At 42.6% G+C, this 142,699-nt stretch overlaps 5 protein-coding genes across 5 annotated transcripts; all 5 read left to right on the forward strand.

Annotated features, from left to right (window-relative positions):
• The first annotated feature begins 455 nt into the window (after window positions 1-455).
• LOC115461948 (olfactory receptor 1019-like) lies at window positions 456-1,406 on the forward strand. The gene has a single exon (XM_030191999.1). It carries the CDS (start codon window positions 456-458, stop codon window positions 1,404-1,406), a length of 951 nt encoding a protein of 316 aa, XP_030047859.1.
• Window positions 1,407-28,885: 27,479 nt separating this feature from the next.
• On the forward strand, window positions 28,886-29,836 carry LOC115461949 (olfactory receptor 1019-like). The gene has a single exon (XM_030192000.1). It carries the CDS (start codon window positions 28,886-28,888, stop codon window positions 29,834-29,836), a length of 951 nt encoding a protein of 316 aa, XP_030047860.1.
• Window positions 29,837-60,144: 30,308 nt separating this feature from the next.
• LOC115461950 (olfactory receptor 1020-like) lies at window positions 60,145-61,095 on the forward strand. Its single transcript, XM_030192001.1, has one exon. It carries the CDS (start codon window positions 60,145-60,147, stop codon window positions 61,093-61,095), a length of 951 nt encoding a protein of 316 aa, XP_030047861.1.
• A 16,684-nt stretch (window positions 61,096-77,779) lies between these two features.
• Window positions 77,780-78,724, forward strand: LOC115461951 (olfactory receptor 1019-like). Its single transcript, XM_030192002.1, has one exon. The coding sequence runs from the start codon at window positions 77,780-77,782 to the stop codon at window positions 78,722-78,724; it is 945 nt and encodes a 314-aa protein (XP_030047862.1).
• Window positions 78,725-100,427: 21,703 nt separating this feature from the next.
• Window positions 100,428-101,360, forward strand: LOC115461952 (olfactory receptor 1019-like). Its single transcript, XM_030192003.1, has one exon. The coding sequence runs from the start codon at window positions 100,428-100,430 to the stop codon at window positions 101,358-101,360; it is 933 nt and encodes a 310-aa protein (XP_030047863.1).
• Window positions 101,361-142,699: the final 41,339 nt, after the last annotated feature.

Genomic DNA, 142,699 nt, shown 5'->3' on the forward strand with positions numbered 1-142,699 from the left:
ATGGATGCAAAAATGCCTGCTAATTATGCCTTTGTTTTATCTGTGGACACTACAAGCATAACTCTGAAGCCTCAAAGCCCACCAATCAAAGTGTACTCCATCAACTGCCCAATCTTTGATTGGCTGAAATATATCTGGCTACACTATTTAGCTGTTCTGATGGGGAGATTTTGATCTAGTTACTGTTTTCTAAGCTGACTAGTTCATTCTGGAAACTGCTCATTAGATATATGATTGTTGGTAGTGTGTGATATGGTGTGCTTAGCTGTATTCACTTTTTGCAAGTGAGGAAAGGTACAAACTGTGTTTTTCATTCACTTTTCTTTTCAGCCATTTTCAGACATGCTCCTAAATATATTCTTCAGCAACTGAGTACTTGGAAAGAGGTTTCCTCATGTATCTGAAATCCTGATCCATTTCTCTTAGATGAATGTTTTCTTAGTAAGGGAATAGAAATGGAATGGAGGAATCAGACTGCAGTTACAGAATTTATTCTTGAGGGACCCACAGACCATGAAGAGCTAAACAATGCACTCTTTGTAGTGTTCCTGGCCATGTACTCGATCAACCTGCTGGGGAATGGAACCATGATCTCAATTATTAGTGGGAACTCCCAGCTCCATACACCCATGTATTTATTTCTCTGTGTCTTGTCTTCTGTGGATATGTGTCTCACTTCAGTCACAGTACCCAAAATGTTAAGTAATCTCATCTCTGACAAGAAGACCATCTCCTTCTCCCACTGTTTTATCCAACTCTATTTCTTCATTGTTTTTCTTATAGAAGAATGTATGATCTTGTCTATTATGGCCTATGACCGTTATGTTGCCATATGTAATCCTCTTCATTATATCACAATAATGAATAAGAAGGCCTGTCTTAGCATGTTGTTTGCTTCTGTGATCATCAGCATTATGAATGCTTTGTTGCACACACTGTTGGCATTCCGTCTCCCATTCTGTAAGTCCAACAAGATCCAGCACTTCTTTTGTGACCTCACACCACTGTTACAGCTCTCCTGTAAAGAAACCTCCATCAATGAGTTGGTGATCTTCACAGAAGCCCCAATGGTAGTAATGGGGCCCTTCCTGATCATCCTGATCTCTTACATCTGCATCATCAAAACCATCCTGAAAATGCATTCAGCTGGTGGAAGGTACAAGACCTTCTCTACTTGCTCTTCCCACTTCATTGTGGTAACACTCTACTATGGGTCAATATTGTTCATGTATTTCAGGCCTTCTTCCAGCTATTCCATGGAAAAGGACAAGATAGCCAGTGTGGTGTACAATGTGCTGTCCCCCATGCTCAACCCATTCATTTACAGCTTGAGGAACAAGGATGTTAAGATTGCTCTGAAGAGAGCTATACAAAGAAAAGTTAGCTTCTTCCAAAGGGCAAACTAAGGAAGGAATGTGAAATCTGCTTAAGGAAAGAGACTTTTTTTATTTTGACTTCTGACTCAAAATAATAGAGAAATGGAAGAACTAAGGGCCTCTTTTGCAAAACCATACTAGCAATTCCCACACATCAAATGAGAGTAGCCCATAGGAATTGAATGGGCCTCCTCTCGTTTGCCGCATTGAGAATCAGTAGTGCAACTTTGTAAAAGAGGTCCTTAACTTTAATTTTTCCCAGTCATTAAATACTAGGAATAAGGGCCATCCAATGAAACTGAATGTTAGCAATCTTACTATATAAATGAAGAGTGACTGACGTGTAGTGCATGCGCAGAACAGCGCAGCTGTTCTGCGCATGCGCGGCACATCACGGATCACTCCCGATTCCCGCACCGTCTGTCATTTACTGGAGCTACCCCGACGAGCTGCGAGAGTGCTTCTTAACCTGGCTCCTATTTCCCCTCCCCTCATCCAGAGGCGGGGGGCTGCCGAGGGGAAAGCCATGCGGAAGCGGAGTAATGAGGTGTGCGCAGACTGCAGCATGCCCGGAGACGCTGTAGGCAGCAGCAGTGGTTCTCTCTCCTTATACTTGCTCCTGTCAGCGTTCCGATTTCTGCCTGCAGCACTAAAGATGAAGTTGGAGGGCTGAGAGAAGCAGGTATAAGACAGAGAGAACGTGGACTTGGGGGGGAGGAGGAGTGAGGGTTCAGGAGTTAACAGAGAGAGAGAAAGGGGACCACGGGAAGGGGTAGGGATTCAGGATAGCAGAAAAAATTACTGGTAGAAGGAGGGCAGAGAGAGAGAGATGTTTGAAAGGGACAGATGCTGGGAATAGGGGATGAAAAAAACAAGGGAGACTGTGGTCATGGAGTGGAAGGGAGAAATGGTGATCATGGAGGGCAGGGGATAGCTGGTGCCAATGAAGGGGAAGTAAAGGGAAAACAGGAGGAGACTGTGATCAGGAAGGGGAGAAATGGTGCCCATGGAAGGGAAGAGACCTGGAGAGAAGAGAACCAGAAGGAGATGGTCATACACACTCACACTCTCTCTCAACTCACTCTCACACTCTCATTCAGACAGGCACACACACACACACACACACACACACACACACACACACACACACACACACACTTTCTCTCCCCCTCACACACTCACACACACAGAAGCAAGGAGAAATTTATCTTCTCCTTCCTTGACGCTCTGTCTTTTCAAACAGATGCACACACACACATACTTTCTCTGTCTGTCTGTCTCTCTCTCTCTCTCACACACACACACACACACACATACACACACTCTCTCTCTCTCTGAACTCACTCTCACACTCTCATTCAGACAGGCACACACACAAAATATTACCTTCTGTACTTTTACAAGACAAATAGAAGCAGGGAGAAATTTATCTTCTCCTTCCTTGACTCTCTCTCTCTCTCTTTCTCTCTTTCAGACAGACGCATATGCACACACTTTCTCTGTCTCTGTCTCTGTCTCTCTCTCTCTGTCTCTCTCTCTCTCTCTCTCTCACACACACACATACATACTCACACCCTCTCTCTCTCTCTCTCTCTCTCTCTCTCTCTGAACTCACTCTCACACTCTCTCTCTCTCTCTCTCTCTTTCAGACAGGTGCATACACACTTTCTCTCACACACACTCTCTCTCTCTCTCTCTCTCTCTCTCTCACACACAAAATATTACCTTCTGTATTTTTACAAGACAAATAGAAGCAGGGAGAAATTTATCTTCTCCTTCCTTGACTCTCTCTCTCTCTCTCTCTCTTTCAGACAGGCACACACACACACACACAGACTTTCTCTCCCTCTCTCACAAACTCACTGTCTCTCCCTCTCACACACACACAGACAGACAAAATATTACAACAATAAGGGAATTACATTTCACAAATAAAAAATGCTGCCCATTTTAATGAGCTAAACGGCTTGTTTAAAAATAAATAAATAAATTGTGGAACCTGGTTCAAAGGGATATTAATCATAGCAAGCAGGATAGAAAGGTTCAAAAGTGCCTAAATGTGTTCTGAAAAGACAAAGATATAAACAGATTTTAGAATCTGGGTGGGAGGCAGATTGGTTCGTATTTACATATCTACTAGGAGCACACAGATGAGCTCTGTCTTAGGTCTCTTGCATGAATATGCACAAATAAACTTTTTGGTTCATTTTCATGTCATTGTTAATACTTTCTCAGCTTTTTATATTATAATGGCTTGTTTCATGCATTGATGTAAATTAAAGCGTTTAAACCAAATTAGAATTTTAATGTCTTCTATCTCATTCCTGCTGAACGTTGGAAGGTCTACAGGTTCGCCTTGTATCTTTCTGTAAACTCATGGTATCAGATGTTTTACTCTTAAAAGTAAAGCCTGTAAAATATCTGGCTTCATACCTTTATATTAACTGAGTTCAAATCTTTAGCAAAAGAAAAGTGTCAATGTAACCTACTTATAGAAATCAGGAAATTAATTTTAAAGAGCTCTGCATTAGAAGAATTTTTTGAGGCTTTGGCAAAGTCACAGAAGGTTACGATATTAACCAGGGGTGTAGCCAGAACTCCATTTTATTGGGGGGGGGGGGGGGGGAGGGTTCAGCTGTGGACTTTGGGGCTATGGATTTCCTCTCAGTTCTTCTCTCCTGCCGCCTTCCAGACTAACAGATTCTCTGCCTAAGCCTTGCCCATGCAACTTAAGCAGCGAGTAAGTCTGCGGAGTGAATATTAGCATAGATGCACATATGTGTAGTGTTTGCCAATATGCCCCCTCCGTATTATTCTGTAACTACGCACACATATAGTTTGCAGATGGGTGTGCATATAGGCAATGTCTGGATGGAGAGCACAATTATATCCATAAGTTATAGTATACTGTAAGTTACCCATATATACCTGAAACGTACAAGTCATGGCTAAACGTTTGCGACCAAGCTGTTTTCAATTGTACCACACTGTGTCTTGATTGCTAATATTGTTTTGGGCTATGTTGGGCTATATTCTTTATTTGTTTTGGATATAAATATTTTTTAATAGTTTCAGCCATATTTTTGCTTGCACTCTTTAGGTTTAAAAGTAAATATAATCCAACAGGATGATGTTTTAAATGCTGAGTTACCCTCCCAGTTATTCCACATAAATATTAGCACCAAGAACAATAACAAATATAAAATGATTTATAGGTACCAGAATGGACTGTAGAAGTGCAACTGAGAATGAGATTATAAATTGTAAGGACAAAACAAAATCAGAAATTGAAATATTTTTTTTCCTAAATCCATAACCTTTTTAATTGGATCAATAATAAAGCATATAGGTAATAATATCAATTACAAACCAACATTTATGGGCCCCTAGTGCTTTCATTTTACCATTTTATTATAGTCCCTACTACTCTATTTATTTATTTATTTGTTTGTTTGTAGTATTTATACCCCGCTCTTTCCCTATGAGCTAGGAAGAAGAGGTTGCCTTAATGAGACAGAAAGGGACACTTGTAGATCTGTCCAAAAGCTATTTATCTGATACTCTATAGGCAATATCAGTTTCTCTTTTTTTTTAATTTAATGATTTGCAACTTTTAATTAGGATTTATTTATTTATTATTAGGATTTATTGTTTTAAATTGTTTTAAAAACATTATTGATGATATCAACCCTTCAGACCACTAAACAGGGCCGCCAAAAGACCCAGCCGGGACCACCACACCCCCTCACCTGGGCCGCTACCGCCAGCTGCCACCCCCTCCCACTCAGGCCACTGCTGCTTCGCCTCCACCACTCATATCACCACCGCTCCCTGCCCTCCCCCTTACCTTCCTGTCTTAGTGACTGCTCCTGTGTGCCGGGGTCAGGACCCGGATGATTGCATTAATGTGATATTGTGTTAATGCAATCATCTGGGTCCTGGGCAGCATGCAGCAGGAGCAGGAGAGACAGACCTGAGACCTAGAAGCAGGCAGGCAGGCTTGAAGAAGCTTGCTGGCGCTGGGCCCTGGCCCCCCCTGAGAGGCTGGGCCCAGCAAATTTTGCCCCCCTCTCTCGGCTGCCCTGCCACTAAATAAGAAAAGACAGGGGGAGTGGTCAAATAGATAACAAGATCTTCACAGCAACCAAATGAATAAGAAAAGTGCCAGCCTAATAACCCACAAACTCAAATACAATCAACCATCTATGATGATCCTCCAGTTCTGGATAATTTTTTCAAGTCCAAAGATTTCAATTCTTCAGGTGCAAGGAAAACATACTTTACACCTAAATAACACACCATACATTTACATGGGAATGCTAACAGAAAAGAAACCCTCAAGGATCTAATTTCTTCAGGAACTCCTTCCATCTATCCTGAGTACATCTAGTATCATCAGGATATACCCATCGTCTTTGACCACAAAAGAATGAGTGTGAGTTCTTAAATTATAGCTTCAAAAAATCATTAAAAAATTGCTCAAACATAAATGATACCAACAAAGTGGCTCTAGTTGTAACATCTGAGAGCGAATCTTCCAATATTGCAGATAAATCTTTAAGGTCATTATTTTCACCAACTCCAGCATGTCCTTGATCTTCTGGAGTGATCCCTAGATGTTTAGGAGATCCTGTTTTTCTGTTTGAATGTTTGGAGTATGCCAAGAGTGAATCATTAATATTTGGAAGAATCTTTCTCCCAACAGTAATGCTGTGAAATAGGAATCTTGTTTGTAGAAGACTTGTGGAATGCATCTTAATTTTTAACATATGTTTAAATAGTTTATGAAAGGAAATGCTGTGCAGATGTATTTGTTAGTTATTTCATTTAGTTTATTTGCAAAAAAAGAAAAAGAAACACAATATGTATACTTCTCCAGCATAGGCGCCGACTCCATGGGTGCTATGGGTGCTATGGGTGCTCGAGCACCCCCAATATTTCACCCACTGGAAGTTCGTTCAACCACTGGAAGTTCGTTCGCTCCCTCCCTCCTCCCTTCGAGTTGCAGGCCCCCTCCCTCCGAATTTTAAAAGTCATCTTTTTTACCTCGTCAGGGTTAGGGTGGCAGCAGTGGTAAAAAGCATGCAGGCTCAGCTCGGTGCTTAGTTGTTTTCCCTTCTCTCTCTCTCAGCTCTGGTTCCGCCCTCATTTCCTGTTTCCTCTATGACGAATCCACATAGTACAAAGGAAGTAGAGGCTGACCACAGACTAGACCAACTCGGCAGATGATAATGGAAAACTTTACTGAAACTCCAAGGGACTTGACACGGTCCATGTTTCGACGCACAAAGGCGTCTGCCTCAGGGGTCACACAGGATATTCTAAAAGATACATATACATAAATATTTAACACATAAAATAGATCATTTAAAAAAAAATTAAATACAATAAAAACATATACGTTACAAATAGAACCAAATTATACAAAAAATAAATAATCAATAATCAAATAGTGAAAAATGTTGCCTATGTTTTCAACATTGTGAATTTAATCTACCCACTGTTTGCTTGTGAATTCAAATTCTATTAAACCAACTGCAAACCAAAATGTTACACACAGGTTTTCCGTTGAGAGGTAAGTGACTTCAGATACCCAGTGCTAATTCACTCCATATTGAAAAGCACCGCTCCGCTCTGCCGCTGGTTTTTAAGATTACCAGTGCGGTTACAGGCGGGCATCCTCATAAGTTCAAAATCCTCTCTTTGATGCTAATTCACATACACTTTTTATTATACTTTATATGCAGGAATTAGCACTTATCCTTTCTGGGTGTTTTCTAGTAAGTTCGCTCTTCAGCGAGCTACTGTTTCGCTTTAGCTTCATTAGGAGCCGAACCCCCTATATTTTTGCCTGCAAACAGAAAACATTTTTGGTGCTGTGTGATACATCCAATATCCTCACATACTCACTTTATCTTTAGATCTACTTCCTTTACCTTTCGCAGTGTCTGCTGCTTTTTCCATCTCCACTGCTTTAATAAACTAAAAATGGCACCTATCGGCTGTTTAAATAGCATGGGACGCCTTCGGTTTTATCCAATCAACTGATACCAGCTGGTTTAAAGGGGATTCCCTTCCTTCCTTTATTTTTGTGTTTAAAGTCCGACCTTTTTCCTCCTTCTTTAAAATCATAGGACGGCCTTCAGTTTCACCCTATTGTTGATTCCTACCGGTACCAAAGAGTTTGTAGTTGGTACCAGTAGGAATCAACAATAGGGTGGAACGGAAGGCCTTCATATGATTTTAAAGAAGGAGGAAAAAGGTCGGACTAAACACAAAAATAAAGGAAGGAAGGGAATCCTCTTTAAACCAGCTGGTATCAGTTGATTGGATAAAACCGAAGGCATCCAACGCTATATAAACAGCCGATAGGCGCCATTTTCAGTTTAGTAAAGCAGTGGAGACTGGAAAAAGCAGCAGACACTGTGAAAGGTAAAGGAAGTAGATCTAAAGATAAAGTGAGTATGTGAGGATATTGGATGTTTCACACAGCACAAAAAATGTTTTCTGTTTGCAGGCAAAAATATAGGGGGTTCGGCTCCTAATGAAGCTAAAGCGAAACAGTAGCTCGCTGAAGAGCGAACTTACTAGAAAACACCCAGAAAGGATAAGTGCTAATTCCTGCATATAAAGTATAATAAAAAGTGTATGTGAATTAGCATCAAAGAGAGGATTTTGAACTTATGAGGATGCACGCCTGTAACCGCACTGGTAATCTTGAAAACCAGCGGCAGAGCGGAGCGGTGCTTTTCAATATGGAGTGAATTAGCACTGGGTATCTGAAGTCACTTACCTCGCAACGAAAAACCTGTAGGTAAAATTTTGGTTTGCTATCCAGCTTATAATTGAAAAAGAAAAACGCCTATATTGCGACCCAAATCGGGAGATAGACGTTTATCTCACAAAAACGAATAAAGCGGTATAATCGAAAGCCGAATTTGGACGTTTTCAACTGCACTCCGTTGCGGATGCGGACAAAGTTGATGGGGGCGTGTCAAAGGCGTGGTGAAGGCGGAACTGGGGCGTGGTTATCGGCCGATCAGAGATAGGCGCCTTTCGCCGATAATGGAAAAAAAATATGCGTTTTTAGCAAGAATTTCGGGCACTTTTCCTGGACCCTGTTTTTCCACGAATAGGGCCATAAAAAGTGCCCTAAATGACCAGATGACCACTGGAGGGAGTCGGGGATGACCTCCGCTGACTCCCCCAGTGGTCACAAACCCCCTCCCACCACAAAAATATGCCGTTTCACAACTTTTTATGTTCACCCTCAAATGTCATACCCACCTCCCTGGCAGCAGTATGCAGGTCACTGGAGCAGTTATTAGGGGGTGCAGTGGACGTCAGGCAGGTAGACCCAGGCCCATCCCCCCCACCTGTTACACTTGTGCTGGTAAATGGGAGCCCTCCACACCGCCCCCCAAACCCACTGTACCCACATGTAGGTGCCCCCTTCACCCCTTAGGGCTATAGTAATGGTGTAGACTTGTGGGTGGTGGGTTTTGAGGGGGATTTGGGGGGGGCTCAACACACAAGGGAAGGGTGCTATGCACCTGGGAGCTCTTTTACCATTTTTTTTTTTTTGTAAAAGTGCCCCCTAGGGTGCCCGGTTGGTGTCCTGGCATGTGAGGGGGACCAGTGCACTATGAATCCTGGCCCCTCCCACGAACAAATGCCTTGGATTTATTCGTTTTTGAGCTGGGCGCTTTCATTTTCCATTATCGCTGAAAAACAAAAATGCCCAGCTCACAAATTGTCGAATAAAACATGGACGTCTATATTTTCCCAAAATACGGTTCGGTCCGCCCCTTCATGGACCCGTTCTTGGAGATAAACGCCCATGGAGATAGACGTTTTCATTCGATTATGCCCCTCTATGTATTCAACAGCAGATATATTAATGAGTAGACAAAAAACATTTAGAATGAAGGGCCTTAGGAGCATCTTTTTTATTAGCATATCCATGCAAATGTCTAGTGCGTTTCTTGGGCAATAAGTATGTTTTCTTTGAACCAAATCAATTGTGAATTTTCTGAGATCTGAAGAAGCTGTCTAGTGGACCAATGGGAACTACTGATTTAAGTAAATAACAAAGTGGGAATACACAGGTTAATGGGGTTTTTTTCTTCTTTTTCTTTATTGTATATGATCTCCTCATCTTTATACTACCCCCTCTAACTTTTTGAGGTCTAAGGAAGAGAGTTGTTCTATAATTTTTATCTGTATAATTTTCCTTATTAATTTTACTTTCTGTGTATTTCAAATTGCAAGTTTTTACTTGTAAAAAATTTAAATTGTTATAAATTAAAAAAAAAAAAAGAATTATAGGATTCTTATTCAGGACCTGGACTAGATTTTATGTGTCAGGTTCTCAGGTTCAGAGCCCGCGGGGCCGGGCTCTGGAGCAAACATAAGCCCTTGGGATACTGCCGAGGAGCGACAGCAGCAGGCAAAACCCACCAACCAACACTGGGTAAGCACACCGGCAGGGACTGCAGGCACTGCCCAGCGAACCGGAACACATGGTCTGGAATCTGGACTGGAATTCCCCGGACTGGAGGACACAGGACTGGAACACAGGACTGGAGCACACGGGACTGGTCCACACAGCTTCACCTGCACTTAGCTACTAAGCCCCCCAGGAGTTGAGCTCCTGGGTTCGAGTAGCCGGCAGGACTTACTGGATACCGGATGACACAGGGACCAGGACTGGAACCAGAAGTGCTCCTAAACCTAAACTGATCTACGTGCTCCCAAGCCCTAAACCAACAGGAGTGTTCCTAACAGTAAACTGACAAAAGGACTTCCTAAGCCCTATACTAAACATGAGCTCCCAAGCCCTGCTCAAGAAAGGGACTTCCTAAGCCCTAAACTAACAGAGCAGGGAACTAAACACAAAGCTAACACAGGTGCTACTAAGCACCAAGCTACAAGCAGAGCTCTACACTAACAAGCTAAACACAAAACTAACAAGCTACCTAAGCACTGCTCTAGCAAACTAGATACAAAACTAACAAGGTGCTTCCTAAGCACTACTCTGGCAAGCAACCAGAAGAGCTCCTAGCACTAAAAGGGAAGACAGGGGAGCCACAAGGAAAAAGCAGGAAAGCTAACACATAAGCCAAAAGTGATTCTAAATCACCAAACACCAACAGCAAAGACTGCAATGCTCCCAATAGCACAAACCCAGAAGTACTTCTAATAGCAAACTCTGCAGTGTTCCTAACAACACCAAACCCTGAAGTACTTCTATCAACAACAGAGCTTCCAAAGCCCTACACACAGCAATACTTCCAAAACCAAGAGGGAAAAGCAGGGGAACCAAAAAGGAAAAGCAGGAAAGCTAAACACACAGTCACTAGTGCACACTGCACTAACACTAACCTGGCCCTTAGCAAAAGCAAGCAGGGAAACTAGACACAAAGTCAGAGTGCACACTGCACCACCCTACCTAAAGCAAACACCACTGTTGCAAAGGCTCTGAAGGAAACAACACCACTTCCTTATCAAGGCCCTCCCTGATGATGTCACACTCCCTAGACCCAGGCAACAGCACACTGGCCCAGAGAGCACACTGAAACCCAGAGAGGCCCAACCCACACCAATACAGCACCGTGAAACACTTGAAGCCAGTACACCCAAAGAGAGGTAGAGCAACTCAGGCAACACACACAGGTGCAGTATAGTGAAACAATTAGAGCCATGCTGCTGGAAGCTGCCAGCACAGAGAGACAGAGCCAGCTCAGACAGGACAGACAAAAGAAACAGAAGCCAGCTAAGAAGCTGACCCCCAGGAAAGAGGTAAGTTTGAGAGGGGTTCTGACCCCAATCATAACATTATGGCTTGTGAAATATCTGATAGTACATTTAAGGGTTGATTAGCATTTATCTTTCTATACGGAATTCAAACATGCGTGGGATAAGCATAAAGGAATCCTGTGCAGAAGGAATGGATCTTCAGGAGCTTAGTCGAGATCGGGTGGCAGAGCTGGTGGTGGGAGGCGGGGCTGGTGGTTGGGAGGCAGGGATAGTGCTGGGCAGACTTATACGGTATGTGCCAGAGCCAGTGGTGGGAGGCAGGGATAGTGCTGGGCAGACTTATACGGTCTGTGCCAGAGCCAGTGGTTGGGAGGCGGGGCTGGTGGTTGGGAGGCGGGGATTGTGCTGGGCAGACTTATATGGTCTCTGCCCTGAAGAGCACAGGTACAAATCAAAGTAGGGTATACACAAAAAGTAGCACATATGAGTTTTCTTGTTGGGCAGACTGGATGGACCGTGCAGGTCTTTTTCTGCCATCATCTACTATGTTACTATGTAGCCAAAAATCCTGGTCTGATATACAACCCTTATTATATGATTTTATTTAACATTGGGGTCCTTGTACAAAGCCGTGGTAAAAAGTGACCTGTGGTAGTGTAGGCCCATCTTTTAGGCATGTGCTGGGCCATTTTTACCATGGCTGGGAAAAAGGCAAATTTTTACTAGGCTGAGAAATATACCTGCACTAATATTAAAATTAGTGCGTGCCTATTTACAGTCTGACCCCTTACCATCACCCATTGACCTAGCAGTAAGGACTCACGTGCTACCCACATGGTAACCATGTAGCGTATGCCAACGTGGGTGCACTGCTGGTTACCGGAACACCCCCTGCAGTAGAAAATAGAAAATTATTTTCTACTACAGGATCTGGCACACAGCAAAATCAGAATTACTGCCGGGTGCACGCACTACCCAGGTGGTAGTGCCGATTGGGTGCATGCTACCCATGCGTTAGCCCTTCCACGCCTTTGAATAGGACCCAAAATGCATTAAGATTTGAAAATGGCATTTTAATAGGTGATAGAAATCTACATTTGGATAAAGAATTTTATCAATTTATAGAATTGTTGTGTTTTAGGCATATTCCTTTTTCTAAATCTCATGTTGCAAATCATCAACTAGACTTAGAGGGGCATAATCGAATGGGGACGACCATCTCTAAGGGCGCCCATCTCTAAGGACGTCCCGGCGAAGGGGCGTGGAAACCCGTATTATCGAAACAAGATGGGCGTCCATCTTTTGTTTTGATAATACGGTCGGGGACGCCCAAATCTCAACATTTAGGTCGACCTTAGAGATGGTCGACCTAAATGTTGAGATAATCGACCTTAGAAATGGTCGTTCCTGGTTTTCGGCGATAATGGAAACTGAGGACGCCCATCTCAAAAACAACCAAATCCAAGGCATTTGGTTATGGGAGGGGCCAGCATTCGTAGTGCACTTGGCCCCCTCACATGCCAGGACACCAACCGGGCACCCTAGGGGGCACTGCAGTGGACTTCACGAATTACTCCCAGGTGCATAACTCACTAACCTTCGGTGCTAAGCCCCCCCCCCCCCGAAAAGCCCACCCCCCATAACTGTACACCACTACCATAGCCCTAAGGGGTGAAGGGGGCACCTATATGTGGGTACAGTGGGTTTCGGGTGGGTTTTGAAGAGCTCACATTTACCAGCACAAGTGTAACAGGTAGGTTGGATGGGCCTGGGTCCGCCTGCCTGAAGTGCACTGCAGTACCCACTAAAACTGCTCCAGGGACCTGGATACTGCTGTCATGGAGCTGAGTATGACATTTGAGGTTGGCATAGAGGCTGGCAAAAAAATATTTATTTATTTTTTTAGGGTGGGTGGGGGCTGGTGACCACTGGGGGAGTAAGGGGAGGTCATCCCCGATTCCCTCCGGTGGTCATCTGGTCAGTTTGGGCACCTTTTTGAGGCTTGGTTGTGAAAAAAAAATGGACCAAGTAAAGTCGACCAAATGCTCGTCGGGGCAACCTTCGTTTTTCAATTATCGGCTGAGGACGCCAATCTCTTAAGCACGCCCCAGTCCCGCCTTTGCTATGCCTCCGACATGCCCCCGTGAACTTTGGTCGTCCCCGCAACGGACTGCAGTTGAGGACGCCCAAAATCGGCTTTCAATTATGCCCATTTGGGCCACCTTGAGAGAAGGAAGCCCATCTCCTGATTTGTGTCGGAAGATGGGTGCCCTTCTCTTTCGAAAATGCCCCTGTTAGTGGCCTATAATATTAGGGACACAGGAATTTTCTCATTACCATTAGCAGATGTCCATTCAATCCCTATAATCTGATTGGACCATCTGATGTTAGAATTTATTATATGATGGCAACAGATAACAGAGAAAAGATGCTCAAATTACTGTATGTTTAAAAATGACTAGCAGAAAAATTGATTCTAAAAATTGTTATGCTAGATGATAATATAGAAGACCTGAGTGTGATAACATGGAATCAGGAAGCTCAGATGATATTAGATGAAATTTCACCTAAAAAACATGCCGTCTCTCATATAAGCTGGGAAGCTAGAACAAATAAGGCATAAACCAGGTGTTCAGAATGATAAACATAAGTGCAAGGAACAATTTAATGTTTTATAAGAATGGAATGCATCTGGACTCGACTTCCAAAATGGAATTTTTGAATAACGGCCATGCCTGATTTAGTGCCTAACCTTTGTAGCTCATTTTCCTCATTTTACTATAGTCACCCTTTTGAAAATTAAATGCAGTGGGTTCATCCCAGATAGTTGCTCAAATCTGATCTTGTTTTGAAGATTGTTTCCCAGGGGACTTAACACCGCCTGCCACCTCTCGCACTATACCCTGCACGCCGCCAAGGAACAGATCCAAAATGGCTTCCCCACTTGTCAGTTCCTGGACCAGCTGCTCCAAGAAGCAGTTGTTTATTACATCTAGAAATTTTATCTCCCTGGCACTCCGTGATGTAACATTTATCCAGTCAATATCGGGGTAATTGAAATCACCCATTATTATTTCATTGCCCAATTTGCCAGCTTTCATAATATCTGTAAACTTTTCTTCATCCGTCTGTTCGTTCTGTCCCGGCAGACAGTAGTACAGCCCTACAAGAATACTCCTTCCCTTCACACATGGAATTTCTATTTATAATGATTCCACACTGCTATCTGTGTCATGTGAAATGTTTATTTTATTTGACTCAATTCCCTCTTTAACATAAAGCACAACCCCCCCCCCTCCAATTTGATCCTCTCTGTCATTGTGATACAATTTGTACCCAGTTAACTCAGAGGGGCATAATTGAATGGGGTAGGGAAATCCTTATTATAGAAACAAGAGGGGCATCCATCTTTCATTTCAATAATACGGTCGGGGACGCCCAAATCTCAACATTTAGGTCAACCCTGGTTTTTGGCAATAATGGAAACCGAAGACGCCCATCTCAAAAACGATCAAATTCAACTCATTTGGTCATGGGAGGAGCAAGCATTCGTAGTGCATTGGTGCCCTTGATATGACAGGACACCAACCAGGCACCCTAGGGGGCACTGCAGTGGACTAACTGATGCACTAACTGGACGGAAAAAGCCCTTCCCTTACCGATCCCTTAGCGATTCAGAAAGGAACGGGCATGCATGAAGGAAATCGCATGCAAATGAGCTGCTCACTGTTAGCTCATTTGCACACAATTTCCTTTCTAAGGAGGGGAAGCCAGTGCAGAGCAGCCAAGCATTATGCGTGGCTGCTCTGCACATGCCAAAAACAGCTTCATACATGCAGACAAGCTGCGTGTATAATAGCAGTCTACAACCTTAAATAAATTGCCATCTACAACCTTAGAAAAGTCCAGGTGAAAATGTCCAAGTGCTTGTCAGGGACGTCTTTTTTTTAGAGTATGGGTGAAGGACATCCTTTGCTATGCCTCTGTCCCTGCAATGGCAGTTGAAGCTGTCCAAGTTGTAGATGTTTCTGTGAGAAGAATGACAATGCCTGGATGTTTCTGTGAGAAGGATGTCCATGCCTTTGCTATGCCTTTGACATCCCCTTTATTTATTTGGATTTTGGATCACAAGTTGCAGCAGTGGGTTTTAAACTGGCCACCTCAGAATTGCAAGACCAGTGCTCTAACCACTAGGCCACTCATCCACTTCACTCCACTCCCTTGAAATTTGGTCGTCCCTGTGGGGGGAGGGGGGCAGTTCAGCACATCCAAAATGTTTGAAAGAAGGACGTCCACGCCTTCGCTATGCCTCCACTGATACACACATACCACCCCCCCCCCCCCCCCCCCCCGGGACCTGAGTATGACATTTCAGGCTGGCAAAAAATGTTTTTAAAGTTGTTTTTTTCAGGGTGGGAGGTGGTTAGTAAACCACTGGGGGAGTCAGGGGAGGTCATCCCCGATTCCCTCCAGTGGTCATCTGATCAGATCAGCCACCTTTTCATGGCTTGGTCGAAACAAAAAATGGACCAAGTAAAGTCGGCCGAGAGCTCGTCAGGGACGCCCTTCTTTTTTTCCGTTATCACTCGAGGATGCCCATCTGTTAGGCATGAACCAGTCCCGCCTTCGCTATGCCTCCGACACGCCCCCAGGAACTTTGGTCGTCCCCGCGACAGAAAGCAGTTGGGGATGCCCAAAATCGGCTTTCGATTATGCCGATTTGGGCGACCCTGAGAGAAGGACGCCTATCTCCCGATTTTTGTCAAAAGATGGGCGCCCTTCTCTTTCGAGAATAAGCCTGACACTGTCCCATTGATTATCTTCTTTCCTCATTGGGGTGGTGGTAAAGGCTCCCACGCTAACCTGGTGGTAAGCAGACAGAGCGTGGCACTACCTGATTACTGCCGGGTAACACCCTGTGGAAATATTTTTAAATTATTTCTGCTAGCACAGGAAATAGTGTGTGCTGGAAGTGGAACTACGCCAGCACTTGCGTTGGGCCAGTGGTAGCCGCACGGCAAGCCCATTGCCACACAGCAAACCTTTAGTAAAAGGGCCCCAAAAATAGGACAGACTTTAATACGGTCCCATTTATGTGGTAAGCATGACCACTTAAGGGCTGAATATGAATTTATTTATTATTTTAGAATATACTGTACTATTTCATCTGACTTATCAGGTCTAAGCAGTTTACAGACTAAGGTCCCCTTTTACAAACCCGCACTTGTGGCTGGCAGTGCAGTAATTCTGACACAGTCCATTCTTTGAGTGGGCTGTATCAGCATTGTCGCTCAGCAGCCACTACTGCAGCTTTGTAAAAGAGGACCTAAAACATGAAAGAGAAAAGAGTTTCAAAGTTTTAAAAGAAAGAATATTCATTCAAATCCATCAGAAGAAATAAAACTTAGTACCAAGGAAAAAAGTAACTGTGTGGAAGGCTCCGATGATTTAACATGAAAGCTCTGGGGAGTCCCTTCCTTCTGTGGATAAGAGCCTCATGGACTCCCAAGAATGAACTTTACTCTACTGGGGATACTGGAGAAATACAGAAGGTCAACCAGTAGCTTCTTAAACACTCAGAATCCGGGAAAAGAATGGTATCATCTGACAGAGGCATCTATAGGATGTTTTCAGTAATGTGTGAAAATCATCAAGCACACTTTTGGAAATGTTTCAGAAGTCACAGAGTGATCATTCAGGATTTATGAAACAGAACCCTTGATAGCGATCCATACTGGTAAACGTTTATAACTGAAGAAAGAGGTAAGAGATGTTTTCTGATATTGGAATAGCAAGGTCCACTGCAGAACAGCATAAAGGTGCCCTGGCATATCTCTGTATGCATGAGATTTTTAGTAATATAGTAGCACTGGGATGGAAAAGAAGCAAATATATATAGGGGTTTTGATAGTGGAATAGGAGAAGTCACAGACGTGAAGTGAGAATCATGTTTTAAAACTAAGGGGGTCTTTTACTAAGGTGCACTAGCATTTTTAGTTAGCACTAAAAATCAGCTGGCATTAATCGCGGAGACGCCCATTATATTCCTATGGGCATCTCAGTGTTTAGCGCCAGCTGATTTTTAGTACAGACTAAAAACGCTAGCGCACCTTAGTAAAAGACCACCTAAATAAGTCATATTTTGAAGAACAAATTAAAAACAGGGAAAAAAAATCCACAAATAAAATGATCAAACCCAAGCAAAAATGATCAAATATTGTTACAGAATGTTCATGAGCCCAAAATAAACAATTATAATATTTACAAGGTTTCAACAATCCAGAGCTTATCTGTGAATCAACTCTATACCAAATCCAATCATTGCAGGATGCAAAACACCCCAAAAAGTTAAAAGCATTACAACCAAATCTGTACAAATGTTATAATTCAAAGAATAAAATAATGACACTTATCTGTAGTGAATGTCCAAGAAATCCAAACAAATTGTTCATTCTTTCCTAAATTGCAGAAAATTCCTCTCACTTCTCATAGAAATATGTATAGGATTCCACACAAAAGGGACTTGATATAAAATTGAAAATCTCAGTTGTTTATTTGACTTGACCTTTTTAACAGTTGGAAAATGAAGCAGCATCTGATTATGAGAAGGTTGTAAATTTCTGCCCATGGACAAGTAAATGAACATTAGCATATATGATGGTGCAATAGGTGTCATGTAGAAAAAATGCTGAAATCTTCTACCCAGAATGCAGCAGCGGCCAAAAAAACCAACAGGATGCTAGGAATTATTAGGAAAGGGATGCAAAATAAGACCAAGAATGTTATAATGCCTCTGTATCACTTCATGGTGTGACCTCACCTTGAGTATTGCATTAAATTCTGGTCACCGTATCTCAAAAAAGATATAGCAGAATTAGAAAAGGTTCAAAGATCTCTCCCAGCAGGCTCAGCTGGCAGCTGCTGAGAAATTCAAAGTGCAAGGAGAAGCTGTCTCAAATATTCAGGAAAATACTCAGACTCCCACAGTACAAGAGGAGAGTGGAGAGGAAGAGGTTGATGAAACTGGAGTGGAGGTGAAGGACATTGAACTGGTGATGTCTCAGGCCAATGTGTCCAGGGCGAAGGCTGTCTGTGCACTGAAGAACAACAGTAATGGCATAGTGAACGCGATTATGGAGTTGACTATGTAAACCTCAAAAGCAAGGAGTTCTATTTTATTTTCATTTTTCTTTCTTTTTGTTTTGGAGAAGTTGAAGCTGAATTTTGGGATTTCTACTATTTCTAGTGCTGAAATAAAGTTGTGGTATATTGTTCATGGAAAAAAAAGAAAAGGTTCAAAGAACGGCAACCAAAATGATAAAGGGAATGACACTTCTCCCATATGAAGAAGGGCTTAAGAGGTTAAGGCTCTTCAGCTTGGAAAAGAGATGGTTGAGGGGAGATATGACCAAGGTCTATAAAATCCTGAGTGATGTAGAACAGGTAAAAGTGATACAATTTTTCACTCTTTCAAAAAGTATAAAGACCAGAGGGCTCTCGATGAAATTACATGGAAATACTTTGATAACAAACAGGAGGAAATATTTTTTCACGCAAAGAATATTTAAGCTCTGGAACTCGTTGTCGGAGGATGTGGTAACAGCAGCAAGCATGTCTGGGTTTAAAAAAGGTTTGGGCAAGTTCCTCAGATAGAAATGAGGAAGCCACTGCTAGCCCTGCAGTTGGTAGCATGAAATGTTGCTACTAATTGGGTTTCTGCCAGGTACTTGTGACCTGGATTGACCACTGCTGGATACAGGATACTGGGCTAGATGGACCATTGGTCTGCCCAATATGGCTATTCTTATGTTCTTATATACATTTTGAACATCACAATGCAATGTGTGTTTCATATCTAAGCCTTGATTCAGAGCCTATGAAGTTTCAGAAACAAAGGAGAAACTTTGTCATATGTTGAAGAGTAGCTGTGTCTTTGCTGGAATGCCAGATCATTTTGCAATTCTCGTTTTTTCAAAAATAGAAGCTGGAAAGTGAGAAATTACCACAATCTGATTTGCAAATTTTAGACAGGGATTGTACAGAGTGATAGAAGGTTGATGAAATACTTTATTCATCTACACAATATAAATCATATACAGGGGAAGGGAATAATGCATTTTGGACTCCATTTACTAAGCAGCTGTAGTGATTCCTGATGCAGAAAATTCAACAAATCCAATTCAATTCCTGTGGCCTTTTACGCATTTGCCACATGGAAATCACTACTATCCGCCTTATTTTCGAAAGTGATGGGCGCCCAGATGTCAACCCAAATCTGGAGATGGGCGCCCATCTCGTAAAGGCGCCCAAATCGGTATAATCGAAAGCTGATTTGGGGCGTCTTCACCTGCACTCTGTTGCGGGAACGAACAAAGTTGACGGGGGGAGGGGGGAGTGTCGGAGGCGTGGGGAAGGCAGGACTGGGGCATGTTTATCGGCCGAGGAGAGATGGGTGCCTTTGGCCGATAATTGAAAAAAAGGCGTTTTTACCGCGAATTTGGATCACTTTTTCTGGCCTCTTTTTTCCACGAACAAGTCCCAAAAAAGTACCCTAAATGACCAGATGACCACCGGAGGGAATTGGGGATCACCACCCCTGACTCCCCCAGTGGTCACTAACCCCCTCCCACCAAAAGAAACCAATTTTAACAATTTTTTCCAGCCTATATGCCAGCCTCAAATGTCATACCCAGCTCCATCACAGCAATATGCAGGTCCCTGGAACAGTTGTTAGTGGGTGCAGTGGACTTCACCCAGGTGGACCCAGGTCCATCCCCCCCTACCTGTTACACTTGTGGTGGTAAATGGGAACGCTCCAAACCACCCCCAAAACCCACTGTACCCACATGTAGGTTTCCCCCTTGACTCATAAGTGCTATGGTAATGGTGTAGAGTTGTGGGCAGTGGGTTTGTGAGGGGGATTTGGGGGGCTCAGCACCCAAGGGAAGGGAGCTATGGACTTCAGAGGTATTTAACTTTTTTTTTTTACTTTTTACAAATGCCCCCTAGGGTGCCCAGTTGGTGTCCTGGCATGTGAAGGGGACCAGTGCACTACAAATCCTGGCCCCTCCCACGACCCAATGCCTTGCATTTGTTTGTTTTTGAGCTGGGCACCTTCGGTTTCCATTATCGCTGAAAAACAAAACCGCCCAGCTCAAATCTGCACAACTCCGACGCATTTGCCCGGCACAAACCGTATTATCGAAAAAAAGGATGGATGCCCATTTTGTTTTTGAAAATACGGTCTGTCCCGCCCCTTCACGTACCCGTTCTCAGAGATAGACGCCCATGGAGATGGGCGTTTGCCTTCGATTATGCCCCTCTATGGCTCATTAAAAGAAGCCCTTTATCATTATCATAAAGTTACATATATTAGCTTGTACAATCCTTGTATGGGGAACAATGGCCCCTTGTGTGTAGTGAAATGTAAATATATAGTAGACGTTCTTCACTGCTTCCAAGACTGCAGTTGCAGTACTTACGAAGCCATTTCATAAACAAGCTGCCTCTATATATCAGAGTGGAATCAAATTATATGCAGTTTCAAAGGAACTGAAATCTTTTATATTTGATTAGTTTTAAGACTTTTGTTTTGGTTGATTTATTATATTATTTTGATTTTTATAGTTACTTATGGGTTTGGGATTTTATTTTTTATTTTATAGGGTCTTTTAAACCTTTTTTTAATTTCTTGATGTAATTCCCCATATTTAATTTATGGGCTTATTGTGATGTAAGCTGCCTAGAACTTCCATGTGGGATTTTGCGGTATATAAACACATGTGCAGTAGATAAACCCATGTTCTAGTAAAAGGCTAGCAGAGACATGGATCGTGATCTAACACAAGGCTGATGAAAAATTACATCAAACAAAACCTGTTTAGGAAAGTAAGAAAGTATGGGAAAGCATAGGAGAGACACTACTGGGGAAAGCTGATATGTATTGTTAGTCCAATGCAAAGGTATCACCTTACATTCGGTTTGTTCATTTTCCTTTAGTTACATGTGGAATTCAAGTGGAATAACATGGCAGCAACACCACTTTTTCCTGAAAAGGATGCTGAGGGGAATATTCATCTGTATTTCCACACATTTAAGAGGACTTTATGTGCAGATTTGGTGTTTCTAAAAACTGCTCAGTGTATGCAGAGGTATAGCCATGGGTATACAACAAATATCAGGGTAATTTTATAACCAGGTACCTAATATAAGGCAGCCACAATGCACTTGTGTTATAAAGAAGTAGGTCTCTTCTTTTTGTTAATTAAATAGCAGCATACAGTGTAAATTATCATATTTAATAATCAATATGCATATTATCTTGCACTTTCCACACTCTGCTCAAACTTTGCCCATATGTATGACCACAATGAATTTATTGAGTTCAGTGGCGTACCGGGGGGGGGGGGCGGTGGGGGCGGTCCGCCCCGGGTGCACGCCGCTGGGGGGGTGTCGCGCGCCTGTCCGATACGTTCGTTCTGTGCTCCCTCTGCCCCGGAACAGGTTACTTCCTGTTCCGGGGTAGAGGGAGCATGGAAACGAACGAAGCGGACAGGCGCGTGGCACCCCCCCCCCCCCAGCGGCTTGCACCGGGGGGGGGGTCTTTCATCAGGGGGTGTCCTTTCACCGGGCAGGGGGTCGCGCTGCACCCGGAGGGCAGGGCGCATCGGCGATCCGCCCCGGGTGTCAGCCCCCCTAGGAACGCCACTGATTGAGTTCAAATGCAATGAGTTCACTAAAAATGCATGAAAAAAGCCCATAGTAAATTCACCCTCTCCTCTTTCAAACTCCAAAGAATAAAGATTTCTCCAGATCTTCTTTTATCAGCAATAAAATCCACAGGTCAAAGCATTCCCTCTATATAGATCCATATTTCATCACCTGGCTTCCTCAGAGTTCACCCGGGAAAGATTAGGGCCCACAGCCTGATCAAACTTAATGTTCAAAAATTGCTGCGGTCTGGAACAGAGTTCACCTGGGACAGATTAGGGACCCCAGCATGATCAACTTTAATAGTCAAAAAATGCTGGGGTCCATAACCTGTCCCGGGTGAACTCTGTTCCTCTTGATGAAGCCAGGTGGCGAAATATGCATCTACACATGTGTTTTATTGAAAATTGCTTTGAAAATTGTCATAATTCCCAAATTGAATAAATTGGTCCCAGTCTTTAATTAAACTCCACTTATAACCTCATTTTAGAAGGGAATAGTTATTAAGGTGCAGTATAAGGCTTTTACTGCCCCTTGACTTTCCATAGAAGTCACTAACCTGTGGTATCTCAGTCTTGCAGGTTGTGTTATTCTCAATGCTGGAGAGAAGTAGTTAAGCAATTAGAGGCCCTCTCCCTCTTTCTCCAGTGCTCTCCCATAGCAATTCCCTCCTTTGGGACAGAGGTTTCCCCACCCTTCTGAAGAGAACAGAAATGCTGAGCATAGAGAGGAGGCAGATAGGAGAAATGATGGACATGGATGGAGAGAAGAGAGAAGAAAGGCTGGACATGGAAAGAGGGGAGTGGAGGAAAGAGAAATGCTGAACATGGATGGAGGGAAGGTTGGGGTGAAAGAAGAAATGCTAGACATGGATGGAGAAAATAGGCAAAAGCTGGATTCACTCTATATTTCCTCCAGTCAAGTCCGCGGAGGACGCAGCTTTTACTTATGGACGTAGGGCAGGAAGTGGAGAAGGAGGAGGGAAAAGAAATAAATGGAGATGAGGCCCTGAAAATGGAGTTAAGCGAACAGACAGAGAGCAGCACAACCAGAGACTTGGACCAACATGATGAGAAAAACAAAGTCACCAGACAGCAAAGGTAGAAAAAAATCATTTGATTTTCATTTTAGTGTTCAGAATATGTCCAATTTGAAAATTTACATGTGCTGTCTTATTTTGCACTGTACAGGAGGAAATGTGTTTCTTTCTGTTTTCTTGGTATCGTGCTGCATGCAGAGTCTGGCTTCTTGGAATTTCAGATTAATTTTTGCCAGTTTTTGAAGAGGAGCTAACTCTGTTCTGCATGTGTGACTGCAAGGCCAGTGTCTGAGTAGGGATCTTTTTGTTAAGTTCTGAGATTTTGATAACACATTGGGGTCTTTTTACTAACAGCCTTATTTTCGAAAGTGATGGGTGCCTATATTTCGACCCAAATCAGGAGATGGCCGCCTTTCTCCCATGGGCATCCAAATCGGTATCATCGAAAGCCGATTTTGGTCGTCTTCAACTGCACTCCGTCGCAGGAACGACCAAAGTTGACGGGGGCATGTTGGAGGCGTGGTGAAGGCGGGATTGGAGCATGTTTATCGGCCGAGGAGAGATGGATGCCTTCGGCCGATAATCGAAAAAAAAGGCGTTTTTACCGCGATTTTGGGTCACTTTTTTGGACCCTTTTTTTCACGAACAAGTCCCAAAAAAGTGCCCCAACTGCCCAGATGACCACCGGAGGGAATCAGGGATGACCTCTCCGGACTCCCCCAGTGGTCACTAACCCTCTCCCACCAAAAAGAAAAGAATATTAAAAACGTTGTTTGAACCGTCAGCAAAGAGACAAATTCTTACTACCTAGTTTCTACTTTCTTACAGATATCAATAGGAAGCCATGTATAGGGGTTAGGGGGGGAAGGAAGATAGGCTGCTCCATCACTGGCGAGGAAAAGCGGACCTTTCAGAATCCATGAGGGGGGGAGATTGGGAGGAGGGGGAGGGGATAAATAACATATAATGTTTGATAGCAAAGGAGACACTATCCAGCTTATAATCGAACGAGAAAAACGCCCAAGTTCCGACCTAAATCGGGAGATGGGCGTTTATCTCACAAAAACGAATAACGCGGTATAATCAAAAGCTGAATTTGGGACGCTTTCAACTGCACTCCGTCGCGGATGCGGACAAAGTTGACGGGGGCGTGTCGAAGGCGGAACTGGGGCGTGGTTATCGGGCGAACAGAGATGGGTGCCCTTTCGCCGATAATGGAAGAAAAATATGCGATTTTAGCGAGAATTTAGGGCACTTTTCCTGGACCCTGTTTTTCCACGAATAAGGCCCCAAAAAGTGCCCTAAATGACCAGATGACCACTGGAGGGAATCGGGGATGACCTCCCCTGACTTCCCCAGTGGTCACAAACCCCCTCCCAGCACAAAATATGACGTTTCACAACTTTTTATTTTCACCCTCAAATGTCATACCCACCTCCCTGGCAGCAGTATGCAGGTTACTGGAGCACTTATTAGGGGGTGCAGTGGACTTCAGGCAGGTGGACCCAGGCCCATCCCCCCCTACCTGTTACAATTGTGCTGCTTAATGCGTTAGTCGTCCAACCCCCCCAAACCCACTGTACCCACATGTAGGTGCCCCCCCTTCACCCCTTAGGGCTATAGTAATGGTGTAGACTTGTGGGCAGTGGGTTTTGAGGGGGATTTGGGAGGCTCAACACACAAGGGAAGGGTGCTATGCACCTGGGAGCTCTTTTACCTTTTTGTTTTGTTTTGTAAAAGTGCCCCCTAGGGTGCCCGGTTGGTGTTCTGGCATGTGAGGGGGACTAGTGCACTACGAATCATGGCCCCTCCCACGAACAAATGCCTTGGATGTATTCGTTTTTGAGCTGGGCGCTTTCATTTTCCATCATCACTGAATAACAAAAACGCCCAGCTCACAAAGTAGCAAATAACATATGGGCGTCTATTTTTTTCGAAAATACGGTTGGCTCCGCCCCTTCACGGACCCGTTCTCGGAGATAAACGCCCATGGAGATAGGCGTTTTCGTTCGATTATGCCCCTCTATGTAAGATTTAAAACAAACAGGAGAAAGTTTTTCATTACTCAGCATGTAGTTAGGAACTCGTTGCCGGAGAATGTAGTGACAGCAGCTGGCCTTACGGAATTTAAAGGGGGTTTGGACAGATTCCTGAGGAAAAAGTCCATTGAACAATATTAATTTGGGGGGGGGGGGTTGCCGGGTTCTTGAAGCCTGGATTGGCCACTGTCGGAGACAGAATGCTGGGCTTGATGGACCCTTGGTCTTTTCCCAGTATGGCGGTACTTACGTACTTATATACTATTGCAATCATTGAAACATAAAAATTGTGTTTGCCAGCCTCAAATGTCATACCCAGCTCCAACACAGCAGTATGCAGGTCCCTGAAGCAGCTGTTAGTGGGTGCAGTGGACTTCACCCAGGTGGACCCAGGCCCATCCCCCCCCCTACCTGTTACACTTGTGCTGATAAATGGGAGCCCTCCAAACCGCCCCCAAAACCCACTGTACTCACATCTAGGTGCCCCCCTTCAGCCATAAGGGCTATGGGCAGTGGGGATTTTTTTTTTTTGGTGGGGGGGGGGGATTTGAGGGGCTCAGCACCCAAAGGGAAGGGAGCTATGGACTTGGGAGGTATTTTACTTTTTTTTTTTTTTAATTGTTACAAGTGCCTCCTAGGGTGCCCGGTTGGTGTCCTGGCATGTGAGGGGGACCAGTGCACTACGAATCCTGGCCCCTCCCATGACCCAATGCCTTGGAGTTGTTTGTTTTTGAGCTGGGCACCTTCGGTTTCCATTATCGCTGAAAACCGATACCGCCCAGCTCAAATCTGCACAAATCCGATGCATTTGCCCGGTAGAAACCGTATTATCGAAAAAAAGATGGACGCCCTTTTTTTCGAAAATATGGTCTGTCCCGCCCCTTCACGTACCCGTTCTCGGACATAGACGCCCATGGAGATGGGCGTTCGCGTTCGATTATGCCCCTCCACGCCACACTAATGATTCATGCATGGCAAATTTGACAAAGCCAATTAAATTTCTATGGGCTTTCCCACATTTGCCAATGGAGAATCACTAGCTTAGCTTAGGAAAAGAAGCCCATTGTGTTTCAGATTTGGCAAGACTGTTCTCCTAATTCCTGATTATACTTGTATTCTATGTAAGGAAAGCAGGTGTCTGCATTCATTTATAGAAAAGGCTCCAAGCAGGTGCCCTCAAAATGCCTAAATATAGGCCCCAGCCTTACAGAATTGCACTCACAGTGGTAATATTTAACCACTATGCACATAGCCAAGCAGTATGATTTGGACCAGCAAACAGGCTACATTTAAATATATTTGCTATATGAATAGAGGGTAATTTTATAGCAGGGAGACTGGTTTAAGAGGGCAACAAGGTGCCTAATTAGGTGTTGTTTTTATAACAATATATGAAGGACAATTTTAGATAAGATGTTGAAAGGGGAATTAGGAGATCTAGTTGAGATATAGAAAGTTTCCACCGAATTTTACAAAGGCACTGCTGAATGCAGAGCTTCTTGTAAAATGTTTGTATGGGTATGCAGGACTTCACGGCAGTGTCTCACTACATCCAGCAGGAGCAGTTATTTTAAAAAGCTTTGTTTGGGATTAAAAAGCACACAGCTGTTCTCTAGATGTGTATGTGAACAGCTTCACCAAATTGTAGCTGCCAACAGCATCTAACCCCCTCACCTCTCAACAACCCCTGGTATCATCTCCTCTCTTTTGGGCCTCAACATCAATACCCACTCCCAACTCAATCACCCCAGGCATGATATTCCCCCTTTCAGATCACCACTTCTGCAATGAGATCCCCCTCCTCTGATGACCTCCTCAATCCTGGTTTGACATGGCATCATCACCTAATCCACCTTCCTTGAAATTAAGCCTCCTACCCATCTCCTCCTCGGGTTAAGGTTCCCAGAAGAACCTCCACCCAGCAGACTACCCTCCTAAACACCCTGATTCCATCTCCAGTTTTTAACAGAATCCCTGGTATTCTAACGGAAACAGGTGCAATCCTCAGTTGCTCTTTCTCATGGCAGCTCCAGATTCCAAAATGTCAATCATGAACTCTAGCAGAAAACTTGAAGTACAGATCGTCAAATAAGAGTGGGGAAAACTTCATATTGAAGGGGGGGGGGGGGGGGGGTTCAGGTGTGGAATCTCATGTCTGGGGCATGGTTTTGCAAGGGGATCTTATGCTGGGGGATGATCTGGAGGGGACGGAGGTTTTGGCTTTGGCCTTTACATCTGTCGCTTCAAGCAGGTATTTATACCTTAAGGCTGGTATAAATTTTGATGTCTACAAATTGGGAATATGTCAATAACTTAGGTCCACTCAAACTTTCACTCTCCATGCCCTAGCCATGTCTTCTTGCAATCTATGTGTAGTGTAGATCACTACTTTCAAATAGCAGCTTTCTAACATTGCTATTTGCATGTTTAGGTGATCTACATGTGTAAAAGCTGCTGGTTTCACATCAGAACCCTTCTCAAATGAAGGGCCTTAGGTGCCTCTGTAGCTTGTAAAATACTAGCATTTGCTTTGCAGAAATCATGGCTAGTTTGCAAACATGGACATTTGCATCTACTCTCAGTCTCTAAATGAAAAATTGTAAATGTCTGTGTCTAGAATGTTCAAGTACATTCGATATAGTATACCAAAGGTTAAGCTCCAATTTGGGCATATCATATACGCGCTTCAACAGCAGTTTTATGCTAAAATGGAGGTGAAACATCAGGTACAAGAAAAGTGCATTTAGGTGCTATTCTATAACTTGGGAAAATTCTATAAGTGATGCCAAAGTTACACACTAATTAGGTGTTAAACACTTTGCATGGCAACGGGAGGTAATGGGCCTGAAACGGCAGTCAGATGTCACAGTGCACTTAAGCGTTATTCTATATCTTGGTGCAGAAGTATTCTAGTGTGTAACTGCAAACGGGCGTTTCAATGGGGGGGGGGGGGGCAATATAACTATTTCAGCGTGTGCTTTAAAGAATAGTTGCATTAACGCCCCCAGCTGTTTAATTTTAGGCACCAGCCTTTACAACAGTCATAGACATGGCGTAAATGGTCAGTCCTAAAATTTGGCACATAACTGCAGACTTGCGCTACTCTTTTATAACAGATTTGATGCCCAACTTTGTCATTAAATACAGTTTTTTGGCACCTACCTGTAGTCACCATTTAAAGGATTCCCCAATGTGTTCTAGCATGTAACTGCAAAGGGGTGGGGAAGCGTGGGTAGACCATGGTTGTGTCACCAAACTATGGGCACCACTTATAGAATACTGTCAGTTGCACATCAAAATGCCACATTTAGACACACAGATTAACATCTGCTCTTCATATGGTGTGGCTGCTGCTAAATGTTAGTGCTTAACTGTCGGCTTATGTTTATGATCTATAAAAAAGCATTTGGTGCACAAGTTTGTCACAATAGAATACTAGCTTAGTGCTCAGATTTTTGTTGCCTAATTTTTAGTGCCTTTTCCAAAACTGTGTTCTATATGGATGCAAAAAGGCCTGCTAATTATGCCTTTGTTTTATCTGTGGACACTACAAGCATAAATCTGAAGCCTCAAAGCCCACCAATCAAAGACTACTCCATCAAATGCCCAGTTTTTGATTGGCTGAAATATATCTGGCTACACTATTTATCTGTTCTGATTGGGAGATTTTGAGACATTTTGATCTAGCTAACTTTTGCTAAGCTGACTAGTTCATTCTGGAAACTGCTGATTAAAGATATGATTGTTGGCAGTGTGTGATATGGTGTGCTTAGCAGTATTCACTTTAGCAAGTGAGGAAAGGTAAAAACTGTGTTTTTCATTCACTTTTCTTTTCAGACATTTTCATACATTCTCCTAACCATATTCTTCAGCAACTGAATCCTTGGAAAGGGGTTTCTACATGTATCTGAAATCCTGATTCATTTCTCTTAGATGAATGTTTTCTTAGTAAGGGAATAGAAATGGAATGGAGGAATCAGACTACAGTTACAGAATTTGTTCTTGAGGGACCCACAGACCATGAAGAGCTAAACAATGTACTCTTTGTAGTGTTCATGGCCATGTACTCGATCAATCTGCTGGGGAATGGAACCATGATCTCAATTATTAGTGGGAACTCCCAGCTCCATACACCCATGTATTTATTTCTCTGTGTCTTGTCTTCTGTGGATATGTGTCTCACTTCAGTCACTGTACCCAAAATGTTAAGCAACCTCATCTCTGGCAACAAAAACATCTCTTTCTCCAACTGTTTTACTCAACTCTATTTCTTCATAGTTTTTGCTATAGAAGAATGTATGCTCTTGTCTATTATGGCCTGTGACCGTTATGTTGCCGTATGTAATCCTCTGCATTATATCACAATAATGAACAAGAAGGCCTGTCTTAGCACGGTGTTTGCTTCCTTGATCATAAGCATTTTGCATGCTTTGTTGCACACACTGTTGGCATTCCGTCTCCCATTCTGTAGGTCCAACAAGATCCAGCACTTCTTTTGTGACCTCACACCACTGTTACAGCTCTCCTGCAAAGACACCTCCATCAATGAGTTGGTGATCTTCACAGAGGCCTCAGTGCTAATAATAGGGCCCTTCCTGATCATCCTGGTTTCTTACATCTACATCATCAAAACCATCTTGAAAATGCATTCAGCTGGTGGAAGGTACAAGACCTTCTCTACTTGCTCTTCCCACTTCATGGTGGTAACACTCTACTATGGGTCAATATTTTTCATGTATTTCAGGCCTTCTTCCAGCTATTCCATGGAAAAGGACAAGATAGCCAGTGTGGTGTACAATGTGCTCTCCCCCATGCTCAACCCTTTCATTTACAGCTTGAGGAACAAGGATGTTAAGATTGCTCTGAAGAGAGCTCTACAAAGAAAAGTTAGCATCTTCCAAAGGGCAAACTAAGGAAGGAATATGAAATCTGCTAAAGGAAAGATACTTTTTTATTTTGACTTCTATGTCAAAATAATAGAGAAATGGAAGGCACTTAGGACCTCTTTTACAAAGCCACGCTAGCAATTCCCGCATGGCAAATGAGAGTAGCCCATAGGAATTGAATGGGCTTCCTCTAGTTTGCCGCATCGAGAATCGGTAGTGCGACTTTGTAAAAGAGGTCCTTAACTTCCATTTTCCTAGTCATTAAATACTAGGAATAAGGGCCATCCAATGAAACTGAATGTTAGCAATTTAAAAGTAAATAAATAAATAAATAAATTGTGGAGCCTGGTTCAAAGGGATTTTAATCATAACATGCAGCATAGTAATGTAGGTTCAAAATGCCTAAATGTGTTCTGAAAAGACAAAGATATAAACAGATATTAGAATCTGGGTGGGAAGCAGATTGGTTCTTATTTACATATCTACTAGGAGCACATAGATGAGTTCTGTCTTAGGTCTCTTGTATGGATATGCACAGATAAACTTTTTGGTTCATTTTCATGTCATTGTTAATACATTTCTCAGCTTTTTGATATTGTGTTGGCTTTTTTCATGCATTGATATAAATAAAAGCTTTTAAACCAAATTAGAATTTTTTTAATGTCTTCCTATCTCACTCCTGCTGAGCTTTGGAAGATCTAGAGGTCCACCCTTTATCTTTCTGTAAACTCATAGAGGGGCATAATCGAAAAGGACGCCCAAGTTTTGCTGAGGACGTCCCCACAAAACGTCCTGATGGAGGGGCGGGGAAACCCATATTATCGAAACAAGAAGGACTTCCATCTATCATTTCAATAATATGGTCGGGGATGCCCAAATCATGAAATTAGGTCGTCCTTAGAGATGGCTGTCCCTAGACTTGGTTGTTTCTGATTTTCGGTGATAATGGAAACCAAGGACACCCATTTCAGAAACGACCAAATGCAAGCCCTTTGGTCGTGGGAGGAGCTAGCATTCGTAATGCACTGGTCCCCCTCACATGCCAGGACACCAACCAAGCACCCTAGGGGGCACTGCAGTGGAGTTAATAAATTGCTCCCAGGTAAATATCTCCCTTACCTTGTGTGCTGAGCCCCCCAACCCCCCCCCCCCCCCAAAACCCACTACCCACAACTGTACACCACAACCATAGCCCTTATGGGTGAAGGTGGGCACCTAGATGTGGGTACAGTGGATTTCTGGTGAAAATTGGAAGGTTCACATTTACCACCACAAGTGTAACAGGTAGGGCGGGATGGGCCTGGGTCTGCCTGCCTGAAGTGCACTGCACCCACTACAACTGCTCCAGGGACCTGCATACTGCTGTGACGGACCTGAGTATGACATTTGAGGTTGGCATAGAGGCTGGCAAAAAATATTTTTAAAGATTTTTTTGAGGGTGGGGGGTTAGTGACCACTGGGGGAGTAAGGGGAGGTCATCCCCGATTCTCTCCGGAGGTCATCTGGTCAGTTTGGGCACCTTTTTGTGCCTTGGTCGTGAAAAAAACAGGACCAGGTAAAGTCATCCAAGTGCTCGTTAGGGACGACTTTTTTTTCCATTATGGGTTGAGGACGTCCAGGAACGCCCAAGCCCCATCTTCGCTACGTCTCCAACATGCCGCCTTGAACTTTGGTCATCCCTGCGACGGAAAGCAGTTGGGGACGCCTAAAATTGGCTTTTTGATTATACCGATTTGGGCGACCCTGTGAGAAGGACGCTCATCTTCTGATGTGTCGAAAGATGGGCGTCCTTCTCTTTCGAAAATGAGCCTGATAGTATCATATTTTTCACTCTTACAAGTAAAATCTATAAAATATCTGGCTTCATACCTTAATATTAACTGAGTTCAAATCTTTAGCAAAAGAAAAGTGTCAATGTAATCTACTTATAGAAATCAGAAAATTAATTTTAAAAAAGCTCTGCATTAGAGGAATTTTCTGAGGCCTTGGTAAAGGCACAGAAGGTGGGGATATTAACCAGGGATGTAGCCAGAGCTCCATTTTGGGGGTGGGGGGTGGGAGGGTTCAGCTGTGGACTTTGGGGCTATGGATTTCCTCTCAGCTTTCCTCTCCTACCGCCTGCCAGCCATACAGATTCTCTGCCAGAGCCCTGCCCATGCTGCCTAAGCCTGCCTAAGCAGTGAGTAAGTCTACAGTGTGAATATTAGCATATATGCACATAACAGTAATGTTTGCCAATGTGCCCCCTCAGTGCTATTCTGTAACTGTGCACATATAGTTTGCAGGTGGGTGTACACATAGGCAATGTTTGGATGGAGAGCACAATTATGCGCATAAGTTATAGTATTACTGTAAATTACCCATATATCACTGGAACTTACAAGTCATGGCTAAAAGTTTGCAACCAAGCTGTTTTCAACTGTACCACACTGTGTCTTGATTACTAATATTGTTTTGGGCTACTTTTGGTTATATTCTTTATTTGTTTTGGGATAAATATATTTTTTAATAGTTTCAGTCATATTTCTTTTACTAAATCTCATTTAGAAGATAAGAATTGTGGGGTGGGGAGGGGGGAATCATAATTGTATGTTGGATCTTAGATTCCAGTATGAAAAATATTTGTATAATCAAACTTGTCAGTGTAATAATTGATAGCAATCATGGCTGTGATTGATATTAGAGGTTTAATGATCTCTTAGACCACAATGCTGTTTGATTAACTTGACTGTAACAATATTTTGTTTACAAGATGCAACAATATAAAAATCTAAAGCATCTATACAATGTCTACTTATAAGATATTTCACTTATTTGCTCCCTGTTTACTAAGCTGTGCCAGTGCATGGTGGTGCGCTAATGACGACACAGCCCATTCACTTTCAATGGGAGTTTGGTGTCCTTGCTTTCATTTGCTTCACATTTTCACTTGCGTATTGCAGCATGGTATGTGGGAAACATGCACAGATCGGAATTCTCTAGGAAGAAAAGATATCAATAAAACCAATAGCAAAGAAGTTGAGAATTGCTAATTCAAGTGTCATAGAAACAGTCAGATGACAGGAAGAGCTGAACAGTTTTCAGTCTTTTGCATGCACTCAACTTAGGGCACGCTTCTGAGATACACACAGAAATAAATTGGATAAAGAGCTCTGAATCATCAATAATTGGGTGCTAACAACCAATTATTGATGCCAATCGGCACTCATTAAAATTTGCACATGTATCTGGTTGCATTCTATTCTAATGTTATGGCGCCTAACTCCCATGGTGCGTTTTTCAAAAGGGGGAGAGGTCATGGGCATGTTGAGGTGTGTGTGAAATTATATAAAACTGCCTCAGGCCGTCTAACTTGGATGCCAGCATTTAAACCAGGTTTTAGCAGGTATAAGTCTGGTGCCCACCAGTTAGGAGTGGGATCCACATTAAACACTATTCTATATAAGGCGCCTAAGTTTCAGTGCCATTTACTGAATTTGGCCCTTAATGGCTTCCATAATCTACATACAGCAGCCAGATTACTTGTACACTCTTAGACAATAAGATCATATCTAGGTTTAAAAGTAACTATAATCCAGCAGGATGATGTTTTAAATGCTGTTACCCTTCCAGTTATTCAACATAAATATTAGTACCAAGAACAATAACAAATCTAAAATGATTTATAGGTGCCAGAATGGACTGTAGAAATGCAACTGAGAATGAGATTATAACTAGAAGTTGAAATATTTTCCCCCAAATCCATAACTTTTTAAATTGGACCAATAATAAGGCATATAGGTAAAAATATCAACTTACAAACCAACATGTATGGTGGATTCATTTTACCATTTTCACTGGAGTCCCTACCACTCTATGAGCTAGGAAGAATAGGTTGCTGTAATGAGACAGAAAGGGACACTCTTGCAGATGGGTCCAAAAGCTCATCCACTATTTATCTGATACTGTATAGGCAGTATAAATTTCTCTTTTTTTATTTAAAAATTTGCAACTTTTAAATAACAAGCACATACACTTGTTGAATGTGATACAGGGCTTCTTTTACAATGCCATCTAGTGACTCCTGTGCAGCAAATGAGAGGAAGCCCTTAGGAATTGAATGGGCTTCCTCTCATTTGCCGTGCAGGAATTAGTAGCATGACTTTGTAAAAGAAGCCCACAGGGCAATACTATCAAAGACAAAGAAAAAGTAACAAGTGAAATTGTTTTTAAAAACATTATTGATTAAATCAACCCTTCCTTAGACCACTAAATAGGGCCGCCAAAAGACCAGGGGCAGGACTGGACCACCACACACCCCTCCACCTAGGCTGCTATTGCCAGCTGCCACCCCCTCTCACTCGGGCCACCGCTGCTTCACCTCCACCATTCATACCACCGCCGCCCCTGCCCACCCCTTACCTTCCTGTCTCAGCCACTGCTCCTGTGTGCCGGGATTCAGGACCCGGATGATTCCATTAATGCGATATCGTGTTAATGCAATCATCCGATTCCTGGGCAGCTTCCTGGGCAGCAGGAACAGGAGAGACAGACCTGAGACCCAGAGGCAGGCTTGAAGAAGCTTGCCGGTGCCGGGCCCAGGCCCCCCTGGGAGGCCGGGCCCAGGGAAGTTTTCCCCCTACCCCCCTCTCTCAGCTGCCTTGCCACTAAATAAGAAAAGACAGGGGGAGTGGTCAAATGGATAACCAGATTTTCACAGCAACAAAAGAATAAGAAAAGTCCCAGCCTGATAACCAACAAACTCAATTGCAATCAATCATCTATGATGATCCTCCAGTTCTGGATAATTTTTTCAAGTCCAAAAAAAAGATCTCAGTTGTTCAGGTGCAAGGAAAACATACTTTACACCTACATTTACATGGGAATGCTACCAGAAAAGAAGCCCTCAAGGATCTAATTTCTTCAGGAACTCCTTCCATCTATCCTGAGTAGATCTAGTAACAACATGATATTCCCATCATCTTTGATCACAAAAATATAGCCTCAAAACATTATTTAAAAATTGCTCAAACATAAATGATACCGACAAAGTGAATCTATTTGTAACATCTGAGAGCAAATCTTCCAATATTGCAGATAAATCTTTAAGGTCATTATTTTCACCAACCCTAGCATGCACTTGATCTTGATATTCTGGGCAGGGGCGTAGCTACGGACGGGCCTGTACGGGACCATGCCCATCCAATCTCAGCTCAGGCCCGCCCACCCAGTTTTAAGCGCGGTTGACGTAAAGCGCACAGAGCAAAGCCAAAATCCAAAATACATGAAACCAATAATACATACTATGCAATTCTGGGTGATGAATGCAAAGGTCTCTCTAAACGTGAGCTTGTTGCACTATCCAGCTTATTTTCGAAGGAGATTGCCGGCAATCTTCCGACACAAATCAGGAGATGGACGGCGATCTCCAGAACCCGGCCAATTCGGTATAATCGAAAGCCGATTTTGGCCGGCGCCAACTGCTTTCTGGCGTGGAGCCAGCCAAACTTCAAGGCAGGGTACAGAAGGCAGGATGGGGGAGGTGCGTGATTACGAGATGGCCGGCTTCGCCCGATAATGGAAAAAAGATAACCGGCTCTGACTAGCATTTTGCCGGCTGCACTTGGTCCATTTATTTTTAGGACCAAGTCTCAAAAAAGTGCCCCAATTGACCAGATGACCACCGGAGGGAAACGGGGATGACCTCCCCTTACTCTCCCAGTGGTCACCAATCCCCTCCCACCCAAAAAAACAAAACAACAAAAAAATTTTGGCCAACCTGTATGCCAGCCTGAAATGTCATACCCAGCTCCCTGACAGCAATATGCAGTTCCCTGGAGCAGTATTTAGTGGATGCAGTGCACTTCAGGCCAGGGCCACCGAGAGACTAGGCCAGGCCCGGGACAAGGCCGCCCCCCCCCCCCCCCCGAGGCCGGGCCGGGCCCTCTCTTCACCCCCGGGCCCTCTGTACTAATCTTATGCGACCCCCTCACCTTCGCAGCAAGCACCGACAGACCTCTCCTTCCTTCCGTGTCCCGCCCTCGTGGACGTTATAGCAGGTGAGGGTGGGATACGGAAGGAAGGAGTGGTCTACCGCTACTTGCTGCGAAGGTGAGGGAGGCACTTAAGGTCAGTTCCGGGAGCGACGGAGGGCAGGCGGGCCGCTACTTGCTGCAAAGGTGAGGGAGGCGCTTAAGGTCAGTTCCGGAAGCGACGGAGGGCGGGCAGACCGGACTGCGGTGTCGGGCCCCCCTCCCCCGGAGACCCGGGCCCAGGGAATTTTGTCCCCTCTGTCTCCCCCTCTCAGCGGCCCTGCTTCAGGCACGTGGACCCAGGCCCATCCCCCCTACCTGTTACACTTGTGGTAGTAAATGTTGAGCCCTCCAAAAAAACCCAAAACCCACTGTATCCACATGTAGGTGCCCCCCCCTTCATCCCTAAGGGCTATGATAGTGGTGTAGAGTTGTGGGGAGCGGGTTTTGGGGGGGATTTGGGGTCTCAGCACCTAAGGTAAGGGAGGTATATACCTGGGAGCAATTTTTGAAGTCCACTGCAGTGCCTCCTAAGGTGCCCGGTTGGTGTTCTGGCATGTCAGGGGGACCAGTGCACTACGAATGCTGGCTCCTCCCGCGACCAAAGGGCTTGCATTTTGCCTGGTTTGAGATGGCCGGGCCCGGTTTCCATTATGGCCGAAAACCGAACCCGGTCATCTCTAAACCCGGCGATCCAATATTTGACCTAAATGTTGAGATTTAGCCGTCCCCAAACATAATATCGAAAGAAAAGATGGCTGTCCATCTTTTCCGAAAATACGGTTGACTCTGCCCCTTTGTGGAGCCAGCCCTGAAGATGGCCAGCCATCTATTTGGCCGGCGCAGTTCGATTTTGCCCCTCTATGTGTCAGGTACCTACACAAAGGGGTAATAAAGGAAAAGGCAGTTGGATTTGTTGATACTGCAGACATGACAGCAAATGGGATTTCTGATAAAATCATAAAAGTGCTTGAAATGCTTGAATTAGGTCCAGAGTTATGTGTTGGCTTCAGCTTTGATGGAGCATCTGTGATGTCTGGAAACAAAGGAGGTGTTCATGTCATTTTGAAACGCAAGTTTCGGTGGGCTGTTTATGTGCACTGTAATTCTCATCGCCTCAATCTGGTTCTCTGCACAGCATCTAAAGCATGTCCCTCTGTTAGCACATTTTTTGAAATTCTGAACTCCTTGCATAGTTTTATGACAGGTACATATAGGCATGCTCGTTTTTTGGAAGTACAGAAACAACTCCATCCTGATAGACAATGCCTTGAACTTGAACGATCAACAGTCACAAGGTGGAGCTCAAAATCTGGTTCTGTGAAAAAATTATTGATGCTTTTTGATGTTATTCTTGAAGTAAAACTAGATTCCCTATCTCTTCTACATCAGATAGAGACAAAGAAATTCTTATTTCTGGCAGTTACATTTGGGAAATTATTTGAAAGCAGTGATTTTGCCACGAAAGGGCTACAGAGTGCCATGTTGTCTGTTACAGATTGCATTAATCTTATAGAGTGTGTAAAAGAAGCTTTTGTTCAGTTTAGGGAGAACACATCAAATGACTTTCATAAAGTTCTTAAGTTAACAGATCCCCAAAAAGTACAAAACATTCTATATGGAATACAAAGACACGGAAAAACTCTTCCACTTTGTTCACAAATTATTGGATACCAGTGCGCTCACATTATCCAGTGAAACACTACAGAGTTCCTTACCTCAGAAAAACTCTAGTGTAAGTGATTTCATCAATGTTCTGGATCCGAGCACAGAGGAACAACCAGCTGACCGTTTTTTCTCCAATTTCAAACTCCTTTCCAAGGATTTAGTCAAGCAGGAACTTCGCAGATTTTCCAGGAAGTTTTGCAAACTAGACATTTGCCCAGCTCACTTGCTCCAATGTGCTCCAGATTGCTTATTTGCAGACTGCATATTAACTTCATGCTTGGCAGTGGAAAGTTCCCAGAGAACTAGGGAAACATCTTACTTACCCCGATTCCAAAGGATGCAAAGAAAAAACGCCACGATCTTACCAACTATCGGCCGATTGCTTCTATCCCGCTTTTTGTGAAATTAATGGAGAGCATGGTAAATAAGCAACTCAACAAGTACAAGTTCAACATTTTGCATGATTCACAGTCGGGATTCCACCCACTTCACAGCACTCAGTCCGTGCTTGTCATACTTCTGACTAACTTTAAACGGGAGATAGCAGTCGGGAAGAGCGTTCTACTATTGCAATTCGACATGTCCAGCGCTTTTGACATGGTGAACCACCACATCTTACTACAGTTGCTCGATTACATTGGCGCTAGTGGAAACGTATTAGCATGGCTGAAAGGTTTTTTAAGATTCAGAACCTACCAAGTGAACTCCTGCTCAAGCTTATCTCCTATCTGGAAGGCTACTAGTGGTATGCCACAGGGCTCCCCACTCTCCCTGACTCTCTTCAACATCATGCTGGTCCTTCTGGCCACTGCCTTGTCCAAACTTGGTCTAAACCCATTTATTTATGCCGATGACATCACAATCTCTATTCCTTTTGCAACTGACCTTAGCGAGATCCATGCGGAAATACGTCTCGGACTACAAACTGTGCTTAACTGGGTCAACTCCTTTCAGCTAAAGCTCAATACTGAGAAAACCCATTGTCTCATTCTCTCCTCCCCTTATAGCAAATACGCCCCACAAGCTTTAATTACTCCTGAGCTTACCCTCCCCATCTCTGAATCCCTGAAAATCTTAGGAGTGATAGTTGATCGAAACCTAACGCTAGAGCAGCATACGACTTCTACCATCAGAAGCATGTTCTTCACTCTTTGGAAACTTAAACTTATAAAACCATACTTTCCTAGAGGCGTCTTTCGCACTTTAGTGTAATCACTGGTCCTCAGCCGCCTTGACTATTGCAATGGCATCTATTCAGGGTGCAGAGATGTGCTCCTGATAAAACTACAGACAGCTCAGAATACTGCGGCCAGGCTAATTTACAGTGCAACTAAATTTGAAAGTGCAAGACCATTGCGAGAGAAACTGCACTGGCTTCCCGTCAAGGACCGTATCACTTTTAAAATTTGCGCCCTAGTACATAAAATCATCTACAGCGAAGCCCCAGCATACATGGACACCCTGATCAACTTGCCACCAAGGAACTCACACAGGTCTGCATGATATTTCTTAAACCTCCATTACCTAGTATATTCTGGACTTAAAAACAAAAGAACCTACGCATCAACTTTCTCTTACACTAGTGCCCATCTCTGGAATGATCTACCTAAGCTAGTGAAATTTACCACTGATCATCCTACCTTCAGAAAGCACCTCAAGACCTTTCTATTTGGCAAAGCGTACACACCACTACCGTCTGGCACCTCTAACTTCTGAACTGTCTTCCCTGCTGTCATATTACTACCTCTGCTTCTTCTCTTTTTAATCATCTCGCTTCTGTCCTTTCCCATTATACTTCTAGAACATTAACTGTTTTGACCTTGCCTGCTGTACGATTATGTAGATTGTTGTAAGCCACATTGGGCCTACCCTGGGTGGGAAATTGTGGGATATAAGTGCTATAAATAAATAAATAAATACTGCTTATCCCAGAAATAGTGGATTTTCCCCAAGTCCATTTAATAATGGACTTTTTCTTTAGGAAGCCGTCCAAACCTTTTTTTTTTTAATCCGCTAAGCTAACCGTCTTTACCACATTCACTGGCATGTTTGTTCACCCCTTCAAAGAAATGTAGTAGATTGGTGAGGCAAGATTTCCCTTCATTAAATCCATGTTGGCTTTGTCTTATAATTTTTGTTCTTTATAATAGTCTCTACCATTTTGCCTGTCACCAACGTCAGACTCACCAATCCATAATTTTCAGGATCTCCTCTGGAACCTTGTTTAAAAATCAGCATTACATTGGTCACCCTCCAATCTTCCGGTACCATGCTCGATTTTAAGGATTCTTTTGCCAGCTTCCTACTTTTAATATACTGAAAAAAAAATTTACTATGTTTTTTTGCCTCTAATGCTATCTTTTTTTTTAGTAATCCCTCTTGGCCTTCTTTATCTGCGCCTTGCATTTCCTTTGACACTCCTTATGCTGCTTCTTGTTATTTTCAGACGGTTCCTTCTTCCATTTTCTGAAGGTGTTTCTTTTAGCCCTAATAGCTTCCTTCACCTCACTTTTCAACCAGGCCGGCTGTCTTTTGGACTTCCGTCTTTCTTTTCTAATTCGCGGAATATGTTTGGCCTGGGCCTCCAGGATGGTATTTTTGAACAGCGTCCATGCCTGTTGTACAGTTTTTACCCTCTCAGTTGCCCCCCTAAGTTTTTTTTTACCGTTCTCATTTTATCATAGTCTCCTTTTTTTAAAGTTAAACGCTAACGTATTTGACTTCCTGTGTATAGTTACTTCAAGGTTGATATCAAAACTGATTATATTATGATCACTGTTATCAAGCGGCCCCGGTACCATAACGTCCCTCACCAGATCATGTGCTCCACTAAGGACCAAGTCTAGAATTTTTCCTTCTCTCGTTGGCTCCTGCACCAGCTGCTCCATAAAGCTGTCCTTGATTTCATCAAGGAATTGTACCTCTCTAGCGTGTCCCGATGTTACATTTACCCAGTCTATATTTGGATAATTGAAGTCACCCATTATTATCACATTGCCCTTTTTGTTTGCGTCTCTGATTTCTTTTATCATTTCTGCGTCTCCCTGCTCATCCTGGCGAGGCGGACGGTAGTACACTCCTATCACCGTTTTTTCCCCTTTTATACATGGAATTTCAACCCACAATGATTCAAAGGTGTGATTTGTGCCCCTGCTGAATTTGTAATCTACCTGAGTCAAGGCGCTCGTTAATATACAATGCTACCCCTCCACCAGTCCGGTCCACCCTATCACTACAATATACTTTGTATCCCGGAATGACAGTGTCCCACTGGTTATCCTCCTTCCACCAGGTCTCAGTAATGCCTATTACTTCCAATTTTTCATTTAGTGCAATGTATTCCAACTCTCCCATCTTATTTCTTAAACTCCTAGCATTTGCATATAGACATTTCAGAGTATGTTTGTTCTTCCTATTTACATGATGCTTAGTACCTGACACTATTGATTTGCCATCTTTTGTCTGATCTTTAGTTGTATTTAAGGGCACCTGGTCTACCACGGTCTGTTGTGCAACCTCACTATCCAGAAACCCTATCTTCCCTGTTTGTGAGGTATCTTTGCAAGATACCTTATCCCGAACCATGCGCTTTTGAGCGACTGTCGGCCTTCCCCCTATTTCTAGTTTAAAAGCTGCTCTATCTCCTTTTTAAATGCCGATGCCAGCAGCCTGGTCCCACCCTGGTTAAGGTGGAGCCCATCCTTTCAGAATAGGCTCCCCCTTCCCCAGAATGTTGCCCAGTTCCTAACAAATCTAAAACCTTCCTCCTTGCACCATCGTCTCATCCACGCATTGAGACTCCGGAGCTCTGCCTGTCTCTTGGGCCCTGCGCATGGAACAGGTAGCATTTCAGAAAATGCTTCCCTAGAGGATCTGGATTTGAGCTTTCTACCTAAGAGCCTAAATTTGGCTTCCAGAACCTCTCTCCCACATTTTCCTATGTCATTGGTACCCACATGTACCAAGACAGCCGACTCCTCCCCAGCTCTATCTAGAATCCTATCTAGGTGACGTGTGAGGTCCGCCACCTTCGCACCAGGCAGGCAAGTCACCAGGCGATCCTCATGTCCACCAGCCACCCAGCTATCTATATGCCTAATGATCGAATCACCAACTACAACGGCTGTCCTAACCCTTCCCTCCCGGGCAGCACTTGGAGACATATCCTCGGTGTGAGAGGATAGTACATCCCCTGGTGGGCAGGTCCTGGCTACAGGAGTACTTCCTACTTCACCAGGGTGATGCTCTCCTTCTAGGAGACCTCCCTCCTCCAAGGTAGCACGGGGGCTACCAGACTGGAGGTGGGACTTCTCTACAACATCCCTGTAGGTCTCCTCTATGTACCTCTCTGTCTCCCTCAGCTCCACCAAGTCTGCTACTCTAGCCTCAAGTGAACGGACACGTTCTCTGAGCTAGAAGCTCTTTGCATTGGGCACACACGTATGACATCTCACCAACTGGGAGATAATCATACATGCGACACTCAACGCAAAAGACTGGATAGCACTCCTCTTGCTCCTGGACTGCTGACTCCAGCTTAGTGTTTTGAGTTTTTCAATAATTTAAAACTTTAAAACTTGCTACAGTATTAAGGATATCAGCCTAATATAAAAATGTATTTTCTTTTATGTGGAGGGGCATAATCGAACGCGAACGCCCATCTCCATGGGCGTCTATGTCCGAAAATGGGTACATGAAGAAGCAGGACAGACTGTATTTTCGAAAAAAAATGGGTGTCCATCTTTTGTTTCAAAAATACAGTTTGAACGGACCAAATGCCCATGGTCCTTTCTGAGCTGGGCGTTTTTTTTTTTGCGATAATGGAAAATAAAAACGCCCAGCTCAGAAACGTCCTAATCCAAGCCATTTGGTCATGCCATAGCTCTTAGGGGTGAAGGGGGCAACTACATGTGGGTACAGTGGGTTTCAGAGGCCTCCCATTTACCACCACAAGTGGTACAGGTGGGGGGGAGATGGGCCTGGGTCTGCCTGCCTGAAGTGCACTGCAGTACCCACTAAAAGTGCTCCAGGGACAGGACTTGTTGCTGCTGTATAACCTTGGCACAGCAGTTGATACCTGAAGACTAATCTCGCTGAAAACGTCCTTTATTTGAATAAGCACCTTTACTCACAGTTAACTCCAGATCACAGGTTGTGCCCCACTGGCAACGAGTCTCGCTAGTACTGAGATTAGCAGTAGGTCCAAGCTGGCAGAATGGTGTACAATGCCCTCTTTCAGCAACATTCTAGGTAAGAATTAAGTGCTGTAACGTGGCTAACACATGACCGGGATCTAAAAGTGTCTTACAAAAATGGCCACTACCTCATGGACACCGGAAACACAACAGGGCACACTCTGACCCAGTAAGCAGAGGGAAAAGCACCATGGGAGTAGAGCCTACCAACTACCAACATCGTGAGCATTTAACACAAGCTAGTGGAATCACAGAGCCCAATACCCTACACCCACCACAATGCATTGCTGATGTGACTCTGCAGTGCCCTTAACAGAAAAGGTGTCACACTCACCCGAGACCCACATCAGAACCAGGGAAAGGCTGTCAGAGGATGGAACACATTCTGCTGTCATGGAGGTGGGTAAGGAATTTGAGGCTAGCATACAGGCTGGCAAAAAAGTTTGCAAAGTGGGTTTCTTTTGGTGGGAGGGGGTTAGTGACCACTGGGGGAGTCAGGGCAGGTGATCCCCGATTCCCTCCAGTGGTCATCTGGTCAGTTGGGGCACTTTTTTGGGACTTGGTTCGTGAAAAAAAAAGGTCCAAAAAAAGTGACCCAAAATCGCGATAAAAATGCCTTTTTTTTCCATTATCACCTAAAGACGCCCATCTCTGCTCGGCTGATAACCCCGCCCCAGTCCCGCCTTCACCATGCCTCTGACACACCCCCATCAACTTTATTCATTCTCGTGACGGAGTGTAGTTGAAGACGCCCAAAATCGGCTTTTGATTATACCGATTTGGGCACCCGTGAGAGAAAGCCGTCCATCTCCCGATTTAGGTCGGAATATAGGCGTTTTTCTCTTTCGATTCTAAGGTGGTAGTATATTGTATGATTTATTTAGTATTTCCTTCTTAGATGGTAATGAAATGTATTTAAAACTCTGTAAGAGCACTCCTTGCTTGTTACCCTAATTATAATAACTGACTATAAATGAGGAGTTGTCCTAGGGGTGGGTGGGTGGGAATACTAAATAAGATTCTGCAGTGGCTATTATATTCTATCTGTTAATGCTGTGGTACAAAGCTTTTAAAACTAAGTGGAAAAGACTATGGAGATTAGTTGTTAAAATGTGCTTTTTATATTTTTATTTTGCCTATCACTAACCTACAATTCCTCCTTTAAACCCCAATCTTTAAGTTCCCAAAGCACAAAGCAAAGTAGCGTTCACTTACATGTCCTCTTCTCTCAGACTTAGTGGCCTATAATATTAGGGACACTGGAATTCTCTCATTGCCATTAGCAGACATCCATTGGATCACTATAATCTGGTTGGACCATCTGATGTAGAATGTATTATATGATGGCAACAGATAACAGAGAAAAGATGCCCAAATTATCTATTAAAACTGACTAGGGGAAATTTGATTATAAAAATTGTTGGGAAATATCATACCTATGCTAGATGATAATATAGAAGACCTGAGTGTAATATCATGGAATCAGGAAACTCATACGATATTAGATGAAATTTCACCTAAAAAACATGCCATCTCTCACATAAGCTGGAAAACTAGAACAAATATGGCATAAACCAGGTGCTCAGAATGATAAACATAAGTGCAAGGAACAATCTGATGTTTTATAAGAGTGGAATACATCTGGACTGGACTTCCAAGATGGTATTTTTGAATAACGTCCATGCCTGGTTTAAAGGGGCATAATCGAACGGAAACGTCTATCTCCATGGGCGTTTGTCTCCGAGAACGGGTCCGTGAAGGGGCGGACCGAACCGTATTTTCGAAAAACATGGACGTTTATCTTTTTTTGAGCTGGGCGTTTTTGTTTTTCAGCGATAATGGAAACCGAAAGCGCCCAGCTCAAAAACGAATAACTCCAAGACATTTATTCGTCGGAGGGGCCAGGATTCGTAGTGCACTGGTCCCCCTCACATGCCAGGACACCAACCGGGCACCCTAGGGGGCACTTTTACAAAAATAAATAAATAAATAAAACAGCTCCCAGGTGCATAGCACCCTTCCCTTGGGTGTTGAGCCCCCCAAATCCCCCTCAAAACCTACTGCCCACAAGTCTACACCATTACTATAGCCCTAAGGGGTGAAAGGGGGCACCTACATGTGGGTACAGTGGGTTTGGGGGGCGGTTTGGAGGGCTCCCATTTACCAGCACAAGTGTAACAGGTGGGGGGGGATGGGCCTGGGTCCACCTGCCTGAAGTCCACTGCACCCCCTAATCACTGCTCCAGTGACCTGCATACTGCTGCCAGAGAGGTGGGTATGACATTTGAGGGTGAAAATAAAAAGTTGTGAAACGGCATATTTTGTGGTGGGAGGGGGTTTGTGACCACTGGGGGAGTCAGGGGAGGTCATCCCCGATTCCCTCCAGTGGTCATCTGGTCATTTAGGGCACTTTTTGGGGCCATATTTGTGGAAAAACAGGGTCCAGGAAAAGTGCCCTAAATTCTCGCTAAAAACACATATTTTTTTTCCATTATCGGCAAAAGGCGCCCATCTCCGATAACCACGCCCCAGTTCCGCCTTCACCACGCCTTCAACACGCCCCCATCAACTTTGTCCGCATCCGCGACGGAGTGCAGTTGAAAACGTCCAAATTCAGCTTTCGATTATACCGCTTTATTCATTTTTGTGAGATAAACGTCTATCTCCCGATTTGGGTCACAATATAGGCGTTTTTCTATTTCGATTATAAGCAGGTTAGTGTCCTAACCTTTGCAGCTGATCCTTTTAGTTTCTTTTTAACCATTTTCCTCATTTTACTATAGTCGCCCTTTCGAAAATTAAATGCAGTGGGTTCATCCCAGATAGTCGCTCAAACTTGATCTTGTTTTGATCACTATTTCCCAGGGGACTTAACACTGCCACCTCTCGCACTATGCCCTGCATGCCGCCAAGGACCAGATCCAAAATGGCTTCCCCTCTTGTCAGTTCCTGGAGGACCAGCTGCTCCAAGAAGCAGTTGTTTATTACATCTAGAAATTTTATCTCCCTGGCACTCCATGATGTAACAGGGTAATTGAAATCACCCATTATTATAACGTTGCCCAATTTGCCAGTTTTCTTAATATCTGTAAACTTTTCTTCATCCGTCTGTTCGTTCTGTCCCGGGCAGACAGTAGTACAGCCCTACAAGAATACTCCTTCCCTTCACACATGAAATTTCTATTTATGATTAAACACTGCTATCTGCGTCATATGAAATGTTTATTTTATTTGACTCAATTCCCTCTTTAACATAAAGCACAACTCTCCCTCCAATTTGATCCTCTCTATCATTGTGATACAATTTGTACCTAGTTAACACAGTGTCCCGTTGATTATCGTCTTTCCACCAAGTCTCTGAAATGCCTATTATATATACCTCATTTAATGATATATATTCTAACCCTCCCTTCTTATTTTTTAGGCTTCTAGCATTTGTATACAGGTATGTCAAGCTTTGTTTTTTTCCTTTGATCTTCAAGCTGCTTAGAGTTGAAGGGGATAATGTGCATCTTTATCCTGCAGAGGGGTCCATATTCAGCCATCAGGTGGTGAGTGTTTTGTTCACTGCTGACAGTGTTACTCCCAGATATTCAAAGCCAGGACCTGTGCAGGCTTTGACTTTGAATATCCAGTTATTCTTTAGCCCAGGGTCGCCGAGAGGGGGGGACAGGGGGGACAAAATTCCCCGGGCCCGGGCCTCCAGGGGGGCCCGGCGCTGCATGGCACCGAGTCCGTGGGTGCTCGCCCCTCCGTCCGACTACTAGGTCCCTCCCTCCCTCCATCCGACTCCCCGGGCCCGCCCTCCGTCCCTCCCTCCGAATTTCCAAAGCGATCTTCTTACCTCGTTGGGGGTTACAGCGAGAGCAGCATGCAGACACAGTGAAAAGCGTGCAGGCTCGTGCTTCAGCCTTGAGGGTGGGACCAGAGCTGAGAAACAGACAAGGGAAGGCTGAAGCGGGAGCCTGCACGCTTTTCACTGCGTCTGCATGCTGCTCTCACCGTAACCCCCGACGAGGTAAGAAGATCGCTTTTGAAATTCGGAGGGAGGGTTGGAGGGGGGCCTTGGAATTTGGTCGGACAGACGGACGGACAGAGGGAGAGGGGGCCTTGGATCTCGGAGGGAGGGAGGGAGGGAGTTTAGTAGCGCTATAGAAATGATAAGTAGTAGTAGTAGTAGTGGGGGGGCCTTGGATCTCGGAGGGGGGAGGTAGGCCTTGGATCTCGGAGGGGGGGAGGCCTGGGGGGAGAAAGAAGAGATTGCTGGACAAGAGGGCAGGGTAGGGGGGAGAGAGAAGAGATTGCTGGAGAAGAGGGCAGGGGGGAGAGAGAAGAGATCGCTGGACAAGAGGGCAGGGCAGAGGGGAGAGGAGACTTGCTGAACATGGATGGATGATTGGAGTGGGCAGGGGAGAGAGGAAATTTACTGGATATGAGTGGATGGAGGAGAGGCCAGGGGAGAATGGGGAGTTGCTGGACATGGATGGATGGAGGGGAGGGAAGTCAGGAAGGAGATGCACATGGAGTGGAGGGCAGGGAAGAGAGAAGAAATGTTGGACAAGGATGAAGGGAAGGAAAGACAAAGGAAGGAGATGCACAAGGATGGAGGGATAAGGAAGAGAGGAGAAATGCTGGATATGAATGGAGGGGAGGGAAGACAGGAAGTACATGCACATGGATGGAGGGGAGGGGAGTGAGGAGAAATGCTGGATATGGATGGAGGGAAAATTGCTGAATTTAAGGGCTGGATCGGAACACTTTCAGGACAGATGCCGAAACTTGAGGAAGGATAGGGACAGGGCTACAGATGGTAGACAGGACGCATAAAGACACAGGAGGATGGTGGACATGGTGAGAGAAAAAATATCAAATGGAAAGAAGACACTCCATAAAACAGAAAACGGGACCAAAGCGAATAGAAAACTATGATCAGACAACAAAGGTAGAAAAAAGTATTTTATTCAGAATTTATTAATTGCAATATGTCAGCTTTTGGAAATGTGTATCTGTGTTTTTTTTCCATGCAAGTTTCAATTTTTCTAGTATTGCTGCATGCTGAGTCTGACTTCTTGAGGTAACTTTCTAGTTCAGTATTTTCCCTTCATATTTTTTTATTTCTAGTTCCTTGTGTCATATCTGTTCCCATGTGTTTTTCATGTGTGATCAAGGTACAGTATTCTGCTAGTGTGTAGTATTTGCAGCCCTTTTTGTTTTGTTTTTCATTAGGTTTTGTACTGGTGTTTTAGAGTCCAATGTAATTATAGTGCTGCCTTTCCACGCATAAGGTTGTAGCTCATCCTGTCCTTGGAATTAGTGCTGTTATGGTTTGGTAAGGTTATGAGTGGGTTTTTGCACAAGTTTGTGTATAGTGTTTTGCAGTGGAGAGATTGTGTTTTGGCTTTACTGAGGTGGCACCAAAACATCAGAAAAGGTGTAGAGCCTAAATCTTGAAGGATCTACATATAGTGCAGGGTCCCGGCCAGGTGGCGGACGGAGGGGAGCGAGGGGGGGGGCGTGGCAGTGACCTCAGGGGGGGGGGCAGGGGCGGCCTTGTCCCAGGTCCAGCCCAGTCTCTCGGCGGCCATGTTTTAGCCTGTTAAAGCATAACCACATAAGTCAATATTCCTTATTTAAGCACCATGGGTTAACCACATAAAGAGGCCCTTTTACTAAGCTGCGGTAAAAGAGGATGTGTGCTAGTAGCAGCAGCCGTTTTTACCACATGCCAGGGCCCCTTTTACCCCAGTGAGTAAAAAGACCAAAAAAAGAAATGGCCATGTGGTAAGTTTGCATTTGTCATGTGGCCATTTTGGGGGTAGTTCTTACCGCCACTCATTGAGGTGGTGGTAAAGGCTCCCATGCTAACCTGGCGGTAAGCAGACAGAGCGTGGCACTACCTGATTACCGCTGGGTAACACCCTGTGGAAATATTTTTCAATTATTTCTGCTAGCACAGGAAATAGTGTGCACTGGAAGTGGAACTACGCCAGCACTTGCAATGGGCCAGTGGTAGGAGCATGGCAAGCCCATTGCCACACAGCAAGCCTTTAGTAAAAGGGCCCCAAAAATAGGACAGACTTTAATACGGTCCCATTTATGAGGTAAATGTGGAGGGGCATAATTGAACGCAAACGCCTATCTCCATGGGCGTTTATCTCCGAGAACGGGTCCGTGAAGGGGCGGGCCGAACCGTATTTTCGAAAAAATGGACGTTTTTGAGCTGGGCATTTGTTTTTTTTTAAAGACAATGGAAACTAAAAACGCCCAGCTCAAAAACGTCCTAATCCGAGCCATTTGGTTGTGGGAGGGGCCACGATTCATAGTACACTGGCCCCCCTGATATGCCAGGACATCAACTGGGCACCCTAGGTCAGTGCGGTGGACTTCAGAAAAAGCTCCCACATGCATAGCTCCCTTACCACGGGTGCTAAGCTCCCAACCCCTTCCCCCAAAACCCACTACCCACAAATGTACAACACTACCATAGCTCTTAGGGGTGAAGGGGGCAACTACATGTGGGTATAGTGAGTTTTGGAGGCCTCCCATTTACCAGCACAAGTGTTGCAGGTGGGGGGGGGGATGGGCCTGGGTCCACCTGGCTGAAGTGCACTGCGGTACCCACTAAAAGTGCTCCAGGGACCTGCATACACGCAGGCCTCTAGGACTTGTTGCTGCTGTATAACATTGGCACACCAGTTGACACCTGAAGACTAATCTCTCCGAAAACGTCCTTTATTGGAATAAGCACGTTTACTCACAGTTAACTGCAGAGGTTGTGCCCCACTGACAACGAGTCTCCCTGGTACTGAGATTAGCAGTAGGTCTGAGCTGGCGGAATGCTGTCCAATGCCCTCTTTCAGTCACATTCAAGGCAAGAACTAAGTTGTCTAACGTGGCTAACACAGGAAAGGGAACTAAAACTGGCTTACAAAAATTACCACTACCACATGGACTACAACAGGAAACACAACAGGGCACACTCTGACCCAGTAGGCAGGGGGGAAAGCACCATGGGAGAAGAGCCTACCAACATCGTGAGACTGTAACACAAGCTAATTAAATCACGGAGCCCAATATCCTACACCCACCACAATGCAATGCTGATGTGACCCTATAGTGCACCTGAGAGCCACATCTGACCCAGGGAAAGGCTGTGAGAGGATCGAACACATTCTGCTGTCATGGAGGTGGGTACGGCATTTGAGGCTGGCATACAGGCTGGGAAAAAAGTTTTTAAAGTGGTTTTTTTTGGTGGGAGGGGGTTAGTGACCACTGGGGGAGTCCAGGGACGTCATCCCCAAGTCCCTCCAGTGGTCATCTGGGCAGTTGGGGCACTTTTTTGGGACTTGTTCGTGAAAAAAAAGGGTCCAAAAAAAGTGACCCAAAATCGCGGTAAAAACGCCTTTTTTTCGATTATCAGCTATAGACGCCCATCTCTCCTCGGCTGATAACTGTTATGACCCGGAAGTGGTGAGCCCCTGTGTCCCGACTGAGCACGGCAGAGATGGAGTGACACCGCACTCAGTCAGGCAGCCAGACAACCCCTAGCTTCACCTGGGAAGCGACCACCGTTCACCGGGAGTTGAGCCCCCAACTGCAGGCGGCCACCAGGACTTCAGGAACCGGCGGGGTTGCACAGCCGCTGACCAGGATAGCAGGAAACAGACACTGTCCAGAACCAGTACTCCAACAGGCAAAGAAATAGTCAAATTAGTCCAGAGTCAAGGCAGGCAGCAAACAAGCGAAATCCGAGATAACTAGCCAAGGTCTGGTACACAGGAAAAACAGGAACAGAAGGAAGTCGGTGAACAGCACTCCGACAGCAATTCCTCAGAACAAATGAGGCCGAAGTAATGAAGTCTTGGAGGCAGTGCTTTAAATAGTGAGGAAATCTGAGCAAACCACACTCAGGTGAAGCCAACATGGCTGCCCCCATAGGAGATCCTCCCAAGACCAAATATGGAGTTCCTTCCTGATCTCATTTATACAAGATGGTCGCCCCCTCCTGAGCTAGCCAAGATGGCCACTGCCTGTGCTCTAAGCCGGGTGATGGCTGCCAGACTTGGGAAACTGAAACCGACCCATCCTGGAGAAACATCAAAAAGCCGGCTAGCTCTGCCGGACCGCACCTCACCGGCGAATCAGACGCGCAGGCCTGGAATCAGGTGAGGAACGTAACAATAACCACGCCCCGCCTCCGACACCCCCCCCCCCCCGTCAACTTTATTCGTTTCCGCGACGAAGTGCAGTTGGAAATGGCCAAAATCGGCTTTCGATTATACCGATTTGGGCGCCTTTGCGAGAAAAACGCTCATCTCCTGATTTGGGTCGAAATATAGCCGTTTTTCTCTTTCGATTATAAGCTGGATAGCCACTTAAGGGCTGAATATTTATGTATTTATTTATTTAGAATATATTGTACTATTTCATCTAACTTATCAGAGCTAAGCAGTTTACAGACTAAGGTCCCCTTTTTACAAACCTGCACTTGTGGCTGTCAGTTCAGTAATTCTGACACAGTCCATTCTTTGAATGGGCTGTATCAGCATTCTCGCACAGCAGCTGCTACTGCAGCTTTGTAAAAGAGGACCTAAAACATGAAAGAGAAAAGAGTTTCAAAGTTTTAAAAGAAAGAATATTCATTCAAATCCATTAGAAGAAATAAAACTTAGTACCAAGGAAAAAAGTGTGGAAGGCTCCAATGATTTAACATGAAAGCTCTGGGGAGTCCCTTCCTTCTGTGGATAAGAGCCTCATGGACTCACAAGAATGAACTTTACTCTACTGGGGATACTGGAGAAATACAGAAGGTCAACCAGCAGCTTCTTAAACACTCAGAATCCGGGAAAAGAATGGTATCATCTGATAGAAGCATCTATAGGATGTTTTGAGCAATGTGTGAAAATCGTCAAGCACATTTTTGGAAATGTTTCAGAAGTGACAGAGTGATCATTCAGGATTTATGAAACAGAACCCTTGAAAGCGATCCATACTGGTAAACGTTTATAACTGAAGAAAGAGGTAAGAGATGTTTTCTGATATTGGAATAACAAGGTCCACTGCAGAACAGCATAAATGTATCCTGGCATATCTGTGTATGCATGAGATTTTTAGTAATATAGTAGCACTGGGATGGAACAAAAACAGATGTATGTGGGGGTTTCGATAGTGGAATAGAAGAAGTCACAGACATGAAGTGAGAATCATGTTTTAAAACTAAGGGGGTCTTTTACTAAGGTGCACTAGCATTTTTAGTTAGCACTAAAAATCAGCTGGCATTAATCGCTGAGACGCCCATTATATTCCTATAGGCATATCAGCGTTTAGGCCAGCTGATTTTTAGCGCAGGCTAAAATCGCTAGCGCACCTTAGTAAAAGACTCCCTAAATATGTCATATTTTGGAGAACAAAATTAAAAAGGGTAAAAAATCCACAAATAAAATGATCAAACCCAGGCAAACATGATCAAATATTGTTACAGAATGTTCATGAGCCCAAAATAAACAATTATAATAATTACAGGGTTTCAACAATCCAGAGCATATCTGTGAATCGACTCTATGCCAAATTAAATCATTGCAGCATGCAAAACACTCCAAAAAGTGAAACGTTACAACCAAATTGGTACAAATGTTATAATTCAAAGAATAAAATAAAGACAATATCTGTAGTGAATGTCCATGAAATCTAAACAAATTGCTCAGACTTTCCTAAATTGCAGAAAATTCCTCTCACTTCTCATGTATAGGATTCCACACAAAAGGGACTTGATATAAAATTGAAAATCTCAGTTGTTTATTTGACTTGACCTTTTTAACAGTTGGAAAATGAAGCAGCATCTGATTATGAGAAGGTTGTAAATTTCTGCCCATGGACAAGTAAATGAACATTAGCATATATGATGGTGCAATAGGTGTCATGTAGAAAAAATGCTGAAATCTTGTGCCCAGTATGCAGCAGCGTCCAAAAAAACTAACAGGATGCTAGGGATTATTAGGAAAGGGATGCAAAATAAGACCAAGAATGTTATAATGCCTCTGTATCACTCCATGGTGTGACCTCACCTTGAGTATTGCATTAAATTCTGGTCACCGCATGTCAAAAAAGATATAGCAGAATTAGAAAAGGTTCAAAGATCTCTCCCAGCAGGCTCAGCTGGCAGCTGCTGAGAAATTCAAAGTGCAAGGAGAAGCTGTCTCAAATATTCAGGAAAATACTCAGACTCCCACAGTAAAGGAGGGGAGTGAAGAGGTTGATGAAACTGTTGTGGAGGTGAAGGACATTGAACTCTTGATGTCTCAGGCCAATGTGTCCAGGGCGAAGGCTGTCCGTGCACTGAAGAACAACAGTAATGACATAGTGAACGCAATTATGGAGTTGACGATGTAAACCTCAAAAGCAAGGACTTCTATTTTATTTTCATTTTTATTTCTTTTTGTTTTGGAGAAGTTGAAGCTGAATTTGGGGATTTCTACTATTTCTATTGCTGAAATAAAGTTGTGGTATATTGTTCATGGAAAAAAAAAGAAAAGGTTCAAAGAATAGCAACCAAAATGATAAAGGGAATGCCACTTCTCCCATATGAAGAAGGGCTTAAGAGGTTAAGGCTCTTCAGCTTGGAAAAGAGATGGTTGAGGGAAGATATGATCGAGCTCTATAAAATCCTGAGTGGTGTAGAACGGGTAAAAGTGATACAATTTTTCACTCTTTCAAAAAGTATAAAGACCAGAGGACTCTTGATGACATTACATGGAAATACTTTAATAACGAACAGGAGAAAATATTTGTTCACGCAAAGAATATTTAAGCTCTGGAACTCGTTGCCGGAGGATGTGGTAACAGCAGCAAGCATGTCTGGGTTTAAAAAACTTTTGGGCAAGTTCCTCAGATAGAAATGAAAAAGCCACTGCTAGCCCTGCGGTTGGTAGCATGAAATGTTGCTATTAATTGGGTTTCTGCCAGGTACTTGTGACCTGGATTGGCCACTGCTGGATACAGGATACTGGGCTGGATGGACCATTGGTCTGCCCAATATGGCTATTCTTATGTTCTTATATACATTTTGAACATCACAATGCAATGTGTGTTTCATATCTAAGCCTTGATTCAGAGCCTATGAAGTTTCAGAAACAAAGGAGAAACTTTGTCATATGTTGAAGAGCAGCTGTGTCTTTGCTGGAATGCCAGATCATTTTGCAATTCTTGTTTTTTCTAAAATAGAAGCTGGAAAGTGAGAAATTACCACAATCTGACTTGCAAATTTTAGACAGGGATTGTACAGAGTGCTAGAAGTTTGAAGAATTAATTTGTTCATCTACACAATATAAATCATATACAGGAGAAGGGAATAATGCATTTTGGACTCTATTTACTAAGCAGCTGTAGTGATTCCTGATGCAGAAAATTCAACAAATCCAATTCAATTCCTGTGGCCTTTTACACATTTGCCACATGGAAATCACTACTATGGCTCATTAAAAGAAGCCCTTTATCATTATCATAAAGTTACATATATTAGCTTGTACAATCCTTGAATGGGGAACAATGGGTCCCTTGTCTGCAGTGAAATGTAAATATATAGTAGACGTTCTTCACTGCTTCCAAGACTGCAGTTGCAGTACTTACGAAGCCATTTCATAAATAAGCTGCCTCTATATATCAGAGTGGAATCAAATTATATGCAGTTTCAAAGGAACTGAAATTTTTTATATTTGATTAGTTTTAAAACTTTTGTTTCGGTTGATTTATTATATTATTTTGATTTTTTTTTAGTTACTTATGGATTTTGGATTTTATTTTTTTTTTATTTTATAGGTTTTTTAAACCTTTTTTTAAATTTCTTGGTTTAATTTATGGGCTTATTGTGATGTAAGCCGCCTAGAACATCCATCTGGGATTCTGCGGTATATAAACACATGTGCAGTAGATAAGCCCATGTTCTAGCAGAGACATGGATCTTGATCCAACACAAGGGCTGATGAAATATTACATAAAATAAAACCTATTTAGGATAGTAAGCAAGTGTGGAGAAGCATAGGAGAGATACCACTGGGGAAAGCTGGTCAATAAATGTATTAAGTTAGCCCAATGCAAAGGCATCACCTTACATTCGGTTTGTTCATTTTCCTTTAGTTACATGTGGAATTCAAGTGGAATAACATGGCAGCAACACCACTTTTTCCTGAAAAGGATGCTGAAGGGAATATTCATCAGTATTTCCATACATTTAAGAGGACTTTATGTGCAGATTTGGTGTTTCTAAAAGCTGCTCAGTGTATACAGAGGTATAGCCATGGGTATACAGCCAATATCAGGGTAATTTTATAACCAGGTACCTAATATAAGGCTGCCACAATGCACTTGTGTTATAAAGAAGTAGGTCCCTTCTTTTTGTTAATTAAATAGCAGCATACATGGCTGAAAGTGTGTCTTAATTTAAGATGTGATCACTTACACCAGCCCTAGAGCCAGTATAAATGACAATACATTCATTTTGTGAGAAAGTGTAAATTATCATATTTAATAATCAATATGCATATGTTCTTGCACTTTCCACACTGCTCAAACTTTGCCCATATGTATGCCCGCAATTAATGTATTGAGTTCAAATGTAATGAGTTCACTAAAAATGTATGAAAAAAGACCAGAAGGAAATTCACCCTCTCCTCTTTCAAACTCCAAAGAATAAAAATTTCTCCAGATCTTTTATCAGCAATAAAATCCAAAGATCAAAGTATGCCCTCTGTTTTGATCCGTATTTCATCACCTGGCTTCTTCAGGAGGAACAGAGTTCACCCGGGACAGATTAGGGACACCAACATGATCAACCTTAATAGTCAAAAAATGCTGGGGTCCCTAATCTGTCCCGGGTAAATTCTGTTCATCTTGATGAAGCCAGGTGGCGAAATATGGATCTACACATGTGTTTTATTGAAAATGGCTTTGAAAATTGTCATAATTCCCAAATTGATTAAATTGGTCCCAGTCTTTTACTGCCCCTTGACTTTCCATAGAAGTCACTAACCTGTGGTATCTCAGACTTGCATGTTGTGCTATTCACAGTGCTCGAGAGCAGTAGTTAAGCATTAGAGGCCCCCTCCCTCTTTCTCCAGTGCTCTCCCATAGCACATATCTCCCATCACTATTCCCTCCTTTGGGACAGAGGTTATCCCACCCTCTTAAAGAGAACAAAAATGCTGGATAGGAGAAATGCTGGATATGGATGGAGAGGAGAGAGAAAAAAGGCTGGACCTGGAAGGAGGAGAGTGGAGGAAAGAGAAATGCTGAACATGGATGGAGGGAAGGTTGGGGAGAAAGGAGAAATGCTAGACATGGATGGCGAAAATAGGCAAAAGCTGGATTCACTCTATACTTCCTCCAGTCAAGTCTGCGGAGGACCCAGCTTTTATTTATGGACGTAGTGCAGGAAGTGGAGAAGGAGGAGGGAAAATAAATAAATGGAGAGGAAGCCCTGGAAATGGAGTTAAGAGAACAGACAGAGAGCAGCACAACCAGAGACTTGGACCAACATGATGAGAAAAACAAAGTCACCAGACACCAAAGGTAGAAAAAAATCATTTGAGTTTCATTTAATGTTCAGAATATGTCCAATTTGAGAATTTACATGTGCTGTCTTATTTTGCACTGTACAGGAGGAAATGTGTTTCTTTCTGTTTTCTTGGTATCGTGCTGCATGCAGAGTCTGGCTTATTGGGACTTCAGATTAATTTTTGCCTGTTTTTGAAGAGGGGCTATATCTGTTTTGCATGTGTGACTGCAAGGCCAGTGTCTGAGTAGGGATCTTTTTGTTAGGTTCTGAGATTTTGATAACACATTAGGGTCTTTTTACTAAGCCACACTAATGATTCATGCATGGCAAATTTGACAAAGCCAATTAAATTTCTATGCGCTTTGCCATATTTTCCACTGGAGAATCACTAGCATAGCTTAGGAAAAGAAGCCCATTGTGTTTCAGATTTGGCAAGACTGTTCTTCTAATTCCTGATTATACTTGTATTCTACATAAGGAAAGCAGGTGTCCGCATTCCTTTATAGAAAAGGCTCTCTGAGCAGGTGACCTCAAAATACCCAAATATAGGCCCCAGCCTTACAGAATTACCCTCACAGTGGTGATATTTAACCACTATGCACATAGCCAAGCAGCTTGATTTGGGCCACCAAGCAGGCTACTTTTAAATAAACTGCTTTGCTACATGAATAGAGGGTAATTTTATAGCAGGGAGACTGGTTTAAGAGGGCAACAAGGTGCCTAATTAGGTGCTATTTTTATAACAATATATGAAGGACAATTTTAGATAGGATGCTAAAAGGGGAATTAGGATATCTAGTTGGGATATAGAAAGTTTCCACCGTATTTATTCAAAGGCACTGCTGAATGCAGAGCTTCTTGTAAAATGTTTGTATGGTATGCAGGACTTCAAGGCAGTGTCTCACCACATCTAGCAGGTGCAGTTATTTTAAAAAGCTTTGCTTGGGGTTAAAAAGCACACAACTGTTCTCTAGATGTGTATGTGAACAGCTTTACCAAATTGTAGCTACCAACAGCATCTAACCCCCTCACCTCTCAACACCCCCTGGTATCATCTCCTCTCTTTTGCCCCTCAACATCAATACCCACTTACAACTCAATCACCCCAGGCATGATATTTCCCCTCTCAGATCACCACTTCTGGCATGAGATCCCCCTCCTCTGATGAACTTCCTCCATCCTGGTTTGACATGGCATCATCACCTAATCCACCTTCCTTGAAATTAAGCCTCCTACCCATCTCCTCCTGGGGTTAAGGTTCCCAGAAGAACTTCCACTCAGCAGACTACCCTCCTCCACTCCCTGATTCCATCTCCATTTTTTAACAGAATCCCTGGTATTCTAACAGAAACAGGTGCAATCCTCAGTTGCTCTTTCTCATGGCAGCTCCAGGTTCCAAAATGTCAACCATGAACTCTAGCAGAAAACTTGAAGTAAAGATTGTCAAATAAGGGTGGGGAAAACTTCATATTGAAGGGAGGGGGGGTTCAGGTGTGGAATCTCGGTTTTGCAAGGGGATCTTATGCTGGTGGATGACCTGGAGGGGAGGGAGGTGTTGCCTTTGGCCGTTACACCTGTCGCTTCAAGCAGGTACGTATGCCTTAAGGCTGGTATAAATTTTGATGTCTACAAATTGGGAATATGTCGATATCTTAAGCCCACTCAAAACTTCACTCTCTGTGCCCTAGCCATGTCTTCTTGCAATCTATGTGTAGTGTGGATCAATACATTCAAATAGCAGCTTTCTAACATTGCTATTTGCATGTTTAGGTGATCTACATGTGTAAAAGCTGCTGTTTTCACATCAGAACCCTTCTCAAATGAAGGGGCTTAGGTGCCTCTGTATCTTGTAAAATACTGGCATATGCTTTGCAGAAATCATGGCTAGATTGCAAACATGGACATTTGAATCTACTCTCAATCTCTAAATGAAAAATTGTAAATGTCTGTGTCTAGAATGTTCAGGTACATATTTTATAATCTTAGTGTGTACTTGGAAATTCCAACCATGCTCTACCCAAACTCTAACCCTGTAAATGCCTGCTAGAAAAGTATATGCCAGCATGTTATGGCTTGAATTTTTTGTCAGTTGGTATTTTATAAATGTCAATTAACATGCATATTTGTACATATAAGACAAAACAATTACTATAAAATTACCTTTATAGTATTTGAATTTCATCTCTGCATATAGGTGATTCGGTGAGTGCTCTCCACGCACTTTCAGTGCTGCCACGTACCATTATAACAACATTTAAAATATAGCATGCATTTTTGTCAATTCTGCAGCCAGTGTTTGAAAAATCACAGTTACCACTATGTTTAATTATTAAGCCACAGATTTTTCAAAAGTTTACTTAGCTAATTTTGGATGGTAGATGGGTAAGCATCTGACCCTGGAAATTTTTTCTCCCCTTTGCAAATTCACTACACTTTATCTCCCTCATTCGATATAGTGCACCAAAGCTAAGGCTCCAATTTGGGCATATCATATCTGTGCTACAACAGCAGTTTTATACCAAAATGGTGGTGAAACATCAGGTACAAGAAAACTGCATTTAGGTGCTATTCTATAACTTGGGAGAATTCTATAAGTGATGCCAAAGTTAGACACTAATTAGGTGTTAAACACATTTTGCACAGCAACAGGAGGTAATGACCGTGAATTACTTCCTTAGGTTACTCCTAAGCCTATTCCCTCTTAACTTTGTCATATGCCCTCTCATTCCAGAGCTCTCCTTCAGTTGAAAAAGGCTCTCTTCCTGTTAGATGCCAAAATGGGCCTCAAACGGCAGTCAGATGTCACAGTGCACTTAAGCGTTATTATATAACTTGGAGCCGAAGTGATTTAGTGTAACTGCAAAGGGGCATTCCAATGGGGGGGGGGGGGGGGGGGGGGGCAATATAACTATTTCAGTGCATGCTTTAAAGATTAGTTGCATTAACGCCCCCCAGCTGTTTAATTTTAGGCACCAGCCTTTTCAGCAGTCATAGACATGGCATAAATGGTCGGTCCTAAAATCTGACACATAACTGCAGACTTGTGCTACTATTTTATAATAGATTTGATGCCCAACTCTGTCATTAAATAATACAGTTTTTTGGCACCTACCTGTAGTCACCATTTATAGAATTCCCCCAATGTGTTCTAGCATGTAACTACAAGGGGGTGGGGAAGTGTGGGTAGACCATGGGTGTGTCACCAAGCAATGGGCACCACTTATAGAATACTGTCAGTTGCACATCAGAATGCCACATTTAGACACAAAGATTAACACCTGCTCTTCATATGATGTGGCTGCACCTAAATGTTTGTGCTTAACTGTCGGCTTACGTATATGATCTATAAAAAAGCATTTGGTATACAAATTTTTCATAATAAAATACTAACTTAGTGCTCAGATTTTTGTTATCTATTTTTAGTGTCCTTTCCAAAACTGTGTTATATATGGATGCAAAAATGCCTGCTAATTATGCCTTTGTTTTATCTGTGGACACTACAAGCATAAATCTGAAGCCTCAAAGCCCACCAATCAAAGACTACTCCATCAAATGCCCAGTTTTTGATTAGCTGAAATATATCTGGCCACACTATTTAGTTGTTCTGATGGGGCAATTTTGAGACATTTTGATCTAGCTAACTTTTGCTAAGCTGACTAGTTCATTCTGAAAACTGCTCATTAAAGATATGATTGTTAGCAGTGTGTGATATGGTGTGCTTAGCTGTATTCACTTGAGCAAATGAGGAAAGGTAAAAACTGTGTTTTTCTTTCACTTTTCTTTTCAGACATTTTCATACATTCTCCTAACCATATTCTTCAGCAACTGAATCCTTGGAAATGGGTTTCTTCATGTATCTGAAGTCCTGACACATTTCTCTTAAATGAATGATTTCTTAGTAAGGGAATAGAAATGGAATGGAGGAATCAGACTACAGTTACAGAATTTGTTCTTGAGGGACTCACAGACCAAGAAGAGCTAAGCAATGTACTCTTTGTATTGTTCCTGACCATGTACTCGATCAACCTGCTGGGGAATGGAACCATGATCTCAATTATTAGTGGGAACTCCCAGCTCCATACACCCATGTATTTATTTCTCTGTGTCTTGTCTTCTGTGGATATGTGTCTCACTTCAGTCACTGTCCCCAAAATGTTAAGCAACCTCATCTCTGGCAAGAAAACCATCTCTTTTTCCAACTGTTTTACTCAACTCTGTTTCTTCATAGCTTTTGCTATAGAAGAGTGTATGCTCTTGTCTATTATGGCCTATGACCGTTATGTTGCCGTATGTAATCCTTTGCATTATATCACAATAATGAACAAGAAGGCCTGTCTTAGCACGGTGTTTGCTTCCTTGATCATAAGCATTTTGCATGCTTCTTTGCACACACTGTTGGCATTACGTCTCCCATTCTGTAGGTCCAACAAGATCCAGCACTTCTTTTGTGACCTTACACCACTGTTACAGCTCTCCTGTAAACACACCTCCATCAATGAGTTGGTGATCTTCACAGAGGCCTCAGTGCTAATAATAGGGCCCTTCCTGATCATCCTGATTTCTTACATCTGCATCATCAAAACCATCCTGAAAATGCATTCAGCTGGTGGAAGGTACAAAACCTTCTCTACTTGCTCTTCCCACTTCATGGTGGTAACACTCTACTATGGGTCAATATTGTTCATGTATTTCAGGCCTTCTTCCAGCTATTCCATGGAAAAGGACAAGATAGCCAGTGTGGTGTACAATGTGCTCTCCCCCATGCTCAACCCTTTCATTTACAGCTTGAGGAACAAGGATGTTAAGATTGCTCTGAAGAGATCTCTACAAAGAAAAGTTAGCATCTTCCAAAGGGCAAACTAAGGAAGGAATATGAAATTTGCTAAAGGAAAGATACTTTTTTATTTTGACTTCTATCTCAAGATAATAGAGAAATGGAAGACACTTAGGGCCTCTTTTACATAGTCACGCTAGCAATTCCCGCACAGCAAATGAGAGTAGCCCATAGGAATTTAATGGGCTTCCTCTAGTTTGCCGTATCGAAAATCGGTAGTGCAACTTTGTAAAAGAGGTCCTTAACTTCCATTTTCCCAGTCATTAAATACTAGGAATAAGGGCCATCCAATGAAACTGAATGTTAGAAATTTAAAAGTAAATAAATAAATTGTGGAACCTGGTTCAAAGGGATATTAATCATATCATGCAGCATAGTAAGGTAGGTTCAAAAGTGCCTAAATGTGTTCTGAAAAGACAAAGATATAAACAGATATTAGAATCTGGGTGGGAAGCAGATTGGTTCTTATTTACATATCTACTAGAAGCACATAGATGAGTTCTGTCTTAGGTCTCTTGTATGGATATGCACAGATAAACTTTTTGGTTCATTTTCATGTCATTGTTAATACTTTTTTCAGCTTTTTGATATTGTGTTGGCTTTATTCATGCATTAATATAAATAAAAGCTTTTAAACCAAATTAGAATTTTTTTAATTTCTTCCTATCTCACTCCTGGAAGATCAAGAGGTCCACCCTTTATCTTTCTGTAAACTCAAAGAGGGGCATAATCGAAAGGGACGCCCAAGTTTTGCTGAAGACGTCCTCACAAAACGTCCCGATGGAGGGGCGGGGAAAGCCATATTATCGAAACAAGATGGACATCCATCTTTCGTTTCGATAATATGGTTGGGGATGTTCAAATCCTGAAATTAGGTCGTCCTTAGAGATGGCCGTCCCTAGACTTGGTCGTTTCTGATTTTCAGCGATAATGGAAACCAAGGATGCCCATCTCAGAAATGACCAAATGCAAGCCCTTTGGTCATGGGAGGAGCCAGCATTTCTAGTGCACTGGTCCCCCTCACATGCCAGGACAACAACCGGGCACCCTAGGTGGCATTGCAGTGGACTTAATAAATTTCTCCCAGGTACATATCTCCCTTACCTTGTGTTCTGAGCCCGTCAAACCCACCCAAAACCCACTACCCACAACTGTACACCACTACTATAGCCCTTATGGGTGAAGGTGGGCACTTAGATGTAGGTACAGTGGGTTTCTGGTGGGTATTGGAAGGCTCACATTAACCACCACAAGTGTAACAGGTAGGGGGGGATGGCCCTGGGTCTGCCTGCCTGAAGCGTACTGCACCCACTACAACTGCTCCAGGGACCTGCATACTGCTGTGATGGACCTGAGTATGACATTTGAGGCTGGCATAGAGGCTGGCAAAAAATATTTTTAAAGATTTTTTTTGAGGATGGGAGGGGGTTAGTGACCACTGGGGGAGTAAGGGGAGGTCATCCCCGATTCTCTTCGGAGGTCATCTGGTCAGTTTGGGCACCTTTTGGTGCCTTGGTCGTAAAAAAACCAGGACCAGGTAAAGTGCTCGTTAGGGACACCTTTTATTTTCCATTACAGGTCGAGGACATCCATGTGTTAGGCACGCCCAAGTCCCGCCTTCGCTAAGCCTCCGACATGCCAACTTGAACTTTGGTCATCCCTGCGACAGAAAGCAGTTGGGGCCGCCCAAAATTGGCTTTCGATTATACCGATTTTGGCGACCCTGTGAGAAGGACACCCATCTTCTGATGTGTCAAAAGATGGGCATCCTTCTCTTTTGAAAATTAGCCTGATAGTATCATATTTTTCACTCTTACAAGTAAAGCCTATAAAATATCTGGTTTCATACCTTAATATTAACTGAGTTCAAATCTTTAGCAAAAGAAAAGTGTCAATGTAATCTGCTTATAGAAATCAGGAAATTAATTTTAAAAAAGCTCTGCATTAGAGGAATTTTCTGAGGCCTTGGTAATGGCACAGAAAGTTGGGATATTAACCAGGGATGTAGCCAGGGATGTAGCCAGAGCTCCATTGTGGGGGTGGGGGGGGGGGGGGGTTCAGCTGTGGAATTTGGGGCTATGGATTTCCTCTCAGTTCTCTTTTCCTGCCGCCTTCCAGCCAAACAGATTCTCTGCCAGAGCCCTGCCCATGCTACCTAAGCAGTGAGTAAGTCTGCATTGTGAATACTAGTATATATATGCACATAAGAGTAATGTTTGCCAATGTGCCCCCTCAGTGCTATTCTGTAACTATGCACATATAGTTTGCAGGTGGGTGTACACATAAGTGATGTTTGCATGGAGAGCATAAGTCATAGTATTACTGTAAATTACCCATATCACTGGAACTTACAAGTCATGGCTAAAAGTTTGCAACCAAGCTGTTTTCAACTGTACCACACTGTGTCTTGATTATTAATATTGATTTGGGTTACTTTTGGCTATATTCTTTATTTTGTTTTGGGATAAATATTTTTTTAATAGTTTCAGTCATATATATATTTTTTTTTTTACTAAATCTCATTTAGAAGATAAGAATTGTGGGGTGGGGAGGGGGGGATCACAATTGTATGTTGGATTTTAGATTCCAGTATGAAAAATATTTGTATAATCAAACTTGTCAGTGTAATAATTGATAGCAGTCATGGCTGTGATTGATTTTAGAGGTTTAATAATCTCTTAGACCACAATGCTGTTTGATTAACTTGAATGTAATGAAGAATCAGATCCATTAAAATTTGATTTAAAGAAACAAACTGAATGTGCAATATTTTGTTTACAAGGTGCAACAATATAAAAATCTAAGGCATCTATACAATATCTATACAATATCTATACAAAGATATTTCACTTATTTACCCCCTGTTTACTAAGCTGCGCCAGTGCATGGCGGTGCGCTAATGACAACACAGCCCATTCACTTTCATTGGGCTGTGTCAGCATTGCTGCCCGGCTTAGTAAACAGGGGGTTTGGTGTCCTTGGTTTCATTTGCTTCACATTTTTGCATGCATATCGCAGCATGGAATGTGGGAAACATGCACAGATCGGAATTCTCTAGAAAGTAAAGATACCAATAAAATCAATAGCAAAGAAGTTGAGAATTGCTAATTCAAGTGTCATAGAAACAGTCAGATACCAGGAAGAGCTGAACAGTTTTCAGTCTTGTGCATGCACCCAACTTAGGGCAAGCTTCTGAGATACACACAGAAATAAATTGGATAAAGAGCTCTGAATCATCAATAATTGGATGCTTATCAACCAATTATTGATGCCAATTGGCACTCGTTAAAATTTGAACATGTATCTGGTTGCACTCTATTCTAATGTTATGGCGCCTAACTCCCATGGTGCGTTTTTCAAAAGGGGGAGAGGTCATGGGAATGTTGAGGTGTGTGCAAAATTATATACAACTGCTTCAGGCCATCTAACTTGGATGCCAGCATTTAAACCAGGTTTTAGCAGGCATAGGTCTGGCGCCCAATATTTAGGAGCGGGATCCACATTAAACCCTATTCTATATAAGGCGCCTAAGTTTCAGTGCCATTTACTGAATCTGGCCCTTAATGGCTTCCACAATCTACATACAGCAGCCAGATTACTTGCACACTCTAAGACAATAACATCATATCTAGGTTTAAAAGTAGCTATAATCCAGCAGGATGATGTTTTCAATGCTGTTACCCTTCCAGTTATTCAACATGAATATTAGTACCAAGAACAATAACAAATCTAAAATGATTTATAGGTGCCAGAATGGACTGTAGAAATGCAACTGAGAATGAGATTATAACTAGAAATTGAAATATTTCCCCAAATCCATAACTTTTTAAATTGAACCAATAATAAGGCATATAGGTAATAACATCAACTTACAAATCAACATGTATGGTGGATTCATTTTACCATTTTCACTTTATGAGCTAGGAAATATAGGTTGCTATAATGAGACAGAAAGGGACACTCTTGCAGATCTGTCCAAAAGTTCATCCACTATTTATCTGATACTGCATAGGCAGTATAAGTTTCTCTTTTTTTATTTAAAAATTTGCAACTTTTAAATAACAAGCACATACACTTAGGAATTGAATGGGCCTCCTCTCACTTGCCGTGCAGGAATTGGTAGCGCGACTTTTTAAAAGAAGCCCACAGGGCAATACCATCTCTCTATGCAAACATTCCCGTGATATCTCTAATCTCATCTCCATTCCCCTCCTCCCCCCTTCCTCCCTCCCCTTCTCGTGTGCCCTGTGGAATGCCCGCTCAATCTGCAACAAATTTACCTTCACCCATGATCTCTTCATCTCCCATTCCCTTCAACTGCTTGCCCTAACCGAAACCTGGCTCACCCCCGACGACTCTGCCTCAGTCGCGGCCCTATGCCACGGAGGCTATCTTTTCTTCCATTCACCTCGCCCAGTTAGCCGCAGTGGCGGCGTTGGCCTACTACTTTCGCCCTCCTGCAGTTTTCAACTCCTCCTCCTACCACAGTCTCACTGCTTCTCATCCTTTGAAGTCCATTCCATCCGTCTATTCTACCCGCTGCCACTCCGAGTTGCAGTCATTTACCGCCCCCCTGATAAGTCCCTCCCTTCCTTCCTTACCGACTTCGATGCCTGGCTCTCCGTTTTTCTTGAGCCCTCATCCCCATCCCTCATTCTTGGTGACTTCAACATACACACTGATAACCCATCCGACCCTTACGCTTCTCAATTCCTCACTCTAACCTCCTCCTTCAACCTCCAACTGAGTTCCACCACCCCTACTCACAAATCTCGCCTTGACTACTGCAACCTACTCCTCACTGGTCTCCCATTTAACCACCTATCCCCCCTTCAGTCCGTTCAGAACTCTGCTGCACGTCTTATCTTCCACCTGAACCAATACAATCATATCACCCCTCTCCTCAAGTCACTTCATTGGCTTCCGATCAGGTACCGCATTCAGTTCAAGCTTCTGCTACTAACCTACAAATGCACTCGATCTGCAGCCCCTCCTTACCTCTCAACCCTCATCTCCCCTTACGTTCCTACACGTAACCTCCGCTCTCAAGACAAATCCCTCCTTTCAGTACCCTTCTCCACCACTGCCAACTCCAGGCTCCGCCCTTTCTGCCTCGCCTCACCCCATGCGTGGAACAAACTCCCCGAGCCCATACGCCAGGCCCCCTCCCTGCCCATCTTCAAATCACTGCTTAAAGCCCACTGCTTAAAGCCTTCGGCACCTAACCACTACACTTCTACTCAGGAAATCTAGACTGCCCCAACTTGACATTTCGTTATTTAGATTGTAAGCTCCTTTGAGCAGGGACCGTCCTTCTTTGTTAATTTGTACAGCGCTGCGTAACCCTAGTAGCGCTCTAGAAATATTAAGTAGTAGTAGTACCATCGAAGACAAAGAAAAAGTAACAGGTGAAATTGTTTTAAAAAACATTATTGATTAAATCAACCCTTCCTTAGACCTCTAAACAGGGCCGCCAAAAGACCCATCCGGGCCAGGGGCAGGACTGGACCACCACACACCCCCACCTAGGCCGCGGCTGCCAGCTACCACAACCTCCCACTCAGGCCACCGCTGCTTCACCTCCACCATTCATACCACCGCCGTCCCTGCCCACCATTTACCTTCCTGTCTCAGTGACTGCTACTGTGTGCCGGGATTCAGGACCCAGATGATTGCATTAATGTGATATTGTGTTAATGCAATCATCCGGGTCCTGGGCAGCATGCAGCAGGAACAGGAGAGACAGACCTGATACCCAGAAGCAGGCAGGCAGGCAGGCTTGAAGAAGCTTGCTGGCGCCCCAGCCCCCCCCCCCCCCCTCCGGGAGGCCGGGCCCAGGAAATTTTTCCCCCTACCCCACTCTCTCGACTGCCCTGCCACTAAATAAGAAAAGACAGGGGGTCTGGTCAAATAGATAAGATTTTCACAGCAACAAAAGAATAAGAAAAGTCCCAGCCTGATAACCAACAAACTCAATTGCAATCAGTCATCTATGATGATCCTCCAGTTCTGGATAATTATTTCAAGTCCAAAAAAAGATCTCAATTGTTCAGGTGCAAGGAAAACATATTTTACATCAACATTTATATGGGAATGCTACCAGAAAAGAAGCCCTCAAGGATCTAATTTCTTCAGGAACTCCTTCTGTCTCTCCTGAGTAGATCTAGTAACATCAGAATATACCCATCGTCTTTGACCACAAAAATATAGCTTCAAAACATCATTTAAAAATTGCTCAAACATAAATGATACCGACAAAGTGGCTCTAGTTGTAACATCTCAGAGCAAATCTTCCAATATTGCAGATAAATCTTTAAAGTCATTATTTTCACCAACCCTACCATGTACTTGATCTTGATATTCTGGAGCAGGTGCGTAGCTATGGGCGGGCCTGGATGGGCCCAGGCCCATCCAATCTCGGCTCAAGCCCACCCACCCAGTTTTAAGCGCGGTTGACTTAAAGCGCACAGAGCAAAGCCAAAATTTGAAATACATGAAACCAATAATACATACTATACAATTCTGGGTGATGAATGCAAAGATCTCTCTGAATGTGAGCTTGTTGCAGTATGTTTCAGGTACCTACACAAAGGGGTAATAATGGAAAGGGCAGTTGAATTTGTTGATACTGCAGACATGACAGCAAATTGAATTTCTGATAAAATCATAAAAGTGCTTGAAATGCTTGAATTAGATCCAGAGTTATGTGTTGGCTTCAGCTTTGATGGAGTATCTGTGATGTCTGGAAACAAAGGAGGTGTTCATGTCATTTTGAAATGCAAGTTTCGGTGGGCTCTTTATGTGCACTGCAATTCTCATCGCCTCAATCTGGTTCTCTGCACAGCATCTAAAGCATGTCCCTCTGTTAGCATATTTTTTTGAAATTCTGAACTCCTTGCATAGTTTTATGACAGGTACATATAGGCATGCTCGTTTTTTGGAAGTACAGAAACAACTCCATCCTTGAACTTGAACGAGCAACAAACACAAGGTGGAACTCAAAATCTGGCTCTGTGAAAAAATTATTGATGCTTTTTGATGTTATTCTTGAAGTACTTGCTGAATTTTCAAATGCTGCTGGACAGACAAAACTAGATTCCTTATCTCTTCTACATCAGATAGAGACAAAGAAATTCTAATTTCTGGCAGTTACATTTGGGAAATTATGTGAAAGCAGTGATTTTGCCACGAAAGGACTACAGAGTGCCATCATGTCTGTTACAAATTGCATTAATCTTATAAAGTATCTAAAAAAAGCTTTTGTTCAGTTTAGGAAGAACACATCAAATGACTTTGATAAAGTTTGTAAGTTAACAAAGGATCTCATGGAGAAATATGATATTGAAAAGTGGGATGTTTCTTCCTCTCGAAAGACAAAGCTACCTATAAAGTTTGGTGATTCATTGTTTTTTTTTTCCACTTTGGGTAAATCTTCTTCTGATCAAAGCAAAGAAGATTTGAGACATCTGTGAAATGAGATAATTGACTTCCAGCTAAGTGAACTGAGTAATCATTTTCAAGATGATGCTTATGGAATGATGACTGCTTCTGCTGCCTGTATGCCAACATCTGAGGCCTTTGGCCAAAGAGAGAGTCTACTGCCCCCGTGCACTTTATATGGCATTACCATAGAGGAAGCTGAATTAACAGTGTTTGTTCAGCATCTAAAACGCAAAGTAGCAGAAGGTATAAATTTTCCATCTTTAATCAAAGTACTAGACAACTGCAATGTGGACATTCCCCAAATGTCAATGCCCTTTTAAGAGTACTTATCACTCTGCCGATGTCAACTTGTACTGTGGAACGACTGTTTTCAACTGTAAACAGGATCCAAACGGCATCAAGAGCCTCAATGCTCACCAGTCACCTCCATAATCTGTCACTGTTATCATTTGAAAGAAAACTGTGTGATTCATTGCACTATGACAGAATTATTGATATATTCAACACCAAAAGACGTCACTTCATTCTTTAGTGAGCATAGTATCTCATCTTAATTTGCTAGATACTATTATACTGCTTTGGAATTGTACATTAGCACCAAATTATATACATAAGTACATAAGTATTGCCATACTGGGAAAGACCAAAGGTCCATCAAGCCCAACATCCTGTTTCCAACAGTGGCCAATCCAGGTCAGAAATAACTGGCAAGATACCAAAAAGTACAAAACATTCTATACTGCTTATCCCAGAAATAGTGGATTTTCCCCAAGTCCATTTAATAACGGTCTATGGACTTTTTCTTTAGGAAGCCAGTCAAACCTTTTTTAAACTCTGCTAAGCTAACCGCCTTTACCACATTCTCTGGCAACAAATTCCAGAGTTTAATTACACATTGAGTGAAGAAAGGTTTTCTCCAATTCGTTTTAAATTTACTATATTGTAGCTTCATCGCATGCCCCCTAGTCCTAGTATTTTTGGAAAGTGTAAACAGACGCTTCACATCTACCCGTTCACCTCCACTCATTATTTTATAGACCTCTGTCATATCTCCCCTAAGCCACCTTTTCTCCAAGCTGAATAGCCTTAGCCGCTTTAGCCTTTCCTCATAAGGAAGTCGTCCCATCCCCTTTATCATTTTCGTTGCCCTTCTCTGCACCTTTTCTAATTCCACTATCAGGCTTATTTTTGAAAGAGAAGGGCGCCCACTAATTACCCTTCTCCATTGAGAATACTGACCATTTAATCCCACTCTCTGCTTTCTATCATTTAACCAGTTTTTAATCCACAATAGAACATTACCTCCTATCCCATGACTCTCCAATTTCCTCTGGAGTCTTTCATGAGGTACTTTGTCAAACGCCTTCTGAAAATCCAGATACACAATATCAACTGGCTCACCTTTATCCACATGTTTGTTCACCCCTTCAAAGAAATGTAGTAGATTGGTGAGGCAAGATTTCCCTTCACTAAATCCATGTTGACTTTCACGCTTATTTTCGAAAGTGATCGCCGGGCATCTTCTGACATAAATCAGGAGATGGCCGGCGATCTCTCAAAAGCGGCAAAATCGGTATAATCGAAAGCTGCTTTTTTGACACCATCGCCGCTTTCCCGTCACCAAGCCAGCGAAAGTTCAATGGGGCGTGTCGGCGGCGTAGCGAAGGCGGGACATGGACGGGCATGGGCGGGGCTACCAGATGGCCAGCTTTCGCTGATAATGGAAAAAAAATCGGCGTTAATCAGTATTTACTTGGTCCTTTTATTTGCACGACCAAGCCTAAAAAAGGTGCCCTAACTCACCAGATGACCACCGGAGGGAATGGGTGATGAACTCCCCATACTCCCCCAATGATCATCAACCCCCTCCCACACTAAAAAAAATAAAAATAAAAATCTTTTTTGCCAGCCTGTATGCCAGCCTCAAATGTCATACCCAGCTCCCTGACAGCAGTATGCAAGTCCCTGGAGCAGTTAATGGGTGCAGTGCACTTCAGGCAGGCAGACCCAGGCCCATCCCCCCCTACCTGTTACACTTGTGGTGCTAAGTGTTGAGCCCTCCAAACCCCCCCCCCCAACCCACAGTACCCACATGTAGGTGCCCCCTACAGAGCATATTCAAAAGCACGGATTAATGAGACAGAAAGCAGTTGGGAGTCCTATCTATTGGTCCCTGTCTTCTCATAGAAAATTGACACTATGGATCAGATCCAGATTTGCCCTAGGTTTGATAGGCCCCAGTTGCCTCATCAGTCCTTGGTGGTGGAATTCATGCTCAAAAGGGCCAGGTGTTCCAGAGACTTTGCCTAGGCTTCTCCAGGTACAGAAGATTGAACTCTGGACTCTTTTGGATGGAATATGTATCAGGCCTCTATGCTCTTCACCCATATCCATCCATACCAGCCCTACATGAGCCTTTACTTGTGGAACTTGATGCCCAGTATGACTGATTTGGCAGATTCTCTCTCACTGGAGAAGGCCGAATCACTTTGCCAACTAGATAACCAGCAGATGGTGTGTCATAAGTTTTTGGCCTAGAGGGCGAGCCCTGCTTATGATACTTTTGATGTGGCGTCCAGGGTTTCTGTCCAAAGTATAGCAATGCACAGTCTATCATGGCTGCATGTCTCTGACTTTGACCCAGAGATCCAATAAATGTTGGCAGATGCCACATGCTGAGGGATAACCTTTTTGAAAAGAAGTTGGAGGAGGTCGCTGACCTTATCAAGAAGCACACTGACACCACTGATACTCTCTCCTGACAGATGCTTTCTGTACCTTCCTCCCCATCCAAGAGGTTTTTGGGCAAGTCAAAGAGGGGTCCCTACTACTCACAGAAGCATAGGTATGCTTTTTCCTCTCACCAGCCTCAGCAGGCTCAGTCCCAGTATGCTCATTCTTGTCAACAGCATGCACCTAAGGCTTATCCGGCTCCCCAGTCAAATTGGGACAAGTTTTTGACTGGCTCCAGTGGAGCATAGCCACAGTAAAAGTGACCATCCCATTTGGCCTGCCAGTAGGGGGGAGGCTGAGTTTTTTCCCTGAAAAAGTGGCTCCTTGTAACCTCTGACCAGTGGGTTCTTCAAATAGTCCATCTCAGTTTTGACAGGGACTAAAAAATTGCCCACCAAGAGTGTCTCATTTCAGCTCTCATCACAAGGAGGTACTTGCAAAGGAACTCTCTGCCCTTCTAAAGCCCATGCAGTTGAGTCCATTCCACCAAGGGAAGAAGGGAAGGGATTCTATTCCAGGTACTTCCTTGTGCAAAGAAAATGCTGGGGGAGGGCCCATCCTAGACCTAAGAGCTCTAAACAAATTCCTGGTCAAAGAACAGTTCAAGATTTAAAGGATGCCCATACTCATATCCCGATACTTCCATACCACAGGAAGTATCATTGGTTTCGGCTGGGGACACATCACTTCCAGTACTGCGTGTTGCCGTTTGGACTTGTATCATCTTTCAGAGTGTTCACCAAATGTCTTACAGTAGTCGCAGGGTCGCTACACAGACTGGGAGTCTATGTGTTTCCCTATCTGGATGATTAGCTGGTGAAGTGCATGTCAAGGGACAGTGCTCAGGAGTCTATGCGGAAAACTATTTTGGTATTAGGGTTCATTTTAAACTACCCCAAGTCCCATCTGCACCCTGTTCAGCAATTGGAGTTCATTGGAGCCTTGCTAGACACAGAGCAGGCATAAGCCTTTCTCCCTGAGCTGAGGGCAGACACTCTTATCCCTCTTGCTACTCAGGTTCAAGCCAGCCAGTAGGTCACAGCTCAGCAGATGTTGAGATTGCTAGGCCACATGGCCTCCACTGTCCATATCATGCCTATAGCACATCTTCATATGAGAACTGCCCAGTGGACTCTAGCATCCCAATGGTATCAAGCCTTGGGGAACCTAGTAGGTGTCATCTAAGTGACACCAGAGTTGGTTCAGTCCGTACTTCGGTGGACAATTTGATCCAGTTTTACTATAGGACTTACATTCCAAATTTGTCAGTCCCAGAAAGTGCTGACGATTGATACATCCCACCTAGGATGGGGAGCTCACTTGGATGGGCTTCATGCTCAAGGTGCTTGGTAACCTAGGAGACAAATCTCCATATCAACCTTCTGGAGTTACGGGCAATCTGGAACACTCTAAAGGCTTTCAGAGATTGGCTGTCCATCCAAATTGTGCTCATTCAAATAGACAATCAGGTTGCGATGTACTACACCAACAAGCAGGGAGGTACCAGATCACGCTCTCTGTATCAGGAGGACGTCTGGATGTGGCAATGGGCTGTTCATAATGGGATGGTTCTCAGGGCCACATGCCTGGAAGGCAAATTCAATAGCTTGGTTGACAGACTGAGCAGGGTCATGCAACTGCACAAATGGTATCTCAGCATGGGTGTAGCCCGTGAGATCTTCTGAGTGTGGGGCACCCCTTCAGTGGATCTCTTTGCCTCTCCATTCTACTACTACTACTACTACTACTTAACATTTCTAGAGCGCTACTAGGGTTACGCAGCGCTGTACAAATTAACAAATAAGGACAGTCCCTGCTCAGAAGAGCACAATGTCCGTCAGTCCTGTTCCAGGCTTAGGGCACAGGTGCTCCAACCCTTTAGTAAAAGGGCCCCTTAATGTGCTATCAGTATGAATTAAAGGGCCTTAACAATCAATCAGTGAATTTAATTGGCACTAATTTGGATTAGCACATGCATCTACTTATATGTTATTCTATAACCCCGAGTGCCTAAATCTCAGAGTGTGCAACTCACAAGGGGCAAGGCCAGGGGAGAGGCACAGGTAGGCACAGGTAGGAGCATTCTGAAAATGTATGTACAGTTTTATAGAATAGTGCCATTTATGTGCTGAAATGCCATGAGTTGAGCGCTGAGCATGTACATCAGGTGCTTAACTTTTGACACGAGACTATGCTCTAAGTGCTATTCTATAAAGCATCTCGGAGAGCTCTTTATAAGAATACTGCTTAGCACTATTTTTTTCCTGCGATGGTTTTTGATCACCATTTATAGAACCCACCCCATATTGCCTGCTGTGGTATAAATGTTGTTCAGAATAGTTTTACATGGCTTGCAAACTTGACCATCAAATAAATAAGATGACTATACAGGCTATGCTCCTTCCTTATTCTTTACAGCCATGTTTAAATCTCTGTTTCAATCTAAGGGGTATGTTTACTAAGGAGCGTTAGCGTTTTTAATGCGCCTTTAAAGTTAAGGCACATTAAATGCTAACTCGCCAATACATTTCTATAGGCGCGTTAGCGTTTGACACATGCTAGCATTTAACAGGCGTTAAAAACGCTAACGCGCCTATAGCACATCTTTGTAAACACAGGCGTAAGTCTGCATCAAGGACCCTTTTCATTTCAGCAGTGTTTGTTCCAAAGCCATTCAACTTCAGCAGAACATCATCTAAAAACCAAACTCACTTGATGGATATAGGTATTATTTGAGAACTTTTGTGGGCGATTACCACCCAGTGATATGTGTAGTGCACTACCATATGGAAAATCCTTTACTCAGACCCCATCTCCGGTCTTCCACTCACTAGGTCTGTTGGTCTGGGGATACTGGGAGGAAGCTTTCAGTGCTCCAGAGGGGAAGGGAGTCATGGCCATTCACAACTAGTGATTAGATTCAGGGCCCATAATTTCAGAGACCTGTTGTGTGACTCCGTAGCCCAGGACCTTCACTGCAATAACCAGATGAGGTATGTTGGGAGGGATATGAAAGGAGCAAAAGCATCAGGTAGTGGCAAATGAATGCTTATGGTGCTGGAAACCAACTCTAGATCTGACTGAAATGAAAATACAAAGGAGCAAGAGGAAACTACAGGATTCAAAGGAAAATTATGATTACTAGGAACAGTAATGATACCAAAGAATTTACTAACTGTGTGGAAGGCTCTAGTGATTTTTCAGAGTGCTCTAGGGATTCCCCTATTTCTCTGAGTGCTTCAGGGACTTCCAAGAATGACCTTCACTCTACAGATTAGATTAGAAAACCATATAAGGTCAATCAGCAGCTTCTTACTCTCAGAATCCAGGAAGGGAATGGTTTTATTTGGCAGTGGCATCTGTAGGATATTTTAAATAATGTATGAAAATCTTTAAGCATGGTTTTGGAAAGCTTTCAGGAGTCAGAGCAATCACTCAGGATTTATGAAACAGAGATCTTGATACAGATCCATACTGGTAAACATTTAGAACTGAAGAAAGAGGTAAGAGCGGATGACTGGTATTGGAATAGCATCTTTATGTTGCAGGACAGGATAAAGATGCCTTTGGGATATTTATGTACGTATGAGTTTTGCAGTATTATACAAGCAGTGGAAAGGAACTGAGGCACATTAACAGATTTATATGTGGTATTTTATTAGTGGAACCAGAGGGGTCACAGACATGCAATGAGAATAATGTTTTAAATCCTAAGTATGTCCTATTTTGGAGAGCAGCCGTGTCGCTCCTGGAATATGAGAACATTTTGGAATTCTCTTTTCTTCTCAAGCAGAAGCTGGAAAGTGAGAAAATTCCACAAACTGACTAGTAGATTTTAGACAAGGTTTGGACAGTGAGAAATGGTTTTAAAAAAAAGTTTCTTATATAGAGAGCGTGTAAATCATATACAGAGGTTAAGAAGGGAAATATGTATTTTGTCCTTAGCATAAAGTTAAACAGCATAATTAGTATAATCCTACCATGTGAGCCATTTTCCCTTGTCTGCAGTGATTTGTAAATATATGGTAAACATCCTTCCCTGCTTCTATGACTGCAACTGTCAATGCTTTTTTTGAGGGGGTACTTGGGGGTACTGAGTACCGGCACCTTTTCCATTGTCTGCTAAAGTTGACCCATGGACCCCAAGTTTTAATGAAAGAGCTTATGCTCTAGACACCAATTCTGCTTTGTCATAGATTCTGTGACTGGTTGCAGAGGGCCTGGCTATTGTGGGGTGGGTCCCTCTCAGTGATCAACCCACCCCTGATCAGTGGCCTTACATGTGAGTACTGGCATCTTTTTTTCTAGTAGAAACGCACTGGCAACTGTAGTACTTAAAGAACTATCTTATAAACCCAGATTCTGGTACATGGCTAGTAGAGGGACTGAGGAAAAATTATATCAAACAAAACATATGCAGGACATTAAGCAAGTGTGGGGAAGCGTAGGAGAGAGGCCACTGGAGAAAACTGGTCAAGAAATCAGTGATGTAGCCATGGATGACCCTGGTTGGGCTTGGGCTCCTCCACTTTCATTACCCAACAAGATTCACAAAAAGTGCAAAGAAAAATCTATCAAACAGGTTAAGATACTAACAAAAGAGAGAGAAAGCCTCAGAACCCCATCAGAGACAAAGTGTTAACTCTCAAGACTAGACAGGGTAAATAACATCAAAGGTTAAAAAAAACCCCTCTTAAATATTATCAAATAAAATTAAAAAGAAGAATCTTTTAATCCAGTAATGTACTCAGAATTCAGCAAAATCAATTTTAAAATGTTAAACTTATCTTCATCAAATGAATAATGAAATGGTCTTGAGACTTAACACATGGTCTCTGACGAGGTTCTGAGGCTTTTCCCCTTTTATGTTAGTATCTTAACCTATTTGATAGTTTTTTGTTTTTGTTTGTTTGTTTGGGGGGGGGGGTTGTGATTTTTGTGAAACCTGGGTAATGTTTTGATTTTGATTCATTGTTTCATATATTTTTGATATGTATTGATTTTGAGAAAAGTTAAAGGGGTGCATGGGTGAAAAATAAGGACCCAGAGTAAAGATGCTACGGCACTAAGGAGAAGGGGGTGGATAAGGGCACAGAGGAGGACAGGGAAATACAGAAACGATACTGGATTGAGAGAGGGAGAAAAGGGATGTAGAGAAGGAATGCTGGATGTGAGGGAAGAAATGAACAGATTCTGGACACAGGGATGAACAGGACACAGAAAGGGTATGCTGGACATGAAGGAAGGAATGAGGACATTTCTTTATACAGGGATAGACTATACACAGAGAGGGGATAATTGCAGAGACAAGGAGGAGCAGGACACAGAGAGGACATGATGGACACAAGGGAAGGAATGAGGATAATTCTGGATACAGGGAAAGACTGCACCCAGAGAGGGGATGATCACAAACACGGAGATATCAAGATACAGGGCATGCTGGACATGAGTGAAACAATGTAGAGAGAGTATGGATGAAGGGAAGGCCTGGATACAGAGGGGGTGGATTTGAGAGAAGGAACAGTAGGAGTTTCTGGACACAAGGAGGGACAGGACTCAGTGAAGAGATGCTGGGCATGAGGGAAGAAATGGTAGAGATTCTGGATTCTGGGAAGGATAAGAGATCACAAAGGTGAGATGCTGGGCACAGGGGAAGATAAGAACAAGAACAAAGAGGTGGAATGCTGGACACAGGGGAGGTTAAGGACAGGGACACAAAAGGGAGATGGATGGTGGACATGGAGAGAAAAGAAATGTCAATAGGACAGGAGATACTGGAAAAAGAGTTTAGAGAAGACAGAGGGATGTAGAAACCAGCGACTAGGACAATGTGATTAGAAAAATAAAATGACCAGACAGCAAAGTTAGACAGCAGAATTTTATCTTCTATTTTGTGATTGGACTATGTCACCTTTTGGAATGTACAGAATCGGTATTAGACAGTTCCGGGCCCAAGGCAGAAATTTGGGATGGGACCCCCAAGCCTGTAAACAATATACGTTCACATTTACAAGCTCCTAATATGTTCCAACCAAACTCAAATTTCAAAAGTTTATTTAGCTGACTTTGAAAGTTAGATGTTACCCCTTTGAAAATTCACTATACTTTATATTGGTTCAAACCTTCCTGTTAATTATGCCTTTGTTTTATCTGTGGATGAAAGTAAAAGGGAAAATTACCTGCATAAATTTGAAACCTCAAATTTTCCCAATCCAAGTCTTCCTGAACTGTTCACTTTTTGATTGTCTGCCTAGCGAAACCACTCTACAATACTCAGCTGTACTGATGGGGCAATTTTGAGACACTTTGATCTAGCTAACCTTTGTTAGCGTGAAATGGTTATTTCTAGTTGTATTCTCTTTAGGAGGCAAAAGATATGATTCTTTTCTCCTTTTTTTCCCCAGACATCGTAATACTTTCCCCTTATTTTCTTCATCAGCTGGTGAGCCTGGAATGAGGTCTCTTCATATTACTGGCACTGTCACACATTTCTCTTAGGTGAATGTTTTCTTAGATTTCTATAATAAGGGGCTGGAAATGGAATGGAGGAATGAGACAGCAGTTACTGAATTTATTCTAGAGGGACCCACAGACCGTGAAGAGCTGAACCATTTTCTCTTTGTAGTGTTCCTGGTCATGTACCTGATCAACATGCTGGGGAATGGAACCATGATCTCAGTTATTATCAGGAACTCCCAGCTACATACCCCTATGTATTTATTTCTCGGTTTCTTGTCTTCTCTGGACGTGTGTATCACTTCAGTCACTGTCCCCAAAATGTTAAGCAACCTGATCTCTGACAAGAAGACCATCTCTTTTTCCAGCTGTCTTGCCCAACTTTATTTCTTCGTAGGTTTTACTGTAGATGAATGTATACTCTTGTCTATTATGGCGTACGACCGTTACGTTGCCATATGTAAACCACTGCATTATATCACAATCATGAACAAGAAGGTATGCTTTAGCATGTTGTTTGCTTCATCGATCACCAGCTTTATGCATTCTTTGCTGCACACACTGTTGATATACCGTCTCTCTTTCTGTAAGTCTCACAAGATCAGACATTTTTTCTGTGACTACACACCACTACTACAGCTTTCCTGCACAGACACTTCAATCAATGAACTGTTGCTCTTCACAGAAGCCTCAGTGCTAGTAATGGGGCCCTTCCTGATCATTCTAATCTCCTATATCTACATCATCAAAACCATCCTGAAAATTGAATCAAGTAGTGGAAGGCACAAGACCTTCTCTACCTGCTCTTCTCACTTCATTGTGGTAACGCTCTTCTATGGGTCAATATTTTTCATGTATTTCAGGCCTCCTTCCAGCTATTCCATGGAAAAGGACAAGATTTCCAGTGTGGTGTACAACGTGCTGTCCCCAATGCTCAACCCATTCATTTACAGCCTGAGGAACAGGGATGTTAAGATTGCTCTGAGGAGAGCTCTACACAGAACAGTAACTTGCTCGAAAGGGTAACCATTGACTAAGGAAAAGAATATTGAAATTTACTAATTGAAAGAATTTTTTTTTATCTTAACTGACTTCTGCCTCAGAATAAGAAAGACATGGAGGGCACTTAAATTCCATCATTTCCCTGTCAAATAATACTAGAATGAAGGGTCATACAATAAAACTGAATATTAGCAATTTCAAGACAAATGGTAGTTTAATTCTGGAACCTGGTTCTATGGGTTATAGTCATAGAAAGCAGCATAGAAAGGTTCAAAAATGCCTGAATGTGTTCTGAAATCACAAAGATATAAACAGATACTAGAATCTTTGTGGAGGGCAGGTTGCTGCATATTTACATATCTTCTGGGAACCCACAGATAAATTCTAGCTTAGCGATTGCTTCTGCCCTGACTAGACCACTAGGGTTTTTAAGGTAGGCCCAAGAGGTCCTACAAACAGGAGGCTGATTTTATTCAGGAATGTCTTGGATGCGGTCTTGTCTCATTCAAGGAGGTGGAGCAGGGCCTGCTTTTGGTTGAGTGGTATGTGCTGTGCCGTTTTTTGTTTTCTCTTCATCTTCAGCTGAATAAGTATGGCAAATTAGACCACAAGACTTGGTTTCAGCTGAAAGAAACAAACAAAAAAAAAACAATTTTGGTCACCCTCTACCATAAGTCTGCTCATGTGTTGTCCTATCATTAGATTAGTAAATAAGCATCTGTGTTACTTATAAAGTGCTGTAGGTTTTTGCTCTTATTGCATCTTAAATAGAAAATATAAGGTGTGGTAAGTGCTAAATCTGTGTGGTGTATGCAATAGAGAATCCACGTGCGTGGAGAACTCAGAAAGGTCCCACGGAGAAGCTCAAGTAGAGAAGAAAGTGGGAATGAGAACCAGGATCTCCACAGACAGGACCACAGCAGAAGTATAATGAAACAAAGTTTATTGAAAGATAAGACGACTCGACACAACGTTGTGTTTCGGCCAGAAGTCCTACATCAGGAGTCTATGGGTTAAAACCAATATATAAAAATGAAATTCAAATAAAAGCAAAGGTTCAAATAACAATAAAAAATAAATAGTAAACAAATTATGAACATAAGGGATAAAACAATAATATACAGTGAAAATGTATGTAGATGCAACACACAATTATAAGTATTGAATAAATGAAGCAGAGTGAAACATGTTGAAAATGCAATATGAAAGGATTTGTTATACATAAAAAGCATGATTAAACATAGTTATGACGTAAAGATATTAATCTTGCATGAATAAAACATGGCACATCTATACCAAACATGTGCAAATAGAAATAAATGGTCATAATGGAATGAAAACCATTGGTAAAAAAAAATATGTGAAAGGAATGAGAATAAGTATATATGTCAGAGTGTGGCCTTAATGAATTGCTTGATAAAAAATGAAATCATAAAATCATAAACTTACATGTGTTTGACCAAATTGAGTGGAATCTAGATAACCTTGAACAGTATATTTGAAAGAGATATAGAATATAACCTAGATAAATGCATGTTAAAAAGGAACATGGTATGCAAATCAAACAGTGTGTATTTGTCATGGAGAAATACAATCTGCAGACACTAACCTGTATGTTTGATCAGTGGCGATACTAGCCAGCATGACACCCGGGGCGGATCGCCGATGCGCCCCCCCCCCCCCCGCGGGTGCAGCGCGGCCCCCCCACGGCGAAATGACACCCCCCTCCGGGTGCACGCCACTGGGGGGGGTGGCACAGCGTGCACCTGTCAGCTGAGTTCGTTAACTTCGCTGCAGCTCCCTCTGCCCCGGCCGGAACAGGAAGTAACCTGTTCCCGGGCAGAGGGAGCTGCAGCGAAGTTAGCGAAGTTACAGAACTCAGCTGACAGGCACGCGCCGCGGCACCCCCCAGCGGCATGCACCCGGGGCGGACCGCCCCCGCCGCCCCCCCCCCTTGGTACGCCACTGTGTTTGATTAGAGATACAACTCCAGAAGTAGCAACAATAGATTATGAAGGTCTAAAAAGATGAAACCACAAGTACTGAAAAATATACCACAATATTTGGAAAACAATGGTATGCAGTGGTGTGTATAAAAGAAGAGCTACTCAAAAATACCCAATGTGAGTGACCCAGTGGGAGCAACCGAAAAGGGTCAGATAAGTAATTACATATTGTGGTGACATAAAAATTGTGAACACATGCCACGATAACTATAGAAATATATAAATATATAGAGTAGGAGCCATTAAAGTGAACCGAGCCAAAACAAAAGAGACTCCACTCAGGTACAAGATGCCTAACCAAGCATTAGTGGATGGTGATGATGTAAACAGAACAAGGCAACATGCTCCAACTGTGCGGCGATGTGCTATGTGGAAACTGAGGTAAGATTATAGTGATGTGCGCTAAAATAAAGATAGTGGATGACATAAGTAACATGGCAGATCAAGTGAAAATGTGAATAAAGTTAAAAATGACCAAAAATGAAGGGAATGAAGTTTAATACATTAGAGTCTTACCTTTAAAAAACACCATTGATGTAAAGTATGACTGAATAGCGAGTAAGGCAATGGAGTCAGCAATGTCGAAAAACAGCTGATGGGCTGGGACCACTTTTAAAAGAAAAAAGTATGCGAAAACCGAGGGATGTGACTTAAAGGTGATGTGCACACCAACTAATAGTAACAAAGTAACATAGTAGATGACGGCAGAAGAAGACCTGCACGGTCCATCTAGTCTGCCCAACAAGATAACTCATATGTGCTACTTTTTGTGTATACCTTACATTGATTTGTAGCTGTCTTTTTCAGGGCACAGACCGTAGAAGTCTGCCCAGCAATAGCCCCGCCTCCCAACCACCAGCCCCGCCTCCCGACTCTGCCACCCAATCTCGGCTAATGAAACTATAAATAAGTTTACACAAAATGTGACTTAGAAAGCCGAGGGGATATGACGAGAAAATAAACCATGCAGAAATGTGATCTGAAAAAACTGCGTTAAAAAAAACCGTGACGTGATATATATTAGCATATCTGACGTAGCAGCAGTAAACAGTGAGTGAATGGATGGATGAATGAAAATCATGTAGAGATACCCCAACCGTGGCTGAGAGGTTAAAGGTGAAATTGTATGTGAAACTGAAAAGAACAATGTTTGAAAAAAGTAGTGTGGAGAATATGAAGAACTGTCTGAATGAATGTGTAAGTAAGAGGGGAATAATCGAACGGCGCCGGTGATCTCTATGGGCGGCCATCTCCGGCGCCGGCACCGCAAGCGGGCGAAGCCAATCATATTTTTGAAAAAGATGGCCGGCCATCTTTTTCTTTGATAATATGGTTGGACCCGGCCAAATGTCAGAGATGGCCGGGTTTGAGATGGCCGGAATCGGTTTTCAGCCATAATGGAAAATAATGGCGGCTATCTCAAACCCAGCAAAATCCAAGGTATTTGGTTGTGGGAGGAGCCAGCATTTGTAGTGCACTGGTCCCCATGACATGCCAGGACACCAACCGGGCACCCAAGGGGGCACTTATAAAAATTAAAAAACAAATAGCTCCCAGCTGCATAACTCCCTTACCTTTGGGTGCTGAGCCCCCCAAATCCCACCCAAATCCCACTCCCCTCAACTCTACATCATTACCATAGCCCTTATGGGTGAAGGGGGGCACCTAGATGTGGGTACAGTAGGTTTTGGGTGGTTTTGGAGGGCTCCCATTTACCACCACAAATGTAACAGGTAGGGGGGGATGGGCCTGGGTCCACCTGTCTGAAGTGCACTGCACCCACTAAAAACTGCTCCAGGGACTTGCATACTGCTATCAGGGAGCTGGGTATGGCATTTGAGGCTGGCATAGAGGCTGGCAAAAAAGGTTTTTTTTTGGAGGGGGGGGTTGGTGACCACTGGGGGAGTAAGGGGAGGTCATCCCCGATTCCCTCCGGTGGTCATTTGGTCAAAAGAAATGGACGGAAATCAATCTCATTGTTGAGACCATGGGGACTACGTGTATTTAAATCAAAGATCAATTTTTGTTCTTCTTGTAACAAAAGTTTATCAAAATCGCCTCCTCTCCACTTTTTAGTAAAGGTCTTAAATACAATGAATCGTTAATCTGCTACAGTATGGTTAGCTGTATGTCAGTGTTGGACTAGAGGTGCAGATTCTACTTTCCTGCTTATACAGCTTCTGTGCTGAATGATATGCATTTTGATTGCTATGATAGTTTTTTCCCACATATAAGAGAGGACATGAGCATTGGATTATGTAATGACCGAGGCAGTATTGCAGTCAGATGAGTGTTTCTGCAAAACATTTTTCTTCGTGATTGGATGGGTAAAAACAGTGGATTTGAGACATAGATTGCATACACTACAGTGTCCACACTTCCTATGGCCAAAGTGTGAGACACTTGAGGAAATTCTGGTTTCTGGTAGAGTACAAGGAACCAAATGTTCTTTTAGATTTTTGTTTCTGGAGTATGCAATGACCAATGTTTTATTCTTGAAACACTCAAGTCCTTCTAATATGTGCCAATGTCTTCGGATAGAACATGAAATATGTTTCACCAAAAAGGAGTACTTAAGTGTGCAGACTATGTCAGGAGTCTTCTTTTCTCAGGTGGACTGCAATAGGCTCTCATGCTCTTGGGACAAAGCTTTGTTATATCCACTAGTGACGTGCCTCTGGGGATATCCTCTTGCTAAAAATCTATCACTCATGGATTTTGCCTGCTGATTAAATTCTTCAAAGTCTGTGCAGATACATCGTAAGCAGAGAAACTGGCACAGTGGGAGGTTGCTTTTGAGTTTGGGGTTGTGATAGCTGGAATAGTGCAAAAAGGTGTTCCAATCCGTTGTCTTCTTGTAAATTGTGGTCCTAAAGAAATACTCATCCTTGGTGATTGTTAAGTCTAAAAAATGAATCTCATTGTTATCGAACTCCATCTTAAACTTTAGGTTTGGGTCTCTTGTATTGAGCCACTCAAAAAAAGACATTAAAGTTTCTTCAGTCCCTTTCCATAGGATGAAAATATTGTCTATATAACGGGGGTAAATTTTGATATGTTGAATGAAAGGGTGGACTGTAAGATGTTGATTCTCAAAGTTACTGACATATAGGTTTGCTAGATCTGGAGCTATGCTGGAACCCATAGCCGTCCCCTTGATAATATGTTTTGTCAAATCCAAAATAGTTTTTGGTAAGTGCAATAGTAGCACACGTCAGGATTAGGTGACTGGGTATCCTCCTATGTGTCGATCTATCCTGTAGGGTTTTTTCAATAATCTGTATGGCCTCTATTTGTGTAATATTGGTATATAATGACTCGATATCCATGGTAACCATAATAGTATCTGATAAAGGTCCAACATACTCTTGCAAAATGTTAATCATGTGTGTGGTGTCTTGTATGTATGAGGGTATTAGCGGAACAAATGGTCTCAAAAAGAAATCAATGAATATGGATAAGGGTTCCAGAATGGAACCATTGCCAGAGATGATTGGTCTACCTGGTGGGTTAATTAATGACTTGTATATTTTTGGCAAAATGTAAATGGTTGGAGTAGTTGGATGTGTAACTTGTAAAAAATCTTTGTGTGAGAAAACCCATTTTTGAGGCAATATCTACTAATTCTGTGATGTCCTTCTGAATTTTTTCTGTGGGATCCTTAGCCAGAGGAATAAAAATTCACGGTCATCTAATTGTCTCTTGATTTCATTAATATAACCAATACAGTCCATGACAACAATGCCACTGCCTTTGTCGGCGGATTTAATAATGATATCATGATTGTTGGCCAAATCCTTAATCATATTCCATTCTGAAGTGCTGATGTTATAGTATCAAGGTTTTTTATTTCTTTCAAGTTTCTTGATGTCTCTTTCAACACACAAATTGAATCCTGTTATCAAAGGGTGCGCCTGACCTGGAGGGATCCACGTGGTTGGTTTCCTGACAATAGATACATCTTGGTATGGGGTATATGATTTGGAAAAGGAATGTATGAAGAGGCAGAGGGAGAGGAAGGATGAGATCAACACAGCATTTTTACAACAAAGGCCCATTTCACAACACTGCATTACGGTCGGTATTTTTTCGATACGCGTTTGTAACAAACCATCCATCCATCCATGAGATATTGATATCAAAAAGGTTGACCCAATTCCCACCAACATGATGTTCAAATTTGATGTTAACATCCCTAGCATTCAGAAATTCCAAAAATTGGTTCAAAACAGCAGCATCACCCTTCTAAATGAGCAAGACATCATCTATAAATCGTAGCCATGCCACAACGTTCGAAAAATACAACAAGGGGTACACATGCTTCTCCTCAAATTGTGACATACATTCAGGTACTTATTTTGTACCAGGGGCAATGGGGAGGGTTAAATGACTTGCCCAGAGTCACAAGGAACTGCAGTGGGAATTGAACTCAGTTCCCCAGGATCAAAGTCCACTACACTAACCACTAGGGTACTCCTCCACTCCACTCCAAAGAGACATAATACCTCAGAGAGGCAATAGTCTTCAAGAGTGTGCTCTTAGAAATCACAGCATAGACTTATATATGGGAGGAGGTCATGCTAGACAATTAAAAAGAAAATTTAGTACAAGCTACAATTTTATACTATGAAGGTGCTAGATTATTCTACTTTCTGATATAGAAGGGTATAATCTTCCCTTGGCACCTTCCTGGTACCTTTGCAATGGGCAACTCAAGATTATGACAGCCTGTAGGGGTTAAAGGATCAGTCAATCCCTAAGTGAGGATTTTACTAAGTACAGGGATAAGTGCTAAAAGGGCAATCCTATAATCTAGTTGGCCGATATTCAAAATTATGTAACCGTCCAGGAATGTATCCTGGCTGGTTAAACAGCATTTTAGTGCCAACCATGAATATTCAGAAGATGATAACCGGTTATCTCCACTGAATATTTGCGGTTAGTGGCTAGCCGGCTAACTGGTTATATCGCATGAAACAGCTAGTTAAGCACAGATATTCAGTGCCAAAACAGCTATATTTAGCGGTTAAAATAGCCCGCAGAAATAGCAGGCCTAACTTTAACTGGTAAGCACTTAACTGGTTAGTGCTCAGCTTAACTGGTTAAGTTTCCACAGTCAAATGTGAAACCATATATTCAATTCTGGTTGCCAGGTATGAGCTGGCATTGAATATCTGGTCTGAGCGCCGGCGTCGATAAATCACTGTGCAGCCCAATGCTGGCTGAATACCGGGGGTAGGTGTCTACATTTATGTGCCCCATAAATACCTGTTAAAATGTCAGTAGGGCACTTAAGTGCTATTTTGTAATGGCACACCTAAGTTATATAGGGGTCCTTTTACTAAGCTGCGGTAAAAAGGGGCCTATGCTAATGTCAGCAGGTAAAAGGCTGTCTTTCACCCAAAAAGAAATGGCCATACAGTAGGTGAACTACTTGCCGCTCAGCCATTTAGACCCACCCATTGAGGTGGTGGTAAGGGCTCCCGCGCTAACCCTGCAGTAACCAGACAATGCGCAACACTGCCCGATTACTGCCAAGTTAAGCACCGGCACTACAAAAATAGAAAATATTTTTGTAACACTGGAAATGACACGCGCGCGGGGGTGGGAACTACTGCTGGGCTCTTGCGGTAGCCCGGTGGTAGCTCCGGATTGGCAATTAATAAGCCTGTTGCCATGCACCAACCCTTCGGTAAAAGGGCCCTATAGTGTGTAAATGCAAGGGAGGAGTATAAAAGGTCAGAACATGAGCAGGACTTGGTAGAACTCCCAGTTAGCCAAGTGACTTACTGGTCTATGGCAAGTGTAACTAAAATCTCATAATGTTAGATGCCGATACCGGGTTATGCTAGTATTCTATAATGGAAGCTGCACATCCATTTGTGATTACAGAATAGGCTCTCGTCATGCAGCATTGGGTTGCCTATAAGAAGGGCACCCACTTATAAAATTGCCCCTATAGTGCCAATGATATTATTTATGGTGCCATGGCACTATCTGGTTAGTGCCCGGTTGGTCCAGCGATGGTGCTTGGATAGTAGAACTACATAAACAAGAGTCTTAATTATCCTGGATAGTTATGCAGGTAATGGCGCTGAATATTGGGGTACCTGAATACCTTCTGGAAGCCACCAAAGACCTAAGTATTCAGCTTCAGTACCTGGGTCTAATTCAGCCCGCAGTGGCCAGTATTTAGAAACATACTGCCTGCTGCAGCATGAATATTACTCAGAATAATTTTAGACTCTTTATAAACTGGACCATCAAATACAGAAGATGAATACATACTGTAAGGGTATGTTCTTTCCTAATTCTTTATAATCATGTTTAAATCTATGTTTCGATTTAAATATGCATCAGGGACACTCTATTAATTTCAGCAGTGTTTGCTCCAAAGTCATTCAACTTCAGTGCATCATCTAAAAATCTTTTCCAATAATGGGATCCTCTGAAACTTGTTTGATGGGTATAGATATATTTTTGAAAAATTTTAAAGACAATCTGTTATAAAATTACTACTAAGATGTCTAGTGGGGCCATAAAAATGATTAAGGTCAGTCTGGTGGGTCGAGTGATATACACAGGGGCTCATTTTCAAGAGAAAAACATCCAAAAAGTGGCATAAATCTGCATTTGGATGTTTTTCGCACAAAAACATCCAATTTGATAGACTTTTTTTTATTAAGTCCATCAGAATTGCATTCAAATCACAAGTGGGCGTGCCAAGGGGATGTTAAAGGCGGGATTTGGGCATGCCTAATACTTGGACGTTTTTCTGCCATAATAGAACAAAACAAAAACATCCAGGACTAGAAGTTGGATGTTTTGGTCTAGATCTGTTTGATTAATAAATAACCATATACAAACTATGCTAGCAAATGAGTTGAGAGATCGAATAACACAATTTCCTAATACAAAAAAGGTCTCTCTTCAAAAACGAAGTACGGGAATTCAAACTGATGTTCACTGACAAGTTTAAAAATGTTTTATTCAAAAATATCTCTGACACTTAGAAAACATATTAAAAAACCATCCATTCTCAAAAAGGTTTACTTATATTCGATAACAACATTTTCTTAACAGTTCTCATTCATGACTTGTACCCTTTACAGCAGCGTTTAATTCAGTCTAACAGGATAAAGCAGCTTTCACAGATCTTTCACAGCCGATGACACTTAACCCTGTAAAATTGCTGAGCAACGTTATTCCTCTATAGACAGAGTTTAGTTGTAGAATTTCTTCATACTCTGTAAATTTATACTGCTTAAGATTTTGAGTATAGCTCATTAAAGCGGCAGTGCGGTTTAAAACTTAAACAGCCACCCGAAATTCAATAGATGACTCCAGCAATAAAACTTAAATGGTCATCTGAAATTCAATAGATGATTCTGAATCACCCATGCTTACAGGACCCATTTCTCAAAAAGCTTCTTCAGGGTCTATGAGTGTTAAACGGCAGGCACCTAATTTTCTTAGTGCTCCAGTTTTTGCTGCGAGTCAAGTGGCTGATTCAAAAAAGAGCGCTGAAGTCATCATTTTTACAGGGTTAAGTGTCATCAGCTGTGACAGATGTGTGAAAGCTACATGATCCTGTTATAATTAAACTCTGCTAAAAAGGGTATAAGTTGTGAATAAGAACTGTTAAGAAGATGTTTTCAAATATAAGTAAACTTTTATGAGAATGGATGTCATATCTATGTATTCTAAGTATCTGAGATATTGTTGAATAAAATATTGTTAAACTTGTCAGTAAAGATCAGTTTGAATTCTCTTCTTTTTTGAAGACAGACCTTTTTTGTATTAGGTTATTAATGAATAAGCCACAAAAAGTGTCCAAAATGACGAAATAACCACTGCAGGAATAAAGGAGCAACACCTCCTTACTCCTTCAGTGGTCACTGACCCCCCTCACACCCCGCAAAGATGTAAATGAAACAGTACAAATCAGACTCAATGACAGCTTCAGATGTTATGGCCAGTCCTATTAGATCAGCAAGCAGGTCCCTGGAGTAGCCTAGTGGTCAGTGCAGTGCAATGTAGAGAAGGTGACCCAGGCCTATAATCTACTCTAACTATTACACTTGTGGTGGAAAGTGTCACCCCCCCAAAAAAAAAAAAAAAAAAAAAAACTATAGCCACATATATGTGACACCTGCAAGCATAAGGACTATTGTAGTGGTATTGGGTACAGTACATTGTGTGTTTTGAAAGGCTTACCATAAAATATCAGGGGCTAATGATGAGTTGTATACCTATGACCTTTTATGTGAAGTCCACTGCGGTGCCCCCTAGGGTGCCCCACTGCTCTGCTGAATGTCTGTGTGACCAGTCCACTAGGAAAGCTGACTCCTCCTACATCCCAATGGCTTCATTTTGTGCGTTTTTCATGTGGGCATTTTTTTTTCATGGTCCAAAAGATAGACATACTAAGCAGGACAACATCTGGGAAATGGTTATTTTCAAAGAAAAAAGATAGAACTTTTTTCTGGTTTGAAAATGGTCATGTTCACTACTTGATTTTTGGACATTTTCAGCAAAACGTCCAAAGTCAAATTTAAACATCATATCAAAAATGTCCCTCACTGTTCAGTATCATGTGGAAGATCCCCTACTCAGTCCCGATCTCAAGTTTTACACTCACTGGGTCGCAGATCTGGGGATACTAGGAGGAAGTATTCATTTCTCCTGAGGGGAGGGAGTCATTGTCATTGACAATTAGTGGCCAGATTCACGGCTCATAATTTCAGCGACTTGACATGTGACTCCAAAGCCTTGGACTTTCACTGCAATGAGCAGGTGAGTTGTGTTGGGAGGGATATGAAAGAGACGAAAAACATTATGAAGTTGCAAATGAAATTAACCTTGGTACTGATTGAGATAGAAATACAAAGGAGCAGGAGGACACTAAAAGATCCATTAAAATGTTGATTATTAGGAGCAGTAATAGTACCAAGGATTTTACTGTGTTGAAGGCTCCAGTGATTTCTCAGAGTGCTCTGGGGATTCCTTTCCTTCTCTGTGTGAGCGCTTCAGGGACGTCCAAGAATGAACTTCACTCTACAGGGGAGATTAGAGAACTATAGAAGGCCAATCAGCAGCTTCTTAAACACTCAGAATCTGGGAAAGGAAGGGTATTATTCGGCAGAGGCATCTACAGGATATTTTAAATAATGCATGAAAATCTTCAAGCTCAGTTTTGGAAATGTTTCTAGGAGTCGCAGAGTGATCATTCACGATTTATGAAACAGAGCTCTTGCTACAGATTCGTACTGGTAAACTTTTATAACTAAAGAGAGAGGTAAGAGATTTTGTCTGGTATTGGAAAAGCAGGAGGTACTGCAGGACAGGATAAAGGCTCCCTGGCATATGTGTGTATGCATGAGTTTTTTAGTATTATAGAAGCAGTGGGATGGAACTGAGGCACATTAACAGATGTATGTGTGAGGTTCATTAGTAGAACCAGAGGGGTCACAGACATGCAGAGAAAATGATATTTTAAAACCTGAATATCATACACCAATGGTGCTGGAACCAATCAAACCGAACTAATATGTGAGGTTTTTTTTAAGACCTCAGAAGTGCCACTCGGTGAGCATAGGTCAGCCTCATCGAGATTTAAGCACCATAATAAGAAAAGTGTTATATTTTCAGTTATAATTATTCAGCAATAAAGTTATCTTGTGTTGGCTCAGGGGACGTTCATTCAACATGATTCATGTCTTGCCCCCACTCAACAAGCCAGATCCATCCTGCCAACAAACCTTTCTTACGGTCAAGATCTTCTTACTACTATAATTTCTCTTTTTCTTTGTTGTTGGAGTTCCTTTTCCTTTCTTCTTGTATTTTTATGGAATGATTAACCGCTTTGATTATATGAAAGGCGGTATGCTAAGTCTCAATAAACTAAACTGAACTAATAGGAAATCTCATCCTATTATTAATGCCACCTTTATAACATTTTGTAAACATGTTTCTCATTTTGCTTAAATCTAACAAAAATACTTCTAACATGTTAATTTGGAAGAATTCCAAAAATCTCATTAATAAAAATCCAATGCACTGGACTATTTGGCAGAATAAACAAATCTGGTTTCTGAAACAACTTAAATCAGATAACCACTTTAAAACTTTTCAATTACTTCGGTTTATCTGACTCTCAATTTTTTGCCTGGTTCTAACTACATCATTCTCTGAAACGCAGTAACATTGGGGCCCTTTTACTAAGGTGTGCCGAAAAATGGGCTGCGCTAATGTAGGCATTTGTTTTGGGCGCATGCAGATCCATTTTTCAGCGCACCTGTAAAAAGGCCTTTTTTAATTTTTGCCGAAAATGGACGTGTGGCAAAATAAAAATTGGTATGTGTCAATTTTGGGTTTGAGACCTTACCGCCAGCCCTTGACTTAGCGGTAAGGTCTCACACGTTAACCGTGTGGTAATCTTCTACGCACGTAGAATGACAATTACCGCCCGGTTTCTGCTGCACGCCAGAAAATAAAAATTATTTTCTGGCACGTGTAGCGGACGCACATCAAAAATGAAATTATCATAAGGGCCATGCGGTAGCCGGGCAGTAACTCCAAATTGACACACTTTGGGCACACGCAGGCACCTACGCAGCTTAGTAAAAGGGCCCCATTGACTTTACAAAACTTTCAAATGTTTTGAACTACTAACATTAGTTCAAAAAAGTCTCAAAGGTTCTTTTACCAAGCCGTGGGAAGTGTTAGTATTAGCACACCCTTAGGTAGACTTTTTCCCGCACACTATCACGCTTATTTTTGAAAGAGAAGGACACCCATCTTTCGACACAAATCGGGAGACGGGCGTCCTTCTCGCAAGGTCATCCAAATCGGCATAATCGAAAGACGATTTTTTTTGACACCCTCGACTGCTTTCTGTCGCGGGGATGACCAAAGTTCACAGGGGCGTGTTAGCAGGGTAGCAAAGGCGGGACTGGGGTGTGATTAGGAGATGGTCATCCTCGGCCGATAATAGAAAAAAGGGCGTCCCTGACGAGAACATGGCCGACTTTACTTGGTCCATTTTTTTCACGACCAAGCCTCAAAAAGGTGCCTGAACTGACCAGATGACCAACGGAGGGAATCGGGGATCACCTCCCCTTACTCCCCCAGTGGTCACTAACTCCCTCCCACCATAAAAAAACAAGTTTAAAATACTTTTTTGCCAGGCTCTATGCCTGCCTCAAATGCCATACTCAGGTCCATCACAGGAGTATACAGGTTCCTGGAGCAGTTGTAGTGGGTGCAGTATACTTCAAGCAAGTGGACCTGGGGGGGGGGGGGGTTGGGGGGGTTCAGCAGCTAAGGTAAGGGGGACCAGTGCACTACAAATGCTGGCTCCTCCCACGACCAAAGGGCTTGGATTTGGACGTTTTTGAGATAGACGTCTTTGGTTTCCATTATCGCCGAAAACTGAGGGTGACCATCTCTAAGGTCGACCTAAATGACAAGATTTGGGCGTCCCTGACCGTATTATCGAAACGAAAGATGGACGTCCATCTTGTTTCGATAATATGCATTGCCCCGTCCCTTTGTGGCACCGTCCTTATAGTTAGGTGCCCTTAGAGATGGTCGTCCCCATTCGAAAATGCCCCTCTAAGGTCTTTATCTGCCTTCAATTTTCTATGGGGCTGATATTTACAGAGTTGCAGTTTGGAAAGAACGCTGGACACTGGTGACAACTGACAATGTAAATGCTATAATAGCAAACATCCAAGATAAGTACCACATTGTGAGCATTAGCATTTAGCTTCACTGAATTTATTCTGTATCTGTAGAAGGTATTTGTCATTTTTCCATTAGATTCTGAGTAGAATTGTTATATGACTCATGATTGAATGGAGCCTCCTACATTTCTGAAGGCTTGGTCCTTGCACATAGGAGTGACTCTGATATTCACTAAAGCCTTTTTGCTCCGCTTATTGAACATTGTTGTTTACATGGACTTTAAATGACATCTCAAAACATACAGAATATAAGAGTAGAAAACTAAGTATACAAATGCTGATATTCAGACCCCATGAGTTAGCCCGGCTAACTTCCATGGTCACCGCTAAACGCAGATATTCAATGCCAGGCCATTTCCCACATCTACCTCATACCCCATCCTCTGTTAATTTCACTCTACCCCCCGCCTCTCTCCCGTCAATACTACCCCTTCCCCTGTTCATCTCACATGCACTATAATATTTGTTCTCTCTACTACACTTTGTAGCCTACCACTATGTAAGCCGCACTGAACCTGCTAAGAGTGGGAAAGCGCGGGGTATAAGTGTAACAAATAAATAAATAAATTTCCAGTGATGAATATCCAGTTTATTTTTGGCCAGTTAGAAGATAACCGGCTTTATTGATATTCTGACTTAGCTACTTATCTTCTAACCGGCCAAAGATATCCCACATATTCATGCGACCAAATATAAAGTGCGGCTTAAAATCAACAGATAACTGGTTATGTCTGCCGATATAACCAGCTCTCTGCTAGCCACTAACCGTTGATAATATTCAGCAGGAGATTGCCGGCTATCCCCCGCTGAATATCGCCAGGTAGCCGGATATGAGGCACTTAACCACCCAGGTGCCGATCCTGGCCGGTTAAATGCTTTTGAACATCCGGGGGTTGTTTCTATGTTTATGTCCAGAAATGGTCTTTCTTAAAACTGCTCATTGTATACACAGGTCAGACACCCAATTTATAAAATAAGGTTAGTTGCGTGCACAAGTTAGTACATAAGTACATAAGTATTGCCATACTGGGAAAGACCAAAGGTCCATCAAGCCCAGCATCCTGTTTCCAACAGTGGCCAATCCAGGTTACAAGTACCTGGCAAGATCCCAAAAAGTACAAAACATTTTATACTGCTTATCCCAGAAATAATGGATTTTCCCCCAAGTCTATTTAATAATGGTCTATGGACTTTTCCTTCAGGAAGCCATCCAAACCTTTTTTAAACTCCACTAAGCTAACTGCCTTTACCACATTCTCTGGCAACGAATTCCAGAGTTTAATTACACATTGAGTGAAGAAAAATTTCTCTGATTCGTTTTAACTTTACTACATTATAGCTTCATCGCATGCCCCCTAGTCCTAGTATTTTTGGAAAGTGTGAACAGACGCTTCACATCTACCCATTCAACTCCACTCATTATTTTATAGACCTGTATCACACCTCCCCTCAACCGCCTTTTCTCCAAGCTGGAGCGCTAGCCGCTTTAGCCTTTCCTCATAGGGAAGTCTTCCCATCCCCTTTATCATTTTCGTCGCCCTTCTCTGCACCTTTTCTAATTCCACCAAATCATTTTTGAGATACGGCGGCCAGAACTGAACACAATATTCGAGGTGTGGTCGCACCATGGAGCGATACAAAGGCATTTTAATATCCTCATTTTTGTTTTCCATTCCTTTCCTAATAATACCTAACATTCTATTTGCTTTCTTAGCCGCAGCAGCACACTGAGCAGAAGATTTCAACATATCAACGATGACACCTAGATCCCTTTCTTGGTCTGTGACTCCTAACATGGAACCTTGCATGACGTAGCTATAATTTGGGTTCCTCTTTCCCACATGCATCACTTTGCACTTGCTCACATTAAACGTTAATTGGAGTTAACAGCCAATTATTGGTTTCAATTGGTGTTAATTGGCACCAATTAGCAGTTGGAAGCACAACTGACCATACTCGCTATTCTAAAAGCTGTGCACACAAATTCCATTCTGCACAACTTCTAAGGGGCATGAGAGGGGCATGGGTGGGTCAGGGGCATGCATACAGAGTTAGGCATCGGCACTTGCATTAGCATTGTGCCAAGTGAAAATGTGCAAGCGATGGCATACACACATTTAAGTTTACTTTAGCTAATGTACGGGCAGGATCTGGACAGAACTCTGGCTAAGTTCCGAACTATACAGGCAGATCATACAATACCTAAGGGGGTCTTTTACAAAGCGGCGGTAAGCCCAACATGGGCTTACTGCTCGCTAATCCTGAACTACCACCGGCCCAATGTGGCCACCGGTGGTAGTTCCAGCGCTTCAGAAACAATTTTTTCTGTAGCATGGCGCTAACCCGGTGGTAATCGGTCAATGCCGTGCACTGCCCAGTTACTGCCAGGTAACCGCGGGAGCCCTTACCTCCACCTCAGTGTGTGGCAGTAAGTGCTCCCCACTACATGGCCACCCAATAAGGGTTATCTTACTGTGTGGCCATTTTTGTTTTGGGCATTTTACCAGCTGTGGTATAAAGGGCCCTGGCGCAAAGGAAAAACAGCCCCTGCCGCTACCGCAGGGTCCTATATCCTGCAGCTTAGTAAAAGGACCACTTAATTTGTGGGGATACTTTAATAATCTACACATAGACAATCATACATGATGTGTAGACATACAATAGACTCCTTCCAGCCCACTGAACTTTGGCACCCTGTTACAAAAGTAATCTTCACATGTGGACAATTATGTAACGAAACATTAAAGTTACATTTTTCAAAAGCAAAGATACCAGTGTATTCACCTGTGGTGCTACTTGCAGAAACCCCCATTTGCTTGAAATGCAGATTGAGTTTGTGAGACTTTCATGAACTAAAGATGGAGTAAAAACTTTTAAAAAGAAAACTTAACAATAACCCCCAAAGGTGGAGGTAAACGTCACCTGAAAAGATGATTCTTTGCATTTTAACATACACAATTAAACTTTGTGGACATAATCAAGGAGCAGATTTGTACAATTGTTTTGTTCATGATCTATTTGCCATCTATTTTACATGTTTAACTATTAATTATGCATTATTCCATTTGCAAATATAAACAAAGCTTAGTATACTGGCCACAAAGTGAAGGTTTCAGGGAACACAGGAGTGTGGTAGCCGTGTTAGTCCACTCTTAAGGTTATCAATAGAAATCAAGCAAAATAAAACATGGAAAAGAAAATAAGATGATACCTTTTTTATTGGACATAACTTAATACATTTCTTGATTAGCTTTCGAAGGTTGCCCTTCTTCGTCAGATCGGAAATAAGCAAATGTGGTAGCTGACAGTGTATATAAGTGAAAACATTCAAGCATTACTATGACAGTCTGACAGGGTGGGAGGATGGGGGTGGGTCGGAGGTATGCATTCAGTGTAAAAAATGTAACGAAGGATGCTATATTGGAGAAACAGGCCAGATGCTTAAGACAAGATTCAATTTACATAGACATCACATGAACAATAAAGCCAGTAGGACCCCCACCCCGGTGGGACAGCACTTCACAGAACCAGGACACTGTACCAGTGATTTCACAGTGAGAATACTGAAAGGTAATTTTAAAACCATACAAGAACGTAAGACCTTTGAAGTCAGAATGATTGAATATTTTAACACCCAACAGAAAGGACTTAAAAATGATCTGGGGTTCCTAGCCCATTATAAACCATAAAGCTGTATGTCTCTGTTGATCACCCCACCCCTCACCTATCCACACCCATCCTGTTAGAATATCAATGATATGCTTTGATGTCCCCATGCATACCTCCGACCCACCCCCATCCTCCCACCCTGTCAGACTGTCATAGTAATGCTTGAATGTTTTCACTTATATACACTGTCAGCTAGCACATTTGCTTATTTCCGATCTGACGAAGAAGGGCCACCTTCAAAAGCTAATCAAGAAATGTATTAAGTTATGTCCAATAAAAAAAGGTATCATCTTATTTTCTTTTCCATGTTTTATTTTGTTTGATTTCTATAGGGAACACAGGCAAATCTTAAATGTTCTTTTATCTATAAAAACCTTACATGGATGCTTAGTTATCTGAAAACCACAGAAGTTTCAGAATGTTCAAGAAGGGTTTTAGGTCGGAAAACTTGAGGAAATCAAATATTTCATTTCCATTTTAGGTAGAACATAGAAATAGGAAATAAGGCTTCCAGTTCAATTCCCACTAATAATCAATTCATCAACGTATACTCTTTAAACTACTAGTTTTCACAAACCTCTTTATCTCTCCTCTTTCTCTATTCCGTATTCTCCAGCTCGCCTTTTACACTCAATAAACGACCATCGTCTAGTCTTACCTAGTCCAAAATCTATTCAACTTGAGTCCACCTGTCATTGTATATTTTTCTTTGCTAAGCCTTTTCGTTGGAATTCACTCCCTCTAGACATTTGTGCGTATCGTATGCGTGTCAAAAATGAAATTACCACCTGGGCCATGTGGTAGCCAGGCAGTAACTCAGAATTGGAGCGCATTGGGCATACATAAGCGTTTACTCGGCTTAGGAAAAGGACCGCTTATTGTATTGAGATCTTTTTATAAGGTGATGTGGAGGGGCATAATCGAACGAAAACGTCTATCTCCATGGGCGTTTATCTCTGAGAACGGGTCCGTGAAAGGGCGGACCGAACCGTATTTTCGAAAAAAAAATAGACGTCCATGTTTTATTCGACAATTGGTGAGCTGGGCATTTTTGCTTTTCAGCGATAATGGAAAATGAAAGCGCCCAGCTCAAAAATGAATAAATCCAAGGCATTTGTTCGTGGGAGGGGCCAGGATTCGTAGTGCACTGGTCCCCCTCACGTGCCAGGACACCAACCGGGCACCCTAGGGGGCACTTTTACAAAAACAAAAAAAAAGGTAAAAGAGCTCCCAGGTGCATAGCACCCTTCCCTTGTGTGTTGAGCCCCCCAAATCCCCCTCAAAACCCACTGCCCACAAGTCTACACCATTACTATAGCCCTAAGGGGTGAAGGGGGGCACCTACATGTGGGTACAGTGGGTTTGGGGGGGTTGGACAACTAAGCATTAAGCAGCACAATTGTAACAGGTAGGGGGGGATGGGCCTGGGTCCACCTGCCTGAAGTCCAGTGCACCCCCTAACAACTGCTCCAGGGACCTGCATACTGCTGCCAGGGAGGTGGGTATGACATTTGAGGGTGAAAATAAAAAGTTGTGAAACATCATTTTTTGTGGTGGGAGGGGGTTAGTGACCACTGGGGGAGTCAGGGGAGGTCATCACCGATTCCCTCTGGTGGTAATCTGGTCATTTAGGGCACTTTTTGGGGCCTTATTCATGAAAAAACAGGGTCCAGGAAAAGTGCCCTAAGTTCTAGCTACAAACGCATACTTTTTTTCCATTATCGGCGAAAGGCGCCCATCTCTATTCGGGTGATAACCATGCCCCAGTCCCGCCTTCACCACGCCTCCGACACGCCCCCTCAACTCTGTACGCTTCCGCGATGAAGTGCAGTTGAAAATGTCCAAGTTCGGCTTTCGATTATACCGTGTTATTCGTTTTTGTGAGATAAACGTCCATCTCCCGATTTAGGTCGGAACTTGGGCGTTTTTCTCATTCAATTATAAGCAGGATAATGTTATATTTTCTGCACTTTGTATGTCTCTAGGTATGTCTAGGTTCTCTTAAACTTGTTATCTGCATTCAACTTGTCATGGTATATGCAGACAATAAGTACTGTATTGGTATTGATGTATTTTTTATAAATTTTGAATCTGAACAATAAGGACTGACAGGTCAAGTATTCAAAGGCATATATTTAGAAGCCAAAACATCCCTATTTGTGAATTTTCAGAGCACTATACGGATTTTGCCACCAAAAACTCTCTAAGTACTCTGACACTATCCAGATAGGGCTGGTGTGAATTCGGAGTATATATACAGGAGGCTATTCTACAAGGATCTGCCTACTGTGAGGCAGCAAGCACACATATAAATGCTTTTATTCAAGTCATTTATATGCTTATGTTAAGACATATGAACATAAGAATAGCCATACTGGGTCAAACCAATGGTCCATCTAGCCCAGTATCTTGTTTCCGACAGTGGCCAAGCCAGGTCACAATACCTGCCAGAAACCCAAATAGTTATTATAAATGGAAAGGGAACAAATGTTGAAAAAAAAAAAAAAGAAAGAAAAAGGAGGAAAAAAGGAACCGGGGGGGCATCAGACTTGTATCAGTAGCCAGGCTATTAGGTCTCCTATAGCACTCAGCTATTCCAAACCCTTGCGCCTACTGCATAGCATCAATCATTTGCCAACTGGGATCAAAACCTGCAAAAAGCTGATGTCCATACTTTATTAGAAAAACTGAAAAATCATATGAAATATAAGAATGTCTTACACATATCTTTTACTTTCAAATTAAAATTCTCATAGCAGACTTTAAACATATCAAATAATATATAAATGGCGACTACTTATCCTGCGTTAGCAGATTCAGCGCTGATCAAACAATTCCACTGCTTTGTTTTACACATGTTTCAGTGTCAGGCAGTGGAATTGTTTGATCAGCTATCCCGATCACTTCTCAATACCCCCTAGAATCATTCTCTTCCTGTAGGACCCTGGTGTTATTCTGAGTTGGGGTGTAGCCAGACTTCGGCGGGAGGGGGGTCCAGAGCCTGAGGTGAGGGGCACATTTTAGCCCCCCCCCCCGGCGCTGCCAACACCCCCCCCCACACACCATTTTTGACTCGCCGCCACCAACAACTTTGACCCCCCCCCTCGCCGATAACCCTCTCGAATCTCCGCCTGCTGCCAACCCTCCCCTGCCGCCGTTGCCTACCTTTGCTGCTGGGGGACCCCAACCCCTGCCAGCCAAGGTCCTCTTCTTCCGGTGCAAGGCTTCGTACATGCAGTACGTCAGACTCACAGAAACAGAACAAAGCCTTGCACCGGAAGAAGAGGACCTCGGCTGGTGGGGGTTGGGGACCCCGCCAGCAAAGGTAGCAGACGGCGGCGGGGGAGGGTTGGTGGCGGGAGGGAGGGTGGAGAGGGTCGTTGGCAGGGAGGTCCAGGGCCAAATCTATGGGGGTCCAGGCCCCCGTGACCTCACGTAGCTATGCCCCTGCTCTGAGTTCGGTGCGGTTTATAAAATAACACATGGCACTGGGATCCACGCCCAAGATTTACACCAATTGAAACCTGGTGTAAATCCTTGCATGTAAATTAGGCATGGATTCCCCTGAGCTGCCCATGATTCTCCCATAGTCATGCTCCCTTTTCAGTTGTGCATGAAAAGATTTACATGCACATTTTTTATAGAATAGCGCCTCAGCAAGATGCACACGTAAATCTAAATTGTTGCCAATTAGTGTCAATAATTGATTGTTAGCACCCAATTTTTGGCACTAATTGGCTCATTACTGAATTAAATTGTGGATGCGAATTGCCCATGTGCCCAAATTTCTGGGCACAATTTTCAGCACGATATATAGAATCCGGGGGGTATACAGGTATAAAAAGGCCTCCTAATTATGCCCTTGTTTTAACTGTGGATAGCGTTAAATGGGAGAGACTACTTGCATAAATTTGAAACACAAAACTTCCCCAATCCAAGTCTTCCCTCTGAAATGTCCACTTCTTTATTGACTGAAATATATTTGCTTAGTGAAACCACTTTAAACTATTTAAGTGTTCTGATTGGCAATTTTGAGACGCCACAAGTTCATTTTTTTTTAGGCTGGCTAGTTCATTCTGGAAGCTGTTCATTAAGCATATGATTGTTGGGAGTGTCTGGAATAGTATGACTAGCTGTATTCTCTTTAGCAGGTTAGAAATAGTTTTCTTTCTCTTTTTTTTCCAGACATTTTCATACTGTCCATTAATTTTGTTCTCCGGCTGGTGGAGTGTTATATCAACTGTGACCTTGGAAAAAGGTCTCTTCATATCACCTACATTGTGACACAATAACAAGGGGCTGGAAATGGAATGGAGGAATGAGACAGTGAATACAGATTTTTTTCTACAGGGACCCACAAACCATGAAGAACTAAAAAATATACTCTTTGTAGTGTTCCTGGCTATGTACCTGATCAACCTGCTGGGAAATGGAACCATGATCTCAGTTATTAGTGGAAACTCTCAGCTACATACCCCCATGTATTTTTTTCTCTGTCTCTTGTCTTTTGTGGATATGTGTATCACTTCTGTTACTGTCCCCAAAATGTTAAGCATCCTGATCTCTGACAAGAAGGCTATCTCTTATTCCAACTGTCTTACCCAACTCTTTTTCTTTATAGGTTTTACTATAGAAGAATGTTTACTCCTGTCTATTATGGCATATGATCGTTATGTTGCCATATGTAATCCTCTGCATTATATTGCAATCATGAACAAGAGGGTGTGTCTTAGCTTGTTGTTTGCATCTTTGACTATCAGCTTTATGCATTCTTTGATGCACACACTGTTGATATACCGTCTCTCTTTCTGCAAATCTCACAAGATCGATCACTTTTTCTGTGACTACACACCACTGCTACAGCTTTCCTGCACAGACACCTCTATCAATGAGCTGCTGCTCTTCACAGAGCTCTCAGTGCTAATAGTGGGACCCTTCACCATCATCCTGATCTCCTACATCTGCATCATCAAAACCATCCTGAAGATGCAATCAACTGGTGGAATGCAGAAGACCTTCTCTACCTGCTCTTCCCATTTCATTGTGGTAACGCTCTTCTATGGGTCAATATTTTTCATGTATATCAGGCCTTCTTCAAGCTATTCCATGGAAAGGGACAGGATTTCCAGTGTGGTATACAATGTGCTTTCACCCATGCTTAACCCATTCATCTACAGTCTGAGGAACAGGGATGTTAAAATTGTTCTGTGGAGAGTTCTAAAGAGAAGAGTAACATGAGTTGCTCCAAAGGGTAAAAATTGACTAAGGAAGAAATATTAAAATTTACAAAATGAAAGAGATTATTTTCATCTTGTCTAACTTCAACCTCAGAATAACACAGAAATGGAAGGCACTTAAATTCCATCATTTCCCTGTCAAATAATACTAGAAAGAAGGGTCATGCAATGAAACTGAATGTTAGCAATTGCAAGAAAAATGAGTAGTTAAATTGTTGAACCTGGTTCTAAAATATATAATCATAGCAAGCCACATAGAAAGGTTCAGAAGACCCTGGATGTGTTCTGATAAGACAAAGATGTAAACAGATATTAGACTCTGTTCTGGAGCAAGGCAGGTTGCTGCATAATTACATATCTACTAGGAGAACACAGATGAGATCCAACTTAGGTCTACTGTAGAAATACGCATAGACAACATTTTTGTTTCATTTTCAGGTCATTGTCAATGGATTTCCTTTTTGCTAACTTTGCTCTAACTTTTGTTTGTTTCATACATTCAATAAAATAAAATCCTTTAATCAACATTAGAACCTTTTAATGTCTTCCATCTCATTTTAGCTGAATGTCAGAAGGTTGTGAGGTCCTCTCTGTATCTTTCTCTCTGCTCATAGTGTCAGATTTCTTTGTCTCTTGAAGGAAAGACTACAATTATGTATAGCTTCATACCTTAATGCTAATTGAAATTACATTTGTTTTGAAAGAGATGTCAATATAGTCTATTCATACAAGGCTCCTTTTACTAACCACGTAAGCGTCTATGTGCGCCCAACGCATGCCAAAATGGAGTTAACACCTGACTATCGCATGGCTCTTGCGTTAATTTCATTTTTGGCATATGTCTGATATGTGCGTCTGAAAAATATTTTTATTTTCAGACACGCCGAACATACGCGCGCCAAGTGGCATTTGACACACATAGGTCATTACCACACGGATTCTTTACCGCTAGGTCAATGGCTGGCGGTAAGGTCTCAGACCCAAAATGGATGCACTGCAATTTTAATTTTGCTGCACATCCATTTTCAGCCATTTTCACAGGCGTGCTAATAATTGGATTGGTATGCGCCCAAAACCCACGCCTACACTACCACAAGCCTTTTTCAGCGCACGTTTGTAAAAGGACCTCACAATTCGGGGAAAAAAACACAGTATTAAAGGTGTATTCTGAAGTCTTGGTAAAGGCACAAAAGGTTGTGATATTAACTCATAAATCTGCTCATTTATTGTCCTGTCATTACATTATAAATTACTTTGAGGATTGTTTAATAAATGCTGTAGGTTTTTTGCTCTTATTGCTCTTAAATAAAAAATGTAATGTTTGGTAAGTGCAACGGGCATTCCTAGCATTTACCCTAGATTTATCATAGAGGGCACACACCTACCACCCGCTTTACTTGTCCCAGCAGATAGCACAAGTGCACCTGCACTTTCTGCTGTTGAATGTAATGAAAGACCTGAAGCAAACACCATGGCAGCAAAACCAAAGCCCCAAAAGAATCATCCCTGACAATACATCCTGATCTGATCGCTCCATCAGTCCCCTCCCCCAATCAGCACCCTCACTGATCAAGACACTCAACACAAGGCCCTCCAAAAATGTAATCCTCCCACACTCAACTCCCCATGATCAAACCATTCCAGCAATGAAGCACACCCCCTCACTCACATACCCCCCCACCACCACCACTGCAATCCCCTTCACTCTCAGGAACCACTGCAAAGTGAATCTCTACTTTCATACAGTAGGCTTACCACAACCAGTACTGGGTATGATTTCAAATCAAGTAAACTAAAATGACAATTTAATATCATTTTGTATGATTTTTGATTTTTATTTCAACTCACTCTTTTACCCTGATTCTTAGTTTAAAGATTTGAAATCACATATTCAAGTAATTTTGTATCTTTTTTTGTTATAAAATCAACAATCATTTGCTGATGGAATTTCATTTAATCTTTTGATTCATGGATTTATCACTGTGATGGTCAATAAGAGCAGTGAGGTCTATGCTACCAAAGTCCATAAACCCTATTTATATATTAATTCTTGACATATATGGACTTGTAATTTGCACACCCATGCTTTTTAATAATAGTACCTTGCTCTGCCAATTTTCAATTTGCAATCATTTGTTGACTGATTTTGATCTGAAATCACAACTGGCTTACTGATTTTGAATTCATTTCATACTTAGTGCTTTTGATTTTGATTTTAAATCTTTGTCAAAATGATATTAACCAATACTGACCACAACCTATCTCCCCAGTCCCACCCAGGAATCAGCAAAAGGCATTCCACGTGGTTTGGAAGTAATTCTATAAAGCACAAGCTAATATTACATGGAAATGGGACTTGATATACCACCTTTCTGTGGTATATTGCAACTACATTCAAAGTGGTTTACATATATGCAGCTACTTATTTTTTTTTTTGTACCTGGGACAATGGAGGATTAAGTGACTTGCCCACAGTCACAAGGAGCTGCAATGGGAATTAAACCCAGTTCTCCAGGATCAAAGTCTGCTGCTCTAACCACTAGACTACTCCTCCAAGTCACATGCATAAATGTTTAGAAAACTAGCAAATATGCATGCATATACACACAAACTAAATGAACTAAGGTCATAAATCAAGCAGTGGGCATATATCATCCCTAACAAAATGGTTTTACTGTTCGAATTATATAACTTTCATTGATAGTTTAAACCAATACATTTTATTATAGACCTCAGCAAGGGACCTAAGCGATCCGTAGGTTCAAATATCACTTAGAGCTACACCCAATATCATCACAGGTCCATACTAATTTAATATTAAATGGTTTTTGCATTTATTAGCTATTTAAATTTAGCTTTAATAAATATTTGAATTTATAATTTAGCGAAACAGTGCTTAGCTTATGAGCATTAGTGTCAGCTATAGAGGGTTTTTCAATCTGACATGGCACATGTTTCGCTGTCAAGCGTTTTTTTTCAAGGATAACCCCCTGGAATGAAAAAGAGTATACCAATCAAGTTTAAATATCGATTTCAAAGAATTAATAGTTAGCATTCACTAAAACTTTAAACCTAAAGGAGCAAGCTCTGCCGCATCACACCTCTTGTGTGGATCTGTCTTACATGCCAACTGTTCAATTCTAAAGCCATCAAAGATGGTGGGTCAGTGTCCTAAACACAATTTAAAGGTCCACCTATTAACGATGTCCACCTATCAGAAGGCAGGGATCTAAATATTTATTTAAATGAGGGTAGACCACTCTAATTCAGCGTTCAGCCCCCTAGGGGCACAGTATTCAATGTATAAATCCAAAATTACTCACGTTAATTCAACAGTTTTTCTACTTGACCACTCTCCCTCCCGGTCTTAACCATATCTATTACACGCCACTGTATGTCTTGCCATTGGTGGTGATGTTGTTGCCAATGAGCTACCAAAGGAGCTTGTACTGTTTCTGTACTGATCCTTGACTTATGTTTGTTCAACCTCAATTTAATGGGACGTCCAGTCCTACCAATATAGATCAAGTTACATGGACATTCAATAGCATAAATTACGTTACTACTATTGCATGTTGTATAATGTCTCACTTTTAAATTATAAGATGTATTGGGAGCTGTCCATTCTGGTCCAGTGAGAGCCTGGGTGCATCATTGAGAGCGTCCGCATGCGTCATGTGATCCTGAGATCCTGTCATTTGAGGATTGGAAGTACACATGCACACTATATGCCAATATTAGGCTCATTTTCGAAAGAGAAGGGTGTCCAAAAAGCGACACAAAAGGCACATGGGCTTCCCTATGAAAAAAGGTCGCCCAAATCCAATAATCGAAACTGGGCCGTAAGGACGTCCTCAGCGTGAGGACACCCATCTATGGTCATCCCCACAGGGGGCGTGTTATGGGCGGTGTTACGAGATGGGCGCCTCCAACGTATAATGGCTAGCGAAATGGTTTTGCATGAGTGGGAACGTGGGCGTCCTTAGGTAGACCTGAAATAAAAGCGACCAGGGTAATGGGGAAGTTGTCTTTAGACCCATTAGCGATTTTGTGGAGTTGAAGAGTGGTGAGAGCGTTTTTGGGAGAGAAAGCTGAGAGTTTGTTCAGTACCTGTTACCTTTGTCTGTGTGCCATAGTCGGAATGTTTTCACCCTCACCTGCCTCATTTGTGTTTTACTTTTTCAATTTTTCTTACCCCTTCTAGACCCCAAACCCAGACACCATTACTCCTTCCTCTATCCCCCCATCCCCTCCCCCTATCTCTGTCCATTCACTGTCCCTAAGTACATATTTCATTCCCTTACCTGTTCGTAGTCTCTGTTTGTCTCTTTGTCCTGTGTACTGCTGAAGCGTGTTTAAGAAGACTGCTTGGAGAGTGAGTGGCTAGAGGGTGTGGCAGGAGAGTCTGTAGTGGGTCAGAGAGTGCTTGCAGTGTGGCTCTGCTGTGTGTGACAGCATTGTTTGTCGGTGGTGGAAGAGTGAGTGTCAGCTTCTGTTTGTTGCTGCTGTGTTTCACCAAGTTGGTATGGAGAGGTGAGCACTGGTGTCACTGATTGCACCTTTAGTGAAGGGAAATGGAGGCACTAAATGCACAGGTGGCTTACATGTTGGAGGAAGAGGGGAGGCACCGCAGGAGGTACTCACGCCCCCGAGTTTTCAGGCCCCGTAACAGTTTCCTAGACCTCACAGACCTGCAGTGTCTCACTAAGTACCGGTTTGATAGGGCTGCCATTCAGCACCTTTGTGACCAGCTCAAACCTCTCCTGCAGCCCAGGACCCATAGGAACAACCCCCTATCCCTGTGCACCTAAAAATCACTGCTTCTCTATCTTTTCTGGCCACTGGGAGTTTCTAGTCTGTCCTATCTATGAACACAGGTCTCACCTAGGCTTCCATTTCTAACTGCCTCACCTAGTTCCTTGATGCCTTCCTTACTCACACCTCTGAGTACATCACCTTCCCCACCGCCCCCCAGACCCTGCAGAACAACATGGCTGACTTCTACGCCGTAGCTCGCTTCCCCTCGGTCATAGGCGTCATTGACTGCCCACATGTCGCACTGAGACACCCCCCCCCCCGGGCATGAGAGACCACTTATAGGAACAGGAAAGCATTCCACTCACTCAATATGCAAGTTGTATGTGACACCCAGGGGGAGATTCTAGATGTGTGTGCCCGATACCTAGGTTCCATCCATGATGCCTATATATTGCAGCACTCAGGAATCTTCTGCAGGTTTGACTGAGGGGAGATCACCGGCGGATGGCTCCTAGGTAAGTGCAGTATGCAAATAAGTGGGATAATGTGGGATACAATTGCAATAAATAATAATCTGCCTAAACTATACCTCCTCCACCGGGCAACCCTCAGCACTGTCTCCCTCCAGCTCACTCCACAATCCACAATCCACTATCTCCCCCCCCACCACCACCACCTCCACAAGGTACCCACTCCAAACAATACACACTCATCTTTCTCATCCTGCTTCTCCCCAAAGCTAACAGAGGAGTTGGCTCATGACCCCCATAGTGCACCCACAAACAGGGTCAGAGGAAAACTAGAACAGTAGACATCGGACCACCCATGACATCATTGAGCGCACCTTCGGACAACTTAAGAACATGTTCCGATGTCTGGAACATTCTGGAGGGGAGCTCCTGTACAGCCCCCAAAAGGTGGTAAAAATATTCCTGGCCTGCTGAATGCTACATAATTTGGCAATGCACAGAGGACAGGCCCTCCCAGAAGAGCAACCACAGCAGCAGGCCCCAGATGAACTGGATGAGGAGCCCCCTCCACCTCCCACCCACAGAGCAGAGCAGTGTCACGTCTGTGGCCGTGACCACCCTCAGACTTACCTTATTTCTGGGAGTCAGCATCTGTGCTGGCTTCTGTCTGTTTCTGTGTTAGTTTTGTCTCTGTCTCTGTGTGCTGATTACTTCACTAGACCTCACCTGTGTGGGCTATGTCTCTCTGGGGAGCCAGCATCTAAGATGGCTTCCGCCAGTTCTGTTCCAGCTTCCAAGATGGCTCCTGCCTGTCCTTCCTATGTGTTCCAAGCCTCTCCTTGGTATGAGTGTGTTCCTTGCTTCTGTCCTGCAGTAGGTGACATCATCAGTGAGAGCCTTCATAAGGAAGTGCTGTGCTTGCATTCAGGGCCTTTGCATTGTGTAATGCCAAAAGGTCATCAGGTTAGTGAGTGTACTGTTGCGCTGCCACATAGCCTTTCTCTGGGGCTCTTGCCCATCTGCTTTTGTGTCTGTGGACTGCTAGTCCTTCTGTGTGGGCTCTTGCCCTTCTGCTTGTGTATCTGTGGACTGCTAGTCCTTCTGGTGCTCCACTCTGTGTTTGGCGCCACTGAAGCTTCAGCCTGTGTTTGATCCCTGTCTGTGTTTGGAGCTATTGAGCTTCCAGCCTTTATTTGTTCCCTGTCGGTGGTTGTTAGCTTCTGAAGCTTCAGCCATTGCCCTGACCTCTGCTAGTGCCTGGTTTATTCTCTGCTTGCTGCCTGTCTCTGACTATTGCCTGAACCCGGATATTCTCTGCTTGCTGCCTGTTTCTGGCTATTGTCTGAACCCGGATATTCTCTGCTTGCTGCCCGTCTCTGACTACAGCCTGAACCCAGATATTCTCTGCCTGCTGCCTGCCTCTGACTATAGTCTGAACCCTGATACTCTCTGTGTGCTTCTGCCCAGCTTATGTGTATACCCTGTTTCCTGCCTCTGCCTAGCTAGTGTATATCCTGAATCCTGCTTCTGCCTAGCTAGTGTATATTCTGAGTGTTTATCCTGAATTCTGCTTCTGCCTAGCTAGGGTGTATCCTGAACCCCGTTTCTGCCAAGCTTGTAGGTGTTTCCTGACCCCTGCCTCTGCCAGGCCTGTATGTGCCTTCTAACCTCTGCTTTGCCAAGCTTGTATGTATATCCTAGCCCCTGCTCCTGCCAAGTCTTTGTGCACATCCTGTCTGCTCAGTCTGTCTTGTGTTTCTTGCTTAGTGGCTGCGTAGCAGCTTTCAGTCCTACTCTAGTACTGTGCCAAGCCTCCCTCGTGTATCCTAGACCCAGGGTGGGTCCTCTGGGTCTTCAGTTCCTGCCCTGTCCTGCAAGTCCTGCCGGCCACCCGCTCTGGGGAGCTCAACTCCTGAGGAACGGTGGTCAAACGCAGGTGAAGCTGTTTCTGTTCTGCCTGTTCTAGTTGCCTGCCTCAGTTCTACTCCAGTCCAGAGTTCCAGTCCTGCTCTTCCTTGTATTCAGTTCCAGGGTGGTCTTGCCTGCCTCTGCTGCTCCTCGGCAGTGGTCCAAGGGCTCACGAATTCTGGTTCTGCCTCGAGAACCCAACAAGCAGAGTGCACAACAGCTGGGGGTCAGAGCCAGGCAAAGACTGATCGAGACAAGTTTTGTGTGAAAGTAAGTTGACATTTATTTCTATCACATAGTACTTACACACCACCACCACCACCACCCCCTCCCACCACCATCACCCGCTCTGTGCATATTCCCTTCCCTCCAACCCTCACCCCCTACCCCCCCAGCATGTCCCATCACTTCCCCGTCCCCTCCCCTGGCCCCGTCCCCATCCCCTCCTACCCCTCCCACCGTGTTCCTTTGCATCTGGTGCTGCAGGGGAACTCTGTTGAGAGTCCTCCTCTGATGAGCTCCCACTCTCCTCCTCTGTGTCCACAAGGCAGCCTGCTGCCTGGGCTGCCCTGTGGAAGTCCGGCCACTTTGCACTCTGTGGCTTGCCCTGCAACCTGGGCACAGGACCCAGAAGGGGAGCTGGTGTGGTGGCTGCTGGACCAGTGGCTGGTAGGGCACTGGTAGTCCTTACTGCTGGTAGGGCACTATCCTTGTGTGTAGTGGAGGCATGGAGCTGGTCTGCAACTTCCATCAGAGCATTCACCATTCTCAGTGCTGAAGTTGGGCAGGCCCTCAGTGCTATTGGAAAATGGCCTTCCCAGTTGAAGCCAAGCACTTCAGCGCCTCTCAAACAGAGTCCTTGTTCAGCACTGAGGCATAGCTCTGTGGCCATGCCCACCACTGTGTGTAGTGGTGCAACAGGCCACTATGCCTCTGTCAGCCCCAAAGAAGTACTCCACAAGGGCCACACTGCACTGTATCTGGCGACACAGAAGTGTTTGTGGTAAGAAATCCTGGAGGCAGAGAAGGCTCTCCATTGGCCTGCTTGCTGAAGCCATGCTGCAGTGGGTTTGCTCCAGGGAAGCCATCTCTCTGAAGAAGAGTGGAGCCCCATTCCTCTTCGGCTGGTGTGTCCGGCAGAGATCTCTCCAGAGGACAGTCGAGCCCATGCCATATGAGCAGAATTTGTCTGGGGAGACATTTCCCTGGAGGAGAGTAGATCCCACTCCTCTTCAGCCAGTATGTCTCGGGGTGATCGCTCCAGGGGAGGCAGTGCCAAAATGCATTAAGAGTCTAACCAGTGCAGTAGTGAAACAGCAGCACCAAATCACATGTGCTAAAATGCGAATGCTGAACGGCAATGTTTAAAAGTCCTGCTTCATTTTGAATGACCAAGCAGTGGCCCTCCAGCTTACATCTCCATTGAAAATGCTGAAAATACTGGTACTGACCCCTAAACTAGCTTCCATTGGTAGCCACATCCTGTCACTTCCCATGTCTACCTGGATCTTGTCCTCTACCCACCATAAGCTTGTACCTGGAAAACATTTTCAGTTTGTTTTCATATCTTATTTTGACTGATTTTCAGATATTTTTGGTGGTATTTAAGAAGTTCAATTTCAAATTAATTTTGATATACCACAAAATCATGATGAAATATTTAAGCAGAATACAAAGAAGTATACTGGGGGAATGACTATAATAAATCAAGATGAAGAACAAAATTCAAACAAAATCATGAATACACAAGGAGGCCAATATTCAAAGCGATTTAAGAACTCCTGCCTAAATCACTTTGTGTTGCCCAGCTGCCAACATTCAGTGGCACTAAACCAGACAGTGCTGGTAAATATTTTTTTCTTATTTCTATTTATCTAAATTTTCCAATATATCACCACATAAAGTGAATATGCAATCGGCATTATTTAACATTAGGAAACAAAAATAATAAGTATATATCTTTACAGCCCATTTGTCCACAAGTTAAAGAAATTTGATTCCAAGATTAAGGAAATTAAAAAAGAAAAAAGTACAAAAATTAATAATCAATAGATGCTTCCTCTGGTTCAGACCCCAGCCTGCTAAATTAGGGAAGGTTTACTATATTCACATCAACTCTTGCATCAATAAACTCTTTCAACTGTTTTGGATCTACAAACTGAAAATGTTTACCCTCAAGCATCACATTACAAAAACAAGGAAATCGCAACACAAAATTTGCTCCCAAAGCCACCACCCTGGGGCGAAGTTCCAAAAAGGCCCTTCATCTCATCTGTGTAGGCCGTGAGAGATCTGGAAAGATACGGACCTTTGAGCCCAAAAACAGATTTTCTAAGTGTCTCAACGAAAGCCGTAGTACGGCATTCCTATCAGGCTCCAACGCGAAAGTGGCAAGCAGAGTTAACCTCTGAGTAACTATTTCTAATGAACTTTCTAGGAATGAGATAAGATTCATTCCCTCCCCTATTACGGGAGGGTTTGCCACCACCACTCCAGTACTCCCGATGTAATAAGCCCGTGTAATGGGAGGGAGTGAGTCCTTGTCCATTCCCAGGATGTCCACCAAATATTTTTTAACCATCTCCAAAGGAGAAATTAACGGTGATTTGGGAAAATTAAGAAACCTAAGGTTAAGCCTTTTAGTCTGATTTTCAAGGTATTCAAGTCGTTTATGTAGGAAATTATTGTCTTTAACCAAAGCTGTTTCTATAGATCCCATTTCTTGAATTTTGATATCCACACGTTCCAATTTCTGGGTTTGCTGTGCAGTCACTTGTGCTTGAAGCAGGGCAGCCTCAGAAAGAACTTCAATATCAGAAGAATTCTGCTTTAAAGTAGTTTGCATAGAGGTTTGGATATTGTAAACCATGTCCCATAGTGACTCCAGCATCACAATTGCTGGTCTAATCACTCCACTAGCCACAGGAGGAGATTGAGGTAGACTATCAGCCTGAGCTAACTTGGAAACAATAGCTTGAGGCAATACCTTTGAAGCCTGTTGTAGTAATGTTTCCCGAAGTTGAGAATCTATCTCCGTTGCTGCAGTCACACCCTCAGACAGGACCAGCTGAGCCACTTCGGCGTCTGTCTCTGTTTGAACAGCCAGCAACTCTCTTCCAGGCTGGGGAGGTGCAATTTGCTCCACAGGGCTCAAGGAAGCCCTGTTTCCACTCTCAATCGACTCCGAAGGGCCGAGAGCTGCAGTGGAGGTCGAAGTTCCCTGAGGACCCTGGTTGCTGCCTGGGAAATTGCAGGGTTGTTTGTTTCATCGTCGAGGAGGTCACAGGAACCGAGGGAAATTCCTTTACCTTCCCCCTCCGCTTCCCCATGGTTAACGAGGCTACAGAGGCACCGAGAGAAACTCACAAACACAACAGCCTCCAGGAGCAAACACAGGTGCGTCTATTCACAGCGCCATCTTAGAATCCTCACCTCCAACCAGTGCTGCTAAATATTGTCTCTGACCACCCACGTTGAAAGTGAGCAGGTCAGGGATGGTACAGTGGGTGGTACTGGGGAGGAGTCAGTAGTTATATGAATATCGACAATATTCAGGGCTGAGACCCATATAGCTAAGCAGCCAAATTACAGCCGCTTAGCTATGTGGGTCCCACCACTGAATAACTTCTTTTTTTAAGTCCTGCGATCTTCTTCCTATTCCGTGATGCAGCCCCCTCTCCTTCCCTTCCCCCTTCCTAGTCCACAAGTGACACAACCTTCTCCCCCTGGAATGTCCCTTCAACCTACAACCACTCCTGGGCCTACTTTCCATCCCTGATGTATGTATGTATATATGTATGTATATATATATATATATATGTGTGTGTGTGTGTGTGTGTGTGTGTATATGTATGACTGGCACTGGTTGACTATTAACCAGATAACGATTTAATGAATAGTACAAAACACAAACCACCAGGATTCTTTACCAGCCCAGACAGCAGAGTCAACAAACAAAATTGTTTTTTACAGGGCTTCAACAAACATCTCTCTCTCTTTCTCTCTCTCTCTCTCTCTCTCTCTCTTTCTCTCTCTCTCTCTCTCTCTCTCTCTCTCTCTCTGTCTCTGATGAAACTGGGTAATTTCAAACTCCAGGCCAATCAAAGCCCAATCATTTATTTATGACATTCATATCCCACATTTAACATGTATTAGGCTGAAACCTGGGAGCATTTGAAAGCTTTTTTTCACCTGTGCCTAGATGGTTTGTGGGAACTTGTGCCTTCTGTTTTGAGGATAAACATTGTATTATGACTAAAAGCAAAAGTGAACGCATGATGTCATTGCACTTGTCAAAGAATAGTCATATGCGATGTTGACCATGATGCTCTGTGATGAAAAAATTTAATGTATAAGGATAACCGATACAAACATTTACGTCAAGTGAATAGTCATATGCGATGTTGACCCTGATGCTCTGTGATGAAAAAACATAATGCATAAGGATAACCGATTCAAACACAATCAGTAATGGTTACAGATCTTGGTGGGAAGATAAAATAACTGCCAGCACTGTGGTGATCTGTAAACAGAAAAACAGAGACTGTACTGATTTGTAAGCTAGCAGTCTTAGTACTCTATGGACATTTAAAATGATTACATATTAATCTTCACTATACAGTACCACACTTATTACACCCCATAGTTTTTTCAACTCCTTGAAAAGACCAGCTGCCAGGTGGAGGCTCCTACTAATATGTCATTTCAACAGCAAAACACCAAACAATTTTGAGCTCTGCTACATTCCTGTGGCTTATAATTTATTAAGAAAACCCAGGCTCAGAAAACATCCACCCACCAGGGCTAGTTACTGGCCAGAATACATAGACACAGACTACCCAAAGCTATAAGAAGTATCACTAACTATCTCCAGTTCAGAAAAGAATGCAGTGGTATATTATAAAAATGCACTTAATATTGTTTATTACTATTATTTACTACTGGTTGATATACAGCAGAATTTAACCAAGTCAACTTCATGCTTTGTAATATAATTTTTAATAGCATTTTCCTCAGTCATTACCCAAATACAAATAAAATTATAATGTTAATTATACGACCGTGTCTGCCTCTTATGGTAGCTTTTGTTAATTAAAGTCATGTCAGAAAAATATTTGCAAGTGCGATTTTACTATGCAGGCAAACAATACACGGCCAAAATATAAAATAGCAAGCAGCACAGTAAGTCGCCAAGTTTATACAAAGTTGATTATTTTCAGTGGAAAATAAATCTGTTGGCTGCCTGCAATGCGAATATTCCATCACTGTTTAATTATTGCTACCAAGTATTACATATTTAGGGCATATGCCATAAACATAGATTGTTTACATTTGTTTATCTAGACCTTACATGCACATGGTATTGCTTATTAAACTTGAAGGCAAAGCCAAAGTATGGTTAAATAATTTGGTATAAACTGTGTTGTTTATGACTTGACTTGTTATGAAATGCTGCAGGAAAATAGATGGTCAATGTTCCCACACAACAACACACAGCCTCTGTGATCTGTTCCAAGATGAAGAATACCTCAGAAAGGGGTCACGCTGATAACGCTGCAGGCATCGCTGACATTGGTGGGCAGGGCTTAGTCACTACTACTGAGCTGATGTTGAAGAAAGTGATGCAACTGCAGGAAAATAGATGGTTAATGTTCCCACACAACAATCCATAGTACCTGAAGATTTGAGGGTTGCCAATATAACTCTGATTTCTAAAAAGGGTTCCAGGGGTGATCTGGGAAATTACAGACAGGTAGGCTTGACTTAAGTGCTGAGCAAAATAGTGGGAACTTATAAAGAATAAAATTATAGAACACAATAGACAAACATGTTTTAATGGGACAGAGACAGCATGGGTTCAGCCAAGGGAAGTCTTGCCTCACCAATTTGTTTCATTTCTTCTAAGGCTTGATTAAACATGTCAATAAAGCTGAGATGGTTGATGTAGTTTATCTAGATTTTCAGAAAGCTTTTAACAAAGTTCCTCAACAGAGACTCCTGATAAAATTAGAGTCATGGGATAGGAGGCAATTTTTGTTGTGGATTAGGAATTGGTTATTGGACACAAAACAGAGGGTAGGGTTAAATGGCCATTTTTCTCAATGGAGGAGGGTGAATAGTGGAGTCCCTCAGGGATCTGTACTGGAACCAGTGCTATTTAACATATTTATAAATGATCTGGAAATAGGAATGAGTGAGGTGATGGATTCATTTTTGGCCTCAGGTATGGACCCAAACCAAGAAAATTGTTGGCATTTCTTAATCAGTAAGGTGCTCACGTAAAGGTGCTCCATGCATTTTATTTTATTTATTTATTTGCATTTGTATCCCACATTTTCCCACCTATTTGCGGGCTCAGTGTGGCTTACAATACATTGTAAATAATGGAAATACAGTTTGTTACATTACGATTATGGTTACATTGTGAATAGTTAAGGAAGACAGAGTTATATCGGTCACCTTTGGGGCATAGAAACTATAGGATATGACGTTGGGGAATTACTACGGTGATTGAATAATAGCAAGAGAGTGATGGGTAGACAGTTTAAGAGTTTTAAGGATAAGGTCTTCTGACAGTACTTCGAATTCGGTCCAGATCCTGTCTGCTGGGTATGTTCCGTCTTCAGGGTCTAGGTAGTTCAGGAATGTGGTGTATTCGGTAGGGCTGGTAGGTATTCTAAGTCGTAGTTGTATGATTTTCTCTTTGAAGTATTTCGCGAGGTCGTCGACCCCTGGTATTTCTTTGTTATTGTTTGTAACAGGTGTAGTGTCTAGCAGCTTATTTACAAGGTGGAAGAGTTTGTGCGTGTTTTTGTAGTTTGGTCCAATCATAGTTTTATAGTGTAATCTTTTCGTCTGTTTTATGGTGTATTTGTATTTCCTACGAAGTGATTTCCATGCATTCAGTGTGGGTTCATCTTTCTTTTTGTTCCAAGCGCGTTCTAGTTTTCTGACTTGCGTTTTGAGTTCTTTCAGCTCTTCGGTGAACCATGGATTTGATTTTTTCCTGTGCGATGTTCTGGTTTGGATTGGGGCAATTGTGTCTAATATTGTTTTACATATGTTATCCCATTCTTGGAGGAATTGTACGGTGTCTGTGTTTGCTGGCCATTCATTTTGGTAGACCTGTTGCCAGAATGTTGTAGGGTCTATTTTTCCTCTCGTAGTGTATGTTGTTCGTTCGTTTTTGTTAACTGCGTTTCTGTGTGTTTTTCGCCAGAGGAGGGAGACATGTGCTTTATAGTGGTCTGTCCATGGTGTCGGTATCCATCTTGTGTCTGTAAGTAGGATAGTTGAGTCTAGGTCGAATTTGTGTGTGATGATGTCTAGTGTGTGTCCTTTTTCGTGTGTTGGTTGGGTGTTTGGAGCTTGTAAGTCCCAGAGTTTCAGGAATTCTTTACATTCTAGTGTGTGTTTTGAAGTGTCATCTTCAAGATGTAGGTTGATGTCTCCTATAATGAAGATATTGGAGGCCGAGACACATGTGTTCGAGATGAAGTCCATGAGTTGCGATTGGGAGTCTTTCCATTTTCCTGGTGGTCTGTAGAATAAAATTGTATTGAGGTGTCCTTGTAGGTTCGGGTGATTGATTCTTATCGAGGCGATTTCGAGTTGTGGTGAGGTGGATTCACCAGTAGTTGTGATGGTGAACTCGGATTTGTAAATTATGGCTATTCCGCCTCCTCTTTTTCCATTTCTTGTCCAGTGGGTGATTTTGTAGTCTGGTGGGCATGTATTTTTGATGGCGGGGTCTGTGGGGCCGTGAAACCATGTTTCCGTGATGAATAGAAGGTCTAGTTTTTCTGTGGTAGTCCAGTCTAGTATGTCTACGGAATTGCTTACCGCTGATCTTGCGTTGATGTATCCTATTCGGATTGAGCGGTATGGTTCTGTGGGGAGGTTAGATGTGTTTATTTTTATTAATTGTCTGTTTTCTCGGTGGTTGGATTTGTTGTTGTTGGTTTTCTTCTCCTTCTGTTGGTGGTGTTCGTAGGTGGAGACGTTGCCTTTCGGTTGGTTATTGTTTTTTTGGTTTGGTGAGTTATTAGTAGGTTGTATATATAGTTGGTGTGTTGTAGTTGGATTGCTGTAGAGGTTAGGGGTGGTCCATGCGTAGTGGATTATAGGAATGAGATAGATTATTATTAGTAATTTATTAGTGTTCATTTTGGGGATATAAGGATATAAGGAGGTTCTGACAGCAAGCTGTAAAAATGTAATATGTACTTACCTGCTATGTTTGCCAGAGAACGGCCCTCTCCATCAGATGCACTGTTGTTTTAATCCAGGACATCTGACATGATACTGTTTTGCAGAAATTCAGGATTTCCATTTAGCGGTGTTGTACTTTGCAGGATGCATTGTTCTCAAAATGTTAGTGACAGCATTTACCATGAGACAGCATTATACATATGTTGCTTATGTCATCTTGGCCCTAGTCATGGCAGCTGTGTATGTAGACATCATTTTCAGACAATCCTTTCATGTCTGAGGGTTTTGTGATAACAGAGCTGTGCACAATGATGGGTAAAGATCTGACAAGTATACCATCTGGCTGACCCCACCACCACCACCCTTTTATTACAAACAGGGAGACCCATGACTAGAAAATCACATAACTCCATTTTAAGTTATGATGTAGCGGCCACAGTGACAGAGCAGTGCACTGTGAAAGAGGCACTGCAGCACTCTATGTGCCAGGCCAGCTCATTTTATCCTTCTTTGCCAGACCTTAACAATAAACCATCTGCCTTCCCAGGGCATCAGATTCATTAGATAACCATCATGTATACTGTTTGTCAAGCCGCTCAGCCTACTTTAAACACTACGATGATATTCAACCCAAAGCAGTTAACATTAAAAAAAAAAAAACTGACTGTCTCAGGCAGATTTAGCCCCAGATACTAAATGCTGGGCCATATCCAGACACTGGTAATGAATATCTGGGACTAAATAAATTTAACTTGGTATTCAGCTGGGACCCACATAAGACACCTATTCAGGCCCCGGCTGAATTTCAGCCAGGACCTGCATAAGGGTTTTTCTGCTTCTTTGAATCCCCCCTCCCCTATGATCCTAATTCCTCTTCCCTCCCACCCCACACATATTTTAAGGGCTGACTTTCAAACCCCCCCCCCCCCCATTTACTCCCCACCCTATAAACCCTCCCCAGGTCTATTTGTAAATACCTGGTGGTCCAGTGGGATCATATAGGTAAATGCAATACCCACTTTCTCCTACCTGTCTTGGCAGCTATTGTAAAATGGCTGTTTTGACCTCAGTTGCAGCGTTGTGGTACTTGTGGTACAGTGTTGCATATATTTCACTTCAGGCACAGACACTCCACCTCAGCAGTCTGTTGCAACTCACTGATGCCGACATCAGCACATGGTAAGTTTTTACCCTCACAAGAAAGCCTGCTACTGTGAGCACCTGCAACTAAGGGCCTCCCTCTAAGAAATTTAAATTAAGTGCTTGCAAGTTCAAGCAGTGGGTATAGAAGGCAAGAAAAGAGGGTATGTGCTGGGAGGGTTAGACAGAAATTCCCCTCACTTATCTTTTTATTTAAATTTAGTTCGTTCACAAGGCTCTGTTGCCAAAGAAGATACTGACAGAGGTTAGGGCACATACACCGAGGGTATTCCCTTTCTGATTTTTGAGTCATGATAGCAGGTATTCTGGAGTTCCTGAGCCAGTGACCTGACACTGGCACCTGAGGAGACGTGGATGCAGAGACGCCTAAGGTACCCACTGCAAGACAGCTGTAAGGCTAGCGAAGATTTAATATAGCAATAATATCATTGTGTACACACACACATTTATTAAAAAAAAAAATCTCAGTTCTGAGTATGCTAACTACCAGTACACATCCACAATAAAATGCTTACTTAAGGGAAGTCTGAGTGTATGTGAATCAATTGAAACCTGTAAAGAAAATTATAAATATTTGAAAACAAAGAGTCAGGTTCTTAGTAGGCAGAATTGGAATTACATTAATATGAAAGAGTAGTTTTGTGTACTTATCTGACACTGTGGTCCTTGAAAGTTGCTGGTTGTAGAGTTACTAAGCTTCAGTAGCTGAGGTACTGAGGGAAACAAAGCAACAATTAAGTTTTGTGCAAATGTTTGGGATATTTTGTGTTATTACAAAGGTTAAATTGAAATTGTTTTAACTTTAATTGCAAACTTGAACATCTTATTGCCTTTGTAATTTGTTGCAAACTATTTAACACCTGGTATCACTTCATTTAGCACTATCAAACTTTAAACATTGATACCAACCTAAAGAAATATATCTAAGTGTTTCCATTTACTATTATTTAATAAAATAACTAACATTTTCTTGTTAAATCCCTTGGCTGAGTGAAGTTTATCTGGGCATCCCACCAGAAACAGTGACATCCACCACTAGGAGGTTTACAGTATCTTCTTCATGTTCTTTCCTAGGCTACTGCTTCTAGGGAATCTGGTCAACCTGAAACAATACAAACATGAACCACATAGAGGAGTAATTTGTAAGCTGTAGTAAATTTAGAAATGAACTTTAGCAATTGAGTCACTAAAGTGAATTTTGCATTGACTGCAGCTGGAACTTTCACAGATTTCTGGCTGCTGAAACACACAGATAGTCAAAAGTAAGTCAGATCCATTATCTTTTAAAGTACTAGTGGTCGAAGAAACAACCTGCCCCCCCCCCCCCAATACTCCTGTCAACCACTTCATGACAAAGAACATCCCATCCCAAGTCTTCCAAACATGAACCCCTACCTTGGACATCCTTGACACCTCCAATCTCAGCCCCTTCTCCTGATATGACCCATATGAATATCCATCCTCTGATCTCCAGGCACCTATCGAGGTCTCCAGGGTGGCTAGTTCAGATGTAAGAGAAATCCCTAGTCACTTCTGCCCTATTGGTGCCTGAGTTCAAAATGGCACCCAAGTCCCCCTAGCAGTATTCTCATGATACTACAGCTAAGGGTCATGCTACCAAATAAGGGAACACTGACAACTGAAAGTTATTGTATGATGTGAAGCCAGATGCACAATATGGTTGAGGACTTTGTCAACTATGAAGGTAATTTCAAAACTGTTCATATTGGTGAAAAGTACATGTGGAGAGCAATTTTATATTGATTGGGTAGCTGGAGATGTGCACCAGGAAATGGAGCTGCCAAGAAGGGTACCAGAATTTTATAAACCATGCGGTCGATATTGAGCAAGCTCTGCCTGCTTAAATCATACAGTGCTGCTGAATAACAGCTCTAACCACCCATTCAAAAACTGGACAGTGGATAAACAATCCATGGACAGAGCTGGGGAGGAACTGGGAGTTGTGCAGTTACCAGCAATAGTCAGTATTGGTGCCTGCATATTACAGTGACCAGATAAGACTGTACAAAAAGCTGTCCTATCTTTGGCCATTTAGGGTGAATATCAGCACCTGTAGAGATAACCTGAAAGGTCCTCTACCCCCTTCTCTAATCACCTTTTGAGTTCCCCCATCCATGTTCCAAAGATGACCCATTTCTTGATTCTGACCCCCCCCCCCTCCAGCTGATCCAAGTTCCAAACATGGCCCCTCCCCAGATTCCAATCCTTCCTCCCAGCCAATTCATGTTTCAAACTTGCCTCTTCCCCCGCTGATTCTGATCCTCCTCCTAGTTCACCTGACCCCAATCACACCCTTCCCCCAAACACCCTGGACCCTATCATCACCCCTGGGACTTACCCGGTGGTAATTTCTGATAGTCTAGTGGGACAGGGCTGGAGCAAGCCCCTTCCACTTCTGCCTATTGACTCAAGATTCAAACTGGCAAAGCGAATTACCACTACAGGTCAGTGCCACCATTCTGAACCTGGAGCTGAAAGGGCAGGTGTGGAAAGGGACTGCTCCAGCCTTGTCTCACTAGACTAAATTAGATCACCTTTGGGTAAGTCCCAGGGGGCGGTGGGGGATCTGAAGGACAGGGGTTGAGAGGAGGGTTTGGTTGGGACAGATGGGTTGAAACTGCAGGGGTGTGCTGGTAAATTGTTAACAGGGGGCTCTCTCTCGCCAGCAAAGTAAAAGAGAATTCAGGAGGGGCCCAAGCCCACATTTTGGGATCCATTTGTTAAAGTAGCCATGGAGAACCGTTTCACAAAATTCTTAAAAACTCAACAAACGACTCTTGAGAGCCTGTGAGAGCCTGCTCCAGCACACCACTGGTTGAAAGGATGAATCTGAATTAGGAAAAGGACCAAGTTTCAAACACAAATTGGCTTGGATGGTGGACTGGAATTGGAGGAGGGGGCAATTTGGGAACAAAGATCAGCTAGGAAAGGGGATTGAAAAGGGGAAGGGGCCAAATTTGGATCAGCAAAGATGGGATCTGAATTGGGGAGGGAGGCAAGTTTGCACCAAAGATCTGCTAGGAGATAGGAACAGAATTATGCCATGACTGGAACATGGAAAGGCTGGGAGGGGGATCAGAATCGGGAGGGTGGCCAAATTTGGACCAAGGATCAACCCAAAGGGGGGGGAATCTGGAGGGGGGGACCTGACATCTCCCCTTATGTGGGTCCCAGTCCATATTGAACTGGGGTAGAAGAGTAGCATAACGGTTAATGCAGTGGGCCAAGAATCTAGAGAACTGGGTTTCAGTCTGACTGCAGCTCCTTGTGACCCTGGGCAAGTCACTTAACCCTCTATTTCCCCAGGTACAAAAAACAGATTGTTAGCCCACTAGGGACATAAAAGGTAGATGCATATTAATATATGCAAACCATTTTAGTTGTACCCACAGAAAGGCAGTATACCAAATCCATGACCCTTTATATCTCTGCTTCTCCTGAAGTACATACATACTGGCAAATGTATGCATGTAGAAATATATATGCATGACTTGCCCGCATATATTTTTACGTGATGTGTATGCTGAAATACATGTCTAGAGATGTTAGCAAAATAGCAGCTAGTACTGAAAGCCCAATTTGAGATGGCAGCAGCAAGTAGTTTTCCAACCAGGTCCAGAGAATGGACCTAGAGGGTTAGAGACAGGCCTGGGCACATATGATCAGATGCTTTAACAAATAGACATAATACCTCAGAGAGATAATAGTCCATAAGAGTGTGCTCTTGGAAACCACAGCATAGCCTTATAGAAGGGAGGAGGTCATGGTAGATAATTAAAAAGAAAAAACAATGTAATACAGGCTAAGAATCTACACTACTAAGGAGCTAGATGAATCCACTTTCCTGTACTGGTGCAGACCTTGCAGGTAAACACAGGCTGCACTTGGCACCTTCCTATTACTTTTGCCATGGTGAATAGAAGACCATAAGAAGCTGGAGGGGTATGAAGGAAAATTCTATATAAAGCACATCTGCAGTTGTATGCCTCTTGGCACATACCTAAAGAATAAGAGCCACTTATGCGTGCTTCTGCCCTAAGTGCTATTATATGAAAATGTGGATAAGGTGCAAGGCGCACAATTGTCAAAGGGGTGTACAAGAGGGTGGAGCATGAGCAGCACATGTGCATGTCTTATTACCTTCATGTGCCACTTATAGAATACTATCAGCTGCGTGCATTGACTGGAGCACTCATAAATTCCATTGACCTGGAAGAAGCAGGCATGCTTTTTTTTGTTGTTTTTTGGTGCACCAATGCAGGGTTGTTCTAATATTTTATAATGGCACCTGGGCACAGATATGCTATCATAGAATTGGTGCTCCCCATGTCACATTGGGTCACCCAAACTGAGGCACCAATTTGCATGGCTGGTGTTAGGGGTGGGCAAACAGGACAATTGCCCAGGGCCTCCATGTCACTGGGGGCCCCAAACCTGCCTAAAGTTGAAAGAGGGACAATTTGCAAGCTAGCTATTGGGCCCCTTCTCTAGCGTCTGCCCTGGGCCCCATCATGTCTAGCACCAGTCATGCCAATTTGTGCAAAAAGCCCCTAAAAGATCAGTTCAAATCATGCTGCATCTATTTTAGCACCTTACTAAGTGCAGGGACAAGTGCTAAAAGGTAATTCTATAATCTAGACACTTGCATCTATGTACCCTTAGATGTCTACTAGCACTTAAGTGTATACTTACATGTAAAAATGCCAGCAGGACACCTAAGCTCTATTCTGTAATAGCAAAGCATGTTAATGCAAAGTGGAAGTATACATGGGTGGAGGCTCCCAGTTACTTGCCCACAGTTACACCAGGTCTATGGCTGGTATAATTGTGGGCACATAAATGTTAGGCATGCCAATACTGGGTTATGCTAGCATTCTATAATAGAATCTGGGCGCCAGGTTCTGAAATAGAATAGGCTCCCTCCACGTGTCCTCAGGACACCTAAATGGAGGTGCTCAATTGTAGAATTGCCAGAAATGTTTCCCAGGGTCATCTTACTCACAGATATGGTGAAACAATCCACATTACATAGGAGCCAAGGAAAGACACAATGATAGGGGTCTAGAGAGCACAGCACGATGTCAACAGAGCCTAAAACATGGCCTAAGGATCTCCTTTGACTGAACATGATCTATCTCAAATTACCAGAGAATAACTTGATAGTGGGAGACTTGCCCAGAGGCAAGTTGGACCCAGTCGGTGGGAGGAGGGTGAAAGTATAGAGCACGTGCACAGGTGCAGGCAGGCCTGAGCAGTGGGGATAGACCCTCCAGGTGGCTGCAGGGCTAACCCTAGGCAGCTGCTAGGCATTCTGTGACAGGTACCTAAAGGCATTTCCATGATGAAAGACATAGAACAACAGTACCAAGTCCCAGGCGTCCAGCCTCTCCCAGGACTAAAAAAGATCTACCCAGGTTACATCAAATGGTCAAGTATATATTTATTAATAGATTTTGACAGAGATAGTCTACCACACATACAATCAGCCCAAACACTCCCCTCTCCCCTCTACCCACACACATACACCCCCAGATTCCAGTTTAGCCCTCTCCACCCATCCCATTGCTCTCCTGCCCTTTCGCTACCCCTACTTCCCACATAGTATATACCCTGCATGGCACCTTCCATCTATGGAGAGAGTCACTGAGGTCTCTCCCCCCCCCCCCCCCCCATACAACAGAATCATAGAGAAACATAATGTGCACCCCTGATGAGATATGGTACAAAAAATAGATCAACTACATGAACTATGAACAGAGCAACTGCAGCCTGGCTCACCACCCCAAAGGGCTGGCAAGGGCTAGGAAGTCCAATGTTAGTCATTATTCCAAACAACACAGTCTCAGTCAATAAAATAAAGTAAATCACACTGGCTCTGGTGCATTGAGCCATTCAGTAACACCATCTAGAGAGGTATAAGCTGTCCAAAGGCCATCCAAAAAAGCTTTAAGTGTAGCTCCAGTAAACCATAATACCATGTCACATCAAACAAACCTTCTATCACATGCTACAAACACCCTCATCAGGATGGGAGCTCATCAGGCCCTACCCACAGTCCAAAAATTTCTATTTTGACCTGTCCCACTAGTCATTCTTGACACAAAATTGCCCGTATCTTTTCCAATATCAACTAATGCTACAATGCTAACCCAAGTCTAAGTGTTATGCTCCACCCTGTTCTATGGTTTCACTGTTTATTGTTATAATATTATTGTATAATGTTTATTGTCATAATGTTTAATGCTATGATGTAAGCCACATTGAACCAAACATGATTTGGATAATGGGGGGGGGGGGGGTACAAAAAAAACAAATAAATGAAATGAAAATCTCTTTTATAGACAGAGAATCTAAAGAAGTAGGCCAGTTATCTATGCCAAACTGGAGCAGAAGATAGACCAATACCCTTACCATATGTTACCGAGTACATTAACCTGTCTTCACATTTTATGATGATCCTATCTCTAGACATCGGGCCATGCCTATCTATCAGAATCACTCTTCCTTTTCAGAATGTAACACACAAAGCAAAAGGGGTGCATAGCAATGAAGACATTCAGCCTAGGCATGCTAGTGCCTTTCCTACTGCATTTGCTTTATAAAAAAAAAGAGGGACTATGATAAAGTGAAGAAATTATAAAGAAACTAAAATGGTTAAAAGTTATCATTGTGGATACTGTTTAAAAATATAGACTTTGAAACCTAAACCAGATGTATTACTTGCATTAGAAAAGATCAATGGAGGACCAAATGATGACAAGTTAAAAGTAAGGCATAATATGGCAGTCCAAAAGATTATCTAAAAGGAAGCTCACCATATACACAAAAACTAAAAAATATATATTTTTTCTCAAGTATACTTGAAGCAAAAAGTCTGTGAGGGAGTTAAAACTGCTGAATGACCAAGGGTTAAAAGGAGCTCTTTAAAAAGACAAGTAAAAATAAATAAATCAATCTAAATTAATTCTTTTGCTTTTGTGTTTTTGTGGAGGTGATAACTGAAGTACATTGCAGTGAACCTAGAGGACGTAATAGAACAAAGTGATGAATTAATGGCAGCTATAGTGTATTCAACTTTTATTGTTCATTGTTTTGATTCTGATGTTTTATTAGTGTAATAGATTATATTTTAAAGGAACCACACTTTGAAGATGGGGTTCAAATCTCACTGACACTTCACATGACCTTGGGCAAGTCACTCAACTCTCAGTTTGGTACAAACTCCACACCTGACATCACTGCGGAAACCCAGGCCAAAGTATCGGCCTGCTTATCCGACATTGCTGCCTGGATGTCCAACCGCCACCTGAAACTGAACATGGCCAAGACTGAACTTCTTGTCTTCCCACCCAAACCCACTTCTCCTCTACCTCCACTCTCTATTTTGGTTGATAACACCCTCATCGTCCCTGTCTCATCAGCCCGCAACCTCGGTGTCATCTTCGACTCCTCCCTCTCCTTCTCTGCGCATATCCAGCAGATAGCCAAGACCTGTCGCTTCTTCCTCTATAACATTAACAAAATCCGCCCTTTCCTCTCTGAGCACACCACCCGAACTCTCATCCACTCTCTCGTTACATCTCGCCTTGACTACTGCAACCTACTCCTCACTGGTCTCCCACTTAGCCACCTATCCCCCCTTCAGTCCGTTCAGAACTCTGCTGCACGTCTTATCTTCCGCCTGAACTGATACACTCATATCACCCCTCTCCTCAAGTCACTTCATTGGCTTCCGATCAGGTACCACATTCAATTCAAGCTTCTGCTACTAACCTACAAATGTACTCGATCTGCAGCCCCTCCTTACCTCTCAACCCTCATCTCCCCTAACGTTCCTACCCGTAACCTCCGCTCTCAAGACAAATCCCTCCTTTCAGTACCCTTCTCCACCACCGCCAAGTCCAGGCTCCGCCCTTTCTGCCTCGCCTCACCCCACGTGTGGAACAAACTCCCCGAGCCCATACACCAGGCCCCCTCCCTGCCAATCTTCAAATCACTGCTTAAAGCCCACCTCTTCAATGTCGAGACTGCCCCAACTTGACATTTCGTTCTTTAGATTGTAAGCTCCTTTGAGCAGGGACCGTCCTTCTTTGTTTATTTTGTACAGCGCTGCATAACCCTAGTAGCGCTCTAGAAATGTTAAGTAGTAGTAGTAGTAGTAGTAGTGTATGCCCTCTGAGTAAAGGAAATACCTACTGTCCCTGAAAGCTACCACCGTCTGCTATTATGGAAAATATGGGGTCCTTTTACTAAGCCACGTAGGCACCTATGCGTGCCCAATGCACGTCAATTTGGAGTTAACTTCTGGCTACTGTAAGGCCTGGGCGGTAATTTTGTTTTTTCCGGGCACCCGCTACGCACGCTGGAAAATAATTTTTATTTTCTGGCATGCAGCAGAAACCGGGAGGTAACTGTCATTCTATGCGTGTAGACGATTACCGCACGGTTAGTACGTGAGTTCTTACTGCTAAGTGAATGGCTGGCGGTAAGATCTCAGACCCAAAATGGATGCACGCCAATTTTTATTTTGCCGCACATCCATTTTCAGCAAAAATGTTTAAAAAGGCATTGTTTACAGGAGCGCTGAAAAATAGATCTGCGTGCACCCAAAACACGCACCTACATTAGCTGAGCCCATTTTTCAGTGCACCTTAGTAAAAGGACCCCTATGGAAGCTAAAGCCAAATTAAATATGCAGGCTGATATTTAATGTTAGCAATGATGTTTAAATAGCCCGCATATTCAGAGCTAGTTCCACACTGCTGGATATAAGTAGACAGTCCACTGCCGCTAGATGGAGAGTTGTAATAGCTTTTTGCTGTACTAAATCACTTTACTGTATAGATAGCGGCTATCATTGCCATCTGTATAGTAAGATGGAATGCTCTCGCTCAGTCCCCAAATAGTAATGGGGTGGTCAAAGTGAATGTTTCAGCAGCACCATCTGTACAGTACCCATGAAAATTCACTGATAAGGGGTTTGTATATTTGATGGCTGCCACTAAATATATAAACCCCTTGAAATATCTGGCTGACAATAAATGAATTAGAACCACAAGGGGACAAAACAAGGGTAGTAGCAGTATTCAGCATTTGAGCTATGTGCTTACCTTATACTGCAATGTTTTATTAAATAGGTACTAAAGGTCTGGTTTAATAAGCTTTTTACCTCATAGATAAAGAATGGGGGGGGGGGGGAGCCTTAAAGAATCAAGCCTTATTTCTCACAGAAGGCAGAATAAATCTACTCTGGAACAAGATATGTGACATCACTAGAATAGTTGCTATCAGCCAATCAAAGAGCAGCTCCAGACTACCAATGCTCATAATCTTATAGCGCATTGTACACCCTCTCTTCTCCCCCACCAGCAGCAAAACAATTACTGAAGCAAGTTGAGAATGGATGGTGCCAAAAGGCAGGCTGTTTGCAGAGCACCTGAACTTTTTGCCACTTGAGATGCCAAACTTTGATAATTTATTTGTTATTTCTGTGTATACGCTAATTAACCAAGCTCTAATTGTTGCCCTATACAATTAATCGCTGTGGGCCTTATTAGGCAGCTGATGCCTGGCAGATATCTCTGCTTATTACTGTTAAGAGTTTTCTGTTGAGTGGTGATGAGAAGTGTGTGTGTCTGTGCTGGGGGAGGGGCAGTGAAGGAGAGTAGAGAAGGAACTTTGCAGAACAGTTATTTTAATCCCTTTTTAATCAGTAGCTAGCAATTAAGCTGTTCAGGTATGCTTTGAATTGCAATTGAAGGCCCACTTGTCCTTGTGATTATTGTAGGCTTCAGCATCAGATTTCAAACATTCCCTTTCCTATATTAACCCTTTGATATCTAACAAATCAAAATCAGATCCAATAAAAAGCCTTGTGCACACAGTTGTCTGTTCCCGCTATCAGGAAATTCCTCTTAGCAACAAATTTTTTGTTTGAATGTGGATTTATATAACACCTTTCTAGCAAGTACAATTCAAAGAGGTTCTCCAAAATAGTTATGCTTTTGAATCAAGCATACAGCCATACCTGGGCAGCAGGGTCATCATGCAGAAATTTTCCAACATCTTTATTACATTTTAAAAGAAAAATATTTACTTGACAGTGTATGTGCCTATGAGGTACAGCAATCACTTTCTTAGGATCAGAAATTTGAAACTTCAACAACCTCTTTCTCAGTGTAAATTTGTGTATACTGTATAGCAACTCCTTTCCGAATTTGAATGCAAACATATTCCCTTTTTCATAGTCAACTTATATGAATTATAACAGCCCATTTGTAAGTTTGTTAGTCTTACATATGGAGGGTCATTATACGACAGGTCACTTATATGTGAAGGCTTAGCAGGCACATATTTCCAGCACATAGACACTTATGTATACTTTTAAAAAGTAGGGGTAAAGCGGCAGAAACCATGGCTAGATTAGAGACCGATTTAAGCTGTTAAGCTAAATTGAAACATACCTCCACAATTCCCCAGTTGCCTCCTTTAGTTAACCAGATACTGATGACCAGACAAAGAGCCCGATATTCAGACCATGGGCGTTAGCCGGCCTAACTCCTGCAGTCAGCGCTGAGCCCAGATGTTTAATGATGGGCTGTTTCCGCTGACCAGCATTGAATATCTGGCTTATATTTAGCCAGTTTGAACTTAACTGGCCATGTTGATATTCAGTGCTGGCCAGGTAAGGTCAAACTAGGCAAACATATTCCACTTATTGATGCAGCCATATTTGGCCACCAAACATAGCCAGCCAGACACTTATTGGCTCTAATCAACTATCCAGCTTATTTTCGAAAGAGAAAAACGCCCAAATTCCGACCTAAATCGGGAGATGGACGTCTTTCTCTTGTGGGTGCCCAAATCGGTATAATCGAAAGCCGATTTTGGGCGTTTCCAACTGCACTCTGTCGCGGGAATGCATAAAGTTGAAGGGGGCATGTTGGAGGCATGGTGAAGGCGGGACTGGGGCGTGGTTATCGACTGAGGAGAGATGGGCGCGCTCGGCCGATAATCAAAAAAATAAAGGCGTTTTTAGCCAGAATTTAGGACACTTTTTCTGGACCCTGTTTTTTCACGAACAGGTCCCAAAAAAGTGCCCTAAATGACCAGATGACCAACAGAGGGAATCGGGGATGACCTCCCCTGACTCCCCCAGTGGTCACTAACCCCCTCCCACCAAAAAAACCCAAACTTTAAACACTTTTTTTCCAGCCTCTATGCCAGCTTCAAATATCATCCCTAGCTCCATGACAGCAGTATGCAGGTCCCCCGAGCAAATTTAGTTTAGTTGGTGCTGCCTGGACCCATGCAGAGAGCAAAAATCGGAAGAAAAAAAAAACATGCAAGTGCAGTTGGGGACCTCCAAATTAAAAAATAGTAAAAGGGAAATTCAAACCAGCCACCTTCTGATTCCCAGGCCAGTGCTCTAAGCACTGCACCACATGAATCAGTTATTTAGATGTCCTTCCCTTTCCATTAAGTCCCTCCAAGTTTCTGTCAGCCAATCACAGTTCCTTTAGCTGATATCATGTCAGCTAAACAGCTGTGATTGGCTGACAGAAACTTGGAGGGACTTAATGGAAAGTGAAGAATGTCTAAACACTGATTCATGTGGTCCAGTGTGCAGAGCACTGGCCTGGAAATCAGAAGGTGGATGGTTCAAGTCTCCCTTTTACTATTTTTTAATTTGGAAGTCCCCAACTGCACTTGCATGTTTTTTTTTCTTCCGATTTTTGCTCTCTGCATGGGTCCAGGCAGCACCAACTAAACTAAATTTGCTTGGGGGACCTGCATACTGCTGTCATGGAGCTTGGGATGATATTTGAAGCTGGCATAGAGGCATCTCAGGGGGACCAGTACACTTCCAATGTTGGCCCCTCCCACGACCAAATGCCTTGGATTTGTTCGTTTTTGAGCTGGGGCGCTTTGGTTTCGATTATCGCTGAAAAACGAAAACGCCTAGCTCAAAAAACGCCCAAATCCTATGCATTTGCCCGGCACAAACCGTATTTTCGAAACTAAAGATAAACGTCCATCTTTTTCGAAAATACAATTTGGCCCGCCCCTTCACGGACCCGTTCTCGGAGATGGACGTTTTTACAAATGGGCGTTCGCGTTCGATTATGCCCCTCCAAGTCATGCAATATAGTTGGTCATCTGACCAGCCGCTATGCACTAATGTTCAGCCGAGATAGCTGGCTGAATATTAGCACTCAATAGTTGAATAGTTTACAAAATGTGATTATACCACCTTTCTCTTATAATCAAAGTGGTTTATAATAAAAGTTTTAAAATGGAAAAGGAAAAGGAATGCCATAAAATAAAAGAAAAGTACACACACCAGAGACCATCAATTTTCTAAAACACTACCAAATTATATCTAAATTAGAGAATGCCCTGAGTTAAAACTAAGCTCCCATAAAAGATTTTTGAAAAAAAAAAGGCTTTTAATTTCTCTTTAAACTGTTTCAAAGAAACCTCCACACACAGCTCCACCAGCAAGTGATTTCACAAAACTGGCGCCTGCCAAAATAAAGCCCTAGCTGTGGTACCTGCCAGCCGTGCATTCAAATTATTGGGAATTGCAAACAAATGGGCAGTACCTGAGCTCAAAGTCTTCCCTTGGGCATAGAACCAAATCATAGGCTTCAGATAAGGTAGAAGACCCTCATATAAACCCTGATGCATAGATATTAAGATCTTATATGATGCCCTATATTCAATTGGCATCTAATGAAACTTTATGTAACGGAGTCACATGTTCTCTAAATCCAACTCCCCCCAGCAATCACAGTCCTCAAATGCCTCCACAAATATTGTGGCAGTCCCAAATATAACACATTCCCATAATCTAGATATTACAAATGAATTCAATAACACATACATTAAGGGCATCAAAATACTTTTGATGCCCTATTCGTAGTGCAGTAAAACCCCTATGTAATACCCGTGATATCTGTTATTCAAACCACAACTCCATATCTAATACAACTCTCAAATATTGAAAGGAGTCATACACAGTAACCTTCCCCTCTAAAAATGTTGGAACTAATTCTGGGCAGAACAAATGGCCTGATAGTCAACATGTCCTAGTTTTTTCAATACTCAGAACCAACCTATGGTTCCTAATCCACTCATTAATCATTAATAAACAGTCATTTATAGGGGTCAAATCAGGCTTATCTGGAGAAAAAATAACAATCAAAAGTATATTGTCTGCATACATGTAAACCTTTATCAGAAACTAATTAAAATAATCAAAGGGACAAAAACTAGATTGAATAACACAGGTGAAAGTGATGATTCTTGTGGGACCCCACATGGGAACCTACATCTTAAGGATTGAACTCCCTGGTCCTGTACAAAGTAGGTCCTATCTTTCAAAAATAATGGAAACCAGTCCGGGACCCAATCTCTCAAACCTATCACTGCCAGCCTATCCACCAACATTTGATAATCCAGTAGGTCAAAAGCAGATGTTAAATCCAAAGAAATGGTTGGTGCACTATGGCCAGCATCCACTCTCGCCTTTACATCTGACAACACCAATGCCAAAAGTGATTCAGTTCCACAGCCCTTCCAAAATCCTGCTTGATAAGGGCTCAGAACTTTCAACTTCCCTAAATATTCCATTAATTGGCTGAAAACAAGCTTCTCAGAAATCTTAGCAAACACACCTAGGTTGGATATAGGTCTATAATTATCTACTACCAAACTGTTCTTCTTGACATCTTTTAATATTGTGTGAACCAGCACCCTTTTCCATTCTTCGAGTTCCTGACCTTCCTTTAAACTCCTATAGATCATGCCATACATAAGCTTCTGTAAGTCATGACAGCCATTCTTGACCAAGGACGCCGGGACAATATCTAACTGTAGACAGGTCTTCAGCCCGTTAAAAACATCTAGCAAAGTCATCCCAAGCTGGACCTCAAAAAACATTCCACACTTCCCTATTTCCTACCCCACATTCCTCTTCCTCTTCTACCAACCCCTTCACATTCCTACCAGTCTCCACTTGTAAACCAACTTGTAAGATGTTGATTTTATCCTGAAAAACTTTGCTAACAAATCAGCCTCTGGCCTAGGCTGTTTAACTGATGCTTTTAGACTAGACTGCATACCCCATAATATTTGATCATTTTTGTGCCAGATTAGGAGCATGTTCAATTAACAAATTGAAATAATTCATTCTAGCCTTCTTCAATTGAGCTGTATAATAATCTTGCTGTTGTTTTAAGAGCACTCTGTCCCTATCATCCTTAGTCCTTCTTCAACTCCTTTCCAACCTTCTTGTCTTTTTAACATACCCAACGCTGCATGATACCAAGGTTTTCTCTGTCCCATCCTATTATGTGACATACGCCAAGGCACCTCCTATTCCACCCTGGTCCCTAACACCTGCTTCCGTTCTTCCATTTGCTTTAATAAAGTACTATCCTGGAAACAGTCAGAAAACTCTTCACATAATGGTGGCAAAGCATCCAGATCAACCCTTGTAAACTCCTGAAACAGGACCCCACCAGCCTCATCAAAATGAGACCGCCTGTCCTGACTCTCCACCCAAAAAGGGATTGCAAAATGATCAAATCAATGAAACTGACAGAGAAGACCTCAATAAATAGCCCATCTCATCTCCACAAAGAAAACGCATCCAGAGCATGACCCCCCTCTATGAGTTATCTAGATTGTAAGCTCTTTGAGCAGAGACTGTCTTTTTTGTGTATGGTGTACAGCGCTGCGTATGCTTTTTAGCGCTATAGAAATGATAAGTAGTAGTAGTAGTTACACCCTGGCTCATAATACGAAAACCCAGGTTCTTTATAAATACCCGTGAATCGAACAGCTCTTTGATCCAATACTTAGTCAGTTAAGTACCATTTAACCATTCAGGAAAATGTATATGATTACATGGGGAAGGGGAATTTTCAATGTCAAAGATTTATTCAGATAACTCCTCAAGTTACTTTGATTTTGTTTTTTAATTTACACAGATGACTCTATCTGGATAACTTTATCCAGCTGCCAGCCTACTGAACACTGACTCCATAGTTGTAGCCATTTGAGAAAGTAAAATTTTGAAGGAGGTCAATTTACCCACAGAAATCACAGTTTGCTCAGGTAAACTGCCATTCAGAGGACAATTTTCAAAGCATTTCTTCTAGTAAAATAGTGTTGCTGACTGGCAATTTATACAGTTATCTTGGATTTGCCTAATTTCTTAGTTTAAATGCCATGAGGCTAATATTCAAATGGAGTTATATGGTAACCAGTGGCCAGTAAGCCATCCATGTATTTTCATCAGCTATATGGATAGTGGGCCTTAAAATTAGTGAAGGAAGATGCCATGAAATTATCTAGATAGCAGTGTGGAAAATACACCAGTATTGCCATTTAAATTATTACAGTGGCTTCTCTCACTGAAAATCCACTCATATATTGATAAAATCTTTAGATTAAAGCACAAATATTTTTCTCCTAACATGACCCCTCTGAGGCCACAGTTCTCTGGAATTCCTCCCATGGTAACATATAGTAACGTAGTAGATGACGGCAGAAAAAGACCTGCACGGTCCATCCAGTCTGCCCAACAAGATAACTCATATTGCTGCTTTTTGTGTATACCCTACTTTGATTTGTACCTGTGCTCTTCAGGGCATAGACCATATAAGTCTGCCCAGCACTATCCCCGCCTCCCAACCACCAGCCCCTCCTCCCAACCACCAGCTCTGGCACAGACCGTATAAGTCTGCCCAGCACTATCCTCACCTCCCAACCACCAGCCCTGCCTCCCAACCACCGGCTCTGGCACAGACCGTACAAGTCTGTCCAGCACTATCCCCGCCTCCCAACCACCAGTCCCGCTTCCCACCACCGGCTCTGGCACAAACAGTATAAGTCTGCCCAGCACTATCCCCGCAATGCCATCACATCTCTCTCTCTCTCTCTCTCTCTCTCTCTCTCTCTCTTCCAGTACAGAGATCCAAAACTGCTTTCACCTCTAACAGGGGTGGGTTAAGTCTGAAACCCTCCCTACAGAGGTTCTGTACTGATTCTATAGTATACGCAGTAGAAGTGCAGAATACTGAATTATTCTCTATCAGGGAACAGAATTAATTAGCCTAGCAGGTGTTTTGCATGCCCTCAGTGGTCCAGAAGGATAAATGCCATTTCCAGCCCACAGAACTGAATCAGGTACTAGCCCATATTAGTGAAATCTCCCATTGTATGGAGATTACTGATGAGAGAAGGTCCCTTTGAGAGTCATTGGGGGAGTGATTGGGAGGGTCCCTGGGTGGGAGAAGACCCAGCCCATGGGTAGTGCTTTTGGAATAAAATGCAGGGGAAAGAGCTACCCTGGTAGAAAGTGACAGGAGGGAGGAGTTACCAGGAGGATAAAGGTCAGAATTATGCCCAAATGAGTCTTTGGTTGCCTGACAGTCCCCTGCTAAGAGACCAGGAGGAGTAAATGGGATTCCTGAGTGAGGAGCATGACTTCTGGCTGTAGAGGGGGGGTTGTGGCTCCTGAAGCGGCAACTGTTCAACTATGCGAGCTATGGATTGGCTTAGGAGAGACCCAGCCTGGCAACAAAGGAATTGGAGCCGGGGGGGATTGATCCCAGGACCGGGGCAAATCCAGAGGAGGTCACCGTTGGAAGAGGGTCAGGCCAGAGGAGAGTCTGAGCCCACAGAAAACTGAGTTTGTGCTGAGAGGAGCAGAAACAGCCAGGGGGGAAAAACACTGCCCACAGGATAGGCATGAACAGGACTACTGTATATATATACATACCCTCGATATGAAATCTACCCTTGTAAGTAAACTGAGGAGACCAAGTGGTATGGGAATTCCCCAGAGGACAACAGAAGAATTGCAGTTTGGGCTTACATGGAGTTGGATCGAAATGTTGATGTTGCTGACATTGCAGAATGGGAGAATAAATTTTGCATAGACTATTTCCTGAAGTGTACTTATCGAAGCCCAAGAGAGTTCGAGTGTCTCCCACATCCCAGAATCACAATTCCAGAACTTCAACCCACTCCCACCTTGTTGTAAGTGTGGACTGAATTAAGAAAAGAGTGGTGTGCCTAAGTTTGAGAGGTGATAGAATTGCCCTTGTGAGCCCGGGTCCAAGTGGAGTAAGCCTAGCTTATGGGCTTCCGACAGTCTGCTCCCTTTCTTAAGACACATATGGATAAAAGCATCTGAGAGAATAATTTGGGAATCTAGTTAAACATAGTTCAATAATGTCATATTCATCATGGACTTCTGCATATAATGGTTTCATTGTTGAGTCAGAAGGTTAAGTCAGATAGTGGTGAGATGAGTGCATACATCTCTTTTCAATTCTCAGTCCTTCGGAAGGTTTTGGTTGTGTCCTTGAAATAATACTGAAGATGGAAGAACCAGTCTCTGTGTAAGACCATATTATCAGACAAACTGGGCCTCATAGTCTGTCATATACTGGATTTAATCATGTCAGGCTGGTCATATACTGGATTTGGTCATATATTGGATTTAGTCATTCCCTCCTCTACATCTTCCTTCTCTGTACACTCTTTTCCCAGGCATCCTGTTTCATGGTCTGATCACATTATGTTTTGCGTCTCCTTAAGTGCCAGGCAGGCAGAAAGACGTTGGAAGAAAATTAGATCTGAGGCTGATTTGCATCTCTGTTGGGAAAGGCATCAAAGTTTTAATTTTCATCTTAATAAGGCAAAGCATTTATATTTTTCTGCTAGAATTCTTAAGGCTGTGAATCCAGCAAGGGAGCTTCATTCTAATTTTGGGACTCTAGTTTCATATAACCCTCAGATTTCCAATTCTGATGCCCTACCTTCAGCCAACTTATTGGCATATTTCTTTTTTGAAAAGATTCAGCTCCTTTATCAACCTTTGTTGTATATAACTGGTTCTTTTATGAATACTTTGAATCTTTTGACTTCTGTTCAATCGGATGACACTATCTGTTACATGGTCTCACCAGCAATCATTAGTCTCATTAGGTAAGCTTCTGTCCTCTATGCATGCTATTGCATGTCAACTGGACCCGCTTCCCTCTTCTTGGATTAAACTACCCAATTTAAATCTCATCTCCTAGAAATCACTGGGAATAATTTGAGAGTGGGACACCTGCCCAGAGGTGGTTGTGACCCAGTTGGTGGGAGGAGGGTGCTAGTATAGAGTACAAGCAGCAGGTGCAGGCGGACCTGAGCTCTGCTGGGGATAGACCCTCTAAGTGGCCACGGGGTAACCCCAGGCGGGTGGCTAGGCATTTTGTGACATAGTCAAATGGCTATTATATCACCACCTTGTTTAAAATCATGAGAAAACTGTGGTCTGCTTGTTAACAAGTCATCTAACACCCCCTGCTGAAGTCCAACTTTCATTATTTAGGTGTTTTTGATTCATGTCTTATGTTGGAACCACAAGTTTCTTCACTGTGTAAATCATTTTTTCCTTTTGAGACAGCTACGAATTGTGCAACCCCCTTTTTTACTACAGATGCCTTTCATTGATTGATGATAGCATTGTTTATGACTACTATAATGTTTATTCTGGAGTTTCTTGAGCTTTACTAAAAAGGCTTCAGACTCTCCAGAACATGGTTGTTTGCCTCCTAAGTCATCTGCATAGAACAGTTCATGTTTCACCTTCTTTGAAAAGCTACAATTGATTGCCGGTTTAGTTCCCTGTCAGGTTCAAGGTTCTTTTACTTGCTTTTCAGGCCTTTCATCAAGGTACACCATCATATTTATCAATACTGATGATTCCCCAGTAAAAATGCTGAGGTCCTTAAATGGCAATTGTATGGTCCTGATGGGTACCTGTACAGCTCAATTGGAGAACACTCGTCATAGTGCATTTTATTTGTTGGCTCCATTTTTGAGTAACTCCATGCCCCTTTATTTGAGAAGAAAACTCTCATTAAAGAAATTCAAATCATTATTAAAGGCCTGGCTTTTTGAGCAGGCCTACCCTGCATGATCGACCTGGCAGCATTGCCTATGAAATGCAACCTAGAAATGTTGTTTAATTCTTTTGGTGTGTGTGTGTTCTTTCCTATTCATTGTTGTAGTTCTTTTCTTCTTTATTTAAATTAGTATATAAATTGCTTTGCCGTGCTTGACATTTAAAGCGGTATAGAAAGTTTGGAATAAATAAAGTGCTGGAAGATCTAGTCACTGATCAGTTGTTCTATTGGGAGGCCTACATGAAGGATGAATAGTAAATATGACAAAGACCACCAATCCTTTGTTATCTTCCACAGAGGTCAGAAGACTAGTGAATGAACAGTGTGAGCCCATTAGGGACAGTACAAGTACCTGTTCAATTGTACGTAAAACACCTTGACTTATGCTCAAAAGAGGTGGTATATCAAATTAATAAATGACAAATGATAAAAATGATAAAACAATTATAGATTCCAATATATGCCATGCTATTGTCATATAAACAAAAGAAAAGTTTCATCCCTCACCAGATTATTGGCCATTTCCCATGATTCTTATTTACTCTCATTTTTTATATCTTTGTCCTTCCATTGCTACATTAGTAAATAAGAAGTATTGCCCTCTAAAAAGGTTCAATTTTCCATGGTTAAAAATGTACCATGGTTCCTCATAACTAATTTGCAGAAATTTACTATTGCCCTCCATACCTTTTTACTTGCAGTGGTTTTCATCTGAGCAGAAGTCTGGCAGACAGTGCTGCAGGCAGCCATCATATGACATCATCTGGGGCTTTCAGTTTTGTATCATCTAGCGATGCTGGGGCACATGGCTGCAGGACGTTACCAGATAACCGGTTATATCGATCGACATAACTGGTTATCTGCCAATTTTTCAGCCCAATTTAGTGGCTATATTTGGCCGCATAAATATGTAGGATATCTTTGGATGTTTAGAAGATAACCAACTAAGTCTGAAAATCAACATAGCCGGTTATCTTCTACCTGCCCAAAAATAAACTGAATATTCAATGCCAGTCACCAGTAATGGCCCGGCATTGAATATCCAGGTTTAGTGGTAACCATGGTCTGAATATTGGACCCTATATTTTTATTATTATGTTTACATTTTTGTTGTTAGTTGGTTTTTCTCTTTTTTTTTTCTCTGTGTTTGTGCTTTCCTATCATATAAGTACATAAGTAATGCCACACTGGGAAAAGACCAAGGGTCCATCGAGCCCAGCGTCCTGTCCACGACAGTGGCCAATCCAGACCAAGGGCACTTGGCAAGCTTCCCAAACGTACAAACATTCTATACATGTTATTCCTGGAATTGTGGATTTTTCCCAAGTCCATTTAGTAATGGTTTATGGACTTGTCCTTTAGGAAACCGTCTAACCCCTTTTTAAACTCTGCCAAGCTAACCACCTTCACCACGTTCTCCGGCAACGAATTCTTTTTCATTTATTCTATTTTGATTTTAAATTGTACACCACTGTCATTTCTTGTGAACTAAGGCAGTATATCAAGTTTAATTAACCATAACTCTCCACAGGGTAGTAGTGTGGACAGTAATTTGGCAGCCTTAACCATTTTCAATCGCTTCTTAACCTAAAGTGGTGTCTTCTAACTCAATTATGTTCCTTCACCCAGACTACTGTGTGTAAGTTATCTAATGTAGATTCTAATTTTGTGATAGCTCATAAAACATTTGTCTACTTTGGAATCATGGGTTGTCTCCTTACTGCTATTAAAGATTCTCTTGCTTTACATCTTAAGTTGGAAAAGATGGAGAATGCTAGTAGCGGAAGGAACTTGCACTTTTAGAATTTCCTATCTACTCATTTAGTTTCTGGGAAGATTATTCTCAGGAAATATTTTAAAGTGGTTCTTCAAAATACATAAACTGAGATTTTTTTCTACTACTAACTGTTATTATCGTCCTAGTATATTTTGTGTGGGTGTGCAAGGTCAGGAAGGTATAGATACTCTAGGTCACCAGAGTCTAGACATTACTGGGTTTCTTGAAGACTCACAAGTTAATATTGCAACAAGAGCCACTTTATTGGTAACTTTTTAGGATAAATGTTTGATTTTGAAAACTTATTTTAGAAATAGAGATGTATTATTTTGTGGAGCTAAGATAAAAGTGTTCCCCAATGCTGTTTTTGCAACTCAGGCTCAGAGGAAGGTGTTACTCTCGTTGAATTCTAGAGTCCTATCTATTGGTGCAATTTTTTTTCTCAAATTCTCCTGCTACTGTTTGATTACCTTACAGGGACTAATTATCTTTTTTGTGGACCCTATTCATCTAGAGAAATTCTTACTTAATCATCAGAATTAGTAATCCCACAGTTCTGAGTTGGATGGGTTCTTGCATATTCTTGAAATATAAACGGAATATGTTATTCCTGTCAACTTCAAAAGCAAAAGTGACTAATAAAGTCAATCTTTGTGTAATTGTCTCAAGAGAGTCTTCTAGAAAAGCTGTTACATTCAACTCAGGTAAAAGTTCTGGTTTAGAAGATTTCCCAAATATATATTGAGTCTTAACAAGAGGGGGAAAACTTTCTTTACGAATTTTCAAGATGTCTTCGAAATATTTCTTAAGCATATCTATAGGTGGTATTAAAGGTGCTTTAGGAAAATTGAGAAATCTCAAATTATTCTTCCTAGTCTGGTTATCAGGATGGGTTCTATTTGTGTAACTGCTGTCTTATATGAGAGTCATAGTTCTCTCTGTTTTCCTTTTTATGTTTCTTTTGTTATTTTTTTTTCTCTTTTCATTCTGTGGGCTACAATTTTTGTGATGTGGAGCTGTTTGATCAATTGTTTTATTTTGTATTTTTGTTTCTTAGATTTCTGTTACATTTTGATGATGCAACATTTTGAAAATATAACAAAATAAAATGAAACCAAATGTGATAATATGTCAAACCATCAGATGCTCTGTCACTATCAGGGTGTCACTCTCAGGGTGTCACTATCCCATGGCAACAGATAATAGGTGACAGTACACAAGGCATCTATTAAGAACGCTGTGTACTTTAGTCAATATGGCTCACTGTAGAATTTACAGTAAAGAAAATGAAATTCACATCTAAATCACACAAAAGATACCTATCAAAGAATAGAGTATGGTTGTCCTAGGGATTGAGAGATGGAAAAGCAAGCAAAACATGCTTGCTGGAATGATTTCAAATCCGTGTGTGTGTGTGTGTGTCTGCGTCTGTGTCTGTGGTAAGTTTGTGTGTATCTATATGTGTGTCTATATTGACTTTGTGTGTTTCTTGTATGTTGACTTTGTATGTGTGTATATCTGTATCTCGTGTGTGTGCCTATCTTTGTGTTGTATGTATGTGTACGTGTGTGTTTGTGTATCTGTATGATGAGTGTTGTGTGTGTGTACATTGACTTTGTGTGTGTCTGTGACTGGGAAACTGGAGAAGAGGAGAGAGTCAATTTGAAAGATACAATTCCCTACCTGCTATGTTTCACTTTCAAAGACTCTGTGCTGCAGCAGCTGGGACTGTTTCTCCCATAAAACTGCATTGGGGAGATTAGAGCTGCTTCGAGGGGGTGGGTGGGGGGGATTAGATCAGCTGTGAGAGGGTGGGAGAGGGATTATGAACCATTTTAGGGGGTGGGGTAGATTGGAGCCATGTCAAGGGAAGCAATGTGCTTCGGGATATGTTGATGAAACTTAGGTGGGTCCTGACTGATATTCAGTGGGACCTGCATAAGTTTTGGTAGCCACTAGCAATCCAGCCAAGCCCATATATTCAATGTTTGTGTCTACACATGGCCTAGCTTTGACTATCCAGGGCTAATTTGTATGCAAGCTAACTCTATAACTTGTTTGAACACATTTTTATTTTATTTAATTTTTTTATTGCATAGTGCTTTAGTCGGTGGCGCAGCTAGGGGGGCGCAGGGGGAGCGGTCACTCCCCTAAACAATCTTTTAGAAAAAATGGTGCCTATGCACCAGAGGTGCCTGATTTAACTTTTCCTCCCGGCCGCTGCGCTGCCTTTTGAGTCTGCAGCAGCCTGGAGGAACTGCGAGTATCCCTTCCCTGCCTCTCACTGACTGGGTGACATACACACGGACAAAACCCCGCCTTCGTGTTGAGAGGAACTCCTTACCTACAATGTTGATTGAAAGATAGGGGTCGGGATTATGTGAAGACTGCTCGCGCTACCATGGTGCAATCTTCCACCCACCTTGTGAATGTCACTGAAGCGCCCCTGCTGCCTCTCTGCCAATTTCCCTCCACGCTCCACGCCACCAAAGATGTAACTTCCTGTTTGGGAGGAATCACGCAGAGGAAGGAAACCGGCTGATGCACAAGTGGCACGCATAGGGCTATGGCCCCGCATGCAGCTTCATTTTTGTTGCAGCCAAGTTGGGGAGGCAATGACGTGAACAAGGAGGTTGACCATCGAACTCAAAACATTGAAAGGCAAGCCACCGCTGTAGCCATCTTTTACCTTTTGCCTGTACTGTCTCTCTCTCTTTCCTTCGCTCCACGCAGCCGTTAACTCAAAGCAAGCAAATATAGGAGGAGCTGCTATATCAACGTTGTTGATTTTAATTGTTGGTAGCATTTTTATGTGGTCTTCTTTTCTTATTTTAAGTATGCTGGCTTGTGCAGCATAAGGATGTGTATACACAGGAAGTTTTGGTTTCATGGGTTAGAGTACTGCTTTCTTCTATGGAGGGGCTGGCTGTAGGATCTCCCTGTATTCATTTAGAGATGTTTTCAGGTGCTTAACAATCAGACTTACTATTTAGTATAATTAAAAAAAAACATTAATTATGTTGAAATCTGGGAGCATTTAATATCTTTTTTTTCCTGTGCCTACATCAAAAGATTATGGCTTGTGGGAACTTGCTCCTTTTGTTTGTGGATTGCAGTGGTATATTATAAAAATGCACTTGCCTTTTTTATTACTACTATTTCACGGAGAGGTATTGAATAATGAGGGGAGGGTGTCCTTAATGCAGAAGTTCTGTCCAGTCAGTCTAAATGTGCTAACATTGTCATGTTCAGCACACTATTAGCCGCCAAGTTAATACGAAGTTAATTATATTCAGTGGAAAATAAATCTGTTGGCTCAGGCTGCTTACTACTGAATATTTCATCATTGTTTCATTATTGCTACTAAGTATTACATATTAAGGGCATTTGCTTTAAACTTTGTTTTAATTTATTTAGTCCTTACATGCAAAGGTGAATGAATCCTAAGGGCGGTTGAACAATTAGGTATAAACTGTTGTTTCTGACTTTACTTGTTTTGAACTGCTTTGGGTCCTACTGATCTGTACATCTGCTGTCTATAATTTTTGAAGATGGAAATGAGAAAATAAAAAGTTTTGGATGTACTCTGTAGAAGTTGCACAGTATATAAGAGATTTTTCTCAGACTTTTTTTTTGATTGATTAAAGAATAAAAATTAAAAAAATAAAAAAGTGACAAAAAGAGATCTATTAAAAGACATAAATATTGGGAAGGCTTTTTGCCAATAATGGAGAAGATCATTTGATCAAGTTAGCTCTTTAAATCTGTATGATTTTGAGATCTTTGAGGCTTTTTCCTTCCTTTTATAAATATCTGGATATTAGTAACATTTTCATGCTGTGGATTTTTTAATGTTGTTCTAGCTAAGTTGTTGTTTTGCAGTGTGTGTATAGATGCCTGTTCTGGTGTGTGCATGTGATACTATTTGAATAATTGTCTATACTTATAGCTATGATTTCAGGACAAGCGGCATCAATAAAGTTTTAAATCCCAGTTAGTATATATGCTAATTTCAACTTTGTCAAATGTTTCAGACATGTCTATGTACTTGCTTCCATGA

This window comes from Microcaecilia unicolor, chromosome 2 (assembly GCF_901765095.1).
Source record: "Microcaecilia unicolor chromosome 2, aMicUni1.1, whole genome shotgun sequence".
NCBI lineage: Eukaryota > Metazoa > Chordata > Amphibia > Gymnophiona > Siphonopidae > Microcaecilia > Microcaecilia unicolor.

What these genes read in the sequence shown, in the direction of transcription:
- LOC115461948 (XM_030191999.1), top strand. Translation starts at nt 456, where the DNA reads ATGGAATGGAGGAATCAGACTGCAGTTACAGAATTTATTCTTGAGGGA.
- LOC115461949 (XM_030192000.1), top strand. Translation starts at nt 28,886, where the DNA reads ATGGAATGGAGGAATCAGACTACAGTTACAGAATTTGTTCTTGAGGGA.
- LOC115461950 (XM_030192001.1), top strand. Translation starts at nt 60,145, where the DNA reads ATGGAATGGAGGAATCAGACTACAGTTACAGAATTTGTTCTTGAGGGA.
- LOC115461951 (XM_030192002.1), top strand. Translation starts at nt 77,780, where the DNA reads ATGGAATGGAGGAATGAGACAGCAGTTACTGAATTTATTCTAGAGGGA.
- LOC115461952 (XM_030192003.1), top strand. Translation starts at nt 100,428, where the DNA reads ATGGAATGGAGGAATGAGACAGTGAATACAGATTTTTTTCTACAGGGA.